The 135,254-nt window shown below is 42.2% G+C and overlaps 9 protein-coding genes and 5 non-coding genes across 19 annotated transcripts in view; 11 read left to right on the top strand and 3 right to left on the bottom strand.

Moving 5' to 3' along the window:
- Window positions 1–32,730: 32,730 nt before the first annotated feature.
- Window positions 32,731–46,481, bottom strand: gata2a (GATA binding protein 2a). Of its 4 annotated transcripts, none has more exons than XM_056404387.1 (6): window positions 46,184–46,481; window positions 41,449–41,886; window positions 39,999–40,573; window positions 37,127–37,285; window positions 34,640–34,765; window positions 32,731–33,949 (listed from the first exon to the last, which is right to left on the bottom strand). In XM_056404387.1, the coding sequence occupies exons 2-6, from the start codon at window positions 41,675–41,677 to the stop codon at window positions 33,650–33,652; spliced, it is 1,389 nt and encodes a 462-aa protein (XP_056260362.1). In that variant the 5' UTR covers window positions 41,678–41,886; window positions 46,184–46,481; the 3' UTR covers window positions 32,731–33,649. The 4 variants fall into 4 exon arrangements, with proteins under 4 accessions (XP_056260362.1, XP_056260369.1, XP_056260352.1 ...); XM_056404394.1 differs by lacking the exon at window positions 46,184–46,481 and adding an exon at window positions 42,123–42,230 and having other exon boundaries at window positions 37,127–37,272; window positions 39,998–40,573; XM_056404377.1 differs by lacking the exon at window positions 46,184–46,481 and adding an exon at window positions 42,123–42,230.
- Window positions 46,482–56,081: 9,600 nt separating this feature from the next.
- Window positions 56,082–61,448, bottom strand: rpn1 (ribophorin I). Its single transcript, XM_056403170.1, has 10 exons — window positions 61,095–61,448; window positions 60,287–60,351; window positions 59,547–59,853; window positions 59,248–59,457; window positions 58,968–59,160; window positions 58,657–58,756; window positions 58,421–58,559; window positions 57,602–57,721; window positions 57,183–57,428; window positions 56,082–57,094 (listed from the first exon to the last, which is right to left on the bottom strand). The coding sequence occupies exons 1-10, from the start codon at window positions 61,332–61,334 to the stop codon at window positions 56,912–56,914; spliced, it is 1,803 nt and encodes a 600-aa protein (XP_056259145.1). The 5' UTR covers window positions 61,335–61,448; the 3' UTR covers window positions 56,082–56,911.
- A 348-nt stretch (window positions 61,449–61,796) lies between these two features.
- trnaf-gaa (transfer RNA phenylalanine (anticodon GAA)) lies at window positions 61,797–61,869 on the top strand. Its single transcript has one exon. It is a non-coding gene; the product is annotated as a tRNA-Phe (tRNA).
- Window positions 61,870–64,793: 2,924 nt separating this feature from the next.
- Window positions 64,794–70,460, top strand: rab7a (RAB7a, member RAS oncogene family). Its single transcript, XM_056400755.1, has 6 exons — window positions 64,794–65,135; window positions 67,084–67,146; window positions 67,400–67,526; window positions 68,201–68,419; window positions 68,625–68,753; window positions 68,897–70,460. The coding sequence occupies exons 2-6, from the start codon at window positions 67,094–67,096 to the stop codon at window positions 68,990–68,992; spliced, it is 624 nt and encodes a 207-aa protein (XP_056256730.1). The 5' UTR covers window positions 64,794–65,135; window positions 67,084–67,093; the 3' UTR covers window positions 68,993–70,460.
- Window positions 70,454–73,063, bottom strand: hmces (5-hydroxymethylcytosine binding, ES cell specific). Of its 2 annotated transcripts, none has more exons than XM_056400738.1 (7): window positions 72,916–73,063; window positions 72,567–72,785; window positions 71,994–72,137; window positions 71,671–71,895; window positions 71,184–71,338; window positions 70,912–71,104; window positions 70,454–70,791 (listed from the first exon to the last, which is right to left on the bottom strand). In XM_056400738.1, the coding sequence occupies exons 2-7, from the start codon at window positions 72,753–72,755 to the stop codon at window positions 70,600–70,602; spliced, it is 1,098 nt and encodes a 365-aa protein (XP_056256713.1). In that variant the 5' UTR covers window positions 72,756–72,785; window positions 72,916–73,063; the 3' UTR covers window positions 70,454–70,599. The 2 variants fall into 2 exon arrangements, with proteins under 2 accessions (XP_056256713.1, XP_056256720.1); XM_056400745.1 differs by having other exon boundaries at window positions 71,725–71,895.
- Window positions 73,064–73,121: 58 nt separating this feature from the next.
- Window positions 73,122–80,341, top strand: LOC130176590 (tubulin monoglycylase TTLL3-like). Its single transcript, XM_056387763.1, has 16 exons — window positions 73,122–73,432; window positions 73,520–73,631; window positions 74,221–74,385; window positions 75,265–75,351; window positions 75,505–75,608; window positions 75,715–75,877; window positions 75,980–76,026; window positions 76,173–76,301; window positions 76,391–76,505; window positions 76,582–76,686; window positions 76,774–76,966; window positions 77,057–77,205; window positions 77,284–77,527; window positions 78,992–79,251; window positions 79,491–79,666; window positions 79,770–80,341. Exons 3-16 carry the CDS (start codon window positions 74,295–74,297, stop codon window positions 80,268–80,270), a joined length of 2,364 nt encoding a protein of 787 aa, XP_056243738.1. The 5' UTR covers window positions 73,122–73,432; window positions 73,520–73,631; window positions 74,221–74,294; the 3' UTR covers window positions 80,271–80,341.
- Window positions 80,342–82,455: 2,114 nt separating this feature from the next.
- Window positions 82,456–89,600, top strand: LOC130181725 (cytochrome b-c1 complex subunit 1, mitochondrial). The gene is made up of 13 exons (XM_056396108.1): window positions 82,456–82,611; window positions 83,837–83,977; window positions 84,116–84,202; window positions 84,307–84,436; window positions 84,586–84,784; window positions 85,045–85,124; window positions 85,221–85,336; window positions 85,849–85,992; window positions 87,531–87,691; window positions 88,496–88,581; window positions 88,660–88,748; window positions 88,902–88,977; window positions 89,072–89,600. Exons 1-13 carry the CDS (start codon window positions 82,549–82,551, stop codon window positions 89,134–89,136), a joined length of 1,437 nt encoding a protein of 478 aa, XP_056252083.1. The 5' UTR covers window positions 82,456–82,548; the 3' UTR covers window positions 89,137–89,600.
- On the top strand, window positions 86,945–87,065 carry LOC130162104 (small nucleolar RNA SNORA26). Its single transcript, XR_008826232.1, has one exon. It is a non-coding gene; the product is annotated as a small nucleolar RNA SNORA26 (small nucleolar RNA).
- Window positions 89,601–95,995: 6,395 nt separating the features above from the next.
- On the top strand, window positions 95,996–102,257 carry cidec (cell death inducing DFFA like effector c). 2 transcript variants are annotated; one of them, XM_056396129.1, is made up of 6 exons: window positions 95,996–96,139; window positions 98,942–99,010; window positions 99,125–99,278; window positions 99,685–99,834; window positions 100,554–100,744; window positions 101,807–102,257. In XM_056396129.1, the coding sequence occupies exons 2-6, from the start codon at window positions 98,958–98,960 to the stop codon at window positions 101,982–101,984; spliced, it is 726 nt and encodes a 241-aa protein (XP_056252104.1). In that variant the 5' UTR covers window positions 95,996–96,139; window positions 98,942–98,957; the 3' UTR covers window positions 101,985–102,257. The 2 variants fall into 2 exon arrangements, with proteins under 2 accessions (XP_056252104.1, XP_056252096.1); XM_056396121.1 differs by lacking the exon at window positions 95,996–96,139 and adding an exon at window positions 98,419–98,558.
- Window positions 102,258–102,412: 155 nt separating this feature from the next.
- Window positions 102,413–118,373, top strand: LOC130181715 (G-protein coupled receptor 22-like). The gene is made up of 2 exons (XM_056396098.1): window positions 102,413–104,943; window positions 114,583–118,373. Exon 2 carries the CDS (start codon window positions 114,694–114,696, stop codon window positions 116,230–116,232), a length of 1,539 nt encoding a protein of 512 aa, XP_056252073.1. The 5' UTR covers window positions 102,413–104,943; window positions 114,583–114,693; the 3' UTR covers window positions 116,233–118,373.
- A 1,167-nt stretch (window positions 118,374–119,540) lies between these two features.
- On the top strand, window positions 119,541–119,613 carry trnaf-gaa (transfer RNA phenylalanine (anticodon GAA)). The gene has a single exon. It is a non-coding gene; the product is annotated as a tRNA-Phe (tRNA).
- Window positions 119,614–121,636: 2,023 nt separating this feature from the next.
- Window positions 121,637–121,709, top strand: trnaf-gaa (transfer RNA phenylalanine (anticodon GAA)). Its single transcript has one exon. It is a non-coding gene; the product is annotated as a tRNA-Phe (tRNA).
- Window positions 121,710–122,840: 1,131 nt separating this feature from the next.
- Window positions 122,841–122,913, top strand: trnaf-gaa (transfer RNA phenylalanine (anticodon GAA)). Its single transcript has one exon. It is a non-coding gene; the product is annotated as a tRNA-Phe (tRNA).
- A 5,403-nt stretch (window positions 122,914–128,316) lies between these two features.
- LOC130186668 (inositol hexakisphosphate kinase 2-like) overlaps window positions 128,317–135,254 on the top strand; it is a 21,889-nt gene continuing 14,951 nt past the window's right edge. Inside the window, exon 1 of the mRNA XM_056403919.1 lies at window positions 128,317–128,457. The gene's annotated coding sequence lies outside the window, so the exon portion shown is untranslated. The remainder of the gene's footprint in view (window positions 128,458–135,254) is intronic.

The raw sequence follows: 135,254 nt of genomic DNA, 5'->3' as shown, positions 1-135,254 counted from the left end.
GATGTCAAACTCAACAATATTAAAGTGTTCTTTGTTTAACCTACGGTGACACAATAACTGTTGGGTAATACAAGTTTTTGTGTTTGTCAAGTTGTGTAAAGAAGAAAAGTGCGAATTCACTGCGCCATGAACTCTTTATTATTTTAGTAATATGACTCATACTAAATACAGTAGGTGAGCTGAATGTCTGGTTGTTACTGTTCTTGGGTGTAAAGCCTGTAATCCTCTGAGTATGCTATTAAACCTAGTGGCTGAGTGACGCCTCTGTGCACTTCCTATTGTACGACATGTAGCACATAAAGCCTTTATTCAGATGTGTTAACCATTGCTCTCTGTTCCATACAAGTGCAAATCGAGTTAACACTCTCTGTTAGCCAGTGTCTACACACCCTGTGCCTGTGTCATTACTCTGCTCACACTGGCAGAGGAGCTCATTCTGTTATTCTGCACTGACACACACACACACACACACACACACGGGGGAGCTCCAAAAGGCCACATGTTAATCAGCTGTGAGTTAAACTTGCAGTACAGAAAAGACAACAGATCAGCTCAATTAACACAAAAAAGAAAGTGCTCACTAGACACACACAGCCTTAGCGACTGCACCTGCAGCTGAAGGGGCATTGTTCCAAGAGCCCCCTCCTCGCTCTCTCTCCCTGTGTGTGTGTGTGTGTCTCTCTCTCTCTCTCTCTCTCTCTCTCTCTCTCTCTCTGGAGGAAAGCTGTTTTGTGGCTGCTCCTTTCTCTTCTCTCTGGGCCTTGGCCTTTCCACAGAGCACCCCTCCTTTTTCCCATTTCACTGGGTCGCTACTCTCTTTCGGAGGTGCAGGGCGCCCCTCGCCTGCCTCACTGCAAACACAGCTGACAGAGGGCTGCTCACGTGCCGCTCCACAGGGCCCCAAAATCGCTTTGAGTGTGTGAGTGTTGAAGAGAAAGTGGGGGTTTGTGTGTTTGAGAAGGATCTGTGCTATTCATCCTATTTCTCTTGATGCTGCGGATGTCTGTTCATTTTCAATTGTGTGGCTGGATTGTTCGCTAAACCGAAAACCTATAATGTAATCTAATCTTATCTTTGTAAGATGAGATATATTAAGTAGCACGAGTTAAACTAGGTATTTCTGTTGCAACCAGTGTTTTAGCTTATATTCTTTTACTTCTAACTTTATATTGTTGTAGGCCGTCCATGCAGGAAAACAGTAGCAAGCACCTGTGCTGCTGAGTGAATTTCAGTTTCAGTGTTAAACAGCACCTCATAGATGACTTGAAACTGAAAAATATGAAATAGAAAAAATGACTAAATGACTGATATCATAAGGTTATTATTGACCGGTTTGTTCTAAGAAGGTATGCTTCATTTCCACTCCTCCTGGAAAATAATTCTGTCCTTGGCTCTGAAGCCGTTTTGCATTGCTCTCCTCTTTGGCTCTCTGTCCCATTTGTCACCGCAGCCCGTGTTGCTCATTCTCACTGATCATCCTATCACAGTGCTATTTTTCATATTTCTCATATCCGCTCCCCTTATCTCTCTTCCAGCGCCTGGGCCAGGCACACAAAGCTAATACAGGCTCCCAATACGTGCACAGAATTCAGTGAATAAAGATCACAGCAGTATGAAATACATATAGATTTCATACGTTATTCTGTGTTTGCTTGTAATAGAATCGGGCTTATCCCATTTCCAATAACTCAGGAGATAACATGAAAGTACACATCAATGTTGATCAATGAGAAAGTGGAATTCCTAACAAGCCCTCAGACGTGAATTTACTCAACCCTCACAAATTAGGACAGTGGTGGAGATGGCAAGCGTTACAATTATTTGCAGAATCAGTTACTCACTGAGCACTTGACAGTCAATTTGTGCAGCTACTTTCTAACGCACAGAAAAACACAGACACGTGCGCAGAGATTATAGGGTTGTGTACGTGCGTGTCTCCGAGGCACATGCGCATATGCAAGTCTATGTTTGTGTCGAGGCTGTGATGGATGAGCCGCTGTAACTGTTGGTTGAGTGGTGGAGCTGGTATTCTAACCATGCTGCCTATGCGTTTTACTGCCCTGCTGGGATGCTCTTTCATAAAGATCCTGCCTGGCTGCATCTATCTCCCCAGGTTAAAACAAACACAAACGCCCACCACCACTGTTCAGCCTCCCACCCCAGCCTGCTTGGCCTGCCCTCCTCCTTCCGTGGCTCCAACAGCCCTGTCCAGGGGGCAATAAACTCGTTATCTACCCGTCTCAGATCCTAATCTGACGGCCCGCCGCCCTGCACGCTGCCAGGTGACCTGGGGTGGGGTAGGGTGGAGGGAGGTATAGAAGCTCCCTCTCCAGCTCTTACAGACCTAACTCCAGCTCCCCTCTGCTCGCCTTTTAAATCCCTTCAGCTTTCCCTGCCTGTCAGCACCATCTTAACCCCCACCTTCTAAAACCCTCCCCTGCCTGGGGCTGTGACGACCTCCTACCTCCTCCTTCTCCTTGCTCTCCTCCTCCTCCTCCCCCCGCCCTTTCAGTAATTAATCCAGCTATTGATCACAGTGAAACTCTAAAGGCTGGGAGGCTGCAGGCTGACTGGTTAAGGTCTATTCAGACCGATGGCTGCACGAGGCCACACTGATGAAGCCAGAGCATCACGGCCTTGCTGTTCATTTTTGTGGTTCTTTGTTATATTTTATTTAGAATTCTGACTTAAATGTCTTTCTTAACAATATTGCAAATGTAAGCCTCTACGGGTCTTTATAGATAAATCTCCTAAATTGAAAACTTCCTGGAGAAAAGGAGAATCAAATATTGTTTTTCACTTCCATCACTTTCATGTGTGAGACCTGAGGGCTGTGTTTGCTGTATTGCAGTACAGTTGCTCTATGTATCAGTGAGGGCACGGGGCTTTTGACAGAGGGGAAGATTTTGGCAGAATTCCAGTTAGTCTTCAAGTCTTTTGAGGAATGTTTTAAGATACTGCTCACTTTGCTTATTGTTCTTTGCAGGGTCAAGAGAGGCCCCCCAACATTTATAGTAAAGTAAAACCAGACAGATACACACAGACATGCTGTAGATGTGCTGTGACACTCCTTTGGCGTGCACCACTTTAAAATACATTCATGTTGTTGACATAACCTGACTACAGTTAGTGTAGCTCAGACATCGTCCAGGGACTATTTCATAAGCCAGACCACCACCTGTGATAGCTGCTCAGGAACAATACTAATGTAAGTAAGGTCTGTGTGACTGCTCAAGGTCTAGCTAATGGAAAACCCCCCCCACAATTCATACACTTCCTTAATGACTCATTGTGCAGGTCTATTTATTAAAGTCTGTTTGATAACGGTGTGTTTGTCTTCTAATGTGCATGTGCAGTAAGTGTGCTTCCATGTATGTGAGTATGAGTTGAATTCTTTGAATCTCCCTCACTTTATCCCCAGAAGTGATTGTAAACATATCAGGGGGGTTTCCACGGTGACCACAACTGCATTGGCGAAGCACTGTGCTTTTCCCTGGCTGGTGACACAGTTGGCCTCTGTGCTGCATAGAGCTGAAGCTGAGGCTGTAGTCTGGGTCCAGGTCTTTGATGTAAGGAGCGAGGCGAGATGTTTGGGTGTTTGGGCAGGAGCTGGGACAGATGGGGGCAGAGTGTGATGGAGTGATTACTCTCCTCGCTGCTCTCCTGTCTGCCCTGGCATGAATGCCCCTCTTCATCCACCCTAAAAGGCACATTATTGGCCTGAGGAGAGTGGGATATCCTGGCCACTGACCCCAGAGTAGGGGTCAAGGGGAACAGGGGGGCAGATGAAAGGGAGCGTAATTATGGGCAAAAGACAATAAGAAACCTTGTCTCCAAATAACTATTTTGGTGGGAGGGGGGGTGAGTTGGGTTGAAGGGGATACAATTGAGATCAAGACGTTTTCCCTGGCAAGTTATGTCCTTATCGGGTTCCCTCTGCCCTCATGTGAAGCTGAGGACCAGCTCTGATTGGCAGAGTCCCGGCTCTTATCTGATGACGATTGGCTGAGGCCCGCGGGCACAGGAAGTGACAGCACGGTTCCCACACACCCACCCCTGTGAGAAACAGACTCTGATCAACTGGGGGAATGATGACATCGGCTGGTGTGTACGTGCGTAAGGTATCCATGTCCCCACGTATTTATTAGAAACCCATGTTACTCAGGCTGCATTTTCACTATATGTGGGAGTGTTTTCCTGCACACCACTGAGACTCTCATGCTTTGGCCTCTGACATTGTGGCAGCCTCTGGGCTCTGTGTTTGTCTGACCTAACATGTTCTAACCGGCCAAATGACCATATGACTGTGTTTTTAAATATATGCTCCGGGGAACTATTCTTTCTTGAAAACATCCTGTCAGGTCATGAGATATGTGGGGTTTTACAGTATAACTTATAACTGGTATCACAGTTTTGTGAAGTGAAGGGGTCTTTCAGAGCCTTTGAATCGGGGAAGTTCCCAGTTTTTGAAGAGTGACCAAGCGTGTTGTTGTGAGAGATCTGGTGCGATTCATTGAGAATTGTCTAATTTTATGTTACAGCGATGAGTTACAGATGTTATGACAGCAAATACAAATGCTCTCTCACAGGCTGCAGGATTTTAAAACATATTTTGCCAGCAAAACCTTAATTAATGATCGTCGTCAGTGTGAGAGTTGCTCACCCCTGCTTCTCACTGTGAATCCACTGATACATACAGTTTCATTAAACCTTTTATAACATACGACAGTAATGACAGGATGTTGGGACGTTTAAATCCTACTTGCTCACATGCTGTATGTGAAGTGTTTTGCTGATTCATTCATTTATTTATCCACATAGTTGGCATGAATGAAAATGAAAATATAGGGAGAGGCCGTGCGTCACATTATTCCTGTGGTTGTACAAGGAGCCGTGCTCTGAAGGGAAAAATAGTTTTTATAGACGGATGTGATCTGAGAAAAATCTCAACAAGCTGAATTAAACAGTTTTTATTTTCTTTACGCATAAGATATTAAGATTATGATAATATGTTTATTACATTGCTTTTAGAAGGTAGTAATGTTGCAAGATGCCCCTTTAATCAGAGGTGGAAAAAGTACAAAAATATTGTACTCAAGTAAAAGTACCAATACTTTGATGAAATATTACTCAAGTAAAAGTAAAAGTACTCATCTGAAAATGTACTCAAGTAAAAGTAAAAAGTAGTTCATTTGAAATGTACTTTAAGTAAAAGTTACTTAGTTACTTTCTTTGTGTGGGGTGTGAGGGTAGTAAAAATAGGACAAGGGGTCAGAAATCCAAAACTGTTTTGTTTTTAATTAAAGAACAAGTGTAACAAATGTAAGTGCAATAACAACAACTGTGTGTGTGTGTGTTTGTTAACCGTCAAGAGAATGAGAATATGTTAATGCCATCTCCACAGCTGCAAGAGCGCTATAGAGGGCATGTGTGTTTAAGTGCAATAACAACAAAGAATACCTACACAAATGTAAGTGTAATTACAACAACATACATGTCAATACCAACAACAACAGCTGTTATACTGCAAATCAAGGCCGCTAGTTTTGTGACGCCCTGAATCACCTGTAACCTAGTCTACAAACTTCTTGTTCAGTTTAAGCAGCTGCTGATTTTCAAAGTTAATTGAGCTCATCCATTTAATGATAAAAAAACAGACTTGTGCATGCCTATTCTCTCTCTCTGTCTCTCTCTCTCTCAGAGAGGTACAAATTACAAAGTAATGCCCACATGATGATGCTCACAAGTGTTACAAAATCAAAGGAACTAACATAAAAGAGCAGCAATATTCCAGAGAGGAGGTGTGTGTGTGTGTGTGTGTGTGTGTGTGTGTGTGTGTGTGTGTGTGTGTGTGTGTGTGTGTGTGTGTGTGTGTGTGTGTGTGTGTGTGTGTGTGTGTGTGTGTGTGTGTGTGTGTGTGTGTGTGTTGTTTGTTAACAGTCAGTGATGTTAATGCCATCTCCACAGCTGCGAGAGCGCTATTGGGCATCTGTGAGTGCAATAACAACAAAGAAATACCTACACAAATGTAAATGTAATAACAACATACATGTCAACAACAGCAATAGCGGTTATACTGCAAATCAAGGCCGCTAGTTTTGTGACAGCCTAAATCACCTATAACCTAGTCTGCAAACTTTTTGTTCAGTTTAAGCAACAGCTGATTTTCAAAGTTAGTTACGCAGACAGGTACTTCACTGTTGGGAGGCACATCTTGCACTGCATGATGATGCTGTTGCCTTTCCTATGCTTGAACAAAAAGAAATCTCCCAAATGTGGCCAAGGATTTTTTTCTGCATCGAGCTCTACAGACTTCGATGTTTCAGCTTGAGCTTCATCCGTTCTTTCTAGGTCCGGGTCTTCAGGACCGCGACCGCTGGCCGTGCCTGCTTTGTCGACCTCCATTCTAGCACTACAAAACTAAAGACTTCGCGCCCACTAACCTAGCTTGTCTGCGCGCGCCCTCTATGTTCACGGGCCAGTGCTAATCACATCATCATTTGTCACTGTTGGTTCTGGCTGGCCATTGGTTTACTGTCTATGGTTCTGGCGTGTATTTTTCCCCCTGTAGGTTGAATTGTTATTTTTACTCAGTAACGGATAGGATTTATAAAGTAACTAAGTACAATACTTGAGTCAAAACGTACTCAAGTAAAATACAAAATACCGATTTTAAATTGTACTTAAAAAATACAAAATACACAAAAAAAGTATTCAATACAGTAACGTGAGTAAATGTATTTCGTTACTTTCCACCTCTGCCTTTAATCTCTCTCACTCTGCATGCTTCATCTTGTCTGCCTTAATCTGACAACAGTCAATTTCAGACAATTCCTGTTAAAAGGGAGTTTTCCTCTCTCCTGTCGCCAAGTGCTTGCTCTTTGTGGGAACGGTTGGGTTTCTCTCTATAGTAAGAGTCAGGGAACTGCCAATGAAGTAGCGTCTCTAAGAGTGCATCCACACCTTCGTAAAAAAATGTTCTATCAGCAACCTGCACATGTGTGCATCACAGCCCACATCTGGTAAGTGCAGGATAGATGCAACACAGTTACTCTGTTGAATATCAGCTGGTTAAACCTTCACTCTGTCTCCTTCCGCTCTCTATAATTACATACAGTGTGTTTTAATAGCAGCTGTATTTGCATTGAACTTGTTCTCATTCACGTTTGTCTTTTAGCAGACAAGTTTGATAGTGACTCCTAAATGCTACCCGAAAATTCAGGAGCAAAGTAACTCCTGTGCTCATGATCACAGAGTTTATAAGACAGAAACAGAAAGTTGTCTTGTTAGTGTAACTGGCACATGGGCCTGGACCAAGCTTACACGATCGTTTTCCAAAAGCCGATATACACTCTTGTGCACTTTTTCTCAGTGACACAAAATTTAAGAAGATTACAAGGAACGCAAAGTGTGTTGATTTTAATAGAAATACTGTAGCACTATACATTTGATTCAGACACTGTTTATGACAAATACTAAGAAAGAGTTTTCAGAACTTTGAATTCAGCGAACCCTCATCAGGTTGTGGTTTTCTATGATTTACATGTTGAGATAATCTGGGGACCCGTTTCAGTTCCACAAGACTTACCTGTGGGCGCTTACCCAGATCCCCTATCGCTCAACCAAAAGATACTGCTTCTGCATGCAGAGGCATGCCTGGGCATCTCAGGTCAAGAACCAGAACTTTTTGTGCTAAATGTCAGTCTTTTTCTTGCTAGATGAGATAATTCTCATGCTGCTCTTGTGATCATCTTCCGGTTTTCCTAAATTAATGGCAGCCTTACCTCTTCACGAATATAAATGAGGAGTAGAGAAAGGATTTGTAAGTGATAAGTCAGGGGTTGGATAGTTTACCACTTGACAGCATTATCTAACAGTTGACTGATTAGATGGTTGTGGGCTGTATGCTTGGAGCTGTAAGTGCATGTTCTGACACCTGTGGGCCTTGAACAAGTTAGATGCTGCTCAGTGAGTCGGGTTTGTGTGCGTGTGACTGTGTGTGTGTTTATGTGGTTTGTAGTGTGTGTGAAGGCTGGTGCAGCAGGCTGGCAGATGGATTAAGGATCCAGTCAGTGAGCAGAGGCGAGTACTCCCCCCTGGCTGATGGATGGAGGTCAGGGAGGTGTGGGGTTCTCCTGCCCATCGAGGGATGACTTTATTGGGGATAGGAGTGCTGCCACAGGCTGCTTTACCAGCACAGGACTCAGATTCCTGGCCAAGATTCATGATCGGCCTTTACAGGAATGTGGTCAGGCAGTGGAACTCTGTGTGTGTGTGTGTGTGTGTGTGTGTGTGTGTGTGTGTGTGTGTGTGTGTGTGTGTGTGTGTGTGTGTGTTAGAGTTGCGTTTGTGTGTAGGGCTATGCACATGAGTACATTCTGAATTTATATTTGTGTTCATAATGTTTGTTGCAACACTCGAGGATGTATATGAGTGTGGATCTCCCAGTACTCTTAAACCTGGATTGAGAGCTGACACTTGAGGGTGACTTAGTGGGACCATTGAAAGGCAGTCAGGGCTTGTCTTGTAAAACGTACAAATTTGTGATGAGGGAGAGACGAACCAGCATTAGGAAGGAACATAGGCCTGAGCAGCTTTATTACTGCCAGAGATTTACGCTCTTCTTTATTCCCAACTGTCACTCGTAAAACTAAAGGAGAGGAGAGGAGAGGAGAGGGAGGGGATGATATACTAGCGTGGCCCTATATGATAATCAAACCAAAACAGGAAATCAGTCGTAGGACTTGGCAGGGAGAAGGATGTCATCGTGCAGCTGGATGCTCTGATGGGGAACGATATTTCTGTTATTTCTCATTTCACCTTCACTCAAACTGTCCCTGAGCCCTGTTACCAACTACACCTTTCTCTCTTTCAGTCTTTCACAAGGGGAAAGCAATAAAACACCTAATAATAATGATACTGACTGTGTTATGCAATACCATAATTGCTGTATCAATATTAATTCCTTTCTAACATAAACACCCTCTGTCACAGACACACACGACAGTGTCATCTTCAGGGGATATATCCTTGGGTGATCTTGCTAGGAAAAAAAAAAGAAGAAATGCTTTGATGACTTGAGGAGGAATTTTAAGAACTGTCCCGAGGAGTGTTTCTGAGAAAACAGATAAGATAAAGCGATGGAGGAGTTCAATGAGGTATTCAGAGAGATCAACCCCACTGATAAACTAAAGGAGGAAAGGGGAGAGATAGTACAGGTATGTGTGAGGTAGTCAGATTTAGGAGATGCAGTTGGCAGGTTTTGTGTACAAGATTGTTGTTAGATTACGGTATCTTATTTGAGCAAGCTAGATACACGGAGGTGGTAAGAGTCACTTATAAGCAGTGGTTGAGCATGTGGAAGGGCCTATGTGCTGTTGTTTAGCCACGCTTGGCTATACGGGCCCCTCTCTCGGACTGCATTGTAAAATCACATTGATCTGGCCTGACAAGGCGTTGAGTCTTATCCCCGCAGCGCAAGCTTAGGGGTTGACGCCACCGGCTGAGGAGGATAGCAGCAGCGGATAAGATGAGGGAGAGGCGAAGATCCTCTGCCTCATCGGCCGCATTAAGAGATGGGAGGAATCTAAAGTGTAAAATCGGCCTCTTTTGCGATCAGTTGGGATTTAGCGCTGGTTTGTGGCAGTCGGCGCCGGCGCTGAGTTTTCCCTCCTGACAGGGTAATCGCCCAGGGGCTTAGCGCCACAGGAAGAACAATACCTCCCACTTCCTCTCATCTCATCTCACGGATGATCTGGACAAAGTACACGTCCACATCGACCATATCTGCCGCAGTGAAGCAGCCGGGGAGAGACAGGAGGATGACAGGCCAAGGCCTCAGAGAACGCTTAGAAGTCCAACGTGCTGTCAGTGAGGGCAGGGATGAAGGAATGTTTGTGTTTGTCTTAAGTGTGTGTGTTGTTGTGTGTCTCCATCCGAGCATCTCTAAATATACTGTGTGTTTGTGTTTGAGCGTCACCTTGTGAGTTTGCACTCTTCTCAGTACGGTGTTTGTGTGCATGCAGCGTTATTAGATTATGTGTTTTTGTGCACTTTACTCATGCTTATGTGTGTGTGTGTGTTTTCAGTATTATAGGATGTGAGTGTGCACCTGCACACATAGATAATATTCTCATAAATGTATGTGAAGAAACAGAATGTGAGATCCAGGGGGGTCAGTGCTAATCTGCTTCAGGTTTTAGTATCTAGAATCCCTCCTGTTCCCATTAATAAGCGCCCTAAATAAAGCTGTATCTCTGACACATGCAAATGAACCGACGCAGCAGTAAAAAAGATCAAAAGATGAGAAAGGCTGCTATTACAGTAATCTACCTCGGCGGAGATGAGAGGCTTTTATCTGGCCTAAATTAACTGGCTGATCCGCAGTCCATCATCAGCCACAGGATCAGAAGGCGTCAGGTAGCGCAGCGCTGCGCAAATGTGTTTCCAACATAAAACACTAAAAAACAGCCGGTGGTCTGCTTTTATCAGCTTGCAGAGTTACGCAGGAGTAAACCCATTTTAAATCTTTCCATCTACATCTACTTTTTTGAGGCATATGGCATATGTTCCCAAAAGCTGCTAAAGGGGTTCATTTGACTAAACTGTGGAACTGCTGAAGTTGTTGAATGCAAAAGGATCATTGAAATTATCTGAATCAAAAAAAAAAACAAAAAAACAGCTCAGGTCAGTCTGCCTTCTTTCTAAAAATGTTACCACTGGTGACCTGGCGAGGTTTTTCTCTATCCTCTGTATTTAGGCTGGGCTGGCTGCACTGTAACCTGAGATACGGCTCTCCTCCCATTTTTCACTCTGTCCAGGTGCTGGGCTTCACTGACCGTCTAAATCTGTTAAGTACAGTCTCACTCCTCTCTGTCTAGCTCCGTGATAAGGAGCAGAGTTTCCAGTCTCTACCTCACACATGCATTCTCATATAACCCAGCCATTACTTTGCATCATTGAGGTTTATTTTACCTGATAAGCACACTGAGGGACCATTCTCTCTGCTGCGACTCCTGTTTAGGAGAGGCTGCCCTGAAAGTGGGTTTAGCTATCTGAGGTATGGCAACCATTTTTATGACACTGCCTGTTGCACTTAGCAGCTTGTTGCCAGGTTCTCATGTCAGGCACACACACAGCGAAAAAAGTACCCCATTGTGTACATAAAAACAATCAGGCGTAATTATATGACCGTAAAAGGCTGGTCCTCAAAGCAGGGGAGCCATTAGAGGGAGAGAGTCGTTTTTACATGCATAAATCACACACACAAACAACCATACACACATCTGTACACACACAGGCACATACCGTAGCCTTGGGGGTGTGACCTCTGCCCTGAAGGAGCTGCTAATACACCCAAATGACTGCCGAACATCAAGTGGCTGACTGCTCAACAATAATCACATCTGCCTCAGACCATCCAATTAGCACCACAAATGGCTGCAAGAGGTGCTGCCTTTATGTGTCAGTGTGTATGTGTGTGTGATGCCAAATCTTTTTCTTACCATTTTTTTATTTATTTTTTTGCAAACTTGAGATTATACCTGTTATTGTCTGTGAGCTTCGATTATATTTTAACTCTGGTAAATGTAATCTTTGCTCTGTGTGTGTGTGTGTGTGTGTGTGTGTGTGTGTGTGTGTGTGTGTGTGTGTGTTTGTTTGTGTGTTTGTGTGTTTGTGTGTGTGTGTGTGTGTGTGTGTGTGTGTGTGTGTGTGTGTGTGTGTTTGTGTGTGTTTGTGTGTGTTTGTGTGTGTGTGTTACCTGCCTCTTTTGGCTGGAAACTGTCACTGTCTCTGTCTAATCGGATTGGGAGAACACCAGCGGCTAATGCAGCCTGCTGCCATCAAGTCGTCCATTTAAAGCAGCGCTGATCTGATTGCGGGAGTTTATTGGAAAATGGAAAAATGGAGCGAGCAGGGGCAGGGCCGAGCTCCCCCGCGTCCCCTTCACTGCAGCTTTTTTCATTGAGCGAACACTGGGAAGTGCTTCAGCCTTTACCTAGTTAGCACCCTTATCAGTCACTGTGAGTTTGGGGTCACTTTGGACAAGGACCTAAAGGGAGATGTTTAATGTAATTTCATTGACAGGAAATGGGACTTTGGATGCGATTAGGTACTTGCGGGACAGGTAGGGGAGGAGAGAAGTGGTGTTTGGAGTTTGTTTAAAAGCCATATGAATGTGCAGCTTGTAGCCCTGGTATCATTCATGGAATCAGACTGAAAGCACAGCATTTGCTGCAAATTCAAAGTTGCATAGGTCACTTAACATCAACCTGTCTGTGGGATTAACAGGCTGCGCCACTACATCCGTTTGTTTCTATTTTGACTCTCCCAGAAGATGGGAGAAGAGTCAAAGGTGCTCTGTTGTCACTCAGTACGAATGTTCAGGACACATTCTCATTCAGAAAACAAACAGAACATGATTGTTTGGTTTTGAGGGAGTGAAAACTGGTGCCATTTTTACATGCCACAACAGAAAGACAAAGATTACACAGACTGAAAATGGAAATGTTTGGGTGAAAAAATAGCACTCCCCAGTGAATTGCATTCAAGTGCATGAATGTGTGTGCAAACCTCTTACTAAAGCCCACCTTCCCCCTTTTTCTATGACTTCCTATGACCCCCCCACCGCTTCCACCCCCTCCTGCTCGCGGCCACCACTCTCCCAGTCTCTGTCGCCCCGCGATCTTATCACACCTCTTCTGATTTCATTTGACCGTCGCCAGCTAATCAGAGGCCAACATCTGGATGGTTCCCATGGCAACCGACAGAACCAAATATTCCAGGCCTTAAAAGGTGGGTCGAGGTCTGGGGGCGTGGGGGGTGGAAGTAATGAGACATGCCTGAAGATTGACAGCTTTGATGGACAGAGGAGAACAGAGCCTGAATGGTGCTACACTGCCACTGTGTTTTCTATGTGTCTGTGTGTGTATGGGTGTGGGTGTGTTACCTCATTTCCCCTGAGTCCACTGCCCATCCCATGGACCCAGTGGGAAAGGGTGGAGCAGAGGGCTGTTTGTTTGTGAGTCTCTGTGTATGTGTGAGGCAAAGAAAGTGCAGGGGTATAGATGGAGCTATTTTCTAACTGTACCAAAAGGCTCCAAGCAGTGGCAGCGGCTGCAGCTTATAAATACATTCATACGCACAATAGTGTTCTAGCAGTAGTGGGAGAGAGGAAGTGCACTGACCAGTGTATAGACCCCTGCTGCCTCCATGTAGAGTCACTAAGAGCTTTACAGCATTATAACAGCCTTATTTAACTTATTTAATGTCATGGCTGCCACTAGACATTAAACATTTGTTTGTTACTCATCCTTAAGATGCAGTTTTGTCAATGATTATCAGAGAGAGATAGATTTGTATTTGATTGATCAGTGGACTGACTGATTACTTCACCTGTTAATTACTGTCACTGTCCTTCCTTTGCTGATACGAGCAGCCTTCCGTGCACTGGTCTGCCTCTTCTTTATGTATTCATTTGAAAGGGTCCATTAAAGTTGGGCTCCCCAGGGCAAGTAAAAACCTCATTTAGTACAGCCTGCTCAGCCAAGACGGGAAACGCCAGACCCTCTCAGCCCTAACTGGATTAGGAACCAGCCGACGGATGGGCCGCAGGACAGAACCCCCTGGTACAACCACTTTAGACCACACCACACCAAACCAAACAGACCCGGGATGAATGTGAGGAAACCAGTAGGCAGTAGACGTTTACATAAAAGAAAGTGAATCAATTTTGTACCATGAGTCATCACCGACTCATACATCACCCTGGAGTTCATAGAAATATTGGGTATCTTCTGGGACTTTTGGTAAAATTCCTCTCGCACAAAGTCCAAGCTGCTATATTATTTTGTTGTTCTCTATTTAAATTTTTTTGTTTTCGTTCTTCCTCATTTTTAATTTGAATCTGCAGAGACATCTTGTGTGTTATTGTGCACCAAGTAAATACCGACAAATACAGGAGGGAACTTAAATGATCTGAAAACTTGGTCTCAGTTGAGTGTTTCTCTTTAACATAAAATTGTCATGACTAAATGAACGAAAATCAAAAGTGAAGTTAGAGAAAAATAATCCTTTTTAATTATAATTTATTTAGAGTTTAATACGCAATAAATCCAGACTGTGTGGGTGTGGCTTGATAAGATTTGATTGACAGAATCCTTCCATCCATTTTCTACCGCTTATCCTCTAGTAGGGTCGCGGGGGGGGCTGGAGCCTATCCCAGCATCTTTTCGGGCGAGAGGCGGGGTACACCCTAGACAGGTCGCCAGTCCATTGCAGGGCAAACACATAGAGACAGACAACCATTCACACTCACAGCCACACCTATGGTCAATTTAGAGTATCCAATCAGCCTAGTCCCCATTTGCATGTCTTTGGACTGTGGGAGGAAGCTGGAGTACCCGGAGAGAACCCACACTTGCACGGGGAGAACATGCAAACTCCACACAGAAAGATCCCACGGCCGAGCCGGGACTCGAACCCGGAACCTTCTTGCTGTGAGGCGACAGCGCTAACCACTTGATTGACAGCATTAGCAACATAAACAATCTCACAACTGTGGAGAGTATCAGATTTTAATTCAAATGTTAAATCCTAAATCATGATTGGTGCACAGAAGAATGTGACATAATTCCAACTGAGCCACACCCACTTCAAACCAGCCACAAGAGCTCAGAAAAAATAGGCCCACATGAATCTTTAACATGAAATAATCAATTCTCTTCATAATCCGGCAGGACATGAACATTCATTTAAGACAACCGTTACCCATTTAAGATAAAGATTGAGCCTTTGAAAAAACTTTTTTGTTTTTTCTTTTTTGATGTACTCATCTGCTGACTTAACAAAAGTAAGTAGCGCCAGCAACTAAGACAGACACAAGAGTTGAGATGTTACTGGACAAACTGATTTAATGGCACTTGATTTCTGGGAAGTGCAGTGCAATAACCGCACAGAAATGAACACCTGGCCCACATTGTTCTTCCTCAATGACAAAACAATAACAAAGTTATGACAAAATTTATAGTTATTTCAACTTAGATGATAACATTTGTAGATATAAAACATACAAGTTTATTTTGAAATGTAAAAAGAATAATCATCCTTGTACTTTACTAAAGAGTGGTCACATTTCAGTGTGACCTTGATCTTTCTGTTAATTTGTAATTTAGTTATTCTGCGTGTGATGAAAATCATAGTAATACTTTAGGACTTTTAGTTATTACAAGGGCTTTGTTATTTAGTACCAGCAGAATCATACATTTTCCACAAGAATAAAAAAAGTGTCAGGTTAAGTGTTGAATGATCACTGTCATAAACAGCGTGGTATGTAAGCACTCCTCTCATTGTCCCAGCCCTCCCTCCCTGCTTTGCTTATCTGGCTCTCTCTTGTGTCAGATTTTAAGACTATTCTCTGATGATTTACATGTCTTTTCTAAACAGGCAGACAAAGACCACAGATCTACCCGGCACAACCCCTAACACCATTATCTCCCTGTTAGATATTAGTCACATGGGACATTAATGTGTTTTATTACATGGAAAGAAACTTGGTTTGTTTTTATCCACAATGATTCATTTGTTATTGCTCTTAGTCATCTGAATTTGTGCTATTGGTTTCATAAGCAGAGCAAATTTAAACTATCAGGCTTTTTTTCTCTAAGTGTACCTGATGTTTTCCTTTTTGCTGAGTTAGCTACACACAGTAAAAACACTGCGTTGCTCCTATGATTTGCCTTTTTAAAGAACGAGGGGACGGGAGTTAACACAAGGTCAGGACAGTGCAGAAATTTAAGAATAAATTTAAGTTGAAGGCAAAGTTTTGAGGAGGTAAAGGTGGGGTTAAGAGACTGAGACAGAGACAGGGTGGGACGTTCCTCAGAGATCACAGCATACCAAGAGAGAGCAAGACAGGGATGGAGGGAGGGAGAAGGAAGACACGTTTTGGTCCTACACTAACAGAAATGTTGTTTGATCTGTCAGATGCAGTAATTCACAACAATAAAATTAAACACTGTTTCATCTCCGTTGCTTTTAGCTTGAGCCCTAAATCAATCTCCCCACTTCCTTGTTGAGCTCCAACGTTCTTTTAGAGGTCAACAGCCTGTAAATTTATGTACAGTATAGTCCCAGAATGTCTCTGTGAGGACAATCTGTGGTTAGCACTGTCCCCTCACAGCAAGAAGTTTCTGGGTCCAAACCTGCCGGCCGGCTGGAGCCTTTCTGTGTGGTGTTTTCATGTTCTCCTTGTGCTTGTGTGGGTTTCTTGCGGGTACTCTGGTTTCCTCCCATAATCAAAAGACATTCAGCTTTATTGATGACGATAAAGTTGCCCATAGACGTGAATGTGAGTGTGAATTGTTGGTTGTCTCTATAAATTAGCCCAATCATAAACTGGAACCCAATGTCAGCTTGGATTGGCTCCAGCACCCCTGAGACCCTCAAAAGGATAAGCAGTATAGCTAATGGCGGGATGGATTATTAAACTCACTTATCTTGCATTTACATGATTTTTTTTAAATATAAATATATATAGATAGTATGGGTGATATTCTTGTGCAATCTGAATTGCTCTATTCTTTTATATGAATTCAGTTATCTAATGTTGTTCATTTAATACCATGTAAAAGCAACATGACGCTTCACTTGACAGTTGTGGGTGTTTCCTTATTGTTGTCATGCACTATTGGTTAATTTGAATTATTTTGAAAGATAACATCATTGCACACCAAAATACATCAGCCATGTCAACACCAGACTGGCCTTACAAACACTGCCGTTGGAGATAATACCCCAGGGATCCCAGAGGACAGAGAGGCAGAGGGCAGGAGAAAAAATGGGAAAAGAAGGGGGGAAATGGGGAGAATAGGATGGGTTAAAAAAAAGGGAGAGAAAGTCATTGAGTATCAGGGGAGTTGTATGGATCCGTTATGGTGTAGCTGTAATTAAGAGGAACAAACAGAATGTGTAGAGGGAATATGGCAGGGTGTAAATGCATTAGGGCCCGCAAACCACAACCTGCTGGGATCAATAAGTCTCCATTCACATCAGGCTGGACAGGAGCTGTCCAGCTCTCTGAGTGCTGAGCCTCAGTTTCTGCTGCATTAAATCTGACTCTGACTGAGACACCAGGGAGTTGGTAAGATGAGTAAAGTAGTGTATACTGCGATATATAATACACTGTACAAGCCGCTCTCTGAAGGAATCTCATGTCAGACACCTGTTGAAGGCAGTAAAGAGTAGATTAGAATAGGAAAAGACAAAGGAACCAGCTGGGAAAGATAATAAAATAAAAGTGATCACAAGAGCAAAGGAAAGCGGGAGCCCACATTGAGAAGATGATGACAGGCAGAGGGAGGAGCACTGATAACCTTGCTGACTTAAAAGCTTCCTCCGGAGCCTAATCAGGCGTCCCAATTACACAGACAAGCTCCCAATGTCCCCCCTCCCCCAAGCGTCTGATGTCCCCCCGATAAACGGCATTATTAATTAAAAGGCTCCAATTGAATCTGTGTCTGATGGACGAGCCTCGGGACGATTAGCTACAAGACCTGGCAGAGCTCGTTTCTGCATGATGGAATCTGTCGATAAAGGGAAGGAGACAATCAACACACAAATACATCGTCATAAACACAGAGAGGGAGACAAACACACTGACAAAGCACTCTTAGGTGAATGCTTGGTTCTAATGGTATTTGTGATATCATGAAGACTGTCAGTATCATAAGAAAACCTTTTTATGAGGAAATAAAGAAGTATCTATTTTCACTTGTCGCCTCAGAGGTCCGTACCATTTATAGACCAGTACTTTTGTTTTTATTTTAAAGATAATTTTTTTGTGCATTCTTGCCTTTGTTTGATAGCTGAAGAAAGACAAGAAATGCGTGGAGAGAAAGCACTCTGGTTCTAGATACACACCATCCAAATATCTCAAATCTGTATTAAAAACACATCTGTATAACACGTCATTTCGTGGATTCCTTATTGAATTAGCATGGGCTATAAATTATGTGGTTTGTGGCATTGGTTCATGCTATTTACTTAAAAATACAGTGCAAGCGAATATAACCTACATGCAGTCAACATGAGCAGAAGTCGAGGGTCGGTTGTTTCATCCAATGCGGAAATTACATCGCCATTGGTGCTGAGGACGAGTCCCCCTAGTGCAGTGAGCGTTTGCCATACTTCTCAATATGTTCTCTGTGAGATCTCTAAAACAGTTACTACATGGACCTTGTGCTGAGATTTCTTTTCTCAAAGTGTACCTTGTGACTGGTGGCTAGTAACGAAAATAGGAATTCCCTTTCACATCCAAGCTGTCATGTCTTGATATTTTAACCAATCTGAAGTCACTGTTTCAAGTGTCAGAATGATTGAATGTGTGTTTTTTTATCATCAGCTTCTTATACTGTCAAAAAGAAAAAAAAAAAAAAGTGTTGTTTTTACCATTGAAAACTTTTGAAGCACAGCTACAATAAACTTAAGTCATGTAGGTAGAGTCTGTAACAGTTTCCTGTTGTTTCCAGGAATAGGGACTTGACCTAAGTTCTACTCACATTATCACCACAATGGAAATAAGTCCAAGACGTTATCGTTCTCACCTTCATCTAGACTAGATGTCTACTCGCCTTTACTTCAGATATTTTGATTGATTAAACAACACAACGACATGTAAAGTAGTTAAAACCGGCTCCACCTTGAGCAGCTGCAAAATTGAAATGCGGCTTACATGTAAGTGTTGGCGGACTGACCGGAAGATCCGGTTCAGTGAACCGGGTCACTTCTGTGAGCCGGTGGAATTAGGTGGCATCAGAAAAGGAGTCGGTTGTTGTCAAATTTATATTGTTTTCTGTCATCGTCTAAAAATACATAACCTAAGCCTGGTAAAGTCTTGCTGGCAATATAGCCTATACTGAGTGTAACTCTCAAAACACTCTATGCAGTGAACTGTGTGAACCATGAGACTGCAACAGCCGTCCACAATGGTCAGGGCCGACAGCGACACTTGGTGACAAGTAGCTCGACAGCTGAAATGCTGATATCGGCAGGTTTTGAGCAGATCCCATTAGGCATTACAATGTTTTATTACATCGAGAAGATTCTGCCCATAAAAGGCTTTGGCCTACAGATAGACTGGACCAAATCAATAACCTGGTCGTTATGGCCTACACTGATCCAGTACACCACACTGAACTGGCAATTCCATCACTATTACATGTTCATGCATCAATTATAAAAATCCAATATTAACAAGGGAATTCTTTCCACTTAAAAGATTTTAGGATTTAAATACTTCTTCCACTACTGTGTTTTTTTTCTTCTCTTCTCTTCATGGTATAAACAATCCTAAAACAGGTGTATTATGTTAATTTATGGTTAATAGACAACTTGCTAATGGATAATAGATTTTTACTCTCATTCAAATGCAATTTACACGCCTCTTCTATTAAAACATTTATTCTCACCACAGTTACGTTGCACCTACTGGGTTAAAGTTTGGCTGTAGCTGTTCATGGGGAGGTATGTAGACATGGCTTGGCTTGGCTTGGCTGGGACGCCCCACCACCTCTACCCCTCCATCCTCCAGGGAGCTCTGAGGGATCAGATAAGACTGGGTTCCCAGATCAGGGTCAGATTGACAGTTGAGTGCCTGAGGAAGAGTGATGGGCTTGGGATTGAGATTGGGAGGAGGATCCCTTACTCTGGAGGGCCCATAAGGGACCTCCAGAGCTAACAAAATATGTTGACCCTAATGATACTGATTACTTGATTAGGGAGAAATCGCTCTGGTGACGATTCAACTGGATTTTGGACTGGATTGTGGAGCTGAGCTATAGGCTCTTGTTTGCTAATTAGTTTGATTGTATCCAACTGGCTCAAGCTTGTGCATGAGGAATAAGATATTTGTAGCTGACGAGATTGGAACTTGACAAGAAAACTGATTGTAATTAAGGTCTCCTGGGACCCCTCTTCCTCCTCCTCCTCCTCCTCCTCCCCCTCCTCCTCCTCCTCCTCCTCCTCCTCCTCCTCCTCCTCCTCCTCCTCCTCCTCCTGTTCCATGATAGAACAAGATAGTTTAATAATGAGAGCTTTAGTTGTGGTTGATTCCCACATATACACCAACCATGGCTGCACCAACATGTCAAGGGTCAAAGGGTAGTTGCAAGGATTTTATCTAGAGAAAACCACCCCATGTGAGAAGTGACAATCTCCCCCAGGGAAAAAACAAGATGGCTGAATTATCTTTTTTAAAAACACTGTAATTGTAGATTTTGATCAGCAATGGGAAATTTAGCACTTTGTCTTAAGTAAACCTAAGCTATCTATTTCCTGGTTATAAATCGTGGCTTTGTAATTAACTGCTTGTGTTTGGTAATTAGCTCATAGTTAAAATGAACTGTTTTACATATTAGATATTTTAGAAATTAAAGGGGCGAAGTTGCTTTAACCAACTTGCAAATTTCGTATGTATCTCTTCTGAGAGGGGATTGTATTCTGTGTTACATTTAAAAAAAAAAAAAAAAGGATATTCAGGGTTGTGGAAAAAAAGGCAATGCCCTCTCAAGGCCATTGAGGACTCCTCCAGGGCTACCGACTTAACCAGAGAAATAATGTTGCTGCAGACACAGACTGCATTATTGTCCTTAGCCTGCAGACAACCTTTCACATTTTTTCCCTTTTGGTTGATGGAGCTTTGAGACTTCATGTCTCTGCTAGACACACAGACACAGTCACACACACACACACACACACACACACACACACTCACACACACGCACACTCAGTTATATACACATGCTCATGCCCCTTATAACCGTGAACTGACCTATTAACCCAGTACACAGCACCATTTACATTCACTCACACACACTCACATATGATTACACACTCATGTATCGCACTGTGTACACAGACAACGTTATGGACGTGCACATACACTCACTGACTCTTTCCGTCTGGCACGCACACAAGTAAAAACGCACACGGTGTTGGTCAGACAGACTAACTGGCTCTCTGGCTAATTGAGTAGAGTGTGTGGCCCTGTGTGGCCCCGGTCTGACCCCTCTGTAGCCAGGGACACCACTGAGCCTCCGCTTTGATACATTTGATACGGTTTAAGTGAGGAATGAAGACCTAAGCCTGTTTACATTTGAACTGGATTAGTGTTGGGATGACAGTGCAGTAACGAGAGAGAGAGTGACTGAAAGTAAGAGTCAGGCAAAGCAGAAGTATTGGAGGACATGAAAAGAGGAATCTGGACTTCCGGTTGAGCAACGTACATCTAAAGTCGTTAAATGTGGTAGCTGCGCTATTTCTCTTGAACATAGAAGTAAATTACGATTAAACCCATAGTACTCAAACCTCCTTAAGAACACCAATGTCTATTGTAATCCGCAAATCCAATCTAAAAATTAGCCCGAAAATTTAAAATAAAAAAAGACTTTACTAAAGAAGTGGACCCGCACAAAGCCCTGGTATCACCTGGAAATTCACTCCCACAGGCAGACACACAGACCTGGTCCTACAAGCCATCGGGTCGCTCCACGTAGAGCTTTACAAGACGAGGCAAGAAAATTCTTGATTCGTAATTTAAAGAAGTAACGATCACTTAGAGACAGACTTAAACCTGAACCTTAAACCTGAACGTGGAAGCAACTCTGGCGACTTCCTTGGCCAACATTGTGGCTGTATCATAGCTCATATTAACAGTAGCAGCTAATGAGTTTGAAAACAAGCATCTCTCAACTTTATTCACAATATCTCAGTTGAATGTCTAGTTTTGGAAGGTTGTTTGAAGAGACGGGACTTAAGCATTGCAGGGGTCAACGAGGGGAAAGAACACAGTCAAAACACTCTGGACTATGTGGCTAACTTGCTAATGGAGTCGCTTGGGTTAAATGATAAACTGAAGATCGACATAGCACACCTTGCACTGCAGTCACGTCCAGGGAACAAAGAAACACCATGGCATGGTAGCTAGATGCCTCAGAGTGAAAAAACTATATGAATATATAGTTTTTTCCCCCACTTGCCCAACTTGGCAACTTCTGAACCAGATAAAATGGATCTTTGTGTAAAGTCTGTTTCTACCACTAAAGACATCATGTCTTCCTTATTTGATAGACTATAAAGTCTGAAGGGGGTTTCCGTGGAAAAATTAAGCTACAGAATTGTATGAATTTAGGATTTTGACAGTACTTCAAAAAATGACAATTACATTTTTAAAGACTGAACATATTTTTTTGTTTCGTACGGATGCATGCTTATACATTTGCAAGTCCTACCAACAGTACACAGTGTACACAGTGTGGTGAACCTTTTGGTCAGTGATTTAGTTTACTCGTTATTATGGGGGATCACTCCAGTATGTATTAGTGAAATAGGTCCCTACACATTATTCTAGTGGAGTGACTGAAAACAGGAGAAATCTGATATATCTCTCTGATTCTGTGTCTCTTGTTCTTACTCTTGTCTTTTCCTCTTTCTTTACCGCTCCACCCCCCACGCATGGCTCTCTCCCTTTTCCTGAAGTAATGATTTGATGTTGCTAATGGCTTCCTAAATTTTGTAGAAAGGGCAGAACCAGCGCCGTCTAGAGTTTCAGACATTGGAGGTCTGCCAGACAAGGAGAGAAAGTGAGGAGGGGGGATTCGAGGGAGCCGAGGCTTGGTTGGACACTGTAGGTAAGGAGGGCGAGTAATGAGTATAGGGATCAACAGGGTGTTATCCTCATAATGGCTTCTTTTCAAGATATCAATATTTTCTGTTGTTGTAACATCCATACATCACAAAATTGAGAAATCCCCCAAATAAATTAAAACCCTTGAAGCCTGAACTGTCTTCTTTCTCAGAAATATTAATGGCGATGGAGTCGTCAAGGACAAACCATATAAATACTTTGGAAACACTGATTCATAACCAGCGTAAATTAACTTGTCACATAAAAAAACAAGTAACAAATCCTAGATTTGGCAAGGCTGTAACTACAGTAAGTAACTGATAACATTTTGCCTCAAGGTGTGTCTGGCCACTGCTGGGACTAACACACATGGACACAGCCTCGATGCTGACAGTAGAATGGATTCTATTGTTGGAGCGCTCTACTGCTCATTCAAGTTCGCCCACATGAAAGAAGTCAATGGAAGGGAGAATGACGAATGTGTTGGTGCTTCTAGTTTACATGCTTACATGTCTGCTGGTGTGTGTGTGTGTGTGTGTGTGTGTGTGTGTGTGTGTGTGTGTGTGTGTGTGTGTGTGTGTGTGTGCGTGTGCCTGTGTGCATGTGCACATGGCATCGTGTTTGTGTGTGTTTGCTTGTTTGTCACATGATGTCCTGTGGCAATCCCTAACTAACCGTACAGGCGCCAGTAGAAGGTGGGGGTGTGGGGGTAAGAGACGGGCATGAGAAGACGCAGATGTCACGGTTCTCAGAAAAGGGACCCAAGAGCACGACTCAGAAGGCAGATGTAAAAGTAAAGAGTCTTTACTTATGAAAAAACAAGGATACAAACATCCAACCAGGCAAACAAAGTACAAGGATCGGTCTGAGTTAATATCCAAAAAACACAGACAAGGTCAAAAACACAATGAGGATCAAAACAGGCAGGCAAAGAACAGAGTTGTGGACAGCTAAGGCACAAAGACAATCTGGCACAGAGCAAGAGGAAATGGACCAGTTAATATACCACAGAGCTAATGAGGGAATGGGGAACAGGTGAGCGGGAAGCAGGAGCTGGTCATGTGATTCTCCTGGCAGGAAAGGCAGGCAAGGTGTGAGTGACAGTGTCTGAAATCACGGCAGAGTTAGGATTGAGCACAAACAACTGGACTGAATGAATCAAAGGATGAATAAGCAGACTGAAATTCAAAACCATGACAGTAGAGGAGGGAAGAGGAGCTATGGAGCCGTGGAGGGGGGCACTCTGGCTGACTGCTGTCACATGATGGGCATATAATGAAGCCAAACTACATTCGAACTGTTGAATAACTGCACAAATGACTCATGACCTGAATTATCCTTGTGTAAACATGGGGCTTCTGTTCAGTCTTCTGCTATAACTGCCGTATCAGAGGATACACTTCTTTCAGCATGGAGAACGGAATTAATTTGTGAGTTTCACATTTACACCATGAAAAATCTAATGCCCACTGGGAACCATGGACTTGAGATTTTTGGACTTGCTAATGTTATCGCTGTCCTTTGATACTGTGCATGTGTCCTCAAAACTTGGATCTGTTGCCAGTATTCAGTATGGAGCCTGTAAAGTATAATGGAGGTATTAAAAATACTTTACCGAGGCAGAGTATTTCATCACTATCAAATTAAAAAACGAAAAATTATGCCAAGGTAGTATTTCGGAGCAAAATGTCCTAGCTGGCTTGACAAGAGTCCAGAGTCAGTGGACAAAGGATGGACACAAGCGATGGACACAAAACCGGCTGAAAGAAAACAGAGTGGCTGTGTGTGGCTCTTTATCACAGAGGCTTAGTAATGCTGTCATATCTAATGCTCACACTCCATTAATCACAGCCTGTATGTGAGGTTGCGTGTTGGATGGCACTCTGGGAGAGTGTGTGAGACTCCATGTGGACGAGGTGGTAATGTTTACCCAGTGCATAAGCAGTGGTTGGCCGCAGGCCGGGTACACGAGGCCATGATAGGCCACTGTGAAATGTGGCTGACAGGCAGCCCGTTGCCCGCTGCACTGTAATTTTGTGTGTGTGTATGTGTGTGTTGTCTGCTGTGTCTGTGATTGAGCGTGCATGTTTGTATTTCAAGTCTCAATTAATTGTTGTTTTTATTGAATTTACTGCATAGTTGCGATGTACTGACTGCTTGTGTCTTCAGTGTACAGATCATTATGTGTGAATATACAGAGAGCAACCGCTCACCTTCATTTTATTCTCTCCATGGAGCCACAAAGATGCCCTTTAAATACAGAAGGGGACAGCAGCCATGTAGCTAATGGGTGTGCAGAAGACAGTGGGAGAGAGAATGGTAATAGGGTGGGAAAGGGGAAATGAATCAATGGAAGGCCCTGCCATCCTGGCTTATTCAGAAGGCCTCTCTCCCCTCGTCTGTCGTCTATTTTTTCCCCCCTCTTCTCGTTCTTGAGCTCTTGATCACTTCTCTTTCCCCTCTCCACTGCATTCCGCACAGTTTTGTCATCCTGCCAAGGAAACGAATCAGAGAGCCCTCTCTCAGCCACCACACTTTTCCTTTGTCTCACTTTGCCTTTCTCAGCCTCTGTCCGCTCGTAGTTCGGTCTGCGCCCTACTGTCTCAGCACACTTCACTTTGACCTGTGCAGCCTATGATGTCACACCAGAAGCAAGGGCTGTTGGGAAGTGACCTGAGGTCGAACAAGCTCGTGTCCAGTGACCATTTTCTGATGTTTGAAAGGGTGTCGTAAAATGCTCATTCTTTCCTTTCAGGAGAGTGCTTCCCTTGTTTGGAGAAAGTGTCTCCTGTTTCAAGAAGTCTGTCCTGCCCTTTTAAAGAGTTTCAAAGTGGCTCCCTGATTACCTATTTTTCTTCCGAGCTAATTTGATGTGTCTGTACGTGCCAGTTATCATGCTACAAAGCTTGTTATTTGCACCAATATTGAATGAAGCCGTTTACACCACTGACTTTTAATTAATTTTCATGTGTTGTTTTCATTCTTTTGAGATGATCTCCAGTGAACCATGGCAGTGGTGACATGTTTTAATCAGACGGGTAAATGGAATAATTCTATCAGTCAATTTGGTCTTGTCTTTATTTTTACATGGGTGATTAACCATGTTACCAGTTGTTCAACTGGCAGGGTGGATTAGCTGGATTAGATGCTCTGTATTTGTGTGTGCATGCATCAATGCGTGTGTGTGTGTGTGTGTATACTGTGAATGTGTGTGTGTGTGTGTGTGTGTGTGTGTGTGTGTGTGTGTGTGTGTTTGTGTGATGCCAATTAATGATGGTTTGGCAAGCTAAAAGTCAATCAGTGGCATAGACGTAGCACAGAGAAAGACACTCGACTCGGGCAAGATTATACCGACACACATGACCTTTGGCCCCTTTAACAACCTGACCCAGCAGGATGACGAGGTGGGATGTATTAGATGTTCGAGAGAATCACTTTCAGCATTATTTTGTTGTTTGTCTGCACATGTGCTTGTATACATGGCTCGATACGGGTGTGTTTGTGTCAGTAGCAGTGTACGAGTATAGAGAAGTTGTCTATGACCCTTTTACTATTGACTCTGTTTATATTTTTTTATATATAGCAGCTTGCTGGTGAACGTGTCCCTCTGCTGTCTTTCTCCCAGCTCTTATCAGGCCAGATAGCCCTCAGATAGACACTCATACCCGCACAGTCAGAGGCTCAGCTAGCCACAGCAGCTGATGGAGCTGATGCAAGGCCGCTATGACGACAAGAGGACAGGGCCTTATCTGTCGTCATGGTGATGGCCACGATGGAATGATGACAATCTGTTCTTGGCTTCGTGTTTTCTTACAGGACGGCACGACTGCCAAAATGTACACCTGTGCAGGCATGTAAGCACAGTCAGTGATCAGGTGTAGTACGATATCCAAATGCAAGAAAACTGTGAATACAAGTGCTTAATATCATGTATCCGTAACTGTGTTGGATGTGTTTGTGTTGAGCGTCTTCTCAACCAGGGAGTCATCGCAGACAAGAAATGATCGCGATCATGCAGAAACCGCAGGGAAGTGAGTTTATGTCACTGGCCCGTTTTTTTGACTCATCATGCTCTCACCGTAGTGTCTTTCTTTCCGACAAATATGACAGATGCATATCAAGCTGTGCAGTCTGCTCAGGGGAGATAAGGACCAGTTAGGTGCTGGGGTTGCAACATCCCACTGAGCCAATGAGTGAGCACAACGCCTTTTCATACCGATCCTCAACAGATAGGCCTGTAGTGCATGTGTGAGTTTGTGCGTGTGTGATGCCGCTGATAATTTCTGTCTCCACTGACTTCTGGCATCTACTGTGTAATGGTTGCAGGTCTGCACACATCTATCCAGAAACTGGTTTAAAGTAAAACAAAAGTTGAGTAAGGAGAGACAGTTGAAGAGCAAGTTGTCTGCCCAATCTGTGGATGTTAAGGTTATGGAGGTAAAACACACTACAAACTAAAGTCTTATTGACAGTGCCAATCAAAAATAAGAGGTGTCAATTACAAAGTGCTGAACTTCAGTTTATTCCTAGAAAAGAATAAAGCATTGGTGCAGTGATAAATATCAAAACTTTCTTTCTTCTTGTTTTATCAGCTGTTTGGATCTACTAAACTCTGAACGCATCCACAATTTTGCCCCTTAGAAATAACACTTTCATCTTTTTCATCTCTCTCCGAAATGTCCCTGTGGTCCTTTAATGGTTTAATCATATCATGCTCTTTTAAAACGAAGCACACTGTGTTTCATTGATCATTCACTCATAAAACTGACCTGTTTATTTGACTGTGTGTGTTTGTGTCCTCCTATCAGTATTAACCAAGTATTGGGTAAAACAAAACCAGAGATACAACAAAATCTTGTACTGAAGAGAAGCAATGTAAAAAAATAATTTAGGAATGCCCTCACGTCATGCACTGTTTGTGCATGAGAGCCAAGATGAGCCGGGCTGACATGAGGCCTAGCGGACCGACTTCTCCTGTGAGATTGAGCAATCATGTCTGCATTTCTCTGGTGTACCTCTGCATACAGGCAAACTCGTCTTCAGCACAAGTGTATTATTCAAGCGAGCAATCTAGAAACACCTGAATACCTCAGTACATGAGCTACGCTGTGTTGTGAGGACAGATCGGTCCATGAGAAGGAAGTAGGCTTTAAAGTGAATTCAGATCAGCCACAGAGCAGCTCTGTCACTTAATCCACCACACAAGCAACCATCGTTAGTCCACAATAGCAAACTGAACAGCTTGGGAGTCTGAGCAGGCGGGGGAGGTCTCTGTGGGCTTCTACTGTCCTCCACTGTCCTCCCATTCTCTGTCTGGTCATCAGTCCCTGTGGGAGTGTCCAGAGGATCCATCCAGGGGTAGGCACCTGGGTCCCTTCCTCTCACTCCTGGCCATGAGCCAAGGTGCCCTCAGCTCCCCTACTCATGCCTTTCTCCAGTTACCTGCCAGTGAAAGCAAAAACGCGAGTGGAGCGGGGGCGAGGGCTGGGAATGGCGAGGGACATTATATGGGTGCGGAAGAGGATGGCAGGTCCAGACGCCCACTCCCCTGAGCCCTCCTAGGCATTAGTACTGTACTTGCCCCCCTGTTTGTCAATGGGAGCCTCCAGATGAATGGGCTCATTTGTCCTCAGACAGTGGGGATGAATTTGTCTGTCGGAGCAAGCGAGCAGGAGGGCCTCAGCGCAGCAGAATACGGCATGAATGAGACCTGAACACTACCTGTCCCAGGTGAACATCCTGAATGCTCCCTGTCCCAGGTGAGAGGAGACTGACCTCATTTTCAGGGTGAGTCGTGGGAGGGGTGCTCTGCATGTCCACACCCTACCTCTGACAGCTACTTTTTTTTACACTCGACTGCCGCAGAAAAAAATGTGTGAAGCAGCAGATGCCAATTCATAAATGTTGTAGTTTCAGTTGCAGCAAGTTCATGTGGGTAGAGGAACTGAATGGGGCCAGGATTTTGTATCAAGCCTCATTTCAGCAGGGATTGTGAGCAAACAGAAGAACCCTTGCACATTAGCATGACAGCAACATCCCCGACAGCAGAGGGAGGCAAGAGGATACAGAGTTAGAGAGGGGATAATCATTGAGAAATGCAACATAGCAGCCACAAAGACCTGTGACTCTATTACCTACTCATGAAGCCCTCTCAGTGTGCTTTATTCAGAAACCTTTTTAAAACCACAAACTATGGCAATAAGGTACCTCCAGCCGCCGACGAACGATATGAAACACTCTCCCTCTTTCTTTCTGTCTTTCACTTCTCTACTTTCATATAAACAAGCTATCCCACCGATGCTGGTAAAAAGCTGATACAGTAGTCTTTCTGAGGGTAAACATATTCACATGTATTCTACATTTTATTTGATAATCATCATTTTTTAAAGTTTGACTATTAGATGGTAAAAAAAAAAGGGTATTAATGCTCCAAATACAACACTTACAGTTAAAGGCACAAAACTCTCATCTCGAGCGAGCCTAATAAAGGTTAGCACTGTCAAAGGGTTAGCTCTTGTGTCCTGGCATAGTCTGTGAGGAAATATGTTCAATAGGCCAAATAATTCAACAGATAATTAACAAATATAGCCAGATGTAGACTGATTTCAGTCATGGGTGCTCATACTGCATACATACTAACTGGAGGATAAAAATTTGGCAGAGAATTACAAAACCAGTGCCCCTCATAAACAGTCTCTTTTTACTGTCTCTGTCAGACCTCTATGCTCTTAATTGGTCCTAATAGTACAACATAAGTATTTCCTGTTTGAACTTCTCACTTCCTGTTTTTCTTTTTTTTTTTTCCTCTTCTTTGAAAAGTCATGCTTGGTATGCAGCTGTAAGTAGCTGGCAGCCATTAAATTTTGGGCCTGAAGTGGGAAAAAAATGTATGACAGGCAATAGAGGTCATGGAGGTGACAAAAATGATGCAAGATCAAAACAGTTTTGGCTTTTTATGACTAATTACTGACATTTGGAGAGATCCTCTGTGAGATTTGATGTTCTGGCAGGTCAGGATGCGGTTGTTTCCTGTCAACAGAGGTCATCAGTGATTATCTGCTGTCAGCTCTGTTCCTCTGCAAATGACAGTTACTCCTGTCAAAGCTTTGCCGATCACATCATCGCTATATGGTATGGTTGATGAATTTTAGAAATGTTCAAGTGTCAAATGGTGTGTCTGTTCAGGTTTCCATGAATAGTGTTCACCAGGTGTTTCACCGAACGCACCCACCTTTTTCCTGTCAGGCTCTGTCAGAGGGGGTATTTCTATGAATTTCTGTTGATCCGTGAAAAGAGGAAGTTCACTTGTGGGTCTCCTCATAGCACAATCACTATGACTTGGTAGCAATTACATTTTAGGTTAGGAGCTTAGTTAATGCTTCATCATAGCAAAACATAACTTCTCTTTTTGCTCAAGGACAACAAACAAGTCCTACTCACTTAGGAAATTTTATGACAAATAAAGGCAGGAATACATGTCCCATGTTTGTTTTATCTAAATACTGTCCCGTCTTGCAGCCTTAATATCCTTCTAGGGGTCTGAGGAAGGAGGGATGCTTTTTTAGTTAGGCCCAGGCAAAGGTCAACCCCCACTGCAACACACACACTAAGAGACCTGCATCTGAACTGCGGTCCACTTCCTTTCATCTTCTACGTGTCTCTCTCCCTAACTCAACTTTGTGAGGGGATGGTCGGGATACCTTTTGATTCTGCTAATTCAATTTGATGGAAAAACAAATACACTGGGGGAGTGGGAGACAAGAAGAGAGTGGGAGTAGTAGTGGGGGTGGGGGTGGGGGGCTGGAGAGGGGGAAAAGGGAAGAGATGGAGCTCTGAGAGGGACTGAGCAGTGGTGGAGGTGGAGATAGTGGGGGAGGACGAACGGAAGAGCGGAGGGGAGAAAGAAAAGGAGGTAGGGAGTCAGATGAGTTGAAACATCCAGTTCCAGGTTGAAGTCGTAAACTTCTCTGTGCTCTGATCTAGGTGGTCACGATGTTCACCCCGCCAACCGATTTGAGATCTCCCCTCTTCATCTCGTCCATGCAACGCCACTCTGATAGTGAAGATAAGTAACATCCTGTTTTATGGCTCTTTTCATGTCACGTAATTCATGATGTGAGTTAGGAGGGGACGTCTTGTTCAGTGTAGCCGTTGGTGAGTAAGAAGAATACAAAACCCTCACATTGCAGAGTCTGCATGAATTTAATGTTGCAGAAAATGGAGAGACGGTGGCACATGATGTCGACCAAAACACTTAGCCAAGCATTCATTACAAGAGCAAGTGTGCATGTCATGTGCCTGCTACTCAATGTCTTCTCAGGCCTAGGAGTTGAAATGTGGCCCGGCTCCCCACGAACACAAACACTGCATCTGAGTCAGAGGCCTTGTCACACACCGTCCTTGTATGTATGTTAACATACGTGTTCGTGTCAGTGTGTGTGTGTGGATATGTGTGTTCGAGCGAGGGCAGCTCTGGGAGTCGCTGGCCTGGCAGACTGCTGTATTATTTTTGGGAGGGCTGCTCCTTCCCTCTGGAGGGCCTCATTGAAGAGTGCTGGCTCTCTCCGTCTCCCCCTCTCAGGCTCCGGGACTGTGGCCAAGCCCGGCCGAGCAGGCTCGCCGGCTGCAGCAGCACACAACTCGCTGGAGCCGTGGCCTGTACACGGCCCAGCACCCACAGCACTGCGCTGCACACAGATGGCTAGACTGCTTATTGGCAGTCAGGCATTACATTTTCACTGATGTTCAGCAAGTGAATCAGGGGGATCCCACCCCCACTCTGAAAATAGACACCCAGACTCCAGTCCTGTATCCATGTGTGTACAGCCAGTCAGTGTTGTGGGTGCTGTGATGTAGCATAAGCTGACAACTGACTGCTCCAGCAACACTGGATAACAAAACAGCACCTACATGATAAATATTATTTCCAATTTGACCTGATCAAGCCGCCGGGGAAACCCCAGCGGATCAACGTTCACAGCAGTCCAGCAGATGTGAGCAGGGCGGAGGGTTCAGGGAGGGGTAGTAGTCCACTTTTAGCCTGGACTGTTTAATCGGATGGTTTGTGCTGTGGGTGTGTGAGGGCATGCTGAACTCAGTGATGATGACCTGAAATTGGCCCTAATCGAGCAGACTCATTAGTGGCTGGCTCTGTTCAAAGTTTCTTCAACCCTTTTATTTTACTGTAATCGTCCAAATGGGAGGGAAAGACAGAATAACTTACATAGAAAGAGAGAGTAAAGGAGAGTTAAAGGACAAACAGAATAAATGGGAGAGCAAAAAGAGAGAGAATGAAAAAAGATAAACAAAACAAAGAGAAAGAAAAAGAGGACGAGATAAGGGAGAAACCGAGTCGACGCCTGCTTCCTGGCAGCCTCAGCTGCGTGCACATCTGTGTGCAAAGGGTTTGAGTAGACCCCCACGTGTTTGCTCAGGTCGCCTGATTGCCTTTCCTTCCTCTTCTCTCTCCCACTAAAGACCCGCTGTCCTTCCTCTCACTCCAATCACTGCGGCCAAGAGCGAGGGCCACTCCGACAGACACAGGGAGCGAGAACGGCTCCCACTGAACCAGACTCATGACTCAGTATTTGTCACATACGAATTTGGAAAAAAACTGACTGCTGGAGCTAAATAAGAGACCTTGCATAAGTTATTTGGTCAAACAAGGGTGTGAATTAGGGTTTGTGTTTGTTTTTGGTTTTTTTCCTATGTGTGTGCGTGAGCATGTGATAATGTGCATATGTATGACTGTGTGTGACTCCGGAGCCCTTCGCTGGAGCCTGCTGTCTGGGTACAATGGTCCAGCCTGGGGCCTCAGCTCCACAAAGAGGCCTTCTCTTAACAACGCGCCATCACAGATAGAGGAGGAGCCTGACCAAAGCATTACCACGCTTAAGGGATCACAGAGCTTTCCTTGATACATCTGATATCACTTATGATTTTAATATTCAAGCACTCTTCATTAAAAGGAGAGTTTAGGTTAATGCTGTATGTTTGTGTATATGTATATGACAGAGTGACAGAGACAGACTAAACTGAAGAGGCGGTACTTCCGTATTAAACTTTATTTCCTTTACTTTTGTGAGATGGAAAAATGATAAAAACATACAGCTCAGGGACTTTTTATCTAAGATAGGTCAGTGTTTTTCTTTACGTAATAACCATGAAATTAAAATCATAAAAGTTTCCATGTGTCTTTGACGAAAGCTTAAAGAGTGAAAATAAATTATCGTAGCAATAATTATAACATCAAATATAACAACAATAATAGCAATTAAGCATTTATAAACACTTTATTTACTGTGTCTTTTTTCCATAAAAGTCCATTATTAAAAACAGGTGAGCGTTGTGGTGGTGTACAATCCAGCATGTGAGGAGAGCACTGGTTTATGGGTATTGTAGTCTGGGCCTGACTGGTTGATAACAGGCGTACGAGTGTTGTAGCTGTCAGCCAGTCTTTAGACCTCCAGCACTGAAGAGTCTGTCCGTCCACAGCAGTTGCGGACGACAGCCTGGGGATGGACGGGGTGCACGTATCTCAGTTATATAATGAGATGGTCGTGAGGTGGAAACAGCGGTTCTTTTTAAGACCTCTCGTGAGTCTCCTGTTACAGGGTCATGGAGAGGTGGGTACCAAAGTGACTTAGTAAAAATAAGCAAAAAGAATGACAAGCATCTCCATTCACTCCATTCCTTTAAGCCTCAGTCACCCAGGGACTTAAGAGCCCCTCGTCACATTAGCTCTTCACAGAGTCCGCTAAAGTCCTGCTCTCTGCAGCGTCCCATCAGTGAGGTCAGGCATGACGTGACCTTCAGTCATTAAGTCCAACTGAAAGTCCTTCCCCTCCAACCACTGTACATGACGCAACAAGTCTGCTCAGCTTTCGACGTGATGTGAAGGCCATTTAGTGTTGATGGCGATGTGGTGGTGGCTCCTACAGGCAGAGGAGTTCTGGGTCTGGAGGGGCCTCAGTGAGGCTCGGCCCAGACCGGCGAGCGATTGGAATGGTGGGGGTGACCAAATGAAGGGTGAATGGGTGTGGGAGTAGGCAGCATGTGTCCCGAGTGGCTGAACGGGGGCAGGTGACCCATGTGGGCCATGTGACTGGTGAGGCCGGGTGCGCTGCCGAAGGGAGAGGCCTTGTCGTGCATGCACTTGGACAGCTCGTCGAAGCCATCCCCTGCTCGTTTGTTCCTCTTAGACTTGCTAGACATCTTGCGGTTGCGTGTCTGGATCCCTTCTTTCTTCATGGTCAGGGGTCTGTTAACCTGTGGAGAGCAGCACGTTAGCTCAAGGCAAGCCAGACAAAAGCTGCACTGATAGTGTGAGTACTACACTATAGTGGTTGTTTTACTACATTATGAGCTTGTTTATCAGCTCATAATTTAAAATGTTACCAGGAATATGTCACATATTGCATTGCATATTAGGATTTACATGCATTTCTTTCATGGTAGCCTAATATTATGTGTTACACCAGTGTGAAATAGATGCTGTAAATAATGAGCAGCTGTTTTGCATACATAGCTCCATTATCAGGCGAGTCAGGGGCGTTTTTGGCTTTTGTCTAATTTAAAACCAAACAGAACCGTCCTGGTCAATATGAATACATGGGGATGAGGACGGGGCTTGGGCTGAAAAGAGCAGCCTCAGACAAATCCTCATCAGTGTAACCGACGCCGTTACACTGAATGACAGTCCCACCCTGCAGCCTCTCCTGGGAGTAACGCCCCCCATTGAAACAACGATGGATTAATAAAAAAAGACGACCGGTGGGTTCTGCTCGACAGGGTGAGCAGGCTTCGCCTCCACACTCTCACAGTTTCTCTGCTCCTAAATCGATACAAACTGTCCGCCCACTTGACCAGTTAACGACCAGCTCCCCCTCTTACCCTCCTCCTCCCCCCATAACCCGCACTTGAGTTCAGTTTCTTCTTTTTTTTTTCCAGACTACTTACATTGTGCAGTTTAAAGTAAAGGCCGCAGGCGTTACACACCGGGTCTCCGTTCCCGTTGCGCCTCCACAGGGTGGTGGTGGTGGTCTGGCAGTTTGCACAGCAGGTGCCTGCACGTCGAGCAGCGGACTGAAGGAAGCAGAGAAAACACATCATGAATAATGAGCCATTCACATGTTGTAGTGGTCCTACAGAGGTCAGCGCGGACACCGAGCTGCACAAAACCACTGAGTATCACGGTTATTTAGACACCTATAGAAGGCTTATCATTTATCAATTCTCCTATTAAAGCCACAGCAGTGACATCGCATGCAACGAATTTGTGATTTCTGCCTCAGCACAAAATCAATAAGAGACAGAAAGTTTTTCTTAAGTTAAACGGCGGCACGTGGACTTTCGTGAGGTTTCAACTTTAACCGCAGAACCATGTGCAGAAAAGCATCAAAAGAAGCGACACTCAGACTGGAAAAAATACTTAATCCTCTATTTAAAAAAAATTGCATGTATGCAGACCGCTACAACCATGATCAAATTTTCTAATTTGCGCAATAAGATATGGAGACATTTTTCTAGAGAATGCCTTATTCTGTACACGCCTGTCGGTAATTATCATATTTATGGAATTAAAAATAAGTATGCTGGTATTAACAGGTTATAATAGAGGCCTTGTGTAAACCCTCTCTTTATTCCTGATCCAGGGAAACTGGGCTACAAGTCGTGTAAGACCCGGTGTCCTGTCTGGCAATGTGCTCCTGCGTCCATTGCGGATCAATTCTTCACACATAATAAGAAACATTAGCTTTACACGCAAGAACCCTGCGGCACTTTGCTTCACGAGCAGCATCCAGGGTTTTCTTTTAATTAATTTCAGGTGGACTCTTTGCTATTGACCTGGAGAGCAACAATAACTCTGGTCATTTCATACGAAATGAAATATGTAACCTATATTTAAAAAAAAAAAAAAAAAAAAAAAAAAAAAGCCGCTGCGCAATAAGACTGTTCACTGCCCACTGAGAAAGACAAACAAGAGACGGACATAAATCCATTTATTTTCCAATCCCCGCCCCTCACGGTCTGTCTCTTCACACATAAGCGGCTCCTCCAGTGTTGTGATAATCTCTTTACAGTATATGTCAGTCTGGCCATAGAGAATGCAGCGCGCTGGTTGAGGGCGGAAACAGCCGGGAGCCTGACTTCCTTATCTGGGCCGGGCAGATATCCGGATAGGAAACAACTGGATGCCCCTTTGAACACAACTCTGAAAAACACTTGAGCTGAAAATGCAAAAGCTACAGCCACATGGGCCGACCCAGTGGAAAATGTAATGGACTTTTCACGAGGAGGAACGAAGTGGATGTGGTCAAGGAACAACACGAAAAAATATGATAATAAAAAAAAACTGTTTTTTTTAATCGAAATATCTTTACCGATCGATTGAAAGCGGCCAATTTACTGACAAGTGGAATGACCAGCTAATGTTAATGAAGACCATTAGACCCAGGCTACAGCCTCCGCAATAATAATTGCCTGGGTAAATGAAAAGCCCAGATCTCTTTTTAATTAAAGTTAAAAGGTTAAACCAGTGCTAAAACTTTATATTATTTAATTTTTCTAACATTGATTTACATTATTTCCCCATTGTTGTTGTCATTTTGATTATTATTATTATTAGAACTAGTATTTACTGTGTACCTATCTAATTTTTTCCATCACTAATATTTATTAATTTATCATAGGTGGTATGCTTATCTTTATTTCTACTAACCAAATAACAGAGGAAATAGTCTTCATTCATAAAAAACGTATTGTTGTTTGTGGCGTTTTCTGATTTTCTAGACAACAAAGTGGCTGGATTTGTTTGTTTGTTGACAAAACAACACTTCCGTAAAAACATAAAAATAAAAAATATTTTTTCTGCTGATTAATAAAGGACTCAGTTACTGTGAACTTTGCACCTTTAAAATGATAAAAAATAAGAGGCTATAAAAAGATTAGATAGATAGATAGATAGATAGATAGATAGATAGATAGATAGATAATAAAAATTAAAATTAAAATATGTGGATTTCAGAACAGATTGGAAACCATAAAATATATAAATCATGTCACATAGAAATGTATCCAGCTTCAGTAAGTGGTAAATGCCAGAAGTGGATGTGCAGCTGTGGAGCAGTGGTACATCAACAACAAGAACGTTCTGTGTCCATGCTGCTTTTCATTTACTCGAGCATGGTGTTAACTAAAGCAGCATGGGCATTGGTATCAGTAACAGTATCAGAAGTACCAGCAATAATGATAGCAGGAACAATGGCAATAGTAGCAGTATTGTAACAGGCCATGAAGGCGGATCATCGGGGGGTGAGAGGGACACACAATTCCAGGAAGATCATAGGGAAAATATAACTTTCCTGGAATTGTGCTGCCGGCATCTGCTTTGTGCTCATATTTGGGTGCCTTCTCTCAGAGTGAAGCACTGCAGTGAGAACTTACCAGTCTACGTTTGGGCTTGATAAGTGGTCGGTTCTGGCCGTTCATCTTGTGGTACAGTCCACAGGCGTTGCACAGGTAGTGGCCGGTACCATCCCGTCGCCACAGAGGGGTGGAGGTGGCACCACAGTTTACACATTCACGGCCCTCTGCATATAGTTCAAGAGAAAGAGACAAAAAGAAAATTTATATAATTAAAAAATTCACCCTCTGTCAGAAGCAACAGCTGTCCAGCCCAACCGGGCAACTGTACAGCGCCGAATGACCCTAGATGGCCCTGTAATATGAAGTCCAAATCTGTCTCATGACGGTGACGATGTCCATATGAGCGTGGAGGTGTACCAAGTGTGCATGGCTGTCATGGACACAGACACTTCTATGTAAACCGATCCAGAGTGGGGAGGTCACAGACAGCCAGAACATGTCCAGAGGTGTCCAACAAGAAGAATGAGACACACCATCAAATTAGGACTACATTATTCATCAGCTCAGTGGGCACCCATGAGTGGAAACATAAGTGTGTGGAGGTGGTATTAAATGTGCCGGACAGTGTTGCAGTCTTTAATGAAAAGCTTGCATGCCAATTGTCTGCAATTAATAATATAGAAATGGGGTTCAGTCCAACATCGTTTTGGTGAAGTTTGTATTATTCTCAAACTGTGACTGGATTAGAAATAGACCTCCTGTGCATTCCTCCATAGAAAACCCTGCTTTTTTAGTTATTCCCACATGTTCTCTTCTCCCATACAGGTTTGACTGACTTCAAACAGCCTGTTGCTAAAGAGACCGATTCATTTAATTCAAGTATCCCTCTCTCCCTAGAGCATCCTCTCATTATTCTTGTTATAATGCTAGCGACACCCAAAGTCCCACCCTCGCTCGACAATGGAATCTGACCTTAGCAAAAAGCTATGTTCCTTTTGAAATGCATCTCGGCGCTTTTTTGTACCTCCCTTTTCTTCCTCTTAAGTGTTTCGTAAGTCCAACGACCACATTAAAGCAGATCATTAATGCTTAAAAAATTCACCAGCAATGACTGATCTATTATGTCTTATGCAATGTATAGTGTTGAAATGAGACCAAAAAAAGGAAGATGAAAGCTAGATAAGAAAAGTTAAGGTGGAGAGGAGGGGTAGTTTGAGTTTGAGGTTAGTTCAACAGGAAGCCACACTACAGTAAGGTGTATGTGCTGACAGCTGAAATGTCATTGTGGCATTTTGCACAACAGTCAATCACCATTACTGGCACTGGACATCGACTTTGATAGATAAGAGTCTTTTTAATGCCGTGGCTGATATGTTTGTGTTACTGATTCAGGCACAGTCTGGCCAACTTCTTTTAAATGTCACAGTATAACATTTCTTTGCAACAACAGCTCACATTCACTCGGATTAACAGCCAGTGAGCATTCCCCAGGTGTATTAAAAAGCACAAGGACAATGGATGACAATATTGATAATTACACAGCTACATTTAGAGCAACTTGTCAACAGTCTAAGATGTCTGTTGTTACTTTTTGTCCATTAATCCAAAGTACAACAGCTGGAACAATGTAGGGAAATTACAGAGCCATTACCAGACTGAGTTGTTTTTCAAATGTCTGCACATTAATGTCAGGCATAAAGTCTAAATATTACTTCCAACACATGCAGTATATTGAATCAGGTGCTTGTCCAGACATTCAGAAAATAGGCTGTGTTTTATTATAAACAATTCCACTGGCTTTGAGGATTTTAGGTAAGAGGAACACCAATTATGTGCATGCTTAATCAGGATTACTCAATGCACTGGTCTCCAGACCTACAGTGACAGTGTTATTAAATATGCTCTCATCTACACATAAAAGCAGATCAACTGTGGACTTGGTTGCCTGCACTTTGTGTCAGTGCACTGGGCCAAGGCCATGCTTAAAAACACAAACAGCAGGGCTCTGTCGCCTGTGCTTTGTTAGTACTGGGGAGAGCGGTGGGCGGGGTGGAGGTCGTGATTTGTTCACTTGGAGGTATACAGGATATGGCAGGAGCCAGGGCGTCGTGACTACTTCATTTTCTAAGTGCAATAAACGCTACATTTAAAAGAAAACAAGCCAACAGCACGATGAAGAGGCCATTTGACTGTCAAGTCAGAGTATAATTGAATAAGTTGATGTAAAGTTCTTGTGAGATGTAAAAAAAAAAAAAATTTTTAAGTAATTTTCCCCTTGTGTTACAGTCTTTAATCTCTGTTTAAACACAAATATTACGTTTATTTTTTCGCCAGACCAACATATGTAGCATAAATCAATTAATCTAATTAGGTACAGTCCCACTTTCTTTCCTTTCAGGCGACCTTCGTACTCCAGAAACGTTTAATCGTGCGCGTAATGACTTTAACTGGACATTTAGTAAACAGTTGACCTCGGTTAGTCTGAGGTGTTTCATCTATGGTTGATTCTTCCCCAAAGTGAAGCTGTGTCAGTGGACGGATGGGATAACGATAAGATTGTGCAGGGCAGGTTTTCAGTGGAGAGAATGTTCAAAATGGAAATGATCTCTGTCTTTGATCATTGAACTACGAGAGCAACAATGCAGAAGTGGCGTCAGCATAAGTGCAAGAAAGAACTGACAACTAAAAAATAAATAACATTTAAAACCAATACTGGGGTGAATTCCTGCCTGACAATGCCCACACACTTATACAAACAAAATATATGACCGCAGCAGGCTGTAATAATATTACTACACGGTGACAAATAACACATTTATCTCCTGGTGATTGATAGAGAGTGTAACGCTTCAGCTCTCAGCAGAATAAACCATAACCAATTAATAAGGCCTTATCTGTCTGATCTTTCATCCGAGGTGAGGGGGAAACTCAAACACACGTGAGACTCACCTGAGCTCGATCTGGCTTTGCTTTTGCATTTGGGCGTAAAGCTGGAGGAGGACCCGCCGAGCAGGCTGCCGGGGTGGAAGAGACTGCCGCTGTACTCGTGAGGTGTATGCAGAGGGTAGGCCGGGTAGGTTGGGATGGGGTGATGCGTGGCCGCAGCCTGGCTGTTCATCGAGGCCAGGCCGCTGCGGAGAGGACTACAGCTCTCCATTTTCATGCCGTCCGTCAGCGGCACCTGGTACTTGATCGACTCCTTCTCGTCCATCCTGGTCGAGGTAGAGGTCGGAGAGGTAGGGCCGGGGTCCGGGGACACGTCTTTCGGAGGGGTAGGGGGGAAACTATAGAGGTGCGGGCTGGAGTGGGACGCTGGAGTGAGCGACGACACCGGAGCCGTACCAGTGTTGCTGCTGCAGGGGTAGCCGGAGCTGGTGGGATGCAGGCCGGGTTTGCTGAAGTGGCTGACCGCCCATGCGTTATGGTGGTGGGCGGCAGACAGGGCTGCTTTCCCGGGGTCCAGCCAGGGAATACCGGGACTGTGGATGAGGTGTGGTCGGCAAACCTGGTTCCCAGTGAGACGAGCTGAAATCCAAAAGAGTCTATTTAATGTTGCCTATGTTTTTATTTTAATGCCTCTGTAACACACCAGTCTTTGCTATTAGTTTGCAAAGCACAACAGAAAGCTCTCACCTGATAAATATTCAGAATTACTCAAGTCCGACATTTAGTTTTAGTTGTAGATAAAATACTGATTGATTAGATAATTAAAAATTAAAGAATTTTCTCACGACCGGTCAATTATCCAAAATATTTTCCGTTAGATGACAGTCAGATACTCATCTCGCCTATTAAAGATAGAGGCAATAAAGGCCTGCTGACTGCAGAAAAACACAGTAAAAGTGTGTCCTGTTCAGGACACTATCTTTTCATCGGCTGCAGCGCGCGGACTAAAGATTGTTATAAGTAAATTTGCGGTTTTTATTTTATATCCGGGAAGTGCTTTTCTCTCTCTCTCTCCCTCTCTCTCACTCCAGAACCCCTGCCCCAACAGAGAGGGGTTAAATGACATACTTCCCTTTCCTCTCGCTGTCATTCGCTAGAAATTCCTTTTATGTTGGTGAATCGGCCCAGAAATGCCAAGAAGGACTTTTTAAGCAAATAACTGGACACTGCATGAATTGTTAAGCTCACATTTACTGTACTAAATGAATAGACAATTTCCACAGACACACACATATATAGCCTACATAATATAATGCAAGCTGTGTTTGGTCATTGATATATATATATATATATATATATATATATATATATATATATATATACACACACACAGAAAACTTCAACAATGCTTCAGTAGAATATGTTTTTTTTTTCAAGCATGTTTCTGATTTTTCTCATCCTACCCAAACACCCCGTCAGATTTAATGTTCACTGTGAACTCCAGCGCATCTTACCGTGTGCTTGGCTGTAGGTGACCCTTGCCCGGGAGTTGGTGTAGTAGGGGTTCCCTTGAGAGTCCAAGTGGTTCAGAAACATGTCAACTTCGTCCTGGGGCAGTAAAGGTGCCATGGGCTCCATGTAGTTGTGGCTCAGACTGTGATGGTGAGAGTCCGGGTGCTGGCCGTTCAGCACCGCGTGATGGTGCGCCATCCACCGAGACTGATCGGCCGCTGCGACCTCCATGGCTGAGCTGGCCGTCTCCTCTCCTCTGAATGCGTCTGTGTGTGTTGGGCTACTTTTAGGCTATGTTTGCCTCCAAGTGGAAGTTAAATCCTCCTTACAATATAGTTCCTGAGCTGTGAAAGTCTCGGCTGTGTTTCTGTGTTTATTTACTTCAGAAATAGAATCCTTAAATAACCCGGTCTCCTTCTTTCTCTTCAGGGATAGCCTACCTGCAATGAGACGAAAACAAAATGTTAATTCATAGACACACGATGGCCGCTCCACTTCTTCCCTCTTACAAAGAATACGCTTACTTATATGTTTTATCTAACCATAGCGGTTAACAAGTGAAATAAACTTTGCACACTGAAGGGTCCTTGTGATTACAGGTCGAAAACAAAGTGAGTGTCGAAGCAATTCATCCCGTCTCCGCACACAGAAAAAAAGACATGTTTCCTCTGGATACCTGTTGCAATTTCGATCAGCTGACGGAAAATACAGCTTGGATGTGTAAACCTCCTGATCCGTGCAGTGCTCAGGCTCATTAATGAGATGTGGCGCAGACTGATGGGGCTGGCGCCAGAAAATTCCCATATCAAGCCACATGAGGCGGGGCCTCGGTTTGAGCCAATCACAGTCAACCCTGCCACAATTGGCTCGCTGCATCCCTGCTCTCCTTCTTTCAATTTCCATTTCCTTACACCGAAAAACTAAAAGACTTATCAATCAGCGGTGTAATTTCTCGGGGGTCTTTTTCTCTCATGAAGATCAGACTGAATGCACAATCGGCCCCTGATAATCTGCTTTTTTAGCGGCAGTTATAGGCATAAAGACCGACACTTAACATGGGGGGAAATCCATTTTGCACAATGTACGACTTACTGTTATAATAATTTGAAATGTAATCATGTCGTAATACAGGTCGCCTCCACCTGTATGAGCTCTGCAAAATGACCACGAAGGTGTAAACTATCAGATCATTTTTATGGCTTTGAAATGATTTTTAATTCTCGCTCTCAGTTCAACATTGTTTTTTTCTTTTAACATTTAAAGTCGCTGGGGGAGGTTCACATCACTAACAATAATTGTAAGTGTTGTTTTTCGCATACTGCTGCTATGTAAATAAACAGCGTTTTCAGCACCTCTAAAACCAACAGAGGAGGAGTCGATTTATGACCCCGAAGATGGCCCCATTGTTGGAAGAGCCTAATTGTCTTTAATTAGTAGCAGAGCATTCCTCCTGTGAAAACAGAGGTTTTGTCTCGGGGGCCGGGCAGTTTGCATACTAACGGCGCCTTTTTCTCTAATGGTGGCACCAGGGACGGGCGCGAGGCCTCACCTATGAAAAGCAATTGGTGATCATCAAAGTGGCCGTTAACGCCCTCATTCAAACCTCACAATGCAAATCAAAACAGAAATCAAAACCATTAATACAGGCGTATTAATTTACTCAATTTTTGTTATCATTACCATTATTTGCTGTAAGGACATAGTCACATTTTTAAAATTAAAGGCTATGCTCATACGCCTGCGTGCATCGTTTTTGTTACTGTTATTGTTTTGTGTGTGTGTGTGTGTGTGTGTGTGTTAGTGCGTGTGCGTGTGCGTGTGTGTGTGTGTGTGATTGACAGGGAATAATTGGAGGGTGCTCGGGGCCTAGACTGGCCGCCACGCCGACGCCGAGACCTGACGTCACAGAATCACAGTGGGTGGTAGTTTGCAGGGGTCGTAACGTGAGGCTTCTGATACCTGGACAAATTCTCCAGGTAAAAGACCTCATAACTCCACCGTGCAGGTCATCAGGGCGACGATTCACGCTCCGATCCGATGTAACTACAGAGTGAATGTGTGTGCATCTCTGTGCCTGTGTGTGTCAGTCATAAGTCATTAAATCACTGGCGTGTTGCCAGGGGGTGAGTTGATGAGCTGAGCCCTTTGAGCTTGTCAACTCCTTAAATCAACAAATTAGTGCATGTGGGGCAGCCGAGGGCTGGATACCTGAATAACTGACATTCCAGTGGAACTGCAGTGGGCAGGTGGAGAGAACATGCTTACCTTAATATAGTATTAATATACTACTCATGGCCCTTTAATAACTATTGTATAATAACTCACAATCATCAATAATACACAGTATGTCTAATAAAAACATGCAATTTTATGCTACAGAATAATTGCTGTCACACATACTTGAACCTGAAGCAACAACAACTCCCTCTGTTTGAGCTTGAATGGATTACCAGTGATGCTCTTGATCTTGAGGCTGGTATTGAAAGGGCTTTTTTTTTTCTTAGCACTGTAACATGTCACTGTAGGCCACAGTGGTCAGCCTGTGTTGCATTCTGTGTTAACCATTGGGCCTCAGAGAGTGGGTCAGAATCAGGCTAGCTGCTGCAGCATGCCCATTGTTGTTTGCATGTTTGCCAAATGGATTACTCAGCATGATTTAGCCCTCTGTAATTTATACCTTCATTAATCCCATTTGTATCTGCACTGGAACAAAAGATGGGAAAGGGTCTCGGAGGGTTAGTGGAGAGGCTTTTGTGGGGGGGTGCTGTTGCATTCCCTCTGTCTTTCTCAAGGACACAGCAGTATTGTTTCACACAGGGATGCTTTCCTGGACTGGAGAACACTATCCCTCTCACAACACCTCCTGTACCGAGTGAGAACTGTGTGCTACAACTGCATCGCTGTGCAGCCACAGTGGCTAATGAACAACAAGATTATCATTCCGATCCATGCTGTTATTAAATGGGATTGGCTTTATCTACCTGTTTGTTCCCATTGGGCACGGTCATCCATCATTATCCAGAGTGGAGGTGTGTGGCTATGTGAATGTGTGTGCGTGCTTGACTCTGTGTGTGTGTGTGTGTGTGTGTGTGTGTGTGTGTGTGTCTGTCTGTGTGTGTGTGTGTGTGTGTGTGTGTGTGTGTGTGTTTGGGGGGGGAGTGTGAAGAGCCACAGTGGGGCTTGTGAAGATAAGCAGAGCCAGAGAGAAGAGAATGACACAAACCAGCTGAAGCATTATTGTCCCCTTTACTCACGGCTAATTAGTTCAAGTCAGGGCACCGGGGGGCTTTATAGACACAAGCACCCAGACACAAAACCATATAACTGCTCAGAGAGGGGCCTGGATGCTGCTATGAGAGCAGCACTCACTCCCATTTAAGCAGTTAGAGCTCAGAATAATAACATTTCAGAATAGGGCAGGACATAACGCATGGTCTGCACACTCAACAAAAGAGATTATGGTGCATAAGATGATTTTTAGGTTCATAACCTTAACCCCTTTCTGTGCTATAAATACAGAACATTTATGGAGGAGTTCTCTACAGTACAATTCTACTGAGAAACTGTTTGATGAAAACTGTCAGATGCATCAGCAGCTCTTCAACAGCAGTGTTAAAATTAATTCATCAATTCACTAATTCATTTATTAATAAATAAATATTATTTAGATATGGCTTTGAGTTGCTCTTGTGCTCATAGCTTCAACCTAAAGCTGTCTGTTGGCTGCACCCTCCTGTCAGTCACAGAGCTCCACACCATCACTTCGTGTTGTTAGAATCATGTACACAGTCCATAAAGGCTCGTGCAGGCGACAGCACAGGTAAGCGAGAGAAGTTGGTATAAAAAGGTGCCATATATTGACTCCAGCTCCTTCATGCCTGTGGAGACCCCAGCCCGCCCCTGTCTCTGCTCCACCATTGTGGTGATGTGATTGCTCTTTCTGCAGATGAAAGAGGATTGCTCCAGTCATTATGCATTTTAAAGCCGTGACAATTGAATACTTTTGTCGCCACTAATATCATGCTGATGATACACTAATCCATTTCGTGATCGAGGGTTTATTCCAGGAATACAGCACCTTGCCCACGGCAACATAAAGTGGGCCACATAAAAACTGATTGTAGATAGTATTTACGTGACCGCGTGAAAATCTTTTAAGAGAGCTACTCTACATCTGGTGGGCGCAGATTATCTTTATTAGTTGGTGCATTAATTCTTCATTTTGGACTCATTTTTATTTTTGACATTTAGAAAATAATGTAAGCTACTAATCTAAAAACATAAAAAGAAGAGCAGACTGTGTTAGTAAATATAACAAAAGTAGCATAGCCTAATACCGTCTGTTTACAATGGATAAGACTGGTTACTGATGTGCTTCACGCCGTTTATTCAATATTGTGCCGCTATACAGATGCTATGGAGTTCAGACAGTTAATATCCGCAGAACATGAAGGGAACTATTATTAACAACGCGTAAAACCAACGTATTTCCTTAACATTCATGGGAACTATATATAAGTAATGTTACAGAAAAATAAAAAAAAACAATTGTTTGTTTGTTGTTGCTACAATAATGTTGATAATGAGGAGCTATAAATAAAAAAAATAAATTATTATCGCCCTACGTCCTTAGCTTTGAGTGTAAGTAGATTTTTTAAATTTTAAACGTCAAAAATATTTTCTACATAAGATTTTAAAATGACAAACGCGTAGAAAACAAACAAAAAAATGACTGACCTGCTCCGGTCTTACATGTGAGAAGAGTGGCTGCGCTTTCAGAGTCAAACCGGTGAAAGTGGATCCATCTGACTCACTGCGCAGGTTAGGCTCTTCTCTCCAAAATAACGGCGCAAAAATAAAGGACCGATGCGGAAAATGTGTCCAGACAGACGAGCCTTGCGTTTTAAAGACACTGTGGAGGCAACATGAAACAGCCGGTGGCTCTCAGTGTCATCACCTGGCAGGGAGCGGAGTGTGTCTGCGCTCAGTCTCTGTCTCCCCTCTCGCTGTATCCGAACCTCCCTGAATATGAGCAAAAACTTCTGTGGCCGTATGAGAGGCTGCAGCCGCACAGCAACGTAATGGCACGTCAGCCAGCAGCAGCCTGTCTTCCGGGTCCCGGTTAAATAGACAGAAACTGGGCAGCAATACCTGTTCCCAAGAGGTGATCAATAGAGTTTCACTTGCCCCTCACAAGGGGTCCCAGTATTTTATCGTGTTTCTTTTATTCTCTTTTCTTTTTTCTTTTTTCTTTTTTCTTTTTTTTTTTTTTTTTTTGGATCAAGGTCCCTCACGTCTACTTTCAGCTGCACAACCATCTGACAGACTTTCTGGTGTTGATTATTATTTAATGCAAAATTGTAGCCTAGGCCATACACGTTAATGGTGGTGGCATAAAAAGAACTAACTATTTTTTTTTCTTCTTCAGGCAGTAAAATAATAAAGAAGCTGAATAATTTAAAGTCCACTTGGTCCCTGCTTGTCTTGGGTGCACGATAACACACGCACAATCAATATGGACTTACTTTATATTATTAGCCTGGTAAATGGGTAAAAGCGCATTTGTAGACAGTGCTATTTGTCCACTCCCTCGTGTGTTGGTAAAATGGTCCATATAGGCTGCGCTGTATTTTATCTTTTTAAATATTTCTTTTTTTCTGTCTCACTTTTGTTTGTAAAATTTGGGAAAGACTGACGGACTCGGTCCTAATTGACTTACAGGGGTTTTGCCCCACCCCCCTTCTTGTGCTTTATATCCCACACAGCAACAACAACTTTGTAAAACATGCAAAGCCCCTGAAATCTCCTGCACGCGACCTGGGCTCGTGCGCGGCGCAGGATCCAGGCAGGTGCAAGAGGCGCGAGGACCTCTGCAACTCGGGGCTCGTGCTCCCCAGAGTGCACACGCACACAAAAAGAAGAGAAAGAAAAGAGAAAAAGAAAAAGAAACGTGAAGTCTGACTGAATTAATACCATTTGTTTCAGTGTTTGAAATCACCAGAGCAAAGATGTGAGAGCTCCAAATCTGACATTTGGCACAAAATAGTCGTCCACGGAAATATAGGTTAACTTTGTTTAGTGGACATAACGAATAGCATATAGGCTAAACACTAAGGTATGCTAAAAACATTTTGACTCATAAAGCTTACAGTTGGTGATTTTTTTAGATAAAAATCTCTTCTTCGCTCTCTCTCTTCTTTTTTTTGGGGGGGGGTTGTTTGTTTGTCCAGGCTGTAATTTTATTGTCTGGATGGTGAAAGAAATGTAGGCTTATTCTTCAAAAACAGCATCAGCCTATTATTAGTCTGACTTTTGAATATTACCATGCACACTAGTGTATATAACAGTATTAAAATAATTAGGCTATGCAAGCAAAATGCATTTGAGTCAAGATTTATGCCGTTTAAAATTAGTCGTTAACAAGAATATAATTAGTTGAGAATTATGACAATGTGTCCTTTGTGATCTGTCTGTCTAATATGACATCATCTCCAGATTATATTATTACTCCGGTTAAAAGCAGATGGTCAAATAAATAAATAAATAAATAAATAATACAAAATTTGTAAAATAGTTTTAACATTTTTAACAGGGAATAATTATTGAAATGATAACCACTTAGGCTATTATTATTATTTTTTTTTTAAATTGATGAATCAATCAATGAATCAAATTCACAACGGTGTAGCTTAATGTTATATTTGTGTCCACTTGCACTTGTTTTGTTAATCAATTTTCTATATGTTCTGCACGAGACTTTGTGTGTGCGTGTGTGTGTGCACGGTTTTCGTCAGGGACGATATTATATGCACACTGCATTAGATGCCAGGGCCCTTCTCCTTCTGATTATTACCAGGGGTAATATTTCATCGGCACCACGCAATCTTTGTTCTCTGTGAAGATAATAAATGGCCTAATCGTTATCAGCAAACTGCTGGGGGTGTCAGCACCGACCGAGGCTGGAAGCGGGGTCCAAAGTGCTGCTGAATAAATTGGTGTTCCTTATCTCTCACTCCCAGATTATCGCCGCCTTTTCAAACTTGCACAACAAATACATTCAATGCATCTAATGCATCATTTGTGGGGGGGAGTGGAGGGGGGAGATCCCGCAGGTTGATAGAGACAGATAGGCGTAGGGAATGAGAAATATTTACACGTTTTACGCGCTGCAGCGGTGCAGCCAATATAGGCTCTATTTGGCACTGGAGGGAGTCTACTGGCCAGACCACTGGTACACACACTTTACATATCAATACAAGCTATATTAAACATATATCACTGTGATGTGATGCCTATCTGTCTGATTAGTCCCCTTTACTGCTCTAGGATAGATGAAGACAGTTTTAAATTTAGGCCGCCTTTTGGGAACTCGTGTGTTGTGATATATAAGATAAAGACACTGCACTGTCACCCATTTACAAACTTGTAAAACTTTCAGTTGGTTTGGAGATGATTTTTTCCAGTATGATTTTAATAATTTTAGGTTATCTCTATCTTAACGGCGTAAAATGCAGATAACGAGATAAGCTCAATTTCCAGCTATAATTGTACATGTGAAAGTGTTTCCCTCCTAATAAATACATCGAAACATGATACCATTATCTTCAGTTTTTCAACAGGATAAACCGCTTAACATGCACCGTTAGTTTTCTCTGATTTCGTTTTGTCTGGTCAGTATAGGCCTGCAGGACTTCCCTCAAGACCAAACAGGCCTCACGCTATAGGCCCGTGTTATCATTAGAACTGACTGCTGTGGCATTTGGTCTAATGGTCTATGTCAGCTATAATTTAGTACATGGAGCAGCTACTAAATTTTATAATTGATGTCAGGCCAGTGCAGTTTAATTTAACGAATAAGCCGAGCGAACGAGCATGACACCCTCATTCACCTTTCTCTTAACTGACCTTTTCCTGTGTCTTCAAAATGGAATTTATAAATTCAACAGGCCCAAAAAGGTAATGATGCTGCGGGACAAACGTGGCAGAAAAACGGCTGTACGTCCATTATCGAGCATGAGATATAATGCAGTATATATGAGTGACACTTATGACAAAAAAGAAAACATTTTCCAATACACACACACACACACACACACACTCCCCTTTTAATACCGTGGCATCTCCACCGGCCCCGGTGCTCTGATGGTCTCCTAGACAACCGAGATAACGGTGCAGCAGTTTTCCATATCGGTCCCGGAGTCTATTATAGCTCGGGATTAGCTCTCTTTCCGAAAAGGTCATATACAAAGTCACCAAACCTGCTTTTTTCCACTCCACCCCTCCACCCCCCACCCATGAAGGCAGATCATAAACATGCATGCGCTGTTTCATTTAATGCCATTAGACTAATAGCACTCTGCATTTTCCTGCGCAAAAAACTAGTAATATAAACGAGCGCCTTCTGACGATTTAGAGGAGCCCAGTATCCCCAGGACTGAGTTTCACACTGCAGGATAGCCGCAGTCAAGAAAATCTGCTGTTATGTAGCGACCCCTGGCGAGGAGGAGATGCAGTAGCACTACAAGAGCTTGTGTGTTATGTGTGAGTGTGTATGTGTGTGTGCATGATATCTTTGCACGAGGGTCTCTTAAGGATTTAGTAACTAAGAAACTGTAATAATCAAGCAGCTCAGAGAGGGAGGGAGACTAAGTGCACAGCTGGAATGTTCCAGCTGGGATTCCCAGTGGCTGGACAGGAAGTTAGAGGAGCTCTGACAGGAAGTGTGTCCTCGGCGAGGGCCAGCATCGGGTGGAGAGAGAGAGGGAGATGTTTCCTGTTGGCCCTCTACACATGTTTAGACGCCTCGATTATTCTGACTGCCCCCACTCTTTCTCCTTTCACGTCACACCCAACGCGAGCACATACCAGTTTACAAATGCTTTTTGCAGCATCCGCCTGTGCTCACAGTATCAAATTATAGGAATGCTATTAGAGGACAGTGGTAAGCCAAGACAGTAGATCGTGTACACAGGGCAGGATTGTGTCACAGGATGCAGATGTCACCACATAAAGTGAAACTTCCTGCCCATCAAAGCAGTCAGTGCCACTTTAATGGACTCACCATCTGCAGCCCACAACAGAAAGTGAGTATGGGTTCATGGAAATAAGGCAAGAAAATTCAAGAGGGAGAGATGGTAGAGGAGAGAGGGAGAAGAGAGGGAGATTGTAGGTAGAGATGTGATTTAGCGATATGTGGATTGCAGGAGGAAAAATCTCTTTGTCTCTCCTGAGCTCAGTGGACAATCAAAGTTTCCTATCAGCTCTGGAGTAGGGGAAATTGGCTGCCCTGGGAAGGAGAGGGCCACTCTCACAGCCAATGGGAAGTGCCCCTGTCACTCTAATCAGGTCCGACAGAGAAAGTAGGAAACGTGTGTGTGTGTGTCTGTGTGTGTGTGTGTGTCTGTGTGTGTACACGCTCAGAGGAGAGTGCTTTTTAACAGAGAGCAGCTTTGTTTCACTCGCTTTCATGTGATCCAAGATGATACAAAGTCTAAAGTAGTGTTAGACCTTCATCTGCTGCTTATCCTCTGCACTGAGGGACATATATGAGCCACGCGGGCGCGTTTTTTGGCAAAACTTGCCCTGAGAGGCATGACCATCGGTGCTTTGATGGAGCGCCATGTGGCAGAGATCAGTGGGTCTTAGTGGGAGCTGTGGACAGTTGCACACAAGAGCGGCAAGGGAAGAGGATTACTGTCTCATCGATACAAATCCATACAGAGAGGGAGGTTGACATCAATATGCACAGATATAGGCAGAGCACAGAGGCTTCGAGCAAGAGTGTGTGTGATGTAAACATCCACACAACACGAGCATGACAGTGGACTTTGATGCTCGCCTTCTTTTATGCCTTCCGTCTTTCCTGCTCTCCCTCCGTCCCCACCTCCTCCATGCCAGACAAGAATGCGTCTCTCTGCACCCAGGGCCCACTCCCCTGTTTGAAGTCCCATCAGCATCTCTGCTCTCCCTACGCTGTCCTTCCCTTCCTCCATCTGTCCGTCTGTCTGACTGTCTTATCTGTCAGCCCCGCTCCTCTCCGCCTCCTGCAGCTGCAGCAAGGGCCACAGACGCCTTCATTGTCCTCCTCTTCCTCGCCCTCACGCGCCTGCACCCGGCCAGATCACACCTGCCACCTGCACAGGACGGAGGGTCCCGGGACCTGAGCCGTGGGGCTTTCATCCACCCCTCACCTCGCCCCTTCAGAGCCTCTCATCCCGGCACCCTGTCATTGAGGAATGGCTGGTGCAGAGGGCTGGGGCAGAGAGGGACACAGAGCTGCTGTTGTAGAGATATGTGTTTTAAGCAGAGCCAGAGGGAATCAGTGCAGGTGAGGTTTGTGTTCGAGGGCGAGTTTTGAGTTTAGATTCGCCTCATATTTCTTCTTTTCGATGACATCCTTTTATGGCTGGGTAGCAGGATTGACTGAATTGAATGAATGTATGTTGTGAGGAACGTGGACCTGAGTTTGTGTGTGTGTGTGTGTGTGTGTGTGTGTGTGTGTGTGTGTGTGTGTGTGTGTGTGTGTGTGTGTGTGTGCGCATAATAACATGCTGACAGTGAGGGTGGTGGCTCTGTCTCAGTGATTTATGAGAGTGTGCTGTGAAGGGTCTTCTGAGCAGGATATTGTTCCCTGACTGGTGACTTCTGCCTCTCTCTTTGTGTGTGTGTGTGTATTTTAGAGCGAGAAAGATTAAGAGGAAGAGCGCTGCAGGTGAGCCCTCAATGTAATCAATCACCACCACGTCACAGGGCCCAGGGCTTGTGGATTACCCCTTCAACTGATACCTAGTTTGACTCCACATTTTTTTGCATATTCATTATTTTTCTGGCAGATAAAGAAAGAACACCCTCTGCATCATAACTATACTTCAGGAAAGGAAGATAATAATCAACTTCATGCCTTAGGGAGGGGGGGGGTACCATGACAGCATAACCACATGGCTCAACCAGTCCAACACCTTGCACATACCCCACCATCCACCTCAAACACACACACACACGGTTCGCCACATCAGGATACAGTGCTGCACATGAATTCCGGTTTAAACAGCATTCTGCTCGGCTTACACCAACAGATAAACCGCAGTTCTTCTGCGACCGGTATCACATCCTGGGCCAGAGGGCAGGGCTGGAACTGAAAAGACTGAAAGGCCTCCAATACCACACAAGACAATGTCCTCGCAGTGAAACAGCAGCCACATAGGGAAACATATGCATCAACAAACTAATGAGGGATGACACAACCGGAAAGGTCCAGCCATATTCATTGATGTCTCCTTATGATGCAGGTGATAGTCCTGCAGTGTGATACTTGCTTACAAACATACACTCACCGAGAACTTTATTAAAAACACCTGCTTATTCATGCAGTTAATCAATCAGCCAATCATGTGGCAGCACTGCAGTGCATAAAATCATGAAGATACAGGTCAGGGGCTTCAGTTAATGTTCATATCAAACCTCAGAATGGGGGGGAAAAAAATGTTATTTTCACGCACAGTAGTCTGTAGAGTTCACCCAGAAAAGCCAAAAAAAAAAAAAAAAACATCCAGTGAGCGGCTTTTCTGTGGATGGAAACAGCTTGTTGATGACAGAGGTCAGAGAGGAGAATGACCAGACTGGTTGGAGCTGACACAAAGGCTACAACAACAAAGATAACCACTCTTTACAACTGTGGTGAGCAGAAAGGCATCTCAGAATGAACAACATGCAGCAGAAGGCTATGTCAGATTCCTTTCACGTCAGCCATGAACAGAAATCTGAGGCTGCAGTGGACAAAAGCTCAGGCTGGAAAAATGTAGTCAGGTCTGATTAATCCGGATTTCTGCTGAGGCAGCAGATGGTAGATGGTCCACAGATTCATGCTGTTGACCGTAAACTCTGAGCGAGTTTGGGGTCAGCAGCATGAATCCGTGAACCCACCCTTGTGTCAACAGGCCAGGCTGCTGGTGGTGTAATGGTGTAGGCAATGTTTTCTTGGCATACTTACGATTCAATCATTGTTTGAATGCCACAGCCTATCTGAGTATTGTTGCTGACCACGTGCATCTCTTTACGGCCACAATTTACCATCCTCTACGTCAAGCATGATAATGCACCGTCTCCTCGGTCACCAGATCTGAATCCAGTGCAACTCCTTTCAGATTGTGGTAGAACAGGAGATTGGCAGCATGAATGGGCAGAAATGAAATGATGTAATCATGTCAACATGGAGCAGAGTCTCAAAGGAAAGTTTCCAACATCTTGTGGAATCTATGACATTAAGAACTGAGGCTGTTTGAACAAAGGAAGGCCCTGCCCAGTATTAGTAAGTTGTTCTTAATAGTGTGCTCTGTGACTCTATTAGCATTTTAAAGGCTTCATGAAGTGTAACGGGTCAAATGTGTCCTATTTTGGGGTGAGTCTTGACATTGGCATATCAAAGGCTCAAGGAATTAGACATAAAAGTACTCTAAACTAAAAACTTGTCTCCGGAAGTTAAGAATAAGACACATTAGTTAAGCGATGTATTCCTACTTACAGATGATGATCACGTGATTAATCACATCCCCCTGAGCAGGAGTACCCATTCTCAGAGGCAGCAGCCTTATACAGTGCTGCACAAAGCCAAAACACAATGACAACATGCAGTTGAAGTCAGAAGTTTACATACATTTAGGTTGAGGTCGTCAAAACTCATTTTTTAACCACTCCACAGATGATCATGTTACCAAACTATAGTTTTGGCGAGTCGGTAAGGTTATCTGTTTTGAGTCACAATTGCTTACCGATAGATTTGTTGATGATGTTTCGCTTGTAGTTCACTTTATCAATTCCAGTGGGTCAGAAGTTTACATTCACTAAATTGACTGTTTGGAAAATTCCAGCAAATTAAGTCACAGCTTTAGAAGCTTCTGATAAAAAGAAATGTCCTTTTTAAGTTTTAATTTAAGTTTGGCCATAATGACTATTGTATGTTTGGAGAAGGATTACGATTGTAAACTGAAGGACACCATCCCATGAAGCACAGGGGTGGTGCTGGAGGAACTGGTGAACTTTGAAAATTAGATGGCGTCACGTGGAAAGAAATTATATGGATATTTTGAAGCAATATCTCAACACATCGGCCATGAAGTTGACGCTTGACTGCAAATGGGTTTTCCAAATGGACAATGACCCCAACATACTTCCAAAGTTGTGGCTAAATGGCATTTGGGAGCAAGGAGGCCGACAAACCTGACTCAGCGACAGCGGTTTGGTCAGGAGGAAGGATTCCAGCAACTTATTGTGAGAAGTTTGTGAAAGGCTAACGGAAACGTTTAACCTGAGTTAAAAAATTGAAAGGCAATGCTACCAAATACTAACAGCGAATGTAAACTTCTGACACACCGGGAACGCAATGAAAGAAATAAAAACTGAAATAAATATCTCTCTACTATTATTCTGATATTTCATATTCTTAAAAATGAAGTAGTGATCCTAACATTGAATAGTGCAAAACTGAGTTTAAATGTATTTTGCCTCTGACTTCAGCTGTATTTGGTTAAAACTGAGTTAAGACCAGAATCAGACTTTTTGACATCTGTTATACCATATAAACAAAATCATTTTAAAACTGCTGCTGTATTATCATGAACCTCCATCACAGAGTTTTTACCCCGAAATGGAGAGCAGGCCGGAGAGCTGAAGCTTACTGACAAAATGCAGGTTCAAGAAAAAGTATTTCCAAGTGCATCAATTTATTTCCAAAAACCTTTAAAGGTCTGATTCAATTTGATCAAATCCACTAATTTAATCTTTCCATCTTGCCGGTCTAATATTGAAACTCGCAGAGCGGAGAGCAGTCGTGAGCTCAGTGGTTTGCTCGACACAGTCAGTGGTGATGAGGTGGATGTGTGCGGGCAGCAGCAGTCCGCCCGCTGTGCCCCACTGTGAGAATGAGACTCTGCGGCTCTCCACTGCTCCAAGTCTCCTCAAGTACAAACACACAAACAAAAAAAGTCATTGTGTGGCCTTTCAGCAGCATTGAGCATCAGCGCTAACAGACATTGTCTTTGCTTTCCCCCTGCTGTGTATTTTCAGAATGATTATTGTATGGTACATACAATATGTTAACATTATCATTGTGAGGGGAACGGGGCCTGTTATTATGGAGCAGGAAATGACCTGCCAGGACCCCTGGTGACCTCAGAGGGAAAGCGATGACCTCAGCCTGACCCTTATGTTTGTCCTGGGCTCAGACTGTAATCGAGGCAGGTCGGCTGGTGATAGGTGGGGTTACTCTGAAACAAGGACGGCAACAATGTGCTGGAAATTCCCTGTGAGGTGCCAGTTTTAAAAGGGACACCAGTCACAACGCACATGTGGCTTATTTTTATTTCGAGATGTTAGGATGACATATACAAAATTTTTATCTGTGTGTCAGCAAAGTATTCAATGGCATTGACAAAGAGTCCAAATGCAGGGTAGCATTGTTAATGGGGGGGGGGGCTCCAATATAATTAAGTGGTGTTTTTTTGACACGTGTGCCCTCTTTTGACCAACCATGGGTACTGCTTCTCTAAACTAAATAAAACACCAGTCAGAGGCCAGACACAAAACTCCATCATCGATCTTTATACACTGTCTGTGTGATCTGAATAACCATTAAAAACCATGAGTTTCTCCACATTTTATTTCAAATTTGACAGCTTTCCATATCATTGCCCATTTCACAAACATTTGTGTCCCATTTCTCATGTCTTTTCTCACATATAACCTAATCTCATGTATTCACTAATCTCATGGTAAAAAAAAATACCACTTACAAAACAAAGTGATACAAAATATAGAAAATATGACTGAGGGACATCAAAAACAAGCATTTGGGATGACACAGAATCAGAGCTTCAACTTTTTTCAATATAAACATCAGTCAGGGGCGAGTAGAAAAAAAGTAAGTGCAAGAGAGCTAAGATTGGAAAAGACTATCACCTTCATTCTTAAGAGCTAAAAATGATTCAATCTTAGAATATGGCATATCTGAGTAAAGACATGAGACTGCAAACACTTGGGCCCCTCAGCTATTCATAGAAATAAAAAAAAATCCCTTAACCGCACATACTTAGGAATGAAAAAAAAATTGAGTCCAGATTTGAAAATGAAGAGTCAAGTCTGAGCAAATTGTGACAAAGTGTAGCTCATCAAAATCAAAAACAGAAACAAAAAAGCCAAACGTTGTGATGTAGCTGCTGTAGAGCTGAACATGCAGTGACCTCAAGTTTATCACAAGGCACAAAGGCACAAGTGTTTGGATAAACCCTTCACTACTGTAGGATGAGATGTTAATAGTCCATGTCTGGGAACAAGGATGGTAAAAAAAAAAAAAAAATGTTTAAGAATTGTGTCACATTTCTTTTAATTCTCATACATACAGACAGTCGGTTGTATGTTGTAGCAGGGGTGCTGAATGTGTGTGTTTTTGTGTGCTAGTGTGGCAGGAGTAGTTTAGAGGGCATCCAGCAGACTGTCGATACGGCTGACAAGCTCCTGTCTCCTGCTGGTCAGAGTCTTCTCACTCTCGATGTAAGCCTCCTTCTTGACCTTACCCGCCACCAGACGCTCCGCCTCCAGGCAAGAACGACACACCAGCTCCTTCACCTGGCCGTCCAGCTTCTGCACCTCCCCGACCTGAGGAGACGGAAGAGGGGGGTAAACCTCACTGCACGCATACATTTTATTTAAGTTATAAAATACTTCAGACACTCATGTCACTCACCTTATCAGCCAAGTCAGAGCCCTCAGCTTTGAGGCGGGCCTGAAGGGAGCTGATTTCATTGGTGAGAGTGCGGTGGTCAGCCTCAAGCGTCTTCCGGCCACTGTTGAGCGCACCAGTGTCCCGGGACTGCTTGTAGCGGTTGACCACCTCGTCCATGTGTCTGTACAGACCCAGACGTTTGTTAACCAGAGTCAGGACCTGTTCTGTGATGGAGGCCACTTTCATACGAACCTCAGCAGCAGGGTCCTGAGCAAAGAAGACAAACATAACAGATTTAAAACTGACTGAAAACCCATTTGAGGGAAGTGAAAAGAACCAAGTTAAGATAGAAATATACAGTATAGCAGCCGGGAAAGGGAGCATGAGGATAAACATGCCAACAGAAAACAGGCTTTGTAGAAACATGAACGCTGTCCTACCTTTGTGATGGCAAAGTCAAGACGAACATAGATGATGACAGTGAAGAAAAGAATGTAGAAGGCCCCTACAACCAACAGAGGCTCCTGCAGCATCAGGATCTTATTGAAGTTATAATGAACCTGAATACAAGAGAAGGAGGATATTAATTTAGGTGTGACAACATTTTCACAGTTCATATTAAATTCACACACGTAAAGCGAATTTAGTGAGGCTGACATTTGTTTTTTGGATTTTTCAAATCACCTTAGGTTGAAAAAAAAAAAAAAAAAAATCATTTAGATCTTTGCATAAGTACGTCACTGATTACAAGAAATGTTTTTCCCCCTAAACTGAAACATACACTGTGACAGCATTTGAGACAGCTTGATAACCAACTTTCTAGTGCTGAAACAAATTGTTCCTTATCCGAATCAAAGCTCTAAGGATGTAGGCATTGGCTGTATGCTGTACAAATTTGAATAAAATTGACTTGTAGAAACTGAAACTGACTTTCATCAAGTAGGAAAAAAACAAAATATTGTTGGTTGCAGCTGGTTGAAGCTTATCAAATGTGAGGAGTGGGCTACATTTTACTATGAGAGTACAGTCTAGCCATGTAAGTAATCCTAACATTAACAGCATCAGAATTGCTATGAGCCGGAAAGACCCCGCAGTTCTGTGGCTGATGTTAAAGGACCTGCTCTTAATGCCTGGACCTGTTGTTAATAACCCTGCACACAAGTGAGCTTTGTCAGAGCACATCTGCCACATTTTGCAAACTTAGGTTAAAAAAATCTTTCTGCACAGAATTCACATGCATTGTGCATCATTCGCCTTACCACAACATCCTGAATGTGCTGCTCAACCAGGTTGTTCTTGGTGGCGACCAGCACAGGTCGGCCAAAGGTATCCAGATATGTGTAGTGCAGCTGGTTGGGCATACGATCAATTTTGTACGGTGTGTCCACATGGATGTGTCTGAGTGGAAAAGGCAGAAGAAATTGGGAGGAATTAGTATCAACTACAGAAAAAATGTACTACTCAACCTGATGTAGCTCTCTTTACAAACACTGACCTGGCCCCCTCTGGCAGGATAATTTTCACAGTCAAGGAGTCAATGACCTGGTCATCATACACATGGTCAACTAGTCTCATCTTCAGTGCATATTGGTCACCTAGGAGATAAAATGAATTAACACATTAGCAACACACTCTGGGATTCAGTGGTTAGGAGGGATGTGTTGGTTCAAATCATGATGTTGTCAAGCGCCTGCCCTGCAGAGGTATCTCTGCCGTGAGACACCAGAAAATGTCACCTAACCCTCACCCAGGAACAAAGTTTTCTCCTTTATTTGGGTTATTTAGGGTTATTAGCCATCAACTCACCCAGGGTGTAGAGGTACTCGTAGCTGGGCAGATTGTAGCCAATGATGTAGTGGGTCTTCCAGCCTCCAAACAAGGGGAAGCGGGGCCTGACTTCCACCTCCACTGAGTCATCCAGGATCTGAAGGTGGGAGGTGGAGATGTTCCCGATCTCATCTCTGTAGTAGACATCCTGGGCTGAGGCAGGAAGGATAGTCTGTTGAGGAGAAAAGACATAAATTCAGCATCATCATCTTATCAGTAAAAACATGTCAGACAACATGGTTTGTGTTTTATAGCAGACCTTGAAGGATTTGACGGATGAGATGCCGCTGTCTGACTGACGCTGGTAATCGTAACGTGAAAAGGGGCCCTTAAGGATGGCTCCTGTGTGCCTCAGGTCGATGGTCTCTTCCACAGCAATGTTGCCCCAGTGAGACACCTCAATGGTGCGAGTGATGCTGCTGATGGTGAGGAAGGGTGTGTTGTTTTCATAATGGATCTTCATTGTGTCCTGAACAGTAGAGAACACAAACAACAGAATATTTCAGCAACTTCCTCACGATTTCATCTGAAGCTCATGAAATCTGGTCAGAGCTGTACCTCACTGAATGGGGCCACGTCACGGAAGGGTCCGTACTCAATGATCTCATCTGCCTTGGTGGGGTTGCCCAGCTTGGTGTAGCTCTCAACAGTCTTGGAGGCCAGGCGGACACGTGTGGTCTGGCTGCGGGTCGGGTATGGTGAGTACAGGTAGTGGTTTCCCTGAAATACCACCAGCTGGCGCTCGGCCTGGGTGATGTGTGTGGGGAATGGCTTCAGGACGTGGCTGAAAGTCATCTCCACCTTCGCTTTCAGCTGAGCGCCAGCTGCCAGACTGGAGGGCAGCTGCACTTTATAAAAGTCCCCACTGTATGAGAACAGATGACAGGAGCGTGGATTAGATACATTTGCAATTTTATCTTAAGTCTTAAGAAAAGGAGTGGTTCTAGCGCTAAAACATTATTAATGGTTTATATCAATAATTATTAATAAGTTGGTTTTGTCATCAAAAAAGTTGTAATTTTACAGTCAACTCGATTTGTTTTTATATTAAAAGTCACTGGACTGATAGAAAGCAGTTGACAGGAAGATTTCTGTTGTGAGATTTGATCGGTGAAGAAAGGAACCGTGGGACAAAAATGTGTACTTTTATAAAAGGATGATTTGTGTATCCCAGGCTAAAGGCAATAGGAGAGGGAACACTCATCAAAAATATGATTAAACTTGATTAATAAAACACATAGTTTTCATCAGTTTAGTTATGAATCTGGTTAGATGACTATTTAAGAGTGATCTCTTACCTTTGGCCCGGGATTGTTGTCTGTTGGAGTTCAAGTGTGCCATCCTCCTCCTCCTCGCCCTTCACCTGTGAAAATATGTTTATTAGAGCGTACTCTCTTTGAAATGAATTTACTTATGATATTGGCGCTCGGCCTGCATCATTAGAAGTGAAAATACAGGAAATTTGAGTGCTTTGTAATGCAATGCATAACAGACCATTTATGTAAGAATACGTAACTCAATATTCTGTCTGCAAACAGATCATTGCTACAGTTTCATTCATAAAGGAAGGGGGCAGGTCTGCGCAGTCACACAAGGAAGTGAGCTGCCCAGCGCATACGTGTCATTCAGCCACTGAGAGAGCGTGGAGCGCTGCGGAAGTTAACGTTTTCTTACCCACATCCTCAGCGATTCTAATGAATTTCTCTCATCTGAGCTTTTTGGTACATGCACAAAAACTGATACGATGTGAAAGCATTGCACTTAACAATAAACGCCCCGAGACAGCAGCTACCGTTGCTTAACTGTAGCCTTTTTGCTTTCAGAGCTCACTCACTGTCTGCAGTGTCACACTGAATCACACTTCAGGTACCTGTGATTTAATGCCTTCACCAAGCATGTTGTCACATCGTATGGTAGCGTACTTATATTAACCTGAGCACCATTGCTGTTGTCACTTAAATGCAAAACAAATAAACGTGAAAGCTGCAGGATTTAGCAAAGCTAAGGTACGTGTAGCCTGCTACAGAGTAGCTAACAGGCTACAGCTGGTTAGCCGGCTACAACCTGAAGTGCTGGCGTTGTTTCATTCACTGATGTTTAGCTCACCGAGGCTCCAATGTAAGCCAGGTTTGGGACCAGATCAGCCTCTACCGCGAGTATGAAGCTCTGGACGGCAGAGTGTCCCTGGTTGGACAACACGATCTCCGCGGTGATTTTAGCCAGATGAGTGCTCAGGTCCACTGTCCTCTTCACCTCCTCGTTCACCAAACCATCCGCTGAAACCTTCGAGCCCAGAGCAGCTACAAGGAGCAGGCAAGCTGCGAGAAGTGGCGCCTTCAGAGCCATGGTTCAAGAAATTAAGAGCTGAAATACTGGGATAAGGGCGGAAAAACTGGGGGAAATGTAGAGCAGCAAAGAAAGGCCGCCGTGCCGCTCTACATCAGAAAGGATGACGCTTCATTCAGTCCTACGCGATTACGTCACGGCGCGCTCTTTGCAACGTGCTGTGCGTTTGAAACGACTGTAAAATCAGACAGAAAAACAAGCACTAGAGAGTTTTTTTCGATAGACAGAACGATTTTAAATAATATCCCATTAAACGTTTTATATCTGTGTTTTGGTCCATATTGGAACGGTTTACCGTGAAGTGTCTGTGAAAGTGACCTTTGATGGCCTGCTGATGGCACCCGTGTCAGTTTACCGTCGACATAATATACAACCGTGATATCTGCCAGTTCACTCGTCTTTCACCAGGCTTCTGATAAACTATAAATGAAAAGATGTGTAGTGATTGCATCAGGGCATCCAGCCGAAATAGCTCAGTTGGGAGAGCGTTAGACTGAAGATCTAAAGGTCCCTGGTTCGATCCCGGGTTTCGGCAGTGGCCATTCGGTTTTAAACCTTCACGAGTGTTTTTATATAAGGATTATATTATAATCGCAGGGGTTTTATACTCAGTTGATTGTCGACCATGACATTTTTGCTAAAATCACATTACTAAATCACCTAAAAATTAATTGTCCAAGTCATATTTGAAAACCAAAGCTCACAGTCAATAAATCAAGATGTAGCCAAGGGGTCTCCAACCTTTTTTTTTTACTCTGAGAGCTACTTTGACAGAATAAATGGGGCTGAGAGCTACTTATTTCTTGTATTATTGGTTACATTTATTCAAATATTGTATCAAAACGCTCAAACTGATCTCCAAAACAAATCAGATGAATAAGATAATTTAACATCATCAAATAACAATATATCAAAAACATATGAAACTCAGACATCACATCGGAATCATGGTTCAGTAAAACCAACACACACATGATAACACCATGTAAATGAATATCCATAAATCTGCTTAGAAATCAGAGAAGGAATTAATTTCTTAGTCATTAATGTGAGCGTTGACAGTACATCCAATGGTACACAACAAACAGGAATTTATAAAAAGCTAATTCGGTTCACCTAATTTTCCAATATGTAGACAAACATGAGCTGAAAAAAAAACAAAAGAGAAGTTGCTACCACTGCATGTCGCCTATGGCATGTCTGATGTAGACAAACTTGACATGGAAACTCATCTGATTGACGACTGACAAATAATTATTTGGTGGTGGGGGTGGGGGGGGGGGGGTCTGTGTATTTGATTTAGTTGCATTTGGAGTAGATTTACTGAGTCTAGTTGTGTTGTTTAAAGTTTGTACTATGCATCCATGGTTTGTACATACATTTTCAGAACCTTTTGGTGAGCTACTCTAAAACAGGGTGAGCTGCTGGTAGCTCGTGAGCCACATGTTGTAGACCCCTGATCTAGCCCGTAGGTGTTCCCAAAAAACATTGACTTTCAGGTGCTTCTGAATGTTAATTTTTCTGAAGGTTCCCTCATGTTATTTTAAGGGAACCTTCAGAGAAGATTCCCTGAAGGTTCCCTGAATTTTACATGTTTTGCAAACTTTAAAAAACATTCCAGGAATGTTAAGAAAACTTTCCTGAATTACCATAGGGGAAAGTTAAGTACGGGGGTCCAGCAGACGTTCCTGATAAATAATACTTTGCTGGGTATGGCTGCAATCAGTGATACTGATCATGCATTATAGGTAGAGTAAACAATTCTGATCTACACCCTGAATAAGAGGCACACAGAGAGGGAAGGTAAAGACACTGACAGGTCCAGTAAAAACTTCAAAAACTTTATGGATGTTTTGATGGTCCACTGGCCGATTGCTACAGTGGCCGACCAGAATTTGTCCCAGGTATTATAGTTACAAATTGTCTGGTAACGTTGAAATGCTTGCCCACAGATTTTAAGCTTACTTTGTAGTTTACTTGTGTTTACTTTCTAGTTTTCTGGTGTTTCTACCTTCCTTGTTAGCTTAGCTACCTATGGTCTTCTCTTCTGTCACTGTAGATTTTTAAAAACTCTAAAGAACTAACTCACTAGTTTTTACTCTGTTATGTTTTGGATATTTGTGTACAAGTCATTTGTTTGATTATGTTACATTTATAAGGTTTCTTTCGCTTCAGCTATGAGAAAGAGTATCCATTTCCATGCCATATAAGATGCTCTGGATTCCACCATGGGGTTGTTGCCTTGGGGGGGGCGGAGCTTCTGATGGAGCAGTGAGGGAAGGGGTGTATTTCTTTTGCTGTTGAGTCAAAATATCAACAGTCTTTCTCCAGCATCTCATACTCAACCTTTTATTAGCTGTCACCCATAGCAGTGAGTGGGTACAGTACTTCATAAAAGGGGGCAGGAATTTTTAGGTGATAGATTTGCATTTTATTTGCAGCAAAATAGAAATGTGATTACCTGAGATATAGCTGACAATCAGATGTAAATGAAATGTGATACAGAACAAAAAAACATTCAGTGTCAGAATACAGTCTGGGTCCGGAGGATGTAGTTTAGAAAATAATTGAATAAATTATGTAATTATGAGAAGTGGATGAAAAAAATCTATAAAATGCCTTGAATGTAACAGGATTTCCATAAAAACCACAAGGAGGCATGAAAGGTTTTCAGCATCAAATTACCTACATAGAATAAAATAAAAATGGAAAAATTCATTTTGATAGAAAGATCAAAATCAATGTTATCAATAATTTTGCCACAATGGTCATCATCAAATACCCAACTAGTATTATAAACTGATAAAAGAGGACATGAAAGATGCTGATACACCCCTGAATACATGAGTAAACTGGCTCTTTGAGATCAGCTGCTAATAGAATACCACAGCTGCAGACCAGACATGCAGTGCGAAATGAGAGCAAGAGGAGGTGCTATGGCAAGCCAACACCTCTCCTTGGGTGGCACCACTGGCACTGGCAGACAGCAAATATGGCTGACATAAGGATATTCTAATAGTGATTGTAAAAGTGTAGAGTGAAGGACAGCAGTGACGCACCAATCACAGCAGCAAGTGGGAGCAAGTCACATTATGCTGGCCAACCACACAATGCTCACACATTTTACTTGCAACAGGCCTGGATCTATCAATTTGATGATTACATTATATATAATGTATATATAATGTATATATAATGTGATCATCAAATTGATAGATTTTATTTCTAAATTATAGCAGTGTTGTTGTTGATTGTAGAGCAATAATTCAACAGATAATACAGTGGAAGTGGAACTGAGAGCTGTATGCACATACTGTATATACCATGTATATAATCTGCTATAAAGAGAAATGTTAACATTTAATTGGTGACAGTTGTGTTTGTGTGACTTCTCAGGTCCTGTGCAGCCAGGCGTGCCCTGCGCGTGACGTCAGTGCTCACCAACAGAGCTTGTTTTGGAGGAAGTGGACAGAGCTCGGCTAGCTGTTAGCACGGTAGCTTAACGGAAAAAGCGAGCGTCAACGGCAACAGGGCGACACAGACCGTTGTACGGAATCGCCTCTGTTACACAAAGGGAGATACACGTCGACAGTGGCAGTGTTTATTTTGATAAGCAGAGTTAGCTGCGAGGCTAGCTGTCTGAGATAATTTAGCTGTCGACGCTTGAAACGTGTTTTGTTAACGGCAGACATTTATAGGAGCTGTTAGCCTGTTAGCTAGCCTGCGCGTTAGCTAACGCTCCCAACCAAGACAGAGGAAAAGTCCACTTTTGAGATTTTTTACCACAGGATCATCGCCCAGGTTGGTTTGTGGTGACTTTACGTTGTTGGTTTTTACTAACGATATATGTTAACGATATAGTTGTTGTTAACGGAGTTTCACATTTGTTAATACACCCTGCATAGCTAAATGTTAGCTTAAATTAAGAAGTGCCATTGTATATGGTGAGTGTTAATAGGCACGGTATTTATAACGATGGTTTTGAAAAGATTTTGTATTTAACAATGATACTGTTTACCCCAACTATCTTCCACTGTTTTCTGTTTTTTGCTTACCACCTATCTTAGCATTGATCTCCAGATGTAATGCTCATTCTCCTTTGCTAACCCTTTGCGAGTGTTTTTGATGTCTATATGGTCGTTGGGTAAACTGTAGAGACAGGACTCTCTATATATCATTTTGTCGACCTATACATTTTGTAGTTCGACAAATTGATCCCAACTATGGATTATACCGGTATGTGTGTTGAATCCAACTATTGTGGTCACTGTGCTAATCATGCTTGCCAAGTCATGGTTCCGTTAGTCCTGTGTTTTTAAACCATGTGATCGGTCCCTGACACAGTGTCATGGGGTGCAGATTATGAGAGCCGCACCAATAGCCCTATGCCTCATAATAGTACTGATACGTTTTCAAGCTGTGGCTTTTTGTTCACATTAGAGGTTGTACACTTTTAAGTGATGAGTGGATAGGACTGTTTTTTTGTTCTTTTTTCAGTAATGCTTTCTCTGAGGTCTAACCTGATTGGAATTATGATTTAGAGCTCTTCAGTTATAGAGTTTGGACTTTGGTCATTACAGCTGTATGAGGTGGTTTATTATTACAAAGCTCACTCAGCTAAAGTCAGAAATGCTTAGTGATGTCTTGAGCAGGCGCAAAGATGCGAGTGTTTGATCAGCCATGGATTTTTGGCCCAAAAATTCTGTGCAGTGATAATTAATTTACAAAATTTGATTGCAGTTTCAAGGGGTTTGCATTGATGAGCAAAGACACATTTCTGCATGGCATTCTGTGAAAACACAATCGAAAAGTTTTGGGGGGGGGCCTTAATTTTTAGATATTTATTAGGGAAATTTTATATTAAGGACTTAGAATTAGTCAAGTGGGGGAAGTAGATATTAAATTTGCAGAGGAAGAGTTGAGGATAGCTAAGGCCTATAATGAGAGCATCCGGTATTCCACATTTAACAAATAAGATTTTGCAGCTGTTTATTTGTAGTTTTACTAAAAATCTGTAAGTCTATGTAAATGATTAAAGTGCAACTCCTGCCTGTTTGATAGGACAAATACAGATCTCAGAGGGTAAATCATCATGATGCATTACCATATAGATTTGTAATCATTAACACAATCCACGGGTCAATTCTGTATGTTATAGAATAAGTTGGTGTGTGTTCCATTTTATAATCTACTGTTGTTCATCTCTATAGATCTACAAGAACTGCAACTTGGTAATGAAATAATATAGTTTAAACTATGTTAGAAGCATGAATATCACGAAATCAGCGCTTTACAGTAAAACAAAGCAACCAGCTGGTGTGGCAAAAATAGCAGATGCCATATTAGTTCAGCAGCCCCAGCACTGCATTGTTCCACATATTTTGAAAAATAAAGTCATGCATTGTTTGCCTCAAGAATTGTATTTAGTGTGTCATGGTACAATGCAATGCAGCATATTTTTAAAACCCAGTTATTGTATTTTTGGGGTTTTTGTTTGTTTTAGAAGTTAAGGAGACTTTTAAAATTGCAGAATCGGCATATTCCCAAAATTTGCCCATTTATTTGGAATGTATTTTGAGATGCTCACAGACCTCACCATCTGTCAGTGACAGCTGTTGATCCATATCAAAAGAGTCAAAATCAGGGCAAGGCTGTACCTGTTCCCATCTTCTTTTAGCAATTCCAGCATTAGTGTGCTTCTATCACGAGTTTTTGTATCCCCTCTAATCTACGTTTTTGTCTTTTCCAGCTGTGGCACAATGACGTCAAGGAAGAAAGTACTACTCAAAGTTATCATCCTTGGAGACTCTGGGTGAGTGATCAAAGCTAAATGGGTGAGATAACAAGAAGTGATGCCTGGTTGCTCATTTTAAAGAAGACACTTTAGTTAGGGTATTGAATCTTGTCTGATAGTAATATGCTTACTCTAATACAGCAAGCCAGGAACCTTTGCTGGGAATCACCAATCAATTCATCACAGTGACATTTTCTGTTTCGCTTGTTTCTGCCCAGTGAATGTTGTGAATATTGTCTTGTGATTTTTTTTTTTTTTTTTTTTCTTTTAGAGTTGGGAAGACCTCATTGATGAACCAGTATGTGAATAAGAAGTTCAGTAACCAGTACAAAGCCACAATAGGCGCAGATTTCCTGACAAAAGAAGTCATGGTTGATGACAGACTTGTCACAATGCAGGTACTGAGGAAACAATTGTCTCAACACTATTATATTGTTATTCTTATCTAAAACATTCACACCGTGCAAAGAGAGGATAATAAAATCTTGTGATACCTAAAAAAGATGTATATTTAACCTCAGTCGTTATGTTATCACAGATGTATTTAACTCTATCAGAGGTATGGAGGATAGCAAGTCTGTCAGTGCATTTACATTCATACTGTAATCATGTAAATGCTGGGTAAGTTGAGTGAAGGTCAAAATCAGAGTGAATTGTATGTTGATTAACTGATCTGGATAACTCATCAGTCTTTATAGTATTACTTTGGCTTACAAATAGAGTTTTTTTTACTGTACACATAGAGCACTAAGATGACAGAATGAGTGGCTGCTAAAATGGGTTGTTTTTCTATTCTTCCTGAAAACAGCCCCATTACCAGTGATGTCAGATAAGAAATGATAAAAAATGCAACAAAACTCACCCAGTGGTAAATTAACTGTTACTCCACACACATAACTCCGGACTCCAAATCAAGTGGCGTAAACGTGGTTAATGAGGAAAATGTGGTCAATGTGAGGCATGTAAGCACTGAAGTCAAAAGTGATTAGATTATTTTGTGCATGTAAACATAGCATGTCTTCCTCACTGCTTACTTTTCTCCAATCTGTCTCTTTCTCTATCTTCATGTTAGATTTGGGACACAGCAGGTCAGGAGAGATTCCAGTCCTTAGGTGTTGCGTTCTATCGTGGAGCCGACTGCTGCGTCCTGGTGTTTGATGTGACAGCACCCAACACCTTCAAGACTCTAGACAGCTGGAGGGACGAGTTCTTGATCCAGGCCAGTCCTCGAGACCCTGAGAATTTCCCCTTTGTGGTGCTGGGCAACAAGATTGACTTGGAGAACAGACAGGTGGGTCCAGATGATCAGTTTTACGTTTATTTGCACCATTTGATTTTTCTAGGAAATGTATGGTTTTTGTAAGCAATTCTTCAGGCTTTAAAAAATTTGTTTAGACTTTATAATGAAACAATTCTAAAATGAGCTTGATTTAAAAAAAAACCTATTCTCATCTGTCTCATGTTTCAAGTGTAACGTCAGCTCTTTTGTGTTCCAGGTAACAACCAAGCGAGCACAGGCTTGGTGTCAGAGCAAGAACAACATCCCATATTTCGAAACCAGCGCCAAGGAGGCAATCAATGTGGAGCAGGCCTTCCAGACTATTGCACGCAACGCTCTTAAACAGGTAACAGGGGGCCAACAAGAAAATGACAGGCAGTCTGACCAATTCTCCTTAGTGTTGAAAAATAACATTTTTCAACATCTGTTGTCATGGAAGCTGGGCGGTGCTGAGTCAGGCACTCACTCAACTATATTGTCTGATTTCAGGAGACTGAAGTGGAGTTGTACAACGAGTTCCCTGAGCCGATAAAACTGGACAGGAACGAGCGAGCCAAGCCGTCAGCAGAGACCTGCAGCTGCTGAGGACTCTGAGGATCATCCGGGGGGAACGGGGGGTGGGGGGGACACAATCCTGTCTTGCCTTGTCTATATATCCCTAAAACCCCTTTCCCATGGCCCACTGTGTTAATCCCTGATGCCCAATAAACAAGCAGCACCCCACTCATAGAGTATACTACTACACACACAAACATGCTGCGCTCACCTCTTTATGTATACAAAACACACACATTTTCTATAAAATATGAGTCTGCTAGCCCAAAGAACACCTGAAGGAAACATGGCATTTACTTGTATGATGCTTATTACTTCCCAGTGTTTCTCCATGTACTTTTTCATAGCGGTGGTGGTTTGGGCTTATCTCATTTTCGGTTTCATGTATAATCACTGCTTTCACACCCAGTTTTGCTTTTATTTGGATACTTTCAGTGGTAAATCAAAGCATTATCTCTATACATGTTTGTGTTTGAGTAAAGTTGGACAAACTTCTTTTTTTTTTTTAAATCAGTTTCTTAAGCAGTGGTGGTTGTTTTCTTTCTGTCACAGCCCGCCACTGCTGCATGAAAAGAGGAAACACTGCTCCCCCATTTTACTACTTTGTGTTGAGCTTAAATTTGTTTCACAGTTAAAAACACTTGTACCCTGGTTTCACTTTACCTCATGCAACCTTAAAAATAAATTCTGATACATAAACAGGGAGTCAGAGGTTAAGTAGTGAAGGATCAGAATGTGTGAAGGTGCATGTGTGGATCACATTGATATGCTGCCTGCTGGTTCTCCTTAATTGGCATAGAACTGAAAACTCATTTCAATGAAAAGGCCACCAGAGAGTGTACAGATTTTTTTTTTTTTTTTTTTTTGGAAAAATAACTCGACTTGCTCAGACATCTCATTTTGGAGCCACAATAAATGCAGTTGTAGCTCAGGTTGAGGACATCATATGAATCTAGACTCAGCTCCTTGATATAAGTGCTGTCCCTAGCATATTGATTCCTGTTCCTATATTGGAGAAATGGAGGCTTATATTGTATTCCATTACTCTTGGTACAACAGTTGACATGGGATTTTCTCAAGTATAAATATCACTCAGAACAGAGTACTATTGGCTAGTACATTTCTTTTTACTGTCAACTATTGCAAGGCATTTGCAAACCTCTCAATCATTGTGTGGGGAAGGCAAAAAGTTGTGTTGTAAATCTCCATATCTGACTGCCAGTTGCTCGTGTTGGCAAACAGTTTAAGTGCTTGACATTCTTTTAGTCGATCAGATTTTTAACTGTCTGTTCGTATTATGTTAAATCTTTGAAATGCATTATAGATTACAAGATAGCATACATACTGTAACTTTGAAAAGAGAAAAAAAAATGTGGGGGGTGGGAGTATTAGCATTCATCATTATTATATTATTAATATGATAAATGCATAGCATCTACATTGTTTCAAAATGTCTGCGTTTCAAGTAATAAGGGTAATAAAAATCTTGAATAAAGCATACTGTGTTTATTTCTGACATTTATTAATGAGATCTGGAAACATACAGTGTTTGTCTCATGTCAATAAAAACAGTTATGTAGAAAAAATAAGGCCTAAATGGTTTTCAAAACTAGTTTTAAGTCCATATATTCATATCTTCACTTGGTTCTTTGTTTCTTATTGGCTACCTGAAGCCACTGCTGAAGAGCTCCTGTAGACTTGCGCTTAGTCTCTGCCTTGAATTCTTGCTCTTCTTTACTCTTGCATGGGTTGGACTCCTTCCTCTTTGAAGGTGAGCTGCTCGTCAGCCAGTTCATCATCTTCTTACTGCTGGCTGTGGGCTTGGGCTCCTAGGGGTCAAGTATCAGATTTGTCAGCTGCAACATTTCTACTTGCCAAACAACTGTGGAGCTAGATGTTCCAACCAGAATGAGTGAAAAAAACAAAAAAAAACACAGTTAATCTAATACCTTTTTACTGCCAAGATCCACTGGCTGAAGGCACTCTGGAGAATTGTTGCGTGAGTTGTTGACGAGTGAAGAAACAGGATGAAAAGTCAAAATGTTTTTAGACTGGAGCAGTTTCAGGGCATCTAGAGACTTCACTTCCCCAAAGTTAAGCCATCTTCTCACTTCTTCCTCTCCATCCAGGACTGCTGGCATCCTAAAAAAAAGACAAGCACAAAAAGTTATGATTTCACACACAAATGAAATCAGTGTGTTTTCCCATCAATTGAACTTACCTATGATGGATGTCTTGCAGGTTTTGGGAAGCATTCACAGTGATTACACTGTAAGTGTAAAGGGGCTCTCCACCGTCTGGAGGTGTCCAACAGTCAAACACTCCAGCCATAGTCAGCAACCTCCATCCAGTCCATTCACCTGGTGCTTCACCTTCCTGGCCAACACACCGCAAAGAGCAAAAGAGTCATTAATGTTCAATGGTAAAAGTTAGCAGATTTTGTGAAAATACTGCTGGTAACAAAATTTGTCATTTTATGATTTTCCAGTCAACAACCTGACATTGACATTAAAATGAAACCAGGCACTTGTATATTGCATAAGATTTTTAATGCTAAAGGCACACCTGGTGGACACATGCACATTTTTGCCTGGGCTCCTCTCCTACACAGGAAATTTTCAGCCATGGTAATTTCCGCCATAGCTGCATTCTCTCTAGTTTTGTTCTGAATGAAATGATGATATTGTTATAGAAAACTCAGTATGAACCTCTGTCAAATCAAGGGAGGCCTCCTCTGCAGGGCACGCCGTCTCTGAATTCACCTTATTGCGAGCTGAGGTCGTGGGGTCACCATGATCCTCTGTTTTCTGCTGACTGGATCCTTTAGTCTGCGGGAAGTAGATGAAGAAAGGCTGCTTGTTTTTCTCCTGCCTCTTCCACTCATAAAAACCATCAGCCAGGATAACGCAGCGCTGTCCTTTTGTCAGGGGGTACTTTGGGGAGAAAATAGAGTGATCACAGACCAATACATAATGCATGCTGATAAGAGGTAAGTAGATTGTCACCCTGCAGTGTCTCAACCTGTGCGCACCTTGTATGATTTCTTCTCCAAAATATTCTCACTGCGGCAGTTGTTGGTGCTGTAGTGCATCTTGCTTGGATCATTCTCCTTAAACCAAGCAGGTACAAGACCCCAACGCATCGAGGCCAACACACACTCATCCACAGGAGCATTCTGAGGACACATACAAGGAGTGGACACAATAACATAAGCATCTACACTATACTACTACACTATATAATGCAATCCAAACCATGTTCCATATTATTATGACAGTGACAGAGATGTGTCTCTGGTTAATTATTTTAGCTGTATTAGCTGTGTTGTACCAAATAGTACTGTATATTGTTATGTGTCCGTATTGAAATTTACTGAAAGTGAATTAACAAAATAAACATAATTTTTCAGTGTTCACTGTGAAAACAGAATATGTCAGGGTGACTTTACAGGTTGATAATATCCATTAGTATCTCTTATTTCTACATACGTTTTGTCAGATGTGTCTCTGGACGTGTGAAATTAAATACATCACACATCATGTCTGTCTCTTTAGTGTCAGTTTATGAATATCATTCATACACGGGAAGATCCAGTTCTTCTTACCTCATCGAAATGCCTCTGCGACAGCAAGACAGGACTCATTGACTGGGGGCTCTTGTTGTAAGAGGGCCGGTACTTGTCCGCATCTCCATCCCTCCAGCGGGGCTGTCTCCGCTGCCCTGTTCGGTCTCTGTAGGTGCAGGCTCGGCTCACCTCGTTAGGAGCAAGGGTACAAGCTGTTCTTCCGCACATTTTACGACTTAAACGTAACTGTTCAGACACCTGACAAAAGGGTTCAGCATAGGTTAGCTAAACGAAGTTTTACAGATTTAGCATGTTAGCTTAAAGTAAGAAACAAACGTTATTTCTTCGCTGGCTGCAAAGGCACCGTTTAAAACATTGCTAGGGTTACCTGGTTTCGAGTGCTGTGACATCTATATCGTGAAGGTGCGCTTATTACGTGTACGTATGTTCTATGTGCATATGTATATGTTGAGTTACGTGTGTTTTGACTGTTGAGCTGGGATTTGCCTGGGCAAAGCTGGACAACACGTGACCCCGTGACGTGAGCAGATCACCCCCCCCGCGCGCGCGCGCGTTACTGAGCCAAGATGGCGACGGAGCTGAGGGAACTAAACAAAAAACATAAAATGAAAATACCATTTTCAAATGAGAGATACGTATTTAGATATTTTATGCCTCAGTGAAAATAGCAATACCACAATTTACAGTTAAAATCCCACATTCAAAAATATAAATCAGTGGCCCACCAGAATTTAGTCAAAACAATCTAATTAAAAAAAAACATCTTATGCAGAATACCCAGCAACTCATGTATTCCACAAAATAACGTGATAAACTTAAAAAAGGGAGTCGAATAAATTTTCAGACACACTCCTCAGGATAAAGATAAAAAGTCTGCTTAATATGTATGGTAATGATAAATCATGTATAAAATTTTATATACTATAACCTTGGTATCTACACAAACCTTGAAAACAATCTCTCTGTGTTAGCATCGGGAGCTACCCTGAGGTTGCCATGGCAACTCTAAACAGGTCGAGAGTGGGGCCACCGTACATTCCTCTGGTGAAACTCAACCGGCAACACACCTCTGGGCTTCAGCAGGTAAGGGGAACACACACTAATCCATAATCTAAAAGCGCTGCTTAAAATGAGGTAGATTTACTGTAATGTATAATGTTACAGTAGAGGAGACCGTTAGGTGCTGTTGGCTACTCTGCCAGTTAACTAAAAACACTGTGGCAGTGGTTTGTTTTGAAGAGTCAGTGATGCTAGTTAACCTTTTAGAAAAGTGACTTGTAACTTGTGGTGGCCTTATAGAAAAAATATTATTGATAAAAAAATCTTATGTATGCTGTGCTAATGTGAGTTATTGGGAAATAGAAGATACGATTTTGTATGATTTCTAGTGAAAATGTATGTTGTTGAGGTAACAGGGCTCAGCAGGTAACAAAAGGAAATCAGACAGAGTATCACACCCTGCCTGAGTGTTGGGCACAAACCTGACAGGTGTAGCCAAGCTGTCTCCGGCACACCAACTTGACCTACTTTATAGTCCACTGCACTTGGAGAGAGACGCCTGCAGCTGTTTACAGAGTTTTAATTGCTATTTATGGATACATTTGTGTAACATTTGTGCACACTTTTATCCTATATGATTGTTTCCCCATAAATGCTACTGTGTCCTCTACAGTGGCTTGTGTCTGACCAAACCTTGAAGCAGGGCAAAAGGAAAGGTTCCCCTGAAGAATAAGAGCTGATGCTAGTATGGAGGCCACTGGTTTCAGAAAGTCTGTCCAACTGTGCCGGGAAAGACACCAGGTTACAGATGAATGCTGCACACCATGCCCAGACCATGGTGAGAGACAGAAAGCAACAAAGAAAACATTGTCCCTGTCTGAACATCTCAAGGACCAGACAAATAATGCTGAAAATCACAAAAATTTATTTTTTTCTTCAAATGTTATTGAAAAGGTGGCCCCATCACAATGATTCATAACCCAGGATTGGAATCATCTACATCTCCTAAATTCATTGGACGTTCTTGTATAGGTAACACTGGTCTATGTTTTCAGTTGAAACCAGATGAGAAACCCACTAACTGCTCACTTACTTGTCAAACACTTTTTTTTACGACTTCATGTTGTCAAAAAAAATTACGAATTGAGCCTTTGTTGTGACTTGCTGCTGGTGGATGCATTTATGAGCTGAAATGTAAAAGGTCACTACTGTATGAGTTGGCTTTGGTATTCATAGAGTTGGCTTATAGATCACAGATGCTGAATTAATCATGAGGTCACACTCAGGACAGGTGGCCAAATGTTTGAACTCAGAAGCCATACATTAAAGTTTCATGACTTTGCTCTTTTTGGCTCTGAGCTGAATATGTCAAGTCTTAAGATTTAGTTACATTGTCTTTGTGATTACCACAGGGTGCATATCATGTATACATATATTTGGTTTATGTTTTATGCATTTAGCTGTAGTTCTTATTAATGAGCCAATTTGTGGACTATTATTTGCAGTAGATATATTTCAGCAAATGCTATGTTTGAAGGAACTTTATTCAGATGTTTGTGAATGTTCTCCTGCCTCTCCTCCTTCATGCACTGGACTGCTCACTGAAGAAGGTTATGAATGTGATGCCAAGCTTACAACATTTCTTTCTTATTTACATGAGCCATTGTACTAATATATTGTATTTATGACAACAATCCTGATGTTGCTATTGCTGCAGGAGGATTTAGAGGCCCATCCAAGGATCAGAAAGTCACAGCTGTGGTCCAGAAACGCAACCAAGATGAAGCCAAAAGCCTGCAAACAAGTAGGTATATCCTGCAAGTCGATAACCAACATGCTTAATGAGGTTGCTCATTCTCTTGGTATAGAGCTACATGAACAACATGACCAATATCATCATTAATAAGCATTAGAACAGACAGTATATTTTCATTTACTTTATGTGTGTGTATGTCAGCTGCACCTCCTGAGGGCAAAGTTCGCCACAGTTTTGTCAGCTTGCCTGTTATCGACTCGGTGAAACTGAAGACAGCCAAGGCCCTTGCGGAAAAAGCTGTCAAGGTCAATTAGCATGACTGGATGAACACAAAACATTTGTGGTCACATACATTTCTGATTGTTCCATGAAGTTATCCATTGTTGGGGCATCTGCTTTTATTCTTCTCAGATGCATAGGGTATTCTCTGTCCAGGGCCATTACCCTGTCATCAGGGAGGCACTGAGGGCCAGAGGCTGGGTTGAGCAGCGCACGCACCGCCCCAACCAACATGCACAGCGTGGTGACAGCAGAGCCAGCCCTAATGATGCTGGTGACAGCGACAACGATGCCAGTGAGCTAGAACCAAAGTTTGACTGTTTCAGAAATCATATGTCTTTTTTCCTCTGAATATGTTTATTTTTCTCCATTGATTAACATTGTCCCTTCTTCTCAGACGATGTCAGAAAATATCAGGATCCAGATGAAGTATATGATCTCATGGTAGGCATGTAGGCTAATATGAGGCTAAGTGCTAACCTTGATTACAGTGCTCAAAATGCTTGAAATTTAAGGTTTGTGATAGCAAAATTAAACAGTTTCCCAGATTTCATTTTAGCTCTCATACTTTCCCTCTTCTCATTCCATAGTCTCGCCTGGTGCGAAATGCAATGGTTTATTTTTATTGGACAAACCGTAGAGATGCCATTGACACCAACAGCTTGCGGAAAGAACAGATTACCAACCATTTCACAAAGGCCGGCAGCTTCACCACCAAGGTACATTTATATGCTATTACCATTTCTTACAGCAAAAAACAGCTGTTCAGTGTCACATCCACCATCATTACTCCTTGTTCCTCCGACAGGTCGGGTTGTGTGTGAACCTAAGCAACCTGCACTGGTTTGACTCAGCTGACCCAGACACCTTCTTCCCTCGCTGTTATAGACTCGGAGCCCAGGATGAGAAGCAGGCTTTCATTGGTCAGATCCTTTCACTTAAGCAGCTTCTCCCTTATTTCTGGCACTGCTTAGCTCTCTGTCTCTGTCCTCTCTGTAGAAGACTACAGGAGAACAGTCTGCACCAGTCTTTTGAAGTACATTGTGGAGAGGGAACAGGGTGTTTCAGAAGAGGGAATGAGCTGCAACATTTGGCCTGTTCGGGGTATGACCATTTCTCACAAGAGTATGCAGTGTACTTTCTCAAGGTATCTAAATAAAGAGCGACATGATTTTGTTTCTCCACCTTCAGATAAGAGCAGACGCAACAAACGGCAATTTAGACCCATGGTCCTTTCCCAAATGATTGACAGCGCGCTCAAAGTATGTCAGGAGTTCCTAGACATTATGGAGCACAACGACATAGACATGAGCTTGGGAACACCACAAACACTGACAAATGAGGAATGGGAGCAGTTTATTGACAGTTATTACTTTGTTGTTCAGTGAGTACCATGTATGTGTGTGACGGAGATAAAACCAAAGTGCTCTTCAGCATCTCACTAAGCTATTACTCTCTCTACTTCCTCGCTCAGTGGTGGAGCAGAGGTAGAGAACAGTGATCATTTTGTCAAATGCTGCAAAGCCATGCTGCAGAGGCTGGGGGAGGTCAGGCCACAGCTGGACATAGATGGCATACACAACATCTGGATCATCAAACCTGGAGCAAAGTCCAGAGGTAGAGGTGAGAAGTCAGACACTAAAAGACAGTTCACATAATATCTGACTAAGTCCTGGCTGACCTGTTTCGTCTGCCTTCTAGGTATCAAATGTGTCAAACGTCTGGATGAGATCCTCAGGCTGGTGAAGGTTAATCCAACCCTCATCAAGGAAAGCAAGTGGGTCGTGCAGAAGTACCTGGAACGCCCCTTGCTGGTCCATGGCACCAAGTTTGACATGCGCCAGTGGTTTCTGGTCACCGACTGGAACCCTCTAACTGTGTGGTTCTATAAAAAGTGCTATTTGCGTTTTTCTACGCAGCCTTACTCACTAGATAAACTGGACAGGTAAGACAGTCATACTGATAAAGGGATGTGAAACCAAATGAACATTGAAATAAAAAAAAGGAGAAGTGAGAGACAAAAAAAGGCTAGATAGGTTATGATTATGCTGTGACTAAGCTATATATTTTGGCGGGAGATCTAATTTTTATGTGCATGCATGACCTGAAAACGGCTGTTAGGTATCTCCATTGGGTATATTTAAATTTGTGTGTATTTGGTGTTTTTGACATCTGCCAAGCAGACTTTAAATCAGTTCCAAAACTGCAAGCTGCTTCCCCACCAATTAAGAAGAATGTTCATCCTGCCACCTGGGCTGAACGATTGATCTAATGTTCTGTTGAAAAAAACACCTACGTGTGAGGTTTAAGCTATTTTCCTGTGCAAGTGACTGTTAAAAGCGAAAGGTTATATTTGTCCTGTGAGGAGGGATGAAGTTGCTCTAACTAGGCTGCAATTCGGGGTATTGTGGTTACATGAAAATCATAAGCAAATATCCAGGTGTCCAGAGTTTCTTATTTTCATGTGGTGCAGCAATACAAATAAAGTGGCGAAAGGCAACAACTATTAGTAATTAACAGATTTGGGGCTATGTTGTTATATACACTTACATTTATTCAAGTCTGTACACAGAGTGGCTGTAATCATTTCTCATGTCTGTACTGGTTGTGAAGAGATCTCTTTCTAATTACATTCCAATAGAAGTGATGGAGGATAAAATCAGCAGTTCTTGTTCCATGAAAGAAGAAAAAAAAAATCCCCTCTTTCTGTTGCTACAGAGTTTTTGTTACTTTATTGTAAAGACTAAATCTGGGAGATTCACAGATATGTGATTTGACTAACTCAGGCTGAATAAGCTTCATATTAGTTTTCACTGAACTCTGAAATGCATATTTGAACAGAACAAGGATTATCCCCTTTTACACTGGATTTGTAATCCAAGGAATGAGTAAGGAATCCTTCCACAGCCAGTATGGGCAGGAGACACGATTACTTAGACCAACAACTCTTTAAGGGTATGCATGGACACATGAGTACCCTATTAAAATAGATTTAGGTTTCTTCTGAAAGGAATTTTCAACTTAAAAGAAGAGCAATTAAGTTTATTTGGGCTTTAATGGTATTTATCTAAGAATATAATTTAATTGGCTGTGGGGGACAGCCTAGAAGAATAAGAAGCCGTCACAGTTGTTACAAATAATAAGCAAAAATTAGACATATGCCACTTTAATCAGATATTGAAATTAAACAGTTTGATAGCTTCTAAAAGCAGTTTTCCCACTCACCTGATATTTTAGTAATCATAATATCTTCACAACATCCATATTTGATTTTGAAAATCATAATCTGATTTCTGAATATCTGCACTTGTCACCATATCATGTCTTCTAACCCTCTGTCAATTAGCTGCCACCCATATTCTCTCATTTTCTTGCCTAATCTTGATTTCTCTGTACCCTGTCGTCTCAGCTCTGTCCACCTGTGCAATAACTCCATCCAGAAGCACCTCAGGCCCTCCAAACAACGACATCGAGGCATCCCAGCAGACAACATGTGGTCAGATGACCAGTTCAGGACCTTTCTGTCCAGCCAGGGCCGGGAAGCTCAGTGGCAGGCTGTGGTAGTCCCAGGGATGAAGAAGGCTATCATACACGCATTACAGACAACACAGGACCTGATGGAGTCACGCAAAAACACATTTGAGCTCTACGGCGCTGACTTCATGTTAGGTAGAATAAGCTCACTGTCAATGGCACGCTACATTTTACAGTATGTTATACTGCATGCTTCAACACACAGTATTTCATATTTTAAAATAGTTTTTCAGGAGCTGCAAAATGATATGTGCTAATAGAATAAACACAAAATTCAATTCTAATACAAATTACATTTCAATATTTTCTATGTAACTTTACTCTGAAAAAAGAAAAACCATCATCAGTTAGATATTTTGGTTTGTTTTACTCAGGACGTGACCTGCGTCCATGGCTGATCGAAATCAATGCTAGTCCCACAATGGCTCCCTCCACCCGTATCACAGCCCGACTCTGTAGTGCTGTTCAGGAGGACACGTTACGAGTCATCCTGGACCGGAGAGTTGACCGCACCGCAAACACGGGAGACTTTCAGCTCATATATAGGCAGGTAAGGAAGAGTGTTCCCTCCTCTTCAGGTTATAGTGTACATTTAAGTGGATCAAATCGTGAGGGTGGCATACAGTACTTTCGATGTCACCTCTGGTCTCTAGGCAGCAGTAGATGTGCCACAGTATGTCGGACTCAACCTACTTGTTGAGGGCTTCAAGATCCAGAGCTCTTGCCCTCTTCCTCCACTGAGGCCCTCCAACCTTTCAGCATCAAAACGTCATGGTCCTGTCAAGGAGAAGAAGCCTGTAGAAGAAAAAGTAAAGCCTCTGTCTAAGATGCCGCTGAGCAGTACAGAGACTCAGCTCAGAAACACCAGCAGTAGGGTTTTACCACCTCCTCCTCTTCCTCCTGAGCCACCTGTGCCCATCCCTACTGAAACCGTCACACTTCACCTGCCAATGACTGTTGACAAGTCCATCCACCTGCCCATGAGTGACCAGTCTCACTCTGTATTTTTGTGTACGAGGAGACCAGAAGTATCAAACGTTTGCTCAGACAAAGTCCAACCCTGTACCACAGAGAAGCACCAAGGTCCGTCTTTGCCTTTGGAAATGACCCTTTCACAGTCCCAGCAAGCAGCCACCAGCACCTTGAGTGCCTAAAAAAGCTTTCATGAGAAGGTAATTAATGCACGTGCTCCTTTGTTTCACAGGGTTTTTCGCCTACCTCATAATAAATTAACACTTTAATAAGATTGTCATGTGTTGTTTTTCTTTCACTGCTTTTGTTTACAATTTTTTTGACTGAATAATTCACTTTAATGCAACAGTGTCCTTGTTATTTTGGATAATCCACAGAACAGGTTATCAATAACAGTGCTGCAGTGCGTACGGTATGTGTGGAGCAAAGTGAAACATTTCAAATCTAGTTAAAGGCTAAAGTGAAGAGAGAAGGTTTTTGCTTTCTTTCAAAAATACTTAGCGAGTTGACTTCTCTGATATCTATAGGTGGTGTGTTCCATCGGTTTGGGCTGTAATTGACAAGGCTGCATCACCAATTTTCCTACGACTGTTACTGGGAACCTTTAATAAACGAGTAGTAGATGAGATAGATTGCAGTGCTCTTGGAGGTATATAGTTAATCAATGAGTTAGCAATATATATAAGGAGGAGGACCTCAAATCAACTTCTAAATGTAACAGGAAGCCAGTGCAGGGCAGCTAAAACTGGACTAATGTGTTTTCTCCTCTTGGTTCTGAATAATAGTTGAGCTGCAGAGTTTTGAATGAGCAGAAGTCTCTCAGTGTTTTTAGGGGGGTTTTCTTTCAGGAGGTCAGTAAAAAGTGCATTACAGTAATCAAGGCATGAATCAGTCTTTCAGCAGCTTTTGATTTATGAATGCTGGACTTGAAAAAATTATGTTTTCATCACCTTGTTGATGTAGGATTTGAATCTTAGATCTCAGTCTAAAATAACACAAAAATTTGTAACCTAGGATTTAATCCAGGGAGTTAATTTCCCCAGATTATTGAACAGCATTTCTCTTTTTGTTTTAGGGGCGACTGGTAGGATTTCAGTTTTGTCCTCATTTAATTTTGAGAAATTATTGCTCATCCATGTATTTTATTGCTATAAGACAAGTAGTAATGGAGTTTATAACTGCAGCATCATTTGGTCAACAATTTATATAGGGACGATTTCTCTCATATGAAGTAGTTCCATTGTTTGTTCATGGCAAAGTGTGGATTTCCCAGATTAAGAGGGAAACTGTTTCAGAAATGTTGCTGTTGAATTTCTTAAATGCCACTTTCAGTGCTGTGAGTATCACAGACAAAACTCCATTCACCTCCAATGTACTTTGATGGAGTCCAAAACTAACTGTGTGGCATGGAGCAAGTGAGACAGTAGGTTTGACTGGGGGTGGACAAACCCTTTATTACAGTAATTCTCTAAGGCACCCATGATGCTGAATTTATCATGGGTGCCTTGGAGAATTGTTGTAAAAAACTTTTTTTAAAAAGTAAAAAAAAAAACTGATGTCTTTTCTCAAGGAGCGGACATTGTTTACACTGTAGTGTAAATCACCATGGTAGTAATGTCTGAGATAAACTGAGATACAGAGAAGAGCCAGTCAAATGCAGCAAGAAATTAGATACGTGTAAACACCAAATAACTGAAGTTTTAGTGATAATATCAGAGTGGAAGTAATAATGACATGGCGTTGTGGTTCAAGCACTAGAGACATGAGGAAAACCCAACATGTTTATATGTGAGTCAGTCCAGCAGTCATTTGATTTGGGGTATAATGCACAGGTAGAAATGATGAGAGCAAAGTTTGTGGGTCATGAATGCAAAGGTGAGGTGGTGTCAATGTCAACTGCAAGCCTTAGGTTAGGTGCTACCCTGTGCCAAATATTTCTACTCTTGTTTTGCATATGAATGGATCAACAAGAGTGAGTTTAAAGACATATAGTCTGATTTACAGTGGACCCCAATGGGCCTCCCATTAGCTGATGACTTTGTTCAACTTAATTTCATCAGCAAGATACACTTCAAGAATATGCATTGAGAGCATGACTGGGTTCAAATGAAGTATCCCATCACGTAAAGGAAATAGGTTTTTTTTTCTATCATATAGCAAGAAGAACAGAAAAGTGCATGTTGAAGAAAACATTGCCAAGCACCATATAACCCAACAAACAGGAGGGAAAAACACAAGAACCCATTATATTACATGAGAATATATAATATTGAACTGCATATATTGTTTATCTGAATAATTACTCCAATGGGAGCAAACTCCAAAACAAAAAGCACAAACCTCTCCCTCAACAACGCGTAATGAACAGCTGGTGGCGATAATACACAAGTGAAGAGGTGATGAACATTTTCACCAGACGGCGAAGAAGAGACTCTCCCTGTTTTCTGTAACCACTGAGAAATGGCGGCGTCCGTGTGCCGAGTTGGGAGCACCGTGGGTCGAGCCCTTGCCAAATCCCGCAGTGTGAGTATAGATTTAAAAGGCTACGAAGAAAAGTTTTGTTTAGTATGGAATTGAAAGCGGCTCAACGCTCGCTAACTGCTAGCTGAGTTGTCCGCAGTACAAAACGGAAAGGGGCTAGCTAACCGGTTAGCACTAGCTAGCTAGCAGTAAATGCAAGGTCACCTGACAAATGAGGCAGAACCTGTTGTTACAATCACTTTATGTGAACCGTCCACTTTATGTGTGTTATTGAGATCAGCCTGTCATCGTTTCAGTCGTATTTGTTAATTCACAAGGTCAGCAGCTGTAACTTTTGCGACTTGTCCTCACTTGCCCCCCACAGCCAAGCTTCCTGGCTAACGGCTTTAGCACGGTGACTTTGGAATGACAGATGCTGACAATGACAGTCTGTACTCTTATAGATTGTCAAAATGTTTGATTGGTGAAGAAGTACTTTATAGCAAGCGGGAAAGTAACGTGAAAGCTGGACAGTGACATTAATACTAGATGATGTTTGACACTGGGCTGAGCAACGTCTGCTTTTTACATTTTCTTGGACAGTGTTTTGGGGTTTTGTAATAATCACAACGTGTTCTTGAAATTTGAAATAAACATTCAATATCACCTTAGATTTTTCTCATAAATTATTCGGAACCTTGAAAATATCACCTGTTAATGAAAATAGCTCCATAATGTCGTCCCTTTACCTTATAGTGCAAGTTGATGGACCTAAAATAGAAATTTTTACATGCCGTATAGAAACAGGTAGAATATATACTGATATTGTCTTCAGGTATGGTCTTTCATTAGTTATTTCATTTGGTAGATATGCAGGTGGTGGTGGTGGTGTCAATGTCAGCTGCCAGCCTTAAGGTTAAGTGCTGTCCTGTGCCAAATATTTCTACTATTACTTTTCATGTGAACATATCAACATGAGTGGGTTTAAAGTAATGTAGTCTGACTCACAGTGGACCCCAAACATGAGCTTCCTATTACCCGATTACTGCTTTCAATTTGTTTCATCAGCAAGATACAGTTTATCTTAAAAACTTTGAAACTTGCACAAGGCAGGTTATAACTCAGGTGAAAGTTTTTTTTCACTAACATTTCTAAAGCCTTCGTATTTTGTAGTACAAGACAACATGTGAGTGGTTCTCCCAGGAGTTAAATGTGTACAGAAAGTTCTGCTATTTTAACAGGATTTTTAAATGACTCTTGTTTCCTCTATGTGTCTCTATGATTGTAGCCCATCCTGCTGTCTTTGAGGCGTGGGCAGGCCTCGGTCAGCTATGCTCAGAGCCTGGTGGGAGCCCCTGAGACCCGCCTCACTGCCCTGGACAATGGTTTGAGGGTTGCATCTGAGGAGACTGGACATGCCACATGCACCGTAAGAACGCAGCAACAGGGGGTCTATTTACAATCATTTAAGGGGTTGTTATCTCATTTTAATTAAATGGTACATGATCAGTGAGAGTTTGTAGATGAACAAGTCCCCCATTCTCCACGTATCTCCTCTCTGTCACAGGTTGGACTGTGGATCAGCTCTGGCAGTCGCTATGAGAATGAGAAGAACAACGGAGCAGGCTTCTTCCTGGAGCACATGGCTTTCAAGGTAAACATTAGTAGACTTCATGACCTTGTCCTACATGAACTATATGTTAATCAATCATTGCCATTACACAGTTCCTTTTATTCACCTCTCTGGTCTCCCCCCAGGGGACAAAAAAGCACCCTCAGACAGCCCTAGAGCAGCAGGTGGAGTCAATGGGTGCTCACCTGAGCGCCTACACCTCTCGGGAGCACACTGCATACTACATGAAGACCCTGGCCAAAGATCTCCCCAAAGGTGACTTGACCTGTGTACATGCAGCAAAATTAAATAATTCTCTAGTTTTGACAATAACCTGATCTCAAGGCTTCCTTGTAAAATAAAACATATTCTTGTTTGGAAGATGAAGGCATTAAGAATGATCATTTTTCCTCTCTGTTTACCAGCCGTGGAGTTGCTGTCAGAGGTGGTGCAGAGCTGCTCGCTGAATGAGGCAGAGCTTGAGCAGCAGAGGGGCGTGGTGCTGCGCGAGCTAGAGGAAGTTGAGGGCAACCTGCAGGAAGTTTGCCTGGACCTGCTGCATGCCACGGCCTTCCAGGGCACTCCTCTGGGACACAGTGTGCTGGGACCTTCTGGCAATGCCAGGTAGGAGGAACTGCATGGTCTAACACACACATTCATACAAACATACATACACACTGTACAATTTACACATTAGTCACCATCTCAGAATAATTCAGAATTATTTTCATCAAAAGCACATTTCTGTTAAAACAGTTCAGTGTTAAAATGAATGGGCTCAGAAGTTGCACATCCACTACCAAAACACATAATATTCATGTAATATTTTATTCTACACCACTGTGTAAATTAGTGGCGATGCTCATGTTGTTCAATTCTTCCAGGACTCTGACCCGCCAGGACCTGGTGGATTATATCAACAGCCACTACAAGGCTCCTCGCATGGTGCTGGCTGCTGCAGGAGGTAGGTCCTCTTCCTCCTAACACACACTGTAGCCTGGGAGTTTCTATTTTCACTGGAATGACTTGGTGTTCATCCGTTGTGCTTCCTTTTTTTAAGGTGTGAACCATGATGAGCTGGTCACTCTGGCCAAGTCTCACTTCAGTGGAGTGTCTTTTGAGTATGAGGGAGATGCCGTCCCTTTGTTGTCACCGTGCCGATTTACAGGCAGCGAGGTGAGATGTGTTGATATTGTTACTCAGGAGTATATTTTTTCATGACTGTTTCGTCACGTTTATTACCTTTATTATACTACTGGGATTTTCACCATTATATTTCCTTAACTATTATTTTAATACATTACATCAGGAACACCAGGTTATTAAAATAACAAGCTTATAACAGTTGGCTTATTGGTCTTAGCTTCATCATACACTCAGACTGTGAGGCTTCTCAGACCTCCTCATGGATCTGTGGCACAATGCCCTGACAATCACTTCACCTCTACCCTGATCTTTGTTAGAAACTGTGCGAGGGGCAGAGAGTTAGTACATTTAACGTAAGTCCCGGGAAGAGTATGCAAAATTATTACTTGACATTACATTAATCACAGCACTTTGAGGACATAACATGAACGAAAATACGGGACAAATTGCATCCCGTATATATTCAATACAGGAAGCAGCATTTTATTTTCAAACACATGAAGATCATTTTGTTGATCTGTTCCTTTCCTGCCTCTCCTCAGATCAGTATGCGTGATGATGCTTTGCCTCTGGCACACGTTGCCATTGCTGTGGAGGGTGCCAGTGCTGCCAGCCCAGACATCGTGCCTCTCATGGTGGCCAACTCCATCATCGGCAGCTATGACCTCACCTTCGGTGGCGGAAAGGTTGGTGTGATATGTACTAATACAGGCGTGTTAGTTTATGCAGGTTAGGAAAGACAACCCTGATGAACCATAACACCTGCTGAAGTAAATTCATCCCATTGCAGGGTTTTTCCTGGCCGAAAATTACGCGGGGCCGGTACTAACCGTATGACCGGTCGGGGGGGCAATATTTATATTTTCATCATCATTATCTCTTCAGCCACTGCAAGTCAAAGCCACTCACTCTATGCTTTGAGAACATCTAGAAAGATTAATAAAAACTGATGTTAAAATCTTATAAACGTCGGCTTTAATACAATCGTTAATATACTCCTAAAGACTCGCCTTGACTCCTCTCTAGCGCTCTGATCCTCTCCTCCACCAGCACCTTCCACTTGTGGCTGAGAACTAGGCCTACTCTCAGTCATGACACATAAACCGTATCTTGTCAGTAACATGAATTAACGTTTTTTTCCACATTAGAACTAATGATGTCTGCACTCTGCACTGTTTCACTTGTCCTTGTGATTCTCCTCCTAGCAAACTCTCTTTTTAAAATAATGTGATTTGAGACATCTCTGCTAAAAAAACATACACAATGGGATGTAATGTTCATTTGGGAAAACTTTTCAAGATGCTTGGTGTGCTTGGGTGTAAAAGAGATAATATTCACTTGTTTGAATAGCAGCAAAATCAGGTCGCCGCCTCCTTCCGCAGGCAGAAAATCCATTCATATTCTTCTTTGGCAATTTCGGATGGCTTTGCCTGATGCACGGATTACGATACAGTGCCACTACATTTCCATTCCCATTCCATTACTGTTACAAACCTCAAATACACTGAGTACAGAGAAAACAAGTACTAGAATTTTGTCGGGAGGCGGAGACGGCACGAAATTTGACGGAGGCAGCCACCTCCCAATTCTCTATGCAGGAAAAACCTTGAATTGGTTCAGCACTGTCCCCTTTAAGCTTTGCCCACTTGAGGTTGATGATATCTTAAGTGGCCATTATGGAGGGGTAGATCATAGTCCTCTCTCAAAACCTGGGTCAGGGGTCTCACCCCTGCCTCTGGACCTGTCGGGAGGAACAACACCTAAAATACAAAGCAGGAAAAATTGGTTTACTCATGGAGCACCCATCTGTGGGTGGAATAGCAGCTCATCACGTTGTAAAGTTTGTTTAATTTACTCGGGTCTTAAATGCACTTTTGTATTCCATTTTTCTTGATGAAGTATGATAAAACACTATAATTGGAACATACTTGCTTTGCCGCCATCCTTGTCACAGTTTTATGAGACATTGTGCGGAATGTAATCTATTTTAGGTTTAAATCCAGAGATAAGGATTTTTCCGGGACAGTTTTGACATATTTTTAATTGTTAACACTGTCACTGTACCATCAGTCCCAACTAGCTGATGCTCAAATTATTCAACTTAACAACACAAATATTTTCGAGCTACTACCTGACCATGGTGTTATAAAATCCCACTCTGATTATGAAGCACATCTTTAAGAACAGTAGAACATCAGCATCTATTCTTTCCTCTCACATGCAGCATCTGAGTAGCCGTCTGGCTCGCCTGGCAGTGGAGGAGAACCTGTGTCACAGCTTCCAGGCCTTCCACTCCTCCTACAGCGACACCGGCCTGCTGGGCATCTACTTTGTGACTGATAAAAACCACATCGAGGACATGATGCATTGGTCCCAGAATGCTTGGTCAGTAATGACTAAATAATGCATGTGATGACGACACACACTCTCACACAGACACAGAACACCAACTGTATTATATCACTCTAGCAATTGCATTTAGCAATTGAGCAATTACACAACTTTGTGGAGGGCTCTCAATATGAAGTGAGGGATACAGGAAGTGGAGACACGTCCATGCATCCATGCACACACCCAATCTGGTGAGATGTCCGCACCTGACGAGAGGGAGAGAAGAGAAACAAGATTGGAAAGACATACGGGTTCTGAAGCTAATAATCATTAGCAAAACATTCAACTGCAGCCTCTCTTCTCAGCCAGTGCTGAGCATTGTTTCAGGTCGTTAAAATCACAAACGGCGCCGGAGGTACGTCGTATCATCTGTCACTAATTAATGTTGATACTCTCAGTAACTTGATGTCAGGCCTAAATTAAACTTAGCTGTTGTCGGTCTGTGCGCTCTCTACATGTCGTTAGCACTTCTCAGAGACAGTTTGTGAGGGAAGAAGCTCCGCTCTGTAACACCACTGTACAACCACAAATCTTTCTTTAGTTCATACGGAGTGAGACATCGTCTTCCCCATCATATCACTTTGTCATATCAGTAGTTTACCTTAGTAGTGACCTTCAGTTTTAGTTCAGTATCAACATGGTGATTACTGTCATAATTATTAAATAAATGGAGAAAGAAATAATTTATAATAATTTGGCTTTTGCTAATTTTGCGTTTGCCCTCGCTGCCCAGAGGAAACACTGTTTAGTTTATAGGACAATGCCCATATTTAGTTTTATCTTCTCCCCGCCTTGCAGGATGAACCTGTGCACCACAGTGACAGAGAGTGATGTAGCCAGAGGCAAGAACGCTCTGAAGGCCAGCCTGGTTGGACAGCTCAATGGTACATAAAGTGTCTGTCTTGCATTTACACACACAAGCTTATTGGAATCACAAATTAACATACCTGTTTGTTGGTTAGGAACAACACCAATTTGTGATGACATCGGCAGACACATCCTGAACTACGGCCGGCGTATTCCTCTGGCCGAGTGGGACGCTCGGATCGATGTGAGTCGACACTTCTGACCTGGACTGGTGTACAGTTGAAGGAAGAAAATGATTTTGTGATACAGTGCCTTTTAAAATCTGGCTAAAATTGTGAGGTGTTTCAGTCTGTCTCCAGGATAAGAGTTCTGACTTCCTCCCCATCTCTTCTCTCAGGCCGTGAACCCCGGGATGGTTCGTGACGTCTGCTCCAAATATATTTACGATAAGTGTCCTGCTGTGGCAGCTGTCGGTGAGTTCTGCTGTGGTTTTAATCCTTTCACAGCGAAGCTAGAGGTCATACTGTAATGATTTTCTCTAAACTGTCTCTCCCGTCTCTCTTCCAGGCCCCGTTGAGCAGCTACCCGACTACAACAGAATTCGCAGTGCCATGTACTGGCTCAGGTTTTAAAATCCGTTGTGTTGCTCCAATTGTCCCATGTTTGCTATTCATCTTCCTCCTCAACTTTACCTTGCTCTCCTCCTGTCACCGCTGCGAGAGTGAACACTTGAGAATTGTCCACATGTTGGCAGGCAGCCATCCATCCTCTTTCCCCTCCCTGCCTCCCTCTCTTATCCCGCCCACTGATCACACTTAGTTAGCCATGAGGGGGGTAGTCAGCCTGCACATGGTACATGTGATTTACCTCTTGATTTTACAGCACAGGTCCTCATCCCCTGGTACCAACTTGCAGAGGGGAGGGGAAAGAGGGCAGACTTCAATACAAAATATCTACAGGACACATCACAGTTGGTACTGAATACAGTCAGTTTGTAGCAAGAGTATATTTATAATTTCTGTAACATTTGTTTCTGTCCTCTATTGTACATAACAGAAGCTCTCATTCCGATGAAAATAAAATGCTGTAAACCATTGATCTGAACTCTGTTTTCTGTACAGGAGAATGCAGCGTAGTCATCAAGTACACAACACATCTCATGTTGAATTTAAACACATTTTTTTTAGCATTTAAGTGTCATTGTCAGCATTGTCTTGCTATTACATGATCATTTCCTTTTTTCAGTAGAATTAAACCATATTGAGAATTTAAATCTTCAACATGGTTAGGTTGACATCACTGCTCAGATGAGATGGTGAGATGCTCCCTGATAGGCCTACATTAAGTTTATTGTATACAGAACATACGTCATTAGGCTACATGAGAGATAAACCAGGACCTGCTGTGATATATATGTTGCATCTTGAGTCACAGAGATGACATCATCTCACATTCATATGTTATCCTGCGCCATGATGTTACTGTGACAATAATGCTACTGGTACGACTCAGGACATCTATTTGCTGCTGAATGACATTTGTGTGACCCATGTTTGTTTATCTGAGGGTAACTCAGACAGCTCATAATCCTGAGGGCCCCCGAGGGCCCAACTATCACAATCAGGCTGTACTTGTAATATTCAAATCATTAGTCAGATGAGGATAAATCCGTTGATGGGCTGGACTGGAGGTGACTCAGGAAACGAGGTAGGCTTTGTCTCGGTGAGTTTCCCTCCTGAGCTTGACAGCCTCTTCCTCCTTAGTTGCTCTCCAGAGGGCTTTCTCTATCATTGCTCCTCTGTGTAACCCCCAACACTCCCGTCTTCTGCTCCTCTGTGTTCTGTAAATACACAGATTGTGTACTCATACAATATGTTCCATTAGGTGGCAACAATGCACAGTGTCTGAAATGTCATACCTTTACAAGCATTTCAAGTTGCAGTACAAGGAGAGGTATACACATGGCTGAGACGGCTGTCATACAAGCCTTAAAACTGAAACCAATTTTCAGTTTCATTCTGCTTAATTATTAAGAAACATGTCATATTTTTTAAAAATGCAGTTGTCTCTAACTGATGACACCACATTTTAGTGGCCAACTAAATGCACCCTGTACAATTTGATCACGGTCACAGTACTGTGGTATAATTTGGGCCTGCTCCTCCATATAGAACAGATTTTTTGTGAGTTTCTGACGTAAACTGCTTGTTTTTGATCCTGAGGTTTTGTCTGTAAGCCGACAAGTTAATGGGATTTTTTTTTTTTTTAAAACAAGCTCTGTTAGTAAAACTACACAAAAAGCAAACTGCATGCACAGGAACAATGTTTGAGAGAGTGTGACGATCGTCTGGGCTGAAGATGAGAATCACTTTTTCTTTCACTTAGCTTGTTATTTGTTCAGTGACAGTTTCTTCTGTGTTTGAGATGAGATAGGCCAACAAATGCCTGGTGGTTACAGAAATGGGTGAGATTCAGGTGCAATCCCTGTGTTTTTGTGCCTGGTTAATGACAGATCTTTGTAACTGCCACTCACTTTCCTAACTGCACAATAAGTTGATTGTTATATTTGGCATTGTAATTCTGAAGTGTAGGGGGCTTAAGCACTTAAATCTGGTTCTACTTCTTTCCCATTCAGAAGAAAATCAATAAGACAGCATTAGAAATCACAAACACAATAGAACCCAAAAAGATAATCACAACAAGCTGTAATACCATGAAATCACTCATCTTCAGTGACAATGTTGTTTGTATTACCACTGTGTGTCTGTTTTTAACATGTCATGTTTCCCCTATGCTCACCCAGTCTGTATGAATGACTGACAACACATGAACTCAAAACACCATGACAGGAAAGTGAACATGTTAATCTGATGTATGTTGTTTTTGCAGCTTGCTGAAACTTAACTTATGAAAAGAGGAGGTGGGTTTTGGTTGTTCTTTGACAGCTGACTAAAGCAACTGTCCAATTAATTATAGGCAAACTATTGTGATCACCATCGTGTTATTTTTAGAAAGAGAAAGACGGCAGTGAGTGTGGAGGAAATGAGATGAAATGAGGGGAGGGCGACGGGCTCTAGAAATGTAAAAGATAAACAGAGAGTGGAGAGGGCAGTGTCACAACATAGACTGATGGGGGTGAAGACAAAGTCGTGGACGAGCAGGCAGAAGTCCAGTTGAACATCCGATTGCTGCCACACAGGTTGCTCCTCCAGTAGCTCAAGAAGAAGAAGAAGAAGAAGCTGGGAGACAGAAGATACAGTATCACAGGATATCTGACGGTCAAAGACAAGAGAGCATCACCAGAGTCCTGCATTAGACCACAGGAGGGAGAAGTGCCTTTTTGCCAAGTTAATAACATTTCACAGTGGTGACACTGAGTAAGTATGGATTAAGATTACGGCACTTGATAGTGCCAAGCACATAAATCAGAAAATATTGCATGATATCTTCAAAAGATGGACAAAAATTGACGATTTATAGGACAAATGGCTAAAAAAAATTGTTAATTTATCATTTTCTGCAAGGCATTTAAAACTTGAAAAAAATGTTGACTGATTTTGTGTTTAAACATGCTTTTATTTCTACAATATACCAGCGACTGCACACTGGATACTTCATTTATCTATTATTAATGCACTGGTTATTTCTCCTGAAATGTTAGTTGATGTCTTGGTTTGGATATTGCAGGCGTTGGATGTTATTGTTCCACTCTTATATTATTCTACTGTTGTGTTGCATCCCACTGTGCACAAATCCCATCTTAAAACCTTCACTTGATTTTCACCACTGCCCTCATTTATGATATGAAATCAGTATGAATGACCATGTTTTGTTGGTTTCTTCAGTCACATTATTATAAAAAGGAAATTCTGGATGCTTGCCATCACTGAATAAACTTTTACAGATGTGTGTGTAATTTTGAGCCACTGGTTGATGTGTTGTTCTTCTCTCCCTGCAGACAGCTCTGACCATGAGACATGTGCGTGTGTGTTTCTGCCTGGCTCTGCTGTTGCCTTGGTGTGTCCAGAGTCAGAGGAGCACCCCTGCTCTTGCCAAACTCGATGAAGACACACAGAGGGACATGCTGGCTGTTGACATCCTAAACCGCAGTGGGGTGTTGAACTCATTGCTCCGGCCAGAGCATCACACGGTGCTCAGGCGAGCACGAGCCCCACGCCCAGCCTCCCAGGTGCCAAAGAGAGCCCAGCAGGGGTCCCGCTTCGCCCTGTCTCTCGATGTTCCCACCAGCATCCTCAGTGTCCTCATAGACCTGGCCAAGAACCAGGACATGAGGACCAAGGCTGCAGCGAACGCAGAACTAATGGCAAGAATAGGCAAGAGGAAATGAAAAGCCCCTGGGAGCAGTCAGGGGGCTTGATGGAGAAAATATCACCTCGTAGTGGAGTTAACACATTGTGGCACCGGCACCTGGTTAGAAACAATGTTAGTTCAGGTGCAAACAGTCATTGCGGTCTGTATCTTTCCTTTAGAGCTTAGGTCTGCTTTACTTTTATATTTGCATTACATAATTTATTATATTACCTCATTATACACAAACACTCCAAGGACGGACTCTTCAAATACTAATAACTAGAAGGAAGGATGTAAAACATAATCGAACAAAAGGACACTGCAAACAATGTCAGCTATGTAAGATGAAGCTGGTCTTTTGTCTCAAAGATTATTCAACCGTGGGTCAGAAAGTGTGATCAGGCTCTGAGATCTGTTTCTTGTGTTTGCATGTGAAATCTTGAATTCAAAGAAAAGGTTGTTCAATTAAATCCATTATGATAATAATATTTTTTTCTGAAGTCTAATTAATTTCACCCTGCACTGATATCACGCACGCTTAGTATAATTACAAGCATCAGCAAGCCATAAAGCACAAATGAATGCGTCTGAGCCAAATGAGCCTGCGTCACACGCAGCGGGGTCTGGAGTGTGATAACAGGACAAAGACATGGGCAGGATATTGACCTCTGAAAGAAGAGCCGACCCTTTCTATAGACCTTTGTTCACTATTACTTGATAAATTTGGCAAACAAGTCGCAGCTATTTTAAGTCTGATGCATTATCTGCTCTGCATTAGACTAATATCTGTGGCATGATTCATCTGAGCTCCTGCAGTGAGCATGAAATGTGAAGCAACAGAGTGAAATAAACTGCTCATCTGATTTACATGAGTTTGTTCTGTTTTACACTGGTCGTGACCTTAACTTATTTCATGTATCACTTAAAGCTACTGTAGCTTTAACAACAGAGTCAATACTGTGCAAACAGAACAGAAAATGAATAAAATGAGAAACACTTAAGCTCACAAACACAGAAGTTACCACTGTTATTGTGATTAGAATACAATACATATAAATCAGTAAGACCACCAATCCACTGCTGAGCGCCACAGAAATGATCTAACCCCAGAAAATATACAAATGACTCAGCAATTACTCAGCTATTAGCATTTGCCTGTTGCCCTAGCTGGCATCAAGGAGCACGATGTTTACACTGCCATAAGAATAATGTAACCATATTCTATTTGAGGGACACTAAAAGGTTTTCTCAGGCTTCTGTTATCGTACAAGCAATTTATGTAATGCGTGTATTCCTCTGAGTCGCCACAGTCTTTATTTAGCCTTTTCAGTTTGGGTTGAAAGTCGTTTCACATATCGGCCTGGACAAGTGTATTTCTGCTACAGTAGTTGCTAAAGATACAGAAAATAAATGTGGACCAAAGATGTGTCCAGTGGCAGTGGCAGAAAGTAACTACGCACAAGTACTGTACAGTTTTGAGGTACTCTTACTTCACTTGAGTATTTCCATTTTAATCTGCTTTACATTTCAGAGGAAATTATTGTTCTTTTTACTCAATATTTATTTGCCAAGTAAAATTAGTATTCTTAAACATAAAACCAGCTAATAAAATTTAAATGATCTCCACCTCGACCAGATTTATTATCAAAATACTGCTATCCCATTAATGCATCAGCAGTGGTAGAATAACGACTCAGATCCTTTACTTATGTCAAAGTAGCAGTACAGTTATTTAAAAAATACTTGATTACAAGTAAGAGTCCTGCATTGAAAAAGTATTAGCAGCCAAATGATTCAACTCAGTTTCAAAAATATAGTACTTGTTCTGTGAAAAAATGCCGCCCTGTGAATGTATGTAACTATATTAAATTGGTAATAGTGTATAACCAGCATTTTTGTGCTGTAGCTGGTCGAACAGTTAGCTTTATTAGTCATCAATTGTACCTAGGTCTCCAACCTTGGGGTCAGACCCCTCCAAAAAAGATGAATCTGAGTGGTCCTGAGATGATCTATGGCGTAGAAACACAATTCTGACACATCTGCAAATTTTCCTCCAGTCTGTACTTGCTTTTGGCCCTCCAACAGTAATTCAGATCAAACCATCTGAAACATTTAAAGCGAAGATCTCTTTCTTGAACTATTAACTCATAAACATCTGAAACATGATAAGAGGCCCTAAGTCTGTTTTTAAGAGGCCATTAATCTTTAATTGTGAATTGTGTCTTATAATTATGTGTATGTATTAAGTAGTCTGGAGTCTGAAATGTTGCATTAAAGTAAGGTGTACTATACCTGGACTTCAAAGTAAAACTAAGGTACTTGCTTGTACTTTCTAAGCACCTTTTACTGGAGTATTTTTACATTGTGTCATTGCTAAAGAATACTTCCACTTCTCTTCCACCACTGTCTAACGCATTGAAATGACAGCAAAGAGTGACAGTGGGCGTCTCAGGAGATATAGACTCCAGTTTAGGAATAAGGTCAGATGACAGTGAGAGTGAACACAGCATCTAACGCCAAACCCGGTGTTTCCTACCTGCTGGAGTCTCAATTGAAGCAGTTCGTCGCTTGTCCGCATGATGTCCTCATTGCCTCTTCTACACACAGCCTGCAATCTACATGTCTTTAACTTCTATGGCTGTTGTTGTATTAGCAAACAGTTTGGCCAAAGACGGATGTAGTAAAATTATTCATCATGTCGACCTCAGCACTGGATTGACTGTTGCAAACGATCTAAAGCCGTTTTACACTCACATGTAGTACAGTGTGTCACAAGCGGGTCACAAGGTATACTCCCAAATCACACTGCCGTTGACCACTCACCGGAAATGACGATCGCAACAGGTGACCTCGACTGCTGCCCACCTGCCCTGCTGCCCACCGCTTCGCTAACTTCACTTCAAAATAAACGTTTTACCCTCCCGTGCGTGCCCCTATTGTGTGACGCAACACGGAAATTAACTCCTTCAACTGAAATCTGCGATTCCACAAGTTTGAAAATACGTTGGTGGTCCCGACCCTTCTGCTACGTAGCCAAGATGGCGACCGTTGGGGATCAATTTTTTTGGGCTGTTTTGTGTGCACCTTCCGGGTACTTAGCCTACCTTTTGCTAAATTTATCAATGTGAACGCACTTATGCACTCAAAATAGCAAGTGTGAGTAAGTAAGTGAGTAAGCCAATTGAAACAAAGCCAGGGAGAGAAAGAGTTAGCCAAAATGGCGCAAATCGTGGTGCTTAATTAGTATAATCCAGGTGTTGTTAATTAGGGCAGAGGCAGTGGCAGACTCGTGGACACTTAACAGCAGGAACATAAAGGGGAAAGGTAAGTTTTACTGTTCTACTGTTTCCCTGCTCCACCTTAACTTTGATCATATCAAGCACATCGCTCAGACACCACTGCAAATTTTGTTAAATTCAACATTTAGCTATGGTGGTATGATCTTTATTTATGGTTCAAGATAAAAATAAAAAAAATTAAACAAAACTCGATCTATCACAGAGTGTTAAAAAACAATATTAGGTTAGGGACTCAAACAACATAAAAAAACATATACATACATATGAAAAGTCTCACTTAAAATTGCATTAAAACACAACAGGTCCATAAATAAGAGCAGCTGTACAAGGCTGCATTAAAAGTACTCACAGTCCATTTGGACTTGTTTAAGGTGGATATTGTACCAGAAAGTAATTTCTCTTTTTGGCCAGTGGTGCTTTGAAGCATCTGCCTGATGGGAGTAAGTGAAAGGAGTGGTGAAGGTGGGGTGAAGGGTCCTTCGTGATGGAGTCTGCCTTTGATTAAGGAGACTGTTTTCCTCTGTTTTCTGTATAAGGCCTACCCCTTAGTGGTTAGAAATCCCCCCCCCCCCCCTTCAGTCTACCTCTGTTCTTACCTCAAATCCAAGTTATCTGTTGGTATACTAATTTCTGGTTACGATCTTTATGGATTTTATTATCTTGACATCTATCTGAATGCTTGGCGTATGTTATCTTAGAAACCAAAGAAAACAACAAGTTGATTTCCTCACCAGGTTTCCTCTTTTGAGTTGGCAGTTATGTCATGTATTAACCTGAACACCTCTGATAATCCAACATTTTAATTTTGAGTCATCTTTTATGCTTAGACTTTTTCCTTCTCTTTTTTCAGAAAGCTTTTGTATGGCAATTTAGCAGTGTGACAAAAAACAAGAGTACAGGATTATGGCCTGTCCAGTAAGCAAACAATATACTTAATGTCAGAACTGTGTGTGTGTTCTGCAGATGTGAAAAGATTAATTTTCACCCCCATTGCCTCTGTTTCCTCTCTTAATGCCGCAGTCATACAGGACTCTGCTGGGTGTGAATGATGTGCTGCTCAGCTGTGTCTAAAGCTCACAGACAGTGTGAAATATAGCTACTGGCGATGGCATGTGAATTGTGTAAGAGAATAGCAGTGGAACTAGAACAGTTTGTATTCTCTAGCTTTTTGTGTAAATCAAAACTTATTGTGCTCTTGAGCAGGGTTGTGTTTTGCCTATTTCTATTGTTTCAACAGGTTTGTGAGATCACACCTTGTCACTTCTGTTTTTTTTTTTTTCAGTGAGACAAACATTCAGTCATCTTTACTTTGACTTTACTCTGAGGCTCTCTGTTTTCCTACTTAAACAGCAGATTTAAAGTCGTACCTGGGTAAGATTACTGGCACATCATTTTCATATCAATCCCTGGGTTTGAACTGTTGTCACTGGTGTACACAGGAGATCTCAGACTACCTATAGATTTGGTTGTGTAACATGATGTGACAACACTGAGAGGGCTGGACACACCTTGCCTGCTTAATCCTACACTTGTAAGATAACATAGATAACATGGTGAACATTGAACGATGACCTAATGTGGGAAATTTCATTTAGCCTCATTTTGTCATATAGCCCTTATGGGGCTATATGTAGGTGAGTAGTTTACCCTTTTAAAATAATGGAAGTTTAAAAATGAGTACAGCAGTCAAATGCCTGTATTTTTGCATAATTACCACATTTACTCTCCATATTTAACTGTATTAATGGGATGAAATCCAACTAGATCATTGTCTGTTTCATCTGTTTTTTGTCTGTGTTTATTTCATTTTAGTTTGATGTCCACACTGTATGTGACATCTGATTTACTTGGTTGATTCACCCAAATTACAAAAAAACACATTCTCACTATTTAGCCATGTGGACAGAAATGTCTGCTGCCACCCCAATACAGCGAAGGTGAGTAGAATTTGGCTTGGAATTTTAATTTTAAGTCTTCCAATTACAATATACAGGCTAATCTTCATAATCCATAGAAAACACTGTCAGCAGTTCTTCCCTGTGTCTTCTGAAAAAAAAAATAAAAGTTTGCAGATATTGCAAAACCTGGGCCTGTTAAACCAAAACCATCTGTTTGGTCACATACCACAAGAGGGTAAGTGAGAAAATGCATTTCTGCTGTTTGGGTGAACTGACTCTTTAAGGTGCTCAGTGAATGTCACTGTGTTTCTGTACATAAACTGGAATCCAGGGCTGTCATGGGGAGGGTTAGTGGGAGTGTTCATGGAGAATTACTCAATAAAGCTTGGTGGTACGCAACTAGCTCAACAGTCATTAGTGTAAAGTTCAGTGACCAAGTGGTGCAAGAAACAGCAACAAGAGAATAGAGTGTGTTGTCACAGAGGTTTAGTTGTCCAAGCGCAGTTGGGAGAAGACGTCAGGAACTAAGGATTATATTCGCACACGGTCAGGACAACAGTTGTGTGTGTCACCTTTCTAAAAAGGATTATTTCTGTTGTAGATTTCCTTTGTCATCTTTATCAGGAATGTGTTCTGAAATGTGTGTAGTTTATAGAGGAAGAGGGATTTATTTTACAGATTAGCAAATTATGATTCATGTACATATGGAAATGTAGATACTAAATCAAATTTAGTTTTGGTCGTTTGCCTTAATTTAATAATGGAACGTAAAATGTATTAACTTTCAAGCTGCAATGTTCCCTCAAATCGACTACTTGTTCCTTCTTTTCTGTGAGGCCTGTTAGTAATATAACCCTGTGCTAGTGCTGATGTGTTGCCTTGCAGTTAGTTGCAGTCTAGTTGCTCAACTGTTCTACTTCCAATCACAGGTCCAGGTGCTCTCAGATGGATTATGCCATGAAGTCTCTCAGCCTTTTGACTCCGTCTTCCCTCTCCAAGTAAGAGCACTGCTTCATGAGCTGGATGTGATGGTCATCACTATCACCAGTTTATAGAGAGGTTTAACTTTTGAGATGTAGCTACAGATTGTTCTGTATGTTTCTTTTTCTCAGGTGTGTGACAGCCAGCGTGTCAGCCAGTGCTTCCATGACGCAGCAGCTCCTGTCGGGTCTAGCTCCTCAGCCAAAGCCCTTCAGAGTCACAAATGCTGACCGCAGTGTGAAGAAAGGCATCATGGCAGACGCGCTAGAAGACTTGATGAACAAGGTGAGGAGAGGGAAGAGCAGGGGATGTTAGGTGTAGGGTGGGGGAGGAGGAGGAGTTGTGACATAGTTGTGGGAGAAGATAATCGAGCATTGAGTCAGTTGCCATTCAGTTGAAGGAATGGTAAGATTAAAGACATAGTGATGAAGCAGGGAGACACCCTGGTGTGTTTATAGAGCACTAAAATTAACACAGACTGGCCTGTGACTCACTCACTGCTGTACCGTCTGTGATGCTCATACACATTTCAAGCTCATGCTGGGAAAAGTTCATAAGATTGATGTGTCAGTGGCTCTGTGTGATGTGAAGTTCTGCCTCTTGAGTAATGTGCATCTGGTCCCATGACGTGGCACATTATTCACCCAGCGATGCACTTGCTGTGCGTTTCTTTTCATCCCTGCTTCCTCAGGTCAGCGACTCGCTGAGCGTACCGTGTGTCAGTGCGTTGGTGCTGGATGAGGATGGCACAGGTGTGGACACAGAGGAGTTCTTCCAGACACTGGCTGATAACACCGTCCTCATGGTCCTAGAGAAAGGACAGAAGTGGACCCCACATCCAGTATGACTCTTTTCACATTAACCACTAGGTGACACTGTTGATCATTTGCTTCACTGCATTACACTGTGGGAACCGTAACATACTGATACTGTCTCCTTTTATTCAGCTTCTGTTATGCCAGTGTTTCTTTCATGTATTGACTGAACCGATAGAGAAGTGTCTGTGTCATTAATGAAGCAGCCATGAATAGGGACGCTACATGAATCTGGTCTGATTAATAATACATGAAATATTCAGTGAAATTTAATAATGAAAAATATTTCAGCATTCAAACTGAGTAGGGGAGTAATATGTGAGTTATTGTGCAAAGGCAAAACACAGGCAAACACCAGAGATTAGTTTCTTCCTTCATAATTTGTAGAGGAAAAATGAGAGGCTGGATTTGAATATTAATGAGACCCAGGGGTATCATCAAATTTGAATTGTATTCACCCAAAAGCAATTAATCTCCATAGAAATTGATGCATGTGATGATTTGCATCCCCTCCTTAATATTTACTCTGATGACCTGACATGGACCTCGTCTCATGGTCATTTGCTTTTCCCATCTTCATAATCATCTTTTTCATTTGTCGTCAGCAGGAGCTGCTTCAGTCTGTTACCCAAGTGTGTGCTGGTGGAGCTGTGTGCTGTCATTTGGCCCAGTTTGCTGGCACACCAACAAAATGTGTCTGTGTCCTTTTGACCTGACTTATGTTTCTCTTCCTGTCCCCTCGCAGAACAGCCCCTCGAGAGATCAGCTCAGTGACCACCGGCCGCTGCGCCGGACAGATGTGGCCAAGCTGACCTTTGACCTCTACAAGAACAACCCTAAAGATTTCATTGGCTGCCTGAACGTCAAAGCAACCCTGTACGGTGTTTATTCTGTGTCCTATGACCTGCGCTGTTACGCTGCCAAAAACATGTTGAAGTGAGTGCCTGCCAAATATATGAGATCTTCTGATATTTTTATGCTTTTGTGTTGAACTCTTATGTAACTGATTTGTCTCTTTTCTCAAAGCATCTCTCTGGTGACTTCACTGAAGTGCTATCTGGATTCTTAGTAACAGCTTAATCCAGTTAGAGATGAAATTTGATCCATTTTAATGATTCATAATTCATGAATTCAGCCACCCACCAACAATTCAGTTATTTTCTGGTCCATTTCCTACTGTGTGTCAGCCGCTTTAACAACATATCAACACCGCTTACAGCGTTCTGTGCACAGCCCCTGACATGTAAAGCATGAAGTCATATTGTACCGTGTATACTTGTGTGGGTGGCAGAGTTAAAATGGTCAGATCACAGAAGAACAAAGGCTTGATTTTACTAGAGATTAATTTTGGGAGTTATGTCACTGCTGCTGAGATCTGCTGGTTTTCATCTTTGCCATAGAGCTTCAGTCAGAGAGGATTAAATTTTGCAGACTTGTCATATATGAGGCTTTTGCGCTCACACTGCGATGGAGGAGGTTTGTTTCTTAGATTTCAGTTTTATGAGATGCAGCTGATGTGTGAAATTACCATCTGAGGTTGTGAATATTTCCTGTCAGCAGTTTGCTAATCAGCTTGTGTGGTCTGTCATGCTTGTCTATATTGTTTTCTATGACAATTACTCAAAAAATTACATGTCATTGTTTTTAGTGATAATACTTTCATACATATGTTTGGTCAGCCATGGCTCAAGTGGTAGAGCACATCGACTGTTGGTCTCTGGGTTTATGGTTCGATCCCTCGGTCCTCCAAACCCAGGTTGGCATCAGGAAGGTCATCTGGTGTATAACCTATGAAAGCTCAAATTGGCGGGTGGTGATCTGCTGTGGTGACCCCTCATGGGAGCAGCTGAAAGACAGCAGCAATTCTCATACATATGTATCCTAAGTTACTCAAATGCTGTGTTTGTGTGTATCTGTGTAACCATCTGCACATATGGGAATTTGCTATTTATGACAACTCTCTTATACTTTCCCTGTCTCTCTGTGCTGTGCTTCCAGGGAGGCTCTGCGATGGACCATCTTCTCCATGCAGGCCACAGGCCACATCCTGCTGGGCTCCTCCTGCTACATCGAGCAGCTGCTGGAGGAGGAGGAGCGAGCAGAGAAGAGTCTGCTGCCACAGGAAAGCAGGATCAGGCAGCTGCAGAGTATGCTGCTGGGAAAGATCTGCTACTGATGACAGACTTGAACTGATGATGGTGGAGTGGACATATTGTCCATTCTTAGATTTAGCACACACATGAAACTACTTGATCATGTCACTGTTTCCTGTGCAGTTTGGAGACACCAGATACTGCAGCAGTCTGTTCTCACAGTCACTTTGTTGCTCTGTTACATTATTTTGCTGCATATGTATGTAGAAGCCAACACTACAAGTTGTTCCTCAGAAAGCACTTTTACTCACTATCTAACTTTTTCCTATGGAGATGAATAAATAAAACTAACACTTTTTTATTTTATTTTTCATTTCTGAAAATCAGTTTAAGTCAACTCACATTAAGTCCACAAGTACCATGTGCTTAAATGTGCAGTCTGAGCCCATTAAAGTGGCTTATGTGTGTGGTTCCTGGTCACAGTCAGTGTAATTGGCAACAGGTCCAGCTGTCTCTCCCACGCTTCTCTAATTGTCCCCTGGCCTGCACCGTCCTGTCAGCTGCAGAGAACCAGAGGAAGAGAAGGGGAGAGCGCGAGCAGCTGCAAGGGGCAGGGGGACGGAAGCGAACCATTATACTGAGAGAGGCTTCAGCTGGTGGCAGAAGTGCCACTTTTGCCATCATGTTAAGGAAGGTGGTGGCAAAAAGCCGGACAGTTTTTAACCAAATTGTCCGTCTGATAGATCCTGAAGAAGAAATGTTGAGGTGAAGATTCAGTAGGTCAATAGTTGGAGTATTACTGTGGCTCACGTCCTTCTCATCCACTCATTTCTTTGACTTTTGTCTGGTTTTTCTGTCTGCAGAAAATATGAGCCGAAAAAATAGGAACAGGGTGAGAGCTGATCATTTCTGATTCAGTCTGTGTTCACACATGAAACACAATAAGTACCCCACATGATACCAGCTGGTTTATTGTTTGCTAAAGTATTGAAAGGCATGTATGTAGTTTAAATGTAATGAGGTAATGAATCACGGTATAATTAACACATTTTTATTTTTGTATTGGTGTTGTGGTGTGTTAATCACATCACATGAATACATAGTTGCACACCCACATGCATACACAACATACAAGTGAACACTGGTCATGTGCCGTTTCTTTGCACTGAAATGAGTCATGAGGTTCATGCTGACTGTCATGCTTTAAGCTATATTTGTCGTAGCTCTCCGTATTCCTGCATGGCACTCAATTGTCTGCATTCAGGTTGGTTTCTATACTATGAGCTGGTTGCTAGTCTAATGAGCAGGTTTATTTGGCAACTGGTTTGATTTTTGTTTCCCTTCACAGACAGCGTGCAGATGCTCCAACTGAAAATATCTAACCATGAACTGCTGTTGTCTTGGTTGACCTTGAGGTTTTAGGTCAGAATGATATCTTTACTGTATGTTATGTGGTCATTTGAAGGCACAACCTCTGATCCAAATGTAAACAAAGTAAAACTAAACACAAGATTGAAACAAGACAACAAAACAGTATTTCTTGATGATTATTGGTTTGTTTGAACATAGCAAGAAAACCAGCCTATGATGATGAACAGTTGAAAGTTTTTATTGTTGAAAGATTTTGCATTGCACTCCTGTATAATTGGCAAACTCACAATGGACAATACAAAAAGTTTCAAAATCAATACAGCAGAACCAGATATTGTCTTTCTTATTCCGTACAGTCTTCTTTTTTGTCAAAATATGGCAAACACAAGTGATGCTGACTTAAGTGACATCACTTGAGTGAATTTTACAGACTTCATACAGCTTCCTCTGGAGCCACAAAAGGCTTTATACAACATTTTCTAAGCGGCAACCTCTGGGGAAAAATGAAGCCAACACAGAAGTGTCAGTTCCTCGAACTGACATTTGAGTTCTTAAATGCCCAACTTTACAGCAGAAATAAACATGTTTACAGCCTGGTACAAAATGGTCTCTATAGCTGGTTTGCCCCTTCATGACAACTGTATGAGGTTGTTGTGATAAGGCTTAAACATGTATAATTAAGGGTGTGCCTGCTCTGAGTGACAGGTGGGTGTCACATTCACTGTGTTTGTGGTGTTGGTGCCTTTTTTCATGCAAATACTTCAGACAAATACTGTGCACTTAGTTGACTAACAGAACGTGAGGAAGTATGCTCCAGTTTTTGAGTTGAGGGAAATTATTTCATGTAAACGTTAGCAGTAACTAGCAGGTATCAGTGTCTGCGCTCAACATACATACGTGACTTGTTAGCTTACCTCATTAACTAGCTTATTCACCAGCAAATGAATTAGCCTTGGGTTAGCCTTCAGACAGGGCTCACATGTGCTAACTATGCTAATGGGAGACTCAGCTCCACACACGCCCTAGCTCTGCCCATATCTGGATTAGATGGGGTAGCAAGGTGCTGCCCAGATGGCGGCGGTAAAGCAGCCCACTCTGAGCTTCAAAACCTTTCTTCAGAAACCTGTGGGAGACATCAGAGGTTACGCCTATCTTTAATTACTATGTTTTTCACATATGCTTCGCCCCCCCACCCCAACATCTGTAGCCAGACTTTGATATGTGAAATTAATGGAGCTCCCCATCAAGTTAAACCCACCATTTAATAATGTTAATATACAGCACATTTGCATATGACAGACTTAAGCTTTAAAGTTCTAGCTCAAAGACAAATACCACCAAGACACAAGGGACAAGTATGAAGATATAAATCTGGTTTGAACTGAATGACCTTGATAGTAGAATCTGGCACCTCCCTCCTCCTCCTCCTTCAGTCAGCTGAAGTCATCCTGTCAGCAGGGTCTTATGTGGATCCAACAGGAGCTTGAGCTCTTGCTGCGGACAGTGCAGCCGTCTGTCCGTCCCACCGAGCTGTGCTGTTGTCAGTGGCCCCTGGCGGAGCTGCTGCTAAGCATGTGCTTGGCTGCTCCACAGGGCAGGAGGAACGCTTCCCATCAACACGCTCACAGGTTGCAGGCATAGATCGCTGAGAGCACGGCTCCTACACAAGAGGTAAGAGTGCAGTTTATTTAAAGGATCCATGTGTTTTGTTTTAATCCCTAATAACTCACTTTCTCGTGCAGCCGTTTGTCTGATAAAGACATTTTAGCGTAAAATGCGCATCGCTTGGCACGCAGGTAGTTCCGCCAATCCAGTCCAGCAATAACTTCAATTGCCAATTAAAGAAGACAGTTCTTTCTTTTTGGCATGATAGGAACGTGTAGTTAAATATTCACATTATGACATCTGCTCTATATTTGAAAATGCTCTTCGTTTAACTTTTACGCAGTGTAAACAGGCAACAATGCAAATTTATAACCTGTCGTGTGGATATTCATCTTTTTAACTGGAAACATATTGTTTTGTTAATACATTATATGTCCAACTTTCAGTCCGTGGATGTGTACTTGCACTCCTAATGTGCAGCGCATAGCGCACCGCCCTGTGGTGTTTGGCACACGGAGCTCCACGAAATATCGATTTAGCAGAGGAATCAGGGTTTTATTAGAAACCTCGGGCTGTATGTGGGAGTAGGTGCTTGACACAGTTACGGGCTCTGAGGCTGTGTATTTCTCCCACGCTCCTGAGGGAGTCCTCACTGCAGTCCGCTGGAAACATCTCACCATGTACCAAGACCATGTACATCAAAGTGTGGTTGTCTGCTTAGATGGTGTATGCGTTTGCCATGTTTTGCATTTGTGTTTTGTTGTGTGTGCCAACAGCCAAGGGGACAAACATGCCTTAAAATATCTTTCAAATGCCATATACCTCTCATAATCTACTCTCACTGCCTGTCAGTGTCGATTTATTGCTGAATTATGGCTCTATCTCCCCTTCCTTTACAGTTTCAGGGAGAGATCACCAAAATGCACAAAATAAACTCCTTTGCATTAATTTAAGGGCAAATGAGGAGCATAGCCAACATTTAGGGCATACATTGATCTGCTCATGGTCCAATTCAGTTTTATCCCTTTAAATTACGACATTTGTGCACATCTCACCAAATATTTTAAGGTATATACTTGAAGGATTTAGTTTACTGCTAGTAAACTAAAATCTTTCTCCAAAATGTTAGCTGATCGACAATTTATCTACAAAAATATTTGATAATTACCCAAAGACTTTTTAAGTTTTATACAAAATGCCAAGAAAGATCTGGCTCCAGCTTTGCAAACGTGAATGGTTTTCTTACTCTTCTATGACGGAGAGTTGAATATCTGTGTCCAAACAATTTACAGTATATGATGAACATTTTTCACTATTTTCTGACACTTTTTAGACCAAATGATAAATTGAGACATAATCAGCATAATAAAAATTATCCTTAGTTGCAGTTTGCTCCTAATATTTAAAGTGTTATGCAGGGGTTGTGTTCTGTAAACCATGTGCGGTTAGACAGTTTCCATCAGAGTTTTGTCACATGGGACACACATCTCAGCACTGCAGTGTGCCCTAACAGAATCGCATAAATCAGGTTTATACTCACACTACCCACATGCTGCGTCGTGCAGTTTCTATTTCAGCTGTTCATCACAAGCAACAGTTTGGTACTGAACAAAACAACCCAAAAAGAGGGATGAACAAAGACTGTGAAAGTGAAACTAAACACAATAAAACACAGCAGGTGAGATGAGGAGTAAAGGGGGCTGGGGTTAGTTGCAAGGAGATGGGGGAGTCGCAGTATTGTGGAGGTGGAGGAAAGCAAAGACAAGAAGGAAGACGAGTTGATAAAAGCATTTGAGTCCGAGCTCTATCTCTACCCCGCTGTCCCCACGTTCTGCTGGGGACGGCTTTGATTGTGAACATGAAGAAAGGGAAACCAAATCCCGCTAGACACATGAAGTCAGGAAGCCTGTGTGTGTGTGTGTGTGTGTGTGTGTGTGTGTGTGTGTGTGTGTGTGTGTGTTTGTGTGTTTGTGTGTGTGTGTGCGTGTGTGTGTGTGTGAATACATCATCATCATCACCTCTCTGTCTTGCTGGTGCCAGCTCACACACAAATGGATTAATTGTCTACTAATTGCCTCCTTCTGCAGTTAAGTAACCTCATCATTTTTCACCATGTGGCTTCCTGTTCAGCATCTGTCATCTCATCTATCAGCACCTATCAGGAACCCCCCCCCTCTCTTCCTTCCCTCGTCTTTTCTTCTTTCTGCGTCTTCCCTGAGCTTAGTTTTTCAATGGCTGGCTATTTCAGGTCCATATTTCTGCTGAGCGATAAATAATTCAGGTAACAGGACAACACAAAGAGAGCCTGGATACTTTGCCCATCTACCATCTGTCTGAATAATGGATTTATTTCCCAATACCAAATGTTTATGGTCACTGACTAAACTGGCAAAATGTTAACTCACTCACTGTGTGTATAAGTTGTCCCTCAGATTTGCCTTCAGTCGTCACACAAAGATAGACATAGATACATTAAAGATGAATCTCCTGAAGAAGTTCTTGAAGAAGTGCTCAATTTTACAAAAGCACTCTCTGTATTTCTCCATATTTCAGGCTGTCCACTGCTCCTCAGCTCAATTATGATGAAGTGGACTTAAATATTTATAAAATGATAATCGGATTTCTGCGTAGAAAGTATGGATGCAGCTTTAACAACAGCCATAAAGGTTGCAAAAACCCTGGACAGGATGAACCAGTCAGCAAACTCTGTGAGCCTGCTCGTGCCCTCATTGTGTTAACGCAGCAGTGAGGCACGCATGATGTATAAATATACTGTACCTGTTGTTTTATCTAAAACTGGCATCTCAGCAGAGGTTAAGACAACAAAATAAATACACCTACAATCTAATGCAAGCCTACACAACAGCCCTACATAAGTAAGTAAGCTGTTGTTGAGGCTATAAAGGCTAACAAAGCAACAACACAACCAACCAACACAACCAACTTTGACCTTCTGTGAAGTTACTATGGAGTTAAATCTTCTCTCTAACAAACAATTCAATATAAAATAAAATATTCAATACAAAAATAATTATATGAACATTATATGCTTCAGGTATTTGCTTTGGGCTGTGGCTCTGACTCACATTGCACAGGTATTCATGCAGCTGTATCTGACTGATTGGGATCGACTTAATTTTCTCCAGTTGGTTCATTTCATAATACAAAACCTCGTATCAAACTGTGTGAGTCATAAACCTAAAAGAATAGTTTGATTCAAGTAAGTAGTGAAGTAGTACTGAATAAGCAGTGTGATACTGTATATACCAGTAGGGCCGCACAGTTGGTCAGATGCAATCGTGTTTCAAGATTTTTGTTTTCATAACAAATGACCCTAGAAAACATATTTGCCCGTACACAGCCATTTATTTACATTTATCATGTCCACTGCACTTGGCAACGCTCGACATGATGATACTGATCTTGACAATGGTAAACATAAGTGTAGTAGTTGTCCTGACATTTGAAGGTCAGAGTCATGCCCCGCCTGAACAGGTTTAGTGCACTAAAGCGTTAGTGTGTTCAGAGTCAGCTGGAAGCCAGTTTCAATTGGGAATTCTGTATCTGACCTGTATTTATTTTACATTCAATCTACTGGAAAAGGAATAATCCCGTACATTTACCACCCTGTAAGATATTCCACTGCTGCAGACTTTCATCCTCTCAGTATTCACCTACAGCTACAAGACCACTTAGACTCAGCACGTGTCCTGTGCACATCTAAATGTGTGTGTGCATGCACGTGCATGTGCTTGTGCATGAGTGTACTAATATATATGTGTGTGTCTTGGTCTCCCAGGCCTGCTGTGCTGAGGATGAGCAGTGGTCTGCAAGTGTTTTGCTCTGACATGACATTTTGTCTCCATCATGGCGTGGTGACTGGAGAGAGCGCTCAAATAACAGCTTGATGTCTCAATGGGGAGTCTATTTACGCCCGTGCACGCACACTCGCACACACACACACACACACACACATGCTGGTGGGTGTTCATATATAGGGGGTTCTGTGTTCTTATAGCTTCAGCCTTTCTGTTTTGTCGTTACTCACCCCCTCACACTACAGACTCTCTGGCTTGAACGCTATTGTTTCTATTCTTGTCCCCTGCTTTGTCTAAAGTAATGTCTTGTGAGAATCAGCGCTCTGCCAAGACTGTGGTGGCATTGTCTTGACAAGTGATTGAAGCTGCCTTTTTGGCACAAAAGGGGGAACGACCAGACTCCTGAAGGCCAGAAGAAAGATGTCTGTTTTTTAATAGCTCTCCTATCGCATTGATTGAAGAGGCCACCTGAAAATATCTGTAATGGGATTATAATCTCATTACACATACTGTTCCTTAGAATGTGATCCTCAAATGCCCATCCTGATCATTCACTTTCTTCTGACCTGCCACCACAGTGTCATCTGACTATCAACAACAGAAACGTCATACTTTCCCCGCAAAGCTCCTTATGACAGCCTGATTAGATTTTCAGGTAAAATGCTGCATAACTTTGCATCTTAATGAAGAATAACTGATTTTCTCCAAATTGCTCTGATGCTTTAAGACATGGAGTTCATAGCAATCATGTGTTTGGTGAAGAGAAATATGTGGATTAGTTCTGTTTGGTACCTTACGTTTGATACCAGTAGCATCTCTAGCAGCGTGGCTCCAGGGATATCGGTCCCTGATGGTGGAGATCACCTGACTTAGGGAACGTTAGCATGCAGACTCATTAAACCAAGATTCTGAACATGGTAAACATTATATCTGCTCGGTAGCGTTGTCATTGTGCGCACGTTAGCGTTTCTGACTTCAGCATTTAGCTTAAAGTGACATTGTGGCTGTAGAGTAAGCACAGCCTCACAGAGCGTAGAACACATTATAGAAGTGACTTATTTACATTACTGCTTAGGTTTCCACTGGGAGCGAAAGATGAACATATCCAACACATGTTGCTACCAGGCTGATTTAATCATAAACTTTTTGCAGTGCAGTTGATAAAAATCTAATTTTCTACATTAAAATATATTCCACATTACTATTCATGTACTTTTCCTCTGCATTCCAGACTTCTCGCTTTATATCATTTTGACAACCTGTTACATCAGCTTGTCTCACAGGAATAGCTAGATAATCTTTACTGCCATTCATCTTTTTAATCTTGGTGCTGCTGCTTCAGGGAGCAGAGTGTCGCTGTTCAATTATACATGCTATACAGTCTCTTGTCACACACTTCCTACACCGAAGGAGAAGCGTTTCTAGAGCATCACTTAGATCCATATGGAAAAAGGTGGCTCTGGATATGGTGTATCACCTCCCTGCTGAACCCTTGATGCACCGTTAAAGTAAAAATGTGTCTATTATATTATCCAGCCAGTTTGTGTTCATTGTTTTGTGTAGTCATTACAAATTTTATTACACCTTTCCTAAACCTGCATTGATTTCTTACAGTGACTTTCTATAACCCCCAAGAAACAGGCCTCAATTGTTGCATTCAAGTCTGACTATTTAGGTGGAGAAACCAATAGTGATCAGAAAAATCAGAGCAAAAATAAAAAGAGATTTTTCAATCAGACTGAAAGAATATCCCGTTTGAAACTGACAGCAAAACCTGATGTCTAATATTTAGACTCTAAATTGTTGAAAAGTTTTAACTTTTGATTAGATTATCATGGAAAACGTTGTTTTGCTGGCTTAAGGGGATCACAAAGCAACAAGACAAGCATTCATAAACAGGTCACATAAAAAATAGCTTTTTACACATTGTAAATATTTGCATATAAATAGAGCCAAAATGAGCTCAAACAAAAGACAGAAACACTCGTCCCATCTGAATCTAAAGCAAAGGATTAGGGATCAGGACCCAGATGTTATGTCAAGTGCTGTGCAGAATAAAATTAATGTTTACATATTGAATATCTGGGAATTTTCACATTTTTCACTGAAAATATCAGTCATCAACTATAGCCAGACAAGACCAGGAGAAAGATAAGTTTATTATCAAACAATAGAATATGCTGAGAAGTGAAAAGTACATTACATATACTGTAGCTTTTTTATATATATAAAAAAATAACGTTCAGTATCCATCCAGTTTAATACCTGCTATAAAACCATGACTTGTCTTTCTACAGTTCTGTTTTCATGCGGATGCTGGCAGGTTGATTTTGTCACTTTTGGACAGGTCAGGCTGGATGTTTCCCCCTGATCCCAGACTATAGTGCATTTCCCAAAGTGTCAAACTATTCCTGTAACTATTCCCCAGGCTTAACATCTTCAGAAAACTCTCACACTTTTTGGTTCTTGACATCATCACGAGATATTCAGATGAAATGTGTTATCACTCTCACATTCAACCTCATTATATTGTATATTCAGAGGTTTAAAGGGACAAGGTGTTGATGGGCTAGTACAACCACTTATACTAAAAGCATCACCTTGATGTGACCTTTTCCTGCTCCTCAGTATGTCAGGATCCAAGTGAGATTATTGCCTTCTGTTAAGATAGAAAAAGATCACACGTACTCACTCACACACACACGCACACACACACACACACACACACACACACACAGTCACTCTCTGGTGAGCGTCTCCCACTTGTAGGTGACTTAATTAGGAAACCATCTTAAGAAATGCGCCCTGTTTCATGCTCTGAACATCACCTTACGAGACCTAACCTAAATGGAATCATTCAGATTCAAGACGGATAAAATTTCCAATAACCATTTTGTGGATAAAGAACAGTGTGGAACAGCGCAGTGCTCACCAGGGTTAGAAAAGGCCACCCGTGGGTCAACACAGGGTCGTATTGATTGATTTTTTACACTTCATGTAGAAAACCAGAGTTAAAGATTAGTTCCAAGGAGAAAGCTTACCCCCAAGAGAAAGCCCTGTATGAAAATCACTCCAAAACCATAACTCCCTAAAAAAATAGAGCATATAAATTAAGCACAGCAAAACTATTAATCCCTGTATTACAGGGAAACCTGTGTATTATATAGCGCTCTAGTCTTCATCAGCTGCTGTGCTTTGCTACAATCAGATTGCTTTTCTGCTGCGATTTCAAGATTGGCAATATCTGTCCACCTTTCCTGTGCTAAACGTCTAACCTGTGCAGCCATCATGCAGCTTTTCACTCAGGCAATCATGAGTGTAGTCTTTTGGGACTGAAGTGGTCTGTTGGGAACTGGAGGCAACCAGGAAACCAGCAGCAGTTAGGGAAAGGCTGATGTAAGATGTTAGAGTGGAAAAAAAGCTGCCACCTCTGCTCCCTGGGACATCTTGTTTACCAGTACAGCTGGCTCGCCCTTCTTCTCTACTTCCTTCCCTCACTCTGCCATTTTCTGTAATCTGTCTCAGCTCTCCAGCAGGCGCTTCAGATGTCCTACTTACAGGTGATGCATACCTGCTTCTAAACAAGAATCCACTGCTTCTCTAAAAATCTACATTTCCATTTCTCTCCAGCTTCCAATCCAACCTTCCTCTGTCCCCTTATCCTGCTCTTTCCCAATCCCAGCCTCTGGTGGCAATCAGATAGGTCTACTCACGCTCGGACCAGCTGGAAACGTTTAACATGAATCGAGCACAGTGCTCATGTACACCATCAATTCTTCACTTGTTGTTTTCTCTGACCCTGTTTTTTTCACTCTACTTTCCCAGTGTCCCTCCTTTCATTTCCCCTTACATCCCAAGAGACATTTCTCTCCTTAGAGTTTTAAACTAAACCACAAATCTGTTTGTGCTAACTGCTTTCTCGCTAGCTTAGACAGTGTCGTAGAAACTTTCACCTTGTTTCCATGAAGTTCCTCATATTACTGAAAATAGTTTGCGAGTGATATTGTTGTTAGGGGACTTCCATTTCTTCCCACATTCTGCTGTTTACAAGGCCCAGGGAGAACAGGAACACATAAAAAAGCAACAAGACAAGTAGTCGTATTTTTATATGGATTACTGGGGGCAATATATCAGCAACAGAAGGTTTTATCATTGCATTGTTGACATTTTAACTCACAACTCACCAGACCAACAAGAGTGCCCCAGTCTGTTTACTTTTCTGTATCCTTTATCTTTTCTCCATGGGACTGTAACGTGTCGTAAGCTCTCTGTGTTGTAACCTGGAGGTATTTTAACTCTGCTACACTACTGTCTAACTGTCACTAGCATGGTTGTCACCAAAGAGCTCAGTATCACACACTTCGATACTACAGCACCTGTGCCCTCATTAATCTAGGCCCTTAAAGTGTGGTTGCCGTGGAAACAGAAGCAGGGAGAAAATGAGCCCATCACTCAACCGAATGTCTCGTAGCTAGAATGGAGTTGTACAGAGGTTCATAGTTGAGAGTTCATTAGTTGCGTTGTTGTTTATTTCCCGCACTCTTGACTCGTAAGTTCACCATCAAGTGTTTTAAACACCTGAAGATGAAGCTTTCCACCTCTTGATGAATTCAGGGGGAAAGGAAGCTGTGAATTTAATCATTCAGTTGATTTGCCGCAAGGGGCAATCAGTTGGCGCCCTCTAATCAATGACGAGCGACTGTGTTTTACACACTGCCTTTAATCATGTGGTTGTCAGTGCAACAGGAAGATACTGTCTGTGTGCATAACAGTACCAACAAGCTGTGACATACAGCTGGAACAAAAAAACACAATAAAAGTCATCAGTGACTGGTGAACTGTAGCACTGAATAACAGCAGCTAATCATCATCATCATCATCATCATCATCATCATCATCATCATCTATCAATTCCACTCTGAGCTTTTACTACACAGATTAACAACTGGACCAAAACTAAATTTAACTCACTGTTTTCTGATGCTGTTAAAGGTGTGTTTACATCAGTATTTGTTTTAAACACAACAGGAGAACAGACCCCTAAAGTGAAGAAACACAGAAAATGTTCTTCAAGAGTTTATGTGAATGAACCTGTATGAATTTCTATTTAGAAAATGACCTGCCATGCCTACCAGCAGATAGATAAACTGTTATCCCTGAAATTTGCATCAGGATTGATGTTCACTTTTTGTTTATTCTTTAGCTATTTCTTGACGTCTTTCCTCAGTATATTTTAGTGAATTAACTCTTCAGATGTGACACACATACTGAAGGGAAAGAACTGAAGTAGTCGTCAGTTTGGCTGAAACCTTCCAACACTTATATGCTCCTTCGCCAGTAAAGGTATTTTAAATAAATCATGATCTCTGCTCCAGCTCGCAGAGCAGAGATCATGACCAGTTTTGTGTAAGTTGCTGAATGTATTGTTTTTTTTTACTGATCCACTGAGAGGGCAATTGATTACCTGTGGGTCTGATTACTTAGCTTCATTCAATTTGCCCATTCCCCTGGGCCCCAGTACACTTTAGGGATATTGTGGCGGACTGCAGTTCTGACAGCATGTGTGTAGGTCTCAGGTAATCAGAGATACTGATAGGAGACAGACTGAAGGCTGGTTTGATGCATAATGCAGTATTTGTCCAATGTTCAGATGCTGGGGTTGATATATATGCATATGTGATAGATAGATAGATAGATAGATAGATAGATAGATAGATAGATAGATAGATAGATAGATAGATAGATAGATAGATAGATAGATAGGCAAAAATAGGTTATGATCTCTGCCTTACAGATGTCTGACCGCCATGAGAGAGAATAATGTGTTTTGTTTCTTTCCTCCACGGTTCATTTCTCATCTGTCTGCATTGTGTTCCTGTCTCCCCAGCGCTGTCATCAAGCTGTTATTCATATCTGCATCGTGGAGGCTCAGCCTAGTGCATCATGGGAGCTCATCAACGGTGTGACAGATACAATATGTGAGGACTGAGAGGTCGTCATGGAGACTGACAGCTACACCTCAAGCCCAGCCACAACTGACTGGGTTGGGACAGTGGCGGGCCTGGAGGGGATGGTCCCTCAGGAGCAGGGAGGAGGGGGCTCGTCCAGCAGCCCCGCGTCCTGGTACGTGCCGTACTCACTGGGCTTCCAGGTGTCGCTCACAGCCTTCCTCATGCTGGAGCTGGTGTTGGGTTTCAGCAGCAACCTGACAGTGCTAGTGCTCTACTGCTCTCAATCCAATTTAGTGGACTCAGTGAGCAATATGGTGACTGTCAATCTGCACGTGCTGGATGTGGTGGTGTGTGTGCTGTGTCTGCCCCTCACTCTGGTGGTGGTGCTGCTGCCTCCAGGACCAAACCTGGCCCTGCTCTGCTGCTTCCATGAAGCCTGTGTCACCTTCGCGAGCATCGCCACAGCCATCAACATCCTGGTTATCAGCTTGGACCGATATGACATTTCAGTGCGGCCAGCCAACAGGCTGCTCACGACACGCAGAGCGGCGCTGCTCCTGGTTGCTGTCTGGGTCACCTCAGTAGCTGTGTTTTTTATCCCATTCTTGGAGGAGCAGTGGTCCAGTGGAGAGGCATCAGAGGAGAAAGGGCAAGTGCCTCCCTTGTCTTTGTCCTCATATGGCATCAGTGCCACAGTGGTGCCAGCATGGCGTAACCGGACACTGCTGTGTGTTGGTGGGCAGGGCTATCACACAAGGTTGGGTATGTACTATCATCTTATCCTGCAGATACCCATCTTCTTCACCACTGTGGCAGTCATGCTGTTCACCTACTCCAGAATACTGAGGGCTTTAAACATCCGCATTGGCTCCCACATGAAGAAGAATCAGCGATTCAGAGGCCCCTCCTGCAGCGGGCACAACAAGAGACAGAAAAAGAAGAAAGCAGGGCCCAGAATGATCGATGGTGGGGAGGTAGGAGGGGAGCAGTGCACCACAGATGGTACCAAGCAGCGCAGCCACCCACCCCTCATTCCATCCCCTTCCCCTACCCCCACATCCCCCCCTGCCTTGTCCTCATCTGCCCCGCTGGTCATCTCTGACATGGGTGCGGCCACCCCCATGCCAGCCACCATGGGTGTTCAGGCCTCCGTGTCAGCCATCATTGCCTTGCGGAGGGCGGTGCGGCGACACAGGGATAGGCGAGAGCGCCAGAGGCGAGTGTTCAGGATGTCCCTCATCATCATTACCACATTCCTGGGTTGTTGGGCTCCCCTCTCTGTGACCAACGTGCTAATCCTTGGCATTGGCCCCAGTGATGCCCTGATCAGCCTGCGCCTCTGGTTCCTAGCCCTAGCTTATGGCACCACTGTCTCCCACCCTCTGCTCTATGCTTTCACCCGACAGAAACTGCGCAGGGCCCTACGTGCCAAGGTTAAAAAGAGGGTGGTGTCCCTGCTCCAAGTAGACCCTTCACCAGGGGGCACTGTCATACACAACTCCTGGGTGGAAAACAGAAAAACCAGCCGGCAGGTGCGGCTGGAAGCAAGCGAAGGTACTGACCGTTGCCTGGCAGAGGCCCTGTGAGACTGACATTACTTACTGCTGTAAGTTGTTTCATTAGGAAACTCGCTGGTGTGTGAAGTCACTGTAAGAAATGTGAAAAACACATTTCCACCTCTGGGAGATGTTTTAATGTAACCACCAGCAGCAAGCCCATGCTAAACACAGCTTACATTCACCTCAGGCAGCAATGGAAGCAGTTATGCTGTCATCACTGTATTGCAAACAGCCTTTGCAGCTGAATAAGATCCTACAACAACAAACACACAAGTGTATATAATTTGCACTCTGTTAAATACTGAAGTCTGTTTACATACGGAGTTGTATGATAGAGCATTCTCACAGTGGTGCTGACAGAACTGCTCCAAAGAATGTGTTCAGCCAGCAGATGATCTGATCTGCCTCCCGCTCAAATGCTCCAAGGCAGCTTTAAAAATGTTGATACACTTCAAAAACGTCAATACTCAAAAAATTCTTTGAATGTGTTTAATATTGTCTCTGCCTTAATTTTGCTGTGAAAGTTTTGCTAGATGGTATCTTGTGTAGTCTGAACAGAACGGGGAACATGCACACAAGCAAGACAGTGACTGACTGCCACGAGAAGACGAGACGTTAATGTGTCAGAGTTCAGGAGGGTCAGTCTACAGAAAGCAAATGAGGCACACGTCCAAGGACAATTAAAGTGTGAAATATTAAATGCAGTTTTGCTTTAGCTTTAGTTATTATATATTCAAATGTTACAGTGTTTAAATAAAATCTCTCAAAGCTCCTTGACATAAATGCAACTTTTTTGCACCCCAGTTTATATCAAACGGTGTAATATCTTGTTGGTATTTTGCATATACAGCAGGGGGAAGGTAAGCACATCATTCAAAGGAACACTTTGACATTTTGGAAAATATGCTCATTTGCTTTCTTACAGAGAGTTACATGTTCAGATTGATACCACTCTTATGTCTATATGGTAAATGTGGAGCTGCAGCAGCAGCAGCTGGTTAGCTTAACTTAGCACAACTAGAAACAAATAGTTTTTACTTAACTTATTTTGTACAGACGAAAGAAACTAGAGAGAGTGTGTTAATTAGTGAGCTTTAGAAGTGTTGGTAAGTGGATTTTGTTACCTTCTGACAGAGCCAGGCTAGCTGTTTCTGCCTGTTTTCAGTCATTATGCTAAGCTAAGCTAACCAGCTGCTGGCTGTAGCTTCATATTTACCTTACAGACATGGGAGAGATATCAATCTCTTTCTCTGACTCTTAAGTACTATGACTTTGAACATTAAAGAAGACGTTTATCTTATGATTTATCAGGTGTTAAAAGAATTATGGGAAGTCTTCTGGCTGAAGTAGCTAGTTGGGATGACACAATAACAGGAATACCTTTAATATAATGCAGTCCCATATATATTACCAAAAACTACAATCTCAAAATTAACTGTCACATTTAGTCAACGCCTCTCTGACACATTCTCAATAAAAGCTGAATACTCAAAGGTTCAATAGTATTTATTGCCAGTCTATTGTTTGGGATTGCACTATATTTAAGGTGTCACTGTGGCTCAGTTTTGACATGTTAAAAGCATCTGAAATATTTTTTTAAATAATATTCATGTATATGATGTGTAAATATTGATCAGATTTGAATGTACTATATGTGAAGTCTACAGTACAAGTCACTTGGTCTGTATGTGATTATAGACTGACTTTTCTAGATTAGAGGGGTGTTTCAGCTGCAGCTGGTTCGTCTCTGTCAGCACCCAGACATCTGGTCCCATGGGTCGACTCAACCTTAGTGTCCAGTCAACACTAGAAAGTAACTGTCACTACAACGGAGCACTGACAGGTTGGTGAGATTATTAATAGGACTAATGTTTTCTCTGTTGACTTTGTTGTACCTGCTTGTGTGTTCACTGCTCTAATGCTGTTCTCACACTGAGACTCATTTCAGAGGCCATGTGATTTCTTTCACACACACACACACACACACACTTAACGCTTTCCTGAATGTAAACACATGAAAATACATATATATATATATATATATTTTACTGTATGTACACCAAGAATATGCTATCTTTATAAGTTTTCTCCATGGTGTTGTTTTTATGTGAATGTATCACCATGCAAAGTTGAATCATATCAATAAATATGAAATATCAAGGTCTAAACTTTCTCCTTTTACTCTTTGATCGTGACCATAGGAATCATATATGCTGTTTGCAATGAGGTTTGAACATATGGCACGGTCACTGTACTAAAAATAAAAAAATATAGAAAGCACTACAAAAAACACAGGGTCAGGGGTTTCCCTGGGTTTATCTGGCTAAAAAGCCTGGTAACCCCTGGCTTTGGGTGAAGCTGGAAAAACTGCATTTTTTCTCATAAAGAGTCTCACTTTTAGAGGAAACCTGCTGTGATGGGAACAGCAGGAGGACAATGTACAGCTCTGTCCATATGTCTCAGATGGTCATTCCTTTAGTAACTGAAGGAGCATCCACTGATATAGCATACTGCTGAACTAAAGAACACCACATCTTCCTGCACACAACCATATATTGTTGTAATAAATAAAAGGAGTGTCTGCACCTTGGTGTAAATAGCCATATTGGCTACCCAAATAACATTGTTGGCTACAGACACCTGGGTGCAAATAGCATCTGCCTGAAAAATCACAATTGCAATTGTCTGTGCTCTGTGCTGAACAGAGTGCTTTTTGCAGGATATAGCCTACTGTTTATGTGCATGTACTCACTTAAAACAATCAGACCGTGGCCAATAATATAGTGAGTAGGTGGTGCTATTGGTATGTGTTAATTTTAGCTTTTTTTGTCACTGTTGGTATGGTAAAATCTAACTTAACTGTTGAACTGGCTATATGCTTTCTGATGAGCCATGTTTTGCTGTTTCAGTGGGTGCATCCATGTTTTAATATGGGTGCCCTCAGTAGGCAGGCACTGATCCCATACCTGGCAGTGTCCATATCATGCTCCTCCCAGTGAGTTACTGTACACACTAGTTCAAAAGCTGCCCGCATGCTGTTTGAAAACTTTGCGTGGGATTTGTGTTGCGTGGGCGGGATGCGATCCAGACCTCTACAGTATAGGAAAAAGAAGGTCATCTATGTGGGATGATGCCTGCCGGGCAAAGTAATTCAGCTGCACTTAAACTTAGCGAGAGCAATCAGGACACTGCTGCTTCTCTTTGATATTTTGCATGTTAATATAACATTTGGTTCAAATGCGTTTGAGTGACAAAAATACGCCTGTTTGGACAAATAGAGATTATACTCTGCAAGTCAGGGGCGCCCTCTGAAGTCAATAATACCCGAAACATAGGCCGAAATAGCTCAGTTGGGAGAGCGTTAGACTGAAGATCTAAAGGTCCCTGGTTCGATCCCGGGTTTCGGCAGGTTGTGGATCCTCTTTTAATTCAAATGTAATTGATTCGCCTCGTCAGCATGTCACCAACAGACATTGGTTACATTCGGGGGAAAGACATCAAACAGCTTTAAGAGATTATCACAGTAGCTTGTTAACCAAAAACCAGAGTCGATCCTCACTATCAATGATCCCTCAAATTACTCAAAAATGACTCTAAATGCAACAAAATTCCCACTTTCTACAACCTTAGTTTTCATCAATTGTCCACTGCAAAAACATAGAAAACATTCATGCATCTTGTTCCACAATGTGAAAATCAACTTGTATAAAAACAAGAGCAAGAGAGACTGACATCAACACAGCAACATTAATAGCAAGAGAACAGAGTATTAAGGTCTAAGGACACATGTGCCGAGTCAGTCTTATTGGCAGAGCTGTCAAACCAGCATCCTGTCACCAACAGTATCAGATATGCACAAGATGTAGTGGAAGAGTTCATGTAAGGTATTTGCTGACAGAAACTGCTTTCTTCAAGGAGTTTAAAGAACTGATACACTAAGCAAAAATGCCTCTAAGGCTGAAGCTCACTGAAGCAGAGAGTCATAACTCCTAACTCCACCTGATGTCCTAAACTGGAAGTCAGTCAAGACCTGAGAGCAGAACACATGTGTATTCAGACTCACGGTTATGCAGGTAAGTAACATCAAATCTGAAAATCTTGGCATGGGGAGCAAGACGTCTGTGAAGATTGTCATTCAGGTCATGGTCATCCAAGAATAGTTGAATTGAGGGAAATTGGACTTGGTGTACTTAAAGAGATTTCATATTTTATCTAAGAGGCTTCTTTAGTTCTGACTGACTGGTGGAGACCCCGGTATCTAGCCTTAGATTTGTTTGTTGACACAACTTTCACTGTCTGTTTTGGTTGGAATAAACGGAAAAATCAATAAAGAAGGTGACAAACCATGTGGAGATTTTAATTCTTTGAAATGTAATGGCACAGACACCTTGGAAAACCACCACACAGTATTTACTTTGATATATCAGAGAGAAAGTTTGCATTCTTTAATTAAGTCAAGTTGTTGCTGTGTAAAGAGCAAATACTCTGGACTATGTTTTCATTCTTTGCATGGCTTACTTATTAATAGCACTATGCTAATTTTATAACAGCAAAACAATTTTAAAGTTGAATGTAAAAAGGGTAAATGTAGTACTGCAAGGAAGCAGGAAACCCCGCTGTGCAGCATGCTGATAACATACAGTACTGTACATTAGAGGCAGGTCCCTCTGTTCAACATCTGCAACAAATACTTCATCTGTAAAGGCCTCAGCACCATGGCTGACCTCTTCCATCATGGATTCCCTGCTCCCTTGTATGTATGGCAACATCCTTTGTTCACAAGATTTGTTTTAGCTCATAAATGATCAAGTTCACCTTCATTTTCAGTTTCAAATAAGTATGGTCATTATTATTACATGTACAGAGCAGTTTAAAACCAGCGCTGCTGTGTCTGGCGCCTGTTGTCACTCTGTCCCAGTATATCTATAATGAGCTGGTATCATATGAACTACTGGACAGATGATTCTTTAAAATCCCAAATCATAAATCTGTCTTCTCTATCTGTTAGTGTTTATTTCTACATGATTTCCTTTATGTGCCAGAGCAAGTATAATTTATTATCTGTCTCTGCTGATGCATGGTTTTAACTTTCAGATCAGATTTGTAAGATGTTTTATGTACAGCACTTTAGCCTGTTTTAAATCTCCATCATAAACAGGACTGTAAAGTTAACTTTCTCTCTCTCTGTCTCTCTGATAGCACTATCAGCTCATTGCACCACATTGTAGGAGCAACAGTAGTGTATTCACACATATTAGACATGAGGCTATATGTTTCCTCTAACAGAAGAAACAGCTTTACGTCACTAGATTGAAATGGCTTAAACATTATAACAAAATGATAATAATTCAAATAAAACGTGGTACATAAAATCCTGTCAGGAGGCCCTCTAGTGGAGATACAACAAAATAGCAAAGAGCCACATTCAGGTGCCGAAATAGCTCAGTTGGGAGAGCGTTAGACTGAAGATCTAAAGGTCCCTGGTTCGATCCCGGGTTTCGGCAGCCGGAGGAGTCTTTTGATCTTCTGAAAGCACAGGTGAAATAAAATAAAAGTCATCATAGGAACTGTAACTTTGGGATGCTTTCCATAAAAGACAAGTGGATAACAACAATACCAACTGTCCCTTTCATATGATTTATGTCATCATTAACAGATTTACACCATAAAATAATTCAAATGGAGGCAAAAACAAAAACAAACAAACAAACAAACAAACAAACAAACAGTGCAGCTACCCATTTAATGCCACAGTCTGTGGCATGTTTTACACCATATTAAAATTGGCAATTGCAGAGTCTTTATGTGAATGTAGCCTGAATGATTTGAAGCATTCGTTCATACGTTTAGGATTGAAAAGGACATGAAACATTAATTTCATTAAACATTATTTTGGACATATTTTCTGATTAAGATCAAAATTAACCTCCTGACACTGAAATTACTTCATTGTGACTTTATTAGTAAGTAGGCTAAGTTAGTAAGTAAAGTTTATTTATATAGCACCTTTCACAGATAAAAAAGTGTTTCACAATAAATAGTAAAAGACATAGAACACAATGAGGACACTTCAGATCAGACAGCCATAAAAAAACTCAGCTAACTAAAACTAACTAAAAGCCTGTTTGAATAACAGAGTCTTCAACTGCTTTTTAAAAGAATCAACAGAATTTAATCAATGTAAAGCGCACTTATGTCTGGGTGCCGCTGCTTGAAAGGATCGATCCCCTCGTAAGAAGTAAGTATTAGGAGCGACCAACAACGCGTTTCACCTGTATCTTCTTCTTCTTCAGTTTCATGTGTGATAGGCTGTATATGACTATAATAGTTTTCATTTTTAAAGACTGTCAAGATTTTTTCAGAGGTAAACATACAATACAGGCTATTTATGGACAGTTCTGTTTACTGTTACTTTATCATTACTATTGCTTTAAAAGCTTTTTATACGATACGGTATTGATTATTTTACTGTATTCATTATTTAAAGAGGACGAATCGTTTTGAAGGATAATTTAGCAGGAGTTACACGTAACAGCCAGAAGATGGCAGGACAGAATCTCAATCTAAGAACAGAAACCATGAACGCAACACCTATAACCACCCTCGTGAGTGGTTGCCATGGTGAACCAGTGCAAGCCGAAATAGCTCAGTTGGGAGAGCGTTAGACTGAAGATCTAAAGGTCCCTGGTTCGATCCCGGGTTTCGGCAGGTAATATGCAAGCTTTTAAATTTAGCAGGTAGTTGTCTAATAGACAAATGAAAAGCTTAAGTAACATTAGCATTATGTGTTAATGTCAACGAAGAAACAATTACTATGTCAGTTGTACTAAAGAAAATTAAAATCTGACTCCTCCATTCCAAGAAGATCTTTTTTTACAAAAAGTAGTAGTTAGTAAACATAGCCATGGACAATCATGACCAGTGGCTTGGGACTGTAATGTCAGAAATGTTGTTTTTTTTTTTTTAAACTGCACCTAGATTTGAGTGATGGATTAAAACATAGCCTAATATAATACCAGTGAAACTACTGAAGAACTGCAGTCACAGAGAGACAAACAAAAATCAGCATGAACCAAGGAGATGACAGCAACAAGCACTGATGGGTAGAATTTGGTTCAGTGGGTTTCAGTCAGGTCTAGCTGAAACACTTTGGCAAAAAATAAGCTATTATCCAACAAACACCACTTGTGTTACATATTTAGGTCACATCGGACATCAGTTCATGCCAGGAGAGCCTCAGCAGGGCTGCGGGAGGTTTATGGGACCTCCTACGGTTCATTTGGGGGTACTGGCCCTCTCTCAGCTGTTCTAACCTGTCTGAGTGCCAGCCAAGGCGTGTAGAGGCAAGAGAGCCACAGTCCAAGAGAGCAGGTCCAGGCCACGGGGCACCAAACAGGTCAGGGATTTGCGTCATTCTCATTGAAACTTGAATGAATGGCCCACCAGCTCTCTGTGGTGATGTGCTAATCAGTAGGGCATTGATAATGAACAGACAGAAAGTAGTTCAGAGAACTAACGATGCAGGAGAGTGAGAGCAGGGGATAGAAGAAGGTGCAATATGTTCTAGTGCTGCAGGGTAACTATGTGTGTGTGTGTGTACACTTTGTCCACAGACCCACACTCACTAAGAAAAGCCCACAATGATAGGAAGAGAAATAACAAGGGAACTGAGAAGCTGTAATGGGACTAACTTGGATACAGGCCCGACAGAGACCTGCAGTAATAATACAGCTTCCTGCCAAATTAGACCCCTAGTTCACCTTGTTTCAATAGAAACAACGTAGAAAACAAAACTGTGACAGAAATCAGTCATACTCTTTTGGGTCAAGGTGTGTTAAGTCAGAAATGAGAAATGTCATATTACCCACGTTACCTGCATTCCAGTCACCACACAAATGACAGTAAAACTATTTGCTTGTTTGACTTCTTGTACCTCAAAGAATGCAGAAACACTATTAGAATACCAAAATAGTTGGAAAGTCAAACTTAAAGGTGTTATTCAAGCTGGTTCTTGTTAAAGTATTGTTTGTTTATCACTGAATGTGTGGGCAGCCATGTTTCATTTAACATGCAAACTGAGGTTTGAGGGAATGTGCCTGACCTTCCAATACATGCTTGGCTGTTTTGATATTTTTCCTAATAGGGAGAAGGGAATCCTGAGTTCTAGTTCATAATCACATGTACAAATCCTAGGCAGTTAGAGGGGAGAAACTATGAGTTGGAAGAATTTGATTCCTTAATACGATTTAAATTCAAGATATTTGATTTTTTTTTCCTCCAAAACCCTCCCTACGAATAAATCTTTTCTTTTAAAGCGATAATGTAACAATGCCTATATTCTGCTTGTGAAAAAGACTGTAATTGTGTTTGTGTGTTTGAGGGGGATGGGGTTCAGGCTATAATGTACATTTTTTGTGTACTTCAACTCACCCCTAGTTGCTTAAAACTCATTAGCCGACAGTTCTAATAGACATTCTGCTTTCTTATTTGTTGCTCTGTTATTTATTGCCCTGTAATATCCTGCGCTGTCAATTATGTAAGATCTCTCGCTTGCTCTCCCTTTTCATTGTGGCTTGCACTGCTGTAGTTTGGTTTCCTGGTGGCTTTGTTCCTGCTGCTCTTGGAGAGCCACAAAGAATGCCTGAAGATGCCAGTCAAGCTCTGAAGCAATTCAATTCGGTGGTTGAATGAAACCCACAGGTGGAGAGCAGTCCAGAGAACCAAGTGGCTGGATGGGGGGGTGCGGGGAGAGGATGTTTTTGCCCTAATTAATCAAAACTCTATTCAATGTAGTTCCACTTCCAAGAAGCTCCCATAGACGTCCTAGTCAATTTGGCATTGCTTAAAGGCTTGCATAACTGGAGCAGCAGTGACTTCTACCCAGCAAACTTTTCCCCTGTTTCTGTCCTATTTGCATAACAGCCTGAACTCTAAGTAGTAGAGTGGTTGGTGTAATACTACCATATGGAGACTTGCCTCAACCTATATTGTATCTTTTATAGAGTAGAAAAATTAACAATGTTGTGAGGTAATTGCAGTCGCAATGACACAGAGTGATGAATGATAGCTCAGTACTAGTTTGGTCAGCTGTGTGACATTTTTCCACACCGCCTCAGACCTACAAATATGTTTAGAGCTGCATGAACTCCTTTCTTTGGAATTACACATTAAACATAGTCATTTCACCCACTGTTAATATAACAATAATGGTTGGTGCAGCTGTAATAGTTCTTATTTGACTTATGTATCAGTGATAAAAGACTCTTTCCACCGCAGACATTTTGACGTGTCAAAGTACGAATAGCACAGTTGGAATTAAAATTAATAATGACTACACTCCATTTATATGAGCTGGTTCCAGGGCTCAGGCATTGTACATTGTCACTCACTGACATGACTTACTGGGAAACTTGAGGGAACAGAGCCATCATTGATGTTTACATTTTTCTGTTAACGTCTGTGCCTTTTCCACTTTGACACATCAAAATGTCAGCTGTGAAAAGGGTCCATTAGAAAATCTCTCTGCATATGTTCAAGCAGTGTTCTTTGTGACAAACACTTTTTGCTGTATGCAGTGGATCATGAAAGGTCTCTATGCTTACACTGCCGTTGGACGCCTCAAGCCACTGTCATTGTCACCTGGTTGCCAAACATGTTGATGAACGAGCTCAGTTGTTGACACAAGAATACAAATTACACGTGTCACGAAACATGCAGATGAATATAGCTCAACACGTTTCTGTCATCATAGAAAACATAGCAATTAATATTCATTAGCTGTTGCACAACTCAAAGAAGTTAGTCTCTAAACTGGAGAGATCTGGCCTACTGAAGAGAAGTTTGCCAGCGTTTTTCTAAGATGGTCTTATTGTGGAGCTCTTGTGACATAACCCTCTATGATGCATACAGTCCAAATGTGACAAGGGAAGGTTGTCTAGGGGAACGGAGTATGACCTCGCTTTTGTCCTTTGAGACAAAAAGGAGGCATTGTCTTATCAGACTGACTGAGTAGAAAGTAGCAAACCCACTCACTGTTCCTTGATCAAGCTCCAAGGACAGTGGGGAGGCTCGCTTCTCTGTGTTAATCTGTGTAGATGTTGTCGTTCAGATTGCTGTTGTTCGTCCTCTGCACTGCACTGACCTTTACAAATGCCTGGGCGACAAACTACATCATTAAATCGAAGCTGAAACTGAGAAAAGATTGCAATCATTGCTCTTTTGTTCTCTTGACTGCACCATGTTGCTGGACTTTGAGTGCTTGTGTAATGAAATTGAGACAATAAGTTCAAATATTATCAAATTGTTTGACTTTCTGTTTGGTAAAATCATCCTGCTGGTAAATTATTTTGAAAAATATATTTTTACTGAAAGAGGATGAGCAAGAAAAAAAAAAAAAGATTTTGCAATTCTAAGCAGACTGTGCTTGCTACTACGGCTTAATTCTTGTTTTCACTGCCCCTCAGTGTAGATTTGGAGGATCACATACAGGGTAGTAGTTCAGATAGGGTATGTGCAGTTTACTGACCCCCTGCTCTGCATGTTGCAAACCAGATGAAGATCACTGACATCACCGGAGATTGACACTAACAGGGGCACTAGTCCACAGTTTACATGCTCTGTCTGTGAACTTCCGCAGTGTGAAAACTCAAACGCATCACATTCACAAGTTCTTATGCTTCTACATTTCATATACTTTCCCCTTTGAGTCACAGAGGTCACAAGGGTTAATGATTTAGTCTATGGTAGTTACCTAATGCGCCAACTTGTGTCAGCAGAGTGGTCACACTTTCCAATGACAGTATTGTTGTGTTTGCCATGCTGGTTCTATCCTTCTTCTCTGCTGTGAATGTGAATCATTGTCAGTGTGTATTTGAGAATAATTGTGTTTTTTCTTACAAGGGTGATGCATCTGTGGTTTTCCCACCATCTGTCATTGGCCTAATAAATGAGGAAATTGAAAATACAAGCCGAGTAATACATCGAGGAGACAAATACTGTAGGGTTGGGTCCAGAAAGCCAACTCTTTTAGACACAGAGAAAGTCTCTCCCTTTAACCCTTCCCTTTCCCACTCTCCAGCGCACACACACACACACACACACACACACACACACACACACACACACACACACTGAAAAACCTACTGGCAGGATTGAGTGTCCCTCTGAAGCATTTGTCTATTGATATCTGTCTGGAGCCTGGCTGCTTCTCTCCCCCCACTCTCTCTCTCTGCAGACTCAGGTTCATGACCTGTTATGTAACTCTGCTCCTCAACCATTGTAGAGGATGTAACACCATGATTGCACCCAGATGCATTTTCTACTTTTTCTTATAAAAGATGCAATTACACTCAATCAACCCTTTTTGTACTGAGCAAAATGAGAGGTTAACTACTTATTTCCCAATGCTTTATACAACTGTCCTCTTGCTGTGGTGGATTAAATACACAGATACTAAATGGTAATAAAACCACTTTGAAGAGGCCTATTTACAACTTTATTTATAACAAGAATGTTTATATGTCAGTAAAAAACGGTCCAGGTAGAGCAGGCGACTTCATCATGTTGGGAGTTTTAAGGACATCATACATTTTGAATGTTTAATCTGAATCTGCAGTAAGTACTACAGCACTTGACTGGAGTAACGGTGACTATTTCCCCCAGAAATTTTGTGGAGTAGAATAACTGAATTAAACACTGTCTTGTAATCTTATTGTTTGTTTCAGTTGAACTACCCATAACTCCTGGAACTACGAGTGGAGAAATAAAATAAAGGACCGAAAAATAAAGCTAAGCAGACAATTGCCCAAAGGCCCCAGACCACCAGGGCCCTCAAAAGCTGCAAGTTCTCTACAAGTTTTGGACTAGATAATTTCATTGCTTGCACATTTGTTATTTTTAAACAATTATGTGCCTCCATCCTGTTATCTCGAAGAGAGAACCTATTTAAAAATCCCTTTTTAAGATGTTTTTTTGTTTGTTTTTTTTTACATATTCTCATATTTTGTTTTGTCTGACCATCACTCAAAAATACAAAGCAATGTTCACTTTTAAGAAGCTCGTGTCAGTAATTTCTTTTGTTTTTTTTCCTACATTTTGGCAGCCACGACCCCCACCCTCCACTCCACCCTGTTGTTGCCATGGCATCTAAACAGCTACTTCCGCAGCAGCTAGCCAATCAGGATCCGAAGACGAAACCGGAAAATGCACACTTGAAAACGAAGTGAGCACCGAAAAGCAAGGGTGGACGAGGAGGTAATTTTTATTTTTTTTTAATTACACACAGTTTTGCAGCCAAATTTTAAAGTATGAAACTGTCTGGATACTTTAGCACAACTAAAGAAATGCACTGTTGCTAAAAGAGAAACAGAGCCGACCAGTTGCCAGCCGGTGTTAACGGTCCCGTGGACAACGTTAGCATCAACTGAGCTTTTTAAAGAGTAGTTTGCTGCCGAGCTTCATGAGTTCATGTTATGAGCTGTGTGAAGAGAACACGTCTATCAAATAGGCCGTGTGTGGTTATTGAGGAAAGACTGGTCATGGTTACAGTTACATGATTACATTAGGTTGGTTGTTACATTTGAATGTGAGCTATTTGTGATTTTTGTATAAATCTTTGGTTGTATCTTTAAAAGGTACCAACATCTTTACTGTACCCACATGAGACTCTATTTTGTTGTAAGGGAAGGACCTTGTCTAAGCCTTAGTACATGATCAGTATCTGTATCTGATAACCTGGATTCACTATTATGGTACCTGATTTACCAACTGTGTGGCAAAGGGCTGCAGTTAGTTATTATTTTCATTAATTATTATTCTGACGTATATTTATTTGATTAATCTAGCAATGTTGTGCTGTTTCAAATACTAGAAAACACAGAAGAATCTCACATCACAATTTTCTCAGAGCCCAACGTGACATTTGAAAACACCTGTTTGTTGATCATCTAATCGATTAATTGACTAACTGTCTCAGCTCTAGACTGGTGTTTATTACAGTTGGGTTGGGTAACTTCCAAATGGCAAACCACATGTGGTTACACTCATTTAATTATAATACAGAGATTGAATTGGGATCCTGGATCTTTGATTGAATTTCACTTCAGCTAGTGAACATGCTCCTTTCACATTAGCCCTTTAGAAACATCGGGGATCTCCCCTTATGGATAGGACTATTCTTTAACACTTACATAACACTAAATATGGAGAGGATTCCCCCCACACGCAAGTGGCTTCTGAGTGGTTTGGCTGACCTCCCCCTTGCTGTGATAGTATTCAGTGTCATTGGAAACTGAAGCCAGGTGGTTGCATGGATGATGACAAGCTGTCATCCATGCTTCTGACTGAAGATAAATTTTAGCACCACATATTTCACAGGCACTTCTTATTTTCTGTTGCACGATCTCCTTCCTCACATGTGCACACACTGACAGAAGAAAAGGTTAATAAATCAGAAGATAAATGATGCTGCAGTTGTAGTAAAGAGGTGATAGATCCTATATGCTGGTTTCCATTAAAATGCCACCTAGGTTAATCGCTGCAGGGCTTCTGTTTTGGAAAGTCAAATTTGTGCTCTGGTAACAAAGCACACAGCATGTACGTGCTTGGCAGGTTAAACATTGGCTTGTATGTACTTTTAAATATTTAAAGGGATGACAAAGACATTTGTATTTTTGCATAACAAAACTTAACCTTTCTAAGTGCCAGTTTCACATAATGTCAGTGGCATAGCAGAAGTTCTTGTCTTTATGGTGTCTCGTCTTATTAGGTTATACCCATTTCTGGAGCTGCAGCAAGGCTAGCATTGCTCTCTGTCTGCTTGCTTAATGGCATGCAGATTCTTGCACTCAGTCATTCAGCCCCTGTTAATCTGCTGAAGCTCTGATCTGAGAGCTCTTATTACACATGCTCATACACACTGCCATTTTTTCTGGCATTGTGCTAACTGGGATTTAGAGGCTTTAGCTTGGAAACCGACCAGGGCACTTTTTAACAGCATGGTTTCAATGTATGTGTCTAAGATGATTTGCCATTTTGTGTCATTTCTCATTGCTCCAGTGTATGGGTCTGTACACTTAATGTTGTCACAGAAACGTGGCCACATGCTTGAGTCAGGCTTGACTTCCAAGTATATGAGGTCACACTGAGATGAGTAACTGGCCCAGTGAGCACTGGAGAAACAGACACTTGACATGGATATGTACAAGATGAAACCATATCAGGGATGTGTTGTGGAGAGAAAGTAACACCCTGCTGGCGCCTCATTTGAGGCCCAAGTATCAAAGCGTGGCGTAGGCCTGGAGCCAGCTGCACTTCTTTGACCTTACTGAATAATTCAGGTACTTACCCTGATCCAGCAGGGTGACTGTTAGGCCTATCGTTCTGCTTCATGGCTGAGACTCACTAGTTAGTCACCATCTCTCAGCCATGGAAAGTGTGACGAGTTTTAATCCTGAGACTTCATATGATAATTTCCTCGCCATCTTAATTTTTCTGTGTAGTACCTCTGAGCCCAGTTTGAAAGGTGAAGCATGGTTCTCTAAGGTTCTACATTGGGAAACCAGTTGGGTAGAGAATGAGAGTGTGGTATTTGTCATTGAGAGGACAATAAGCATGAAGCCGTTCCACTTGATGAATGGCTGTGGCACAATCCTGGGCCTTTGCCAGCTCTGTCCACCTCGCTCCCTCCAGCTCACATCCTACCATCCAGGCAGACTCTCATTAAGTGCCCTTTTGTTGAGGGATTACTGAGTTTATATTTAACCTCTGTCCTCACTGTCAGTGGACTGTTGAAGTAGTTGTTGGCGCTGCCAGTTCATTTAGAATCCATATCTGTGTCCATCTGGCGTCTGACTCCCTTCAGTGTCTCTACACATATTCAACCTCTCTCTCGCATCTCTGTATTTCAAGGACTTCTCTCCCTGTCGATAATAAAGTTGGGGTGCTTTGTCCATTCTGGTCACTCTTTTATCTATTTTGACAATGCAGGACCTACTTTCTCCCTGTGGACTCTCTAGCTGCAGTTCACGTGCACATCCTGAACACCCAGAGAATTACCGCTTCAGTGCTCCCATCATTGTCCTGCATCTGATAGTCAGATATCACATTTTTTCTGAAATTCGTTTGCGTGACTGCACTCAATGTGTGTGTGTGTGTGTGTGTGTGTGTGTGTGTGTGTGTGTGTGTGCCTGTGTGTGTGTGTACATGCACACACAGGCACCTTTCATGCCTTGTTTGACACTACTCATTTATATGTGCATGTGCACTGTGTTTGGGGAACATACTGTTCCCTTCCTACTGGGCATGTGAGACTTTGGCAGAGTGAATTCTAATTTGTTACTGACTCATTGAGAGTGCAGTTGTGGGGTTTGGCCTCTGGAGAAAAGCACTTTAGCAACTCCTTCATGGCGAAACACTGTCAGGGTAGAAGAGGTCAGTGGCATGGAAACAGCCGTTTCTATTTTTGGGTTTTGGTTTTGTTTGTGCCTGAGTATGTGTTTAATCTAGTTGACCTTTTGTTTAGCAACATATGACAGTCATAACTGTCATGGTCTTCATGTGATTCTGCGTGTCTTGCAGGTAGACAGAGCCCACACAGGGTTGTCCTTCAAGCACACCAAGCCAAAAGTGTTCATCTTCAGGTAGGAGAGGACCGCTCTGGACTCTCACTTGTCTGCAGTTCACACTCTATAAATCTATTCGGTTTTGAATCTCTGCCACCAGCCTTCCTCATCTCTTCCCTCTGGGTTAATTTTCTACTTACCACCATCTCTCTCTGCCTCTGTCTCAGGTGTGCTGTCAGTAGGCCAGGTCACATTAGTGTTATGCAAGTTTAGTTTGGTACAGCCAGCATCCCAGATCAGATATATCGGCTACTGTATCCTACGTGTAGCTGTTTATACAAACATCTTCACCATGGTGTTAAAGTGAGCTGGTGCTTTTTGGTCTATTATATTGTAACTAAACACAAGCCAGTGGGAAAAGCATCTGGATGCCAGATATCATCCTGGCTCTGAGGGTTGGACATTGTAGATGGATTTGAGAGAAAGTCAGCATGCCCTGTTTTATGACTGAGATAAATGCCTCACAAAGATGTCATTAGAAGGATAGACTCTGGGTCTGATTTAGAGTTACATCCATGTGACCTTCTGTTAGAGTTTCACCAGCACGACCATGTCTTATAATGTACATGTCATATCATAGCTGAGCCAATCTGAGTTCATTCTGAATCCTGTGAATGTAATATTGTCACATTTTTGTGCTGCACAAAGGCCTATAGGTTGCTTTTTGTTTGATGTTTGATTTAGAGGGAACCACATAAATTTTGGTTGTTATGCTTGTGCTATCCATGATAACAGTTTTGCCTGAAAAATCCATAACAGGAATCTGGATCCAGTTTATTTTTGTGCTAATCCAAAGCACTTATTATTTATCTTCCTTCGGGATCATAATGACAAACAGGGGGATGCAGTGTGTTTAGGTGTTCTGCATGCTTTTTTTTTTTTTTTTTACGGCATTGTTAAGTAGAAGAGGCTTCAGCACTTTTCATCAGCATCAGGTGTTCTTCAGTCAGCCAAGCTTACCCATTGGCACCCACTCAGAAACCATCACCAAGATCAGCACCCCAAACCCCAGGAGTCTGAGGGCCCTTTCCACCACCCTGCTTATCCATCACCTGCACTGCTCACTATCCAGGTACAGGGCTCTAGCTCAAGAGAATAAGAGAGAAGTGATGGGAGGAGAGGAAAGAGGGGGATGAGAGGTTAACTGGGATATTGCAGTGGACTGCAGGTAATGGGGGAGAACTGTGAGGAAAAAGTGCATGTTGAGACCAAATTTTGTCCAGCAAAGGAGGTTTGCTTCTTTAGATATCAGCTGTAGTAGACTGAATCTTATCTACATTATGTCTGATACCTCGGTATGCTGCCGGCTTGAGAGGATGAAGTGCTTATTATGGCGGATAAATGCTGCTATTTGGGGGAAGATTGAGGACTGGATTTTCACTTGACAAAGGGATAGAAATGGGTTTGCATTAGTGCAGCAAGGGGTGTAGATTTTGTCTGGGGGGGGGGTCTTCAGAGGGGGATATGGATGGGCTCTTCTGTAATCCTCTGACATGTGCGCTCTTCCTCACGTGCACACACAAGCACTGCAGTGCAGAGCTGTCTATGGCACAGAAACACGCTGCACTGCTGCTAACACAGCCCACACTGTTCTGTATCAACAGCCAACGTCCTTACCCACACAGATTGTAAACACTCCATACATTTCATCGCAGACCCCACTATAAATCTCCCTACTGTTTTCTCACCTTTGCTATAGTGGAGCTTTATGCATCGTCCCAGTCATTCTCTTTTGCCCCACTTAAATAAAGCTCCACCATAAGGCCACACTGAAGGTGCGTCATCCTGCATTTTGATAGTAGTGGGTGGCCAAAGTAATTACAGGAATCATGGTTTGCTTCTTGACCTACTTACAGTTTTAGCATTAGTTGTGCTATATTTGGCTTCCAATAAATTTATATGGAATGATATCATTAAAAGCGCTATATATGTATTTGCTTTAGATAAAGATAATTGATGTATTTTCTAGTGTCTCACTGATGTGTCATAGTGCTTACACTATTGTGAGAATATTTGGCAGGAGTTTAAATATTAGTAAAAGAAAAGAGCTATCCACCACCGAATAGATTTTTTATAAAGTTACCACATAAAGCAGGTCCAATAAGGGATATATTAACAAATCTACATCTAACACCCACAAGCATTTGGCTGGAGAAAGACTGTTATTTCCTATCCAGGTTATATGACGTTTATGTTCCCTGTGCTGAAATGCTGAGTTCAGATGCAGCAAGTCCTGCAAGCAGAGTCAAACCAGTCAGCAGAGTGCCACAGTAGCACACAGGACTTGTGTCTGATAGCCCCCAGCTTCTTTTCTTTCTGTCAAAATAAATAGACTCACTAACTCTCAGGTGCGTATGCATGTGTGTGGTACAGTGTATGTGTAGGTGTATGTGTCAAAGAGTGCATGGACTTGAGGTCAGTCAGCACCAAACCTCTGAGTTACTGTAACTGTACTCCGCCTTAGAGCCTTATATTACCGTATTATGTTTTTGCACGTGTGTGGGCTTTTTCCAAGGATTAATATTTATCTGGGTAGCAGTCAGCTGAGGCTGTGACTGTGTGTCTTCTGCATGCTGAGTTGATTTGCAGTATTAGGTGTCCTGGATGAAGTGGTTGCTTGTCTTCTCACCATGATGATCACATTTCTTTTAATATGATGGCATCAGGTTTCAAGCCATGGGTTCTTATTTCTCCTACTCTGTCCCATATGAGGCTCAATTTTTTCTCCACCATGCAATCCCGTTCTTCCTTGGTCCTCCAGCTTTTCCTGTAGTGTCCTGATCTTAGCCCATCCAGTTTTCCTCTCACATTTCCTTTTGCGTTTGTATTTGTTTGTTATCTTTTATGAGTACGGCACTATCCCATCCTTATAAAGACATGGACAGAGATACATGTGGCTTGACAGTGTACTGTCATCATTGCAATGGCCTGTCCTTTTTGGGTAAGAAATAGCTGCATCCAAATTCTGTCTGGAAAGAGCTTTGGTTTGGAGAGTTACACTGAGGGCATGCCATTGTGTTTATGTCAGTGCCCAGCTTTTTATAGTATGTGATAAGGTGTAGGAGTGCTGTTATTTATGGTGACAGAGGTGTTTGTGGTTATATTTGGTGTGAGAGATGTGTCAACGTGCTAAAGGATATGTGCAGCCCTTCATCTGTCACCTCACCTCGGCTGACTGGATGACGGATGTTGACACACTTTGAAGGTATGGAAATGTAAAGGATGGATATACGGCCAAACATACACAAACATGCACACATGTTAAACAACTTAATATCATGAGAACTTCTGATGTGAGAGCCGGTGGTGTCACGCTGACCAGAGATCAATGGTCAAGAGCCGCAAAATGAGAATAATCCAGTGTCTTTTACTACAGCAAACAAAGATGTGGGAGTATCCTCCCCTAGCTGGCAGCTGGTGGTTTCAGGA

Source organism: Seriola aureovittata, chromosome 2 (genome assembly GCF_021018895.1).
Source record: "Seriola aureovittata isolate HTS-2021-v1 ecotype China chromosome 2, ASM2101889v1, whole genome shotgun sequence".
Taxonomy (NCBI): Eukaryota; Metazoa; Chordata; class Actinopteri; order Carangiformes; family Carangidae; genus Seriola; species Seriola aureovittata.
This window is presented reverse-complemented; position numbering and strand designations above follow the sequence as displayed.

Excerpts from the sequence above, each read along its gene's own strand:
- gata2a (XM_056404387.1), bottom strand. The coding sequence starts at position 41,677 with ATGGAGGTCGCAGCGGCCGATCAGTCTCGGTGGATGGCGCACCATCAC. Across the intron at positions 40,574-41,448 it reads CACCTACAGCCAAGCACACG|CTCGTCTCACTGGGAACCAG; the intron begins GTAAGATGCGCT and ends TTTGGATTTCAG. Across the intron at positions 37,286-39,998 it reads GCAAAGCCAGATCGAGCTCA|GAACTATATGCAGAGGGCCG; the intron begins GGTGAGTCTCAC and ends TCTCTTTCTCTT.
- rpn1 (XM_056403170.1), bottom strand. The coding sequence starts at position 61,334 with ATGGCTCTGAAGGCGCCACTTCTCGCAGCTTGCCTGCTCCTTGTAGCT. Across the intron at positions 59,161-59,247 it reads CATCCGTCAAATCCTTCAAG|ACTATCCTTCCTGCCTCAGC; the intron begins GTCTGCTATAAA and ends TCTCCTCAACAG. Across the intron at positions 58,757-58,967 it reads CGAGTACCTCTACACCCTGG|GTGACCAATATGCACTGAAG; the intron begins GTGAGTTGATGG and ends TTTATCTCCTAG.
- rab7a (XM_056400755.1), top strand. The coding sequence starts at position 67,094 with ATGACGTCAAGGAAGAAAGTACTACTCAAAGTTATCATCCTTGGAGAC. Across the intron at positions 67,147-67,399 it reads ATCATCCTTGGAGACTCTGG|AGTTGGGAAGACCTCATTGA; the intron begins GTGAGTGATCAA and ends TTTTTCTTTTAG. Across the intron at positions 68,754-68,896 it reads CACGCAACGCTCTTAAACAG|GAGACTGAAGTGGAGTTGTA; the intron begins GTAACAGGGGGC and ends GTCTGATTTCAG.
- hmces (XM_056400738.1), bottom strand. The coding sequence starts at position 72,755 with ATGTGCGGAAGAACAGCTTGTACCCTTGCTCCTAACGAGGTGAGCCGA. Across the intron at positions 71,339-71,670 it reads CCTCCCTTGATTTGACAGAG|GAAGGTGAAGCACCAGGTGA; the intron begins GTTCATACTGAG and ends TGTGTTGGCCAG. Across the intron at positions 71,105-71,183 it reads CTGCAAGACATCCATCATAG|GATGCCAGCAGTCCTGGATG; the intron begins GTAAGTTCAATT and ends TCTTTTTTTTAG.
- LOC130176590 (XM_056387763.1), top strand. The coding sequence starts at position 74,295 with ATGGAGGCCACTGGTTTCAGAAAGTCTGTCCAACTGTGCCGGGAAAGA. Across the intron at positions 75,352-75,504 it reads AGCCAAAAGCCTGCAAACAA|CTGCACCTCCTGAGGGCAAA; the intron begins GTAGGTATATCC and ends TGTGTATGTCAG. Across the intron at positions 79,667-79,769 it reads TTCAGCTCATATATAGGCAG|GCAGCAGTAGATGTGCCACA; the intron begins GTAAGGAAGAGT and ends TCTGGTCTCTAG.
- LOC130181725 (XM_056396108.1), top strand. The coding sequence starts at position 82,549 with ATGGCGGCGTCCGTGTGCCGAGTTGGGAGCACCGTGGGTCGAGCCCTT. Across the intron at positions 85,993-87,530 it reads TCACCTTCGGTGGCGGAAAG|CATCTGAGTAGCCGTCTGGC; the intron begins GTTGGTGTGATA and ends TCTCACATGCAG. Across the intron at positions 88,749-88,901 it reads AGTGGGACGCTCGGATCGAT|GCCGTGAACCCCGGGATGGT; the intron begins GTGAGTCGACAC and ends CTCTTCTCTCAG.
- cidec (XM_056396129.1), top strand. The coding sequence starts at position 98,958 with ATGGATTATGCCATGAAGTCTCTCAGCCTTTTGACTCCGTCTTCCCTC. Across the intron at positions 99,011-99,124 it reads ACTCCGTCTTCCCTCTCCAA|GTGTGTGACAGCCAGCGTGT; the intron begins GTAAGAGCACTG and ends TCTTTTTCTCAG. Across the intron at positions 100,745-101,806 it reads GCTGCCAAAAACATGTTGAA|GGAGGCTCTGCGATGGACCA; the intron begins GTGAGTGCCTGC and ends CTGTGCTTCCAG.
- LOC130181715 (XM_056396098.1), top strand. The coding sequence starts at position 114,694 with ATGGAGACTGACAGCTACACCTCAAGCCCAGCCACAACTGACTGGGTT.